General features: G+C 44.7%; 14 protein-coding genes, 1 long non-coding RNA gene and 1 other non-coding gene across 27 annotated transcripts; 6 read left to right on the top strand and 10 right to left on the bottom strand.

The window, feature by feature from the left end:
• Positions 1-3161: 3161 nt before the first annotated feature.
• LOC100836405 (probable mediator of RNA polymerase II transcription subunit 26c) lies at positions 3162-4025 on the bottom strand. The gene has a single exon (XM_003560432.2). It carries the CDS (start codon positions 4005-4007, stop codon positions 3441-3443), a length of 567 nt encoding a protein of 188 aa, XP_003560480.2. The 5' UTR covers positions 4008-4025; the 3' UTR covers positions 3162-3440.
• Positions 4026-5230: 1205 nt separating this feature from the next.
• On the bottom strand, positions 5231-11723 carry LOC100835791 (pentatricopeptide repeat-containing protein At5g65560). 7 transcript variants are annotated; one of them, XM_014896506.2, is made up of 6 exons: positions 8599-11723; positions 7637-7832; positions 7334-7423; positions 7167-7262; positions 6117-6273; positions 5231-5771 (listed from the first exon to the last, which is right to left on the bottom strand). In XM_014896506.2, exon 1 carries the CDS (start codon positions 11594-11596, stop codon positions 8627-8629), a length of 2970 nt encoding a protein of 989 aa, XP_014751992.1. In that variant the 5' UTR covers positions 11597-11723; the 3' UTR covers positions 5231-5771; positions 6117-6273; positions 7167-7262; positions 7334-7423; positions 7637-7832; positions 8599-8626. The 7 variants fall into 7 exon arrangements, with proteins under 7 accessions (XP_014751992.1, XP_014751989.1, XP_010227383.2 ...); XM_014896503.2 differs by having other exon boundaries at positions 7167-7254; XM_010229081.3 differs by having other exon boundaries at positions 7167-7248.
• A 1777-nt stretch (positions 11724-13500) lies between these two features.
• On the top strand, positions 13501-22209 carry LOC100835171 (probable cadmium/zinc-transporting ATPase HMA1, chloroplastic). The gene is made up of 13 exons (XM_003560429.4): positions 13501-14064; positions 14987-15137; positions 15234-15418; positions 15672-15818; positions 16253-16448; positions 16634-16746; positions 17317-17558; positions 18315-18420; positions 19145-19309; positions 19869-20085; positions 20395-20582; positions 20686-20772; positions 21794-22209. The coding sequence occupies exons 1-13, from the start codon at positions 13582-13584 to the stop codon at positions 21971-21973; spliced, it is 2460 nt and encodes an 819-aa protein (XP_003560477.1). The 5' UTR covers positions 13501-13581; the 3' UTR covers positions 21974-22209.
• Positions 22210-22760: 551 nt separating this feature from the next.
• Positions 22761-26175, bottom strand: LOC100828467 (probable 2-oxoglutarate-dependent dioxygenase At3g50210). Its single transcript, XM_003563409.4, has 12 exons — positions 26017-26175; positions 25488-25603; positions 25001-25119; positions 24841-24904; positions 24690-24757; positions 24317-24375; positions 24070-24229; positions 23944-23963; positions 23703-23749; positions 23466-23546; positions 23284-23373; positions 22761-23168 (listed from the first exon to the last, which is right to left on the bottom strand). Exons 1-12 carry the CDS (start codon positions 26048-26050, stop codon positions 23040-23042), a joined length of 987 nt encoding a protein of 328 aa, XP_003563457.1. The 5' UTR covers positions 26051-26175; the 3' UTR covers positions 22761-23039.
• Positions 26176-26357: 182 nt separating this feature from the next.
• On the bottom strand, positions 26358-33693 carry LOC100827862 (RNA polymerase I-specific transcription initiation factor RRN3). 2 transcript variants are annotated; one of them, XM_003563407.4, is made up of 16 exons: positions 33538-33693; positions 33314-33446; positions 30890-30994; positions 30725-30796; positions 30570-30641; positions 30258-30494; positions 29698-29808; positions 29496-29609; positions 29273-29374; positions 29119-29187; positions 28878-28984; positions 28379-28462; positions 28205-28298; positions 27932-28051; positions 27560-27744; positions 26358-27165 (listed from the first exon to the last, which is right to left on the bottom strand). In XM_003563407.4, the coding sequence occupies exons 2-16, from the start codon at positions 33416-33418 to the stop codon at positions 26874-26876; spliced, it is 1869 nt and encodes a 622-aa protein (XP_003563455.1). In that variant the 5' UTR covers positions 33419-33446; positions 33538-33693; the 3' UTR covers positions 26358-26873. The 2 variants fall into 2 exon arrangements, with proteins under 2 accessions (XP_003563455.1, XP_010227381.1); XM_010229079.3 differs by lacking the exons at positions 33314-33446; positions 33538-33693 and adding an exon at positions 31808-31954.
• Positions 31939-32038, top strand: MIR5202 (microRNA MIR5202). Its single transcript, NR_126953.1, has one exon. It is a non-coding gene; the product is annotated as a microRNA MIR5202 (primary transcript).
• Positions 33694-36235: 2542 nt separating the features above from the next.
• Positions 36236-40360, bottom strand: LOC100828169 (probable glucuronosyltransferase Os06g0687900). Its single transcript, XM_003563408.4, has 3 exons — positions 39256-40360; positions 38605-39153; positions 36236-36725 (listed from the first exon to the last, which is right to left on the bottom strand). The coding sequence occupies exons 1-3, from the start codon at positions 40101-40103 to the stop codon at positions 36533-36535; spliced, it is 1590 nt and encodes a 529-aa protein (XP_003563456.1). The 5' UTR covers positions 40104-40360; the 3' UTR covers positions 36236-36532.
• A 976-nt stretch (positions 40361-41336) lies between these two features.
• Positions 41337-47113, bottom strand: LOC100827353 (EH domain-containing protein 1). The gene is made up of 16 exons (XM_003563405.4): positions 46844-47113; positions 46627-46706; positions 46457-46525; positions 46293-46350; positions 46159-46211; positions 46019-46061; positions 45884-45945; positions 44860-44973; positions 44636-44738; positions 44499-44548; positions 43170-43298; positions 42846-43097; positions 42683-42762; positions 42290-42416; positions 42062-42205; positions 41337-41805 (listed from the first exon to the last, which is right to left on the bottom strand). The coding sequence occupies exons 1-16, from the start codon at positions 46929-46931 to the stop codon at positions 41620-41622; spliced, it is 1638 nt and encodes a 545-aa protein (XP_003563453.1). The 5' UTR covers positions 46932-47113; the 3' UTR covers positions 41337-41619.
• A 3682-nt stretch (positions 47114-50795) lies between these two features.
• On the top strand, positions 50796-52168 carry LOC106866814. The gene is made up of 2 exons (XM_014902693.2): positions 50796-51678; positions 51794-52168. Exons 1-2 carry the CDS (start codon positions 51006-51008, stop codon positions 51976-51978), a joined length of 858 nt encoding a protein of 285 aa, XP_014758179.1. The 5' UTR covers positions 50796-51005; the 3' UTR covers positions 51979-52168.
• A 4475-nt stretch (positions 52169-56643) lies between these two features.
• On the bottom strand, positions 56644-58555 carry LOC100834864 (protein IRX15-LIKE). Its single transcript, XM_003560428.4, has 2 exons — positions 57440-58555; positions 56644-57322 (listed from the first exon to the last, which is right to left on the bottom strand). The coding sequence occupies exons 1-2, from the start codon at positions 58210-58212 to the stop codon at positions 57049-57051; spliced, it is 1047 nt and encodes a 348-aa protein (XP_003560476.1). The 5' UTR covers positions 58213-58555; the 3' UTR covers positions 56644-57048.
• A 3080-nt stretch (positions 58556-61635) lies between these two features.
• Positions 61636-67184, bottom strand: LOC100834562 (U2 small nuclear ribonucleoprotein B''). Of its 4 annotated transcripts, none has more exons than XR_002962439.1 (11): positions 66650-66961; positions 66427-66489; positions 66154-66238; positions 66011-66070; positions 65585-65660; positions 65382-65418; positions 64510-64616; positions 64364-64433; positions 63255-63337; positions 62713-62842; positions 61636-62230 (listed from the first exon to the last, which is right to left on the bottom strand). XR_002962439.1 is itself a non-coding variant. In XM_010229077.3 (10 exons), the coding sequence occupies exons 1-10, from the start codon at positions 66959-66961 to the stop codon at positions 62800-62802; spliced, it is 936 nt and encodes a 311-aa protein (XP_010227379.1). In that variant the 3' UTR covers positions 62476-62799. The 4 variants fall into 4 exon arrangements, 2 of the variants coding, with proteins under 2 accessions (XP_010227379.1, XP_024313578.1); XR_002962440.1 differs by lacking the exon at positions 61636-62230 and adding an exon at positions 62245-62403; XM_010229077.3 differs by lacking the exon at positions 61636-62230 and having other exon boundaries at positions 62476-62842.
• Positions 67185-72897: 5713 nt separating this feature from the next.
• Positions 72898-77029, top strand: LOC100834262 (protein PECTIC ARABINOGALACTAN SYNTHESIS-RELATED). The gene is made up of 11 exons (XM_003560427.4): positions 72898-73292; positions 73382-73432; positions 73529-73619; positions 73803-73879; positions 74105-74193; positions 74317-74436; positions 75389-75505; positions 75648-75791; positions 75881-76004; positions 76125-76316; positions 76501-77029. The coding sequence occupies exons 1-11, from the start codon at positions 72999-73001 to the stop codon at positions 76861-76863; spliced, it is 1662 nt and encodes a 553-aa protein (XP_003560475.3). The 5' UTR covers positions 72898-72998; the 3' UTR covers positions 76864-77029.
• A 54-nt stretch (positions 77030-77083) lies between these two features.
• LOC100833950 lies at positions 77084-78436 on the bottom strand. Its single transcript, XM_003560426.3, has one exon. The coding sequence runs from the start codon at positions 78434-78436 to the stop codon at positions 77306-77308; it is 1131 nt and encodes a 376-aa protein (XP_003560474.1). The 3' UTR covers positions 77084-77305.
• A 17584-nt stretch (positions 78437-96020) lies between these two features.
• Positions 96021-98405, bottom strand: LOC100833016 (ras-related protein RHN1). Its single transcript, XM_024457562.1, has 7 exons — positions 98311-98405; positions 98140-98217; positions 97850-98038; positions 96839-96887; positions 96657-96730; positions 96464-96557; positions 96021-96366 (listed from the first exon to the last, which is right to left on the bottom strand). Exons 1-7 carry the CDS (start codon positions 98341-98343, stop codon positions 96266-96268), a joined length of 618 nt encoding a protein of 205 aa, XP_024313330.1. The 5' UTR covers positions 98344-98405; the 3' UTR covers positions 96021-96265.
• Positions 98406-102365: 3960 nt separating this feature from the next.
• LOC100832711 lies at positions 102366-106623 on the top strand. Of its 2 annotated transcripts, none has more exons than XM_024456581.1 (6): positions 102366-102645; positions 103121-103253; positions 103489-103592; positions 104059-104203; positions 104315-104455; positions 104662-106623. In XM_024456581.1, exons 1-6 carry the CDS (start codon positions 102617-102619, stop codon positions 106228-106230), a joined length of 2121 nt encoding a protein of 706 aa, XP_024312349.1. In that variant the 5' UTR covers positions 102366-102616; the 3' UTR covers positions 106231-106623. The 2 variants fall into 2 exon arrangements, with proteins under 2 accessions (XP_024312349.1, XP_010227377.1); XM_010229075.3 differs by having other exon boundaries at positions 102367-102645; positions 104632-106623.
• A 1715-nt stretch (positions 106624-108338) lies between these two features.
• On the top strand, positions 108339-110244 carry LOC100826832. The gene is made up of 4 exons (XR_729447.3): positions 108339-108501; positions 108613-108668; positions 109758-109799; positions 109894-110244. It is a non-coding gene; the product is annotated as an uncharacterized LOC100826832 (long non-coding RNA).
• The last annotated feature ends 965 nt before the right edge of the window (positions 110245-111209 follow it).

Below are 111209 nucleotides of genomic sequence, written 5' to 3'. Positions count from 1 at the left end.
TGCGTTGGGAGTCGCCCGGACAGAGAATTTTTGGGGGTAAAGCTGCAGTTTTTAAATCTGACGCCAGGGAAATGGAGAACTGAAAAAAAAAAACTGCACAAAGCCTCTGGATTCTGGAAAACGGAACCCGGTGGCCTAGTCGCCTAGAGGTGAACATGCTGGAGCTTGTTCCCAAACCCAAAAGATGGACATATTCAGTCAGAGCCTCATGCGATCGAAGGCTGCTTCTCGATCGATGCATGGTATCCAATTTTCATCGTGCAGTTAGCTTCCATCCAGCTGCATGTGTTTGAATGGATCAAGCCGCGGCAGCACCAACAAAAACTTGAGAAGTTGGGAGGGATTCCATCCAAGGCAGCGGCGGCAATGCCAGAAGCTTGCAGTATTTTCGTGGCGCTGTCCCGGACACGTGCACACCCGGTGCAAGCTATCAAGCTCCTGACTGGTCCTGTTACCGGGAGCGATGTTTTGGGGAAAAAAAGTTCAGTTAATTTTGCTAAATCCTGAACCTGAATTTTAGCACCTGTCCTGACTGTAATTCTACGAGCATGACTGAAATTAAGGCACACGTCAGGCAAGGGCTCCACTGCCGATTGCTGTTACCAAATGAAGGCACAACATTTTTTTTTTTGAGAAATGAAGGCACAACTTGATATATGCCAGTTCAAACCATGTCATATTTACGAGATCAACAGACAGTGAATGTGAATTAAGGCAATCCATCTTGCAAAGTTAATGAAGATTTCTTATCTTTTATGGATGCATATCATGGCTTGCTGTACATGGGTATCAAAATTTGAAGCTCAAACTGGTCCTATGTCAAGAGCAGCAAAAGGAGAATTCTGTCAAATCTTGAAGGATTGAAATTCTAAGCTGGAATACGGACAGAATAGAAGAATTCAAACAGCAAAATGAGCGACCTTTATTGATTACAATCACGAGCAACCTTCAATTCATCAGCTTCCTTCCATCAAGTGTGCAGTACAGAACGGGCAAACTGCTACATCTTTATTATTCCTTAATTTCCAGTTGCGTCAGTCCATCGTACGTCGTCCGCTTCGCCTCCAAATTCCGCGCTCGCTAACAAAAAAAGCTTGATGGCCCGCACGAAACCAACCTATCTTCCAGCCAAAAAAGATGCATCCTCCCTATCTCCACCGACGCCCCCGTTCCTGATCTCTTTGCCCCTGATCCCTCCAATCTCCCGATCCACCCCGCCGGCCGCTGCCACCATCTTGACTGTGGCTCTGCTAGGCCCCGCGCCTGAGCTCCCTCCAGGCTGTCTCCTCCGATGCGCTCGACGGGAACAAGGCAGCGCCCGCCGCCGCCGCGCACCCGGTGAGAAATCCTATCTTCTGAACTCCTGAAAATGCGATCTCATCAGGACTAAAATGCCCTCGCCACCACCTGGCTTCCTCCCCCGCGTCCGTCTCAGCACCGCCTGCCTTGACGCCACCCACACCTGGCCTCCTCCCCTTTTCCCCCATCTCGGCCTCTCTGTACAGCCGGTGGTGCCACCGTACGCACCTTCGCCGTCCCTTTCGTGGTTGCAGGAGGCTGCCGACGAGTGAGAGCCAGGTCCGTGGGAGGCCGCCGGAGATAACAATCTTGGGGTCGCCGGTGGAGCGACGCCTGGTTCGGTTTGCCGAGACCACCACAACCTCAGCTGCCGTCGAGTACAACACGACGAACGTAAGGTGGGGTTGTTCGTCTGTAATCACGGTGCGAGGAGCCCTTCGACGGATGCTCGGAGACTTCGCCCACGCCTTCTCCACTCCCAACAGACCACTCCACGTCGCCCGCCGCCGAGCGATGGCCATCGACTAATCCATATCGATGCCAATGTACTGACTCGAATGATGGTACAGTATTTCTGCTCGCCGCGTGTTTGATGAAATGTGTACTAGAGATACACACATATATGGTGAACGACTGAGTGTAATCGGTTATGTGGCATTTTATTTCAATTTGACAAGGAGCATGACAATTTGGTCGATGAGCTTCTACAAGGTGAGTACACTGCCAGATCAAAAGGAATTGGAGAGGAGCAAAAGGTTGTGTGTGGACTGGAATCAGATTTTGGGAGTATGAAATAAACTCCCAAATCTTTCTCCTTTGAAACCTGCGAACCTTTTTTTTTGTACATCTTCTTGCGGCTGCACTTGCTCTCCAACATGGAAAGAAATATTAACACCAATAAGAAATGATATGGTTATCAGATGCTTGTAATTTCAATATTGGATATGTGTTATGACTATCATATGCTTGTAATTTCAATAGTATTCCAGAGATTGCTTTGTCGTTGGTAATACTTGATAAAATTATGCACCAAGTTGATGGTTTGTCTTAAAAAAATGAAAGTATATTTTGACTAATCAATTTCAGGGCCTATCTACCCAAGCTCCTACAGAGTTTTCTGTTCAAGATGCAGGCACCAACTTCAATCGAAGATGATTCGGTAAATGTTTAATTGCGACTTGATTGCCTATTGAGTACAAAACTACTCAGCTTTTGGCAAATGTAAGATTCTCTAATCGATGTCTTGCAATCCATGGGTAATTGATTATCGTCTTATTGCTTTTAGTTTCAGATGGAGGGCCTGGAGGTATCATTTCTACTGCCTATCATGCGTACCAGGCATCCTTTACAGCTTGGACCATAGTGACTGAAATTATTCCTGTCCCGGAATATGTTTTGTTGTATGCATATAACACGTATTCCTTCCAGGATGTATTAGAAAACCAGGGCCGTACCTGAGAAATTTTTGTTTTGTTATTTTCATTTGGTGATCGTTTAAAACATAGGGAGTAGCCCCCAGAATTTTACTTGTAAGTTTTTGTTCCCAAGATTGTGTCTCCGTGCTTGTATTCTTGTACAGTGTATTTGTATCTTTTAGGATTTTACTGATATCTTGATAGATGTGATCAATTTATCTTGTGCATTATGTGTGGTACATGAATTTTCACATGCATTGTGTGCGGTAATCAGCATATATGGGAAGCAGGTGCAAGGCAATATTTGTTGCAACAAGTCATAAGCCACAACAATGTGGTCATTGTGAACTATAATGTTTTTTTTAATCTGTGTTTCTATGCTTGACTTTGTTGTTCTGTTGCAACGCATGGTCAGTCTGCTAGTTTACTATTATCTCATTGCATGCATGCATCCATAATTTTGATACAGAAAAAGTGAAAAAAGACATGATTGGTAAAATCAACTCTCCTATAGCTGGCTAGAGCCCTGAACAGGCATATAATTACAATCACGGTTCACGAGCTGCCTTTCGATTCATCAGCTTCCTTGCATCAATGTGTACAGGACAGGCAAACTGCGCATGGGTTGCTCGTTACAGCTGCATCACTGCATGTTCGAGAATTTCGATACAGACACGAAATGAACAAGGCATGATTGCTGAAATCAACTATCCTATTGCTAGAGCCCTAAACCCTATGAGGCCTGGAGACGGAGATGGTCTTCTTCACCATCATGGAGCTCCCGCACTTTGCTCGGCTCCTCTCCTTGATGATCGGGTGCATCTTCCGTTGCCTCTGCTTCAGCATCTCCGGCGCCTCTACGACTTGTATCCTGCGCTGTCGCTTCGCGTTTTCCGCTTCTTGGTACCCTTCCTGGAACTTGCGCTTTGTGGCCTCCATGATCTTGTCGTCGGAGCAGAGCCCGGCACGGTCGCCGCGGACGACGCCAACGGCGGGAGCGGGAGACACCTTCTTGGGTTGCGGCGGCGGCATTTCGGTGATTTTCCGCGTGTTCTTGGCTGACGGTTGGAGGATCTTGGCTGAGACAGGCTGCTGGTCGGCAACGATCTGGTCGGGCATCGGAATCTGGTCCAGCTTCTCCGTGGCCGCCCTGAACCTGACGAGGTCGTCCTGGAACGTCGCCCCCCACCGGCTCACGATGCCGCGGGCGAGGACGCGAACCCGCTCCGATTCGTGCTTCTGCAGAGCACGGACGGCCTTGGCGATGTCCGTTTTGGCGAGCACCGTCGGCATCGCAGGGACCAGCCGCAGCGTCTCGAGGGACTCGGCCATGGCGTCGTCGAGGATGAGGCAGAGCCGCTCGGCCTCCCGGTCGTCGTCGGTGGCGTTGCAGAGGAGCTCCACGATGTCTCCCCTCGCTTCCCGGAGCTCGTCGCGGCGGAGGTCCGGGTCGGCGGCTTCGATCGCGGCGTCGATGCTGTCGAAGGCGGCGAAGAACGGCTTCCAGCGGCGGAGAGGGCTCTGCGCGGCCATGGTTGCAGGCGGCAAAGTGAACGCGAGCTCGTCGATCGCTATCAAGCGGCCGGGTGGTGCTCTCGATCTCGTGGTCTCGTGCATTGGATGGAGAGAAAGATGGAGCAGTTGTTCATCGCCTATGCGTGGAGCTATATTTCTCCCGGCCAGAGAGCAAACCGAGTTCGAGCAGGAGAAGCCCAGCCGCGTGCTCCGTTGCGAGTCCGAATCCACGACGGCCTCCGTCTACGCGTTGCGCGCTTGCGCGTGCGCCCCGCACGCCGGTGGCGGAAACCCCCGCATGAGGAGATATGAATATGAATGATGAATGTATCATCAATCCTTTTTTTTTTCCATCAACGATCTTTCGGTAAATTACACAAAATACACAACGAGAAATGGCCTGGGTCACCTGCATTGACAACAAGTCCATGGTACGTATGATCCACATGCCAGTTTATGTGTCATGACACATGAGGGATACTGTGAAATGGTAAGCTTGGGTTAGATGAAAACGATTTCCCTGAAACATGTCGCTATGTGAAAAGATGAACTGTGCTAGATCACTGCCCAATTGTTGTGGCTTGTGTAATCAATCTTTAGTTTTTTTCTGACCTAGGCGACCCCCATTTTCCATTGCCACAACGGAAACAACAAGGTCTTGGATACAACCAGAGTAAAGCAGAGGGAAAAGGAGGGGGGAAGCCAAACCTACGTTGACAACAAGAAACCCACTGCACCATAGCCGTCTCGACTATTTTGCCGTGGGACGAAAACCCGCCGCTAATCAATCTTTATTCTTATGAAAATTCAAGTTGCTAGTCATTCGTTCAGCCTATCAAAATTTAATTGACACCATTCGATGTGGTACATATATTTATATTGTAATGGATTTGTTTGATGTATACTTTTGAGATTTTATATTCACAAATAATTATTTTAAGATAAGTCTTATTAATTTAGCGTAAAATTGAAAAATATGAGCACATAAATATTTAAAATACTCATGTGTAATATTTTTTTTTATTCCATAGGTCAAGCGTGCATTTAACTAGTTTACTCGTAATGATTGATCTCTCAAGTACATCCATACAATCTTGAACATCAGGAGTATATATTGAGTTGATTGACTACCCCAGAAAACAGATAAAAATAAGTCGACCAAGAAAATCTTCATAGGTCGCTGCTCTGGATGTTCAATCAACTTGGTGTTCTTTTACAAAGTCATAAGGAGTATCATGTTGGAAATGCCAAGGCCTCATTAGAGTATTTGATTCCAAATGAGTGTTTGTCTTGTAGAGAGTGTTATAGTATGCGAAGCTTCAGCATCCCAATCGCCTCATGTAATGCTTTTCGAACTTAAATGTCAGATACGTCCAACTCACTCAGCGATTTCAGCTAGGTCGCGAGCTTGTGCTGCGGTGAATACACATGAATGCTGCTGCTAGTGCATGCACCATCTTTTCTGGATCATATACAACATCATGATCGACTCTATTCTCCATGTTGCTCTAATCGACCAGTGATTTTGCCTGCGCAGATGATCTGTGAATTTAAGAAGCAAAATACATATGTGAACACAGCAGTCTTCTCGTTACGATCTGTGTGAGGTACTGTCGAGCCATATGCCAGTAAAAGGGTGTAGAGTCAAATTTAAAACTTAAAACAGACAATTACAACACTGTTTTCATCTTATGGGTAATACAAAATCTTCAGTTAACAGTAGTAATGAAATGGGGAAAACAACACGATTTATCAGGAAGCCACTTTCAGACCCAAAGTAAGACATCTATATGAGGGAGCAAACATGCTGCACTTTAAATCGCTAGAAAGCACAGAATGGATGGGGCTAGTGTCACAAACTAACGGTAGAACACATAGAACACATACCTGAGGTTGATACTCTTCAGTTCAGAATGTCTGAAGCCTTCAGGTCTTTGTGCATTATAAGCATTGATGGCAGCCTTCACGAGGTAAATCAGCCATTCAAAGATTACAATTTTCAAGTGCAATTTTGAACCTGACTTTTCACTTGAGCTCTTTGCACCTAATAAAATAAATTTCATTTCATCACTAAACTAAGGACACCATAACTCCAAGTACACTCTTATATCTAGTTTGTTTACAAAAAAGGTTATGCTTCAGATCATGGTAGGATACAGGGACTAAGGCCTAATCGAGATAGCCCTGGAACCAGGTGGCGTGATGGCGCCTTGATGGCAGCCGCACCGGCATCACAAGGGGCAGAGAGGAAGGGGTCTGGGACTAGATTGATTTGACTTGCTTAATGAGAATCCTTATATAGAGCTGACAACCAAATCAGTTATCATGTTATGTATACAACTTGACTCATATACTTGTGACGATTTCTAGTTCATGGATCCAGATTCCAGATGCAAGGGAGAGTATTTGATTCCAAATGGGTGTTGTCTTGTAGAGAGTATATGTATGCAAGGCCTTCATATTGTATCAGATTTCATCATCTCTTAGGATTCTATCAGCCAGCATTAGAGCGGAATACTGCATTTTTGTTTGAACTTCAAATGCAAACCATTTTGCTATATGAGGTTGAAGAGAGGGTGGGATTTGTCTGCTGTTGTTTCTCACTGGTTAATCCAGTGCCATCACGCTACTGAACCATGGAGTGGGGTCATGAATACTTGGTTCACCTGGTCTGTGGATATGAATCAAATCAGGGCCATGTATACTGAATACATATCCATTTTTTTACACAGCAAGTCCATGTACCTATCCAACAATTTTTGAAGTGTAGTTCATTCGCACCGCCCTATATGAGCCTCAACATAAATAGGTATGTGAAAGATAGACTGTTCAATATTATACAGAATAAACTACTCCAATGCAAAAGAATTGTATGGCATTATACCGCGAAAGTGTAAGTCGAACTAATACAAAGGGAAAGAATGACAAGTATGTTACCTCCAAAGCAAAGCAAGAAATGGAACTCCATAAATCCTAGGTGTGGGTCAGCCTGACACTGACTATTCAGCAGCTGTGTTTCCTGTTCCTGTGGATCTGATCTTATAGTTACGGGAGGAATACATACTAGCAGGGCGAAGATGCAAGGTGGTAAATAAAAAACTCACCATAGGTGGACTATGAATGGATAATAGCTTTAGAAAATTTGAGAATATGAAGCCATTCAAGTCAAAGCAGGATGAGGTAAAGCAGGGAACCTTGGACCGAGAAAACACAGTTCAGTGTAGAAATAAAACAATAACTACAGTTCTATACGCTTTTCTAATGAGTCATGAGTGCACAGTTGAAATATCTACATAAAAAGTAACAATGATACATGTAAGAACATGCGAAAAATGGAGCAGTATGACAAACTTGTTTTGTTTTCTAGGTAATTAAATGCATATTAAAACAAGGTATGCCGCACATACCTCCCAACTGCAATCATGAGAACTGCCTTTGATTTGACTACAAATAGGAATTGGTACGATAGTCATGTTTCTGGCATTTAGCTGATCAAATGGCACAATATCTGAATGTTGCTCATCTCAAGTCAGTTCTGTACTATGCAAATCTCCATGCAACTTGCATATCTACCTCACTACTATCAAAACTGCACATATCTTCCTGGCCAAAAAGATAAAGGGGATTCACTTTTAGGTTAAATACAATATGGACACATATTTCATGATGGATACAATGAAACTAATTTGGTACCGTAAACCTTGGTATATATTTCTAAAAGGTTGGTCAAACTTAGAGAAGTTTGAGTTAGGACAAACCTAAATGTACTACTCCCTCCGGCCGGAATTACTGGTCACTGATTTAGTACAGTTTTGTACTAAATCTGGGACAAGTAATATGGGTCAGAGGGAGTACTATTTAGAAACGGATGGAGTATGGTTTTCTCAAGACAGTATCTAAAGATGTTGGATGGACATATTCCCATTACTCCCTCCGTTCCATAATTCTTGACGCAAGTTCTTTCTAAAATGATCGAACCTACACACTAAAATGCGTCTAGATACGACATAACTGCGTCAAGAATTATGAAACGGAGGGAGTATTTGCTAAATTATGACAAGTCTAACCTTACAACCAATATTTTCTACAGGTTAGAAGAAGACTAGTTATGACTTATGAGGGGGAGATGTGTTGCAACTTGCAATTTCAAAAGTGGGTGTCAGTTTGTATGCAAGAGTTTCCTTACATTAAAAAAATGCAGGAATGTAAAGTGCACCAATGGGCGCAAAATTACTTAAACGAGTAAGTTTTTTTAGCAATAACACATTCGGATAAAAGATGGCTTGGATTCAAAGTTCCAGACGAAATGAGCTGCTTTAAGAAAGTCTCCAGATAATTCAACTGATCCCAAGGAAAAGAGTGGCCTTACCATCTATTAGCACGAAAGACAACATCAGTCAGGCAGTTTCTCCATGGACTTCACCAACCAGTCTGCTAGATGCCTCATGCATGCCATTGGTCAACATAGCATTTGTCTGAGAACTAATGCAGCAGTTTTTATTCTCCATGGTGGACAGCAGCTGGGAACATATATCAACATAACCAACTTTAAGCAAACCATCATTCAGAATTTTCCAAGCAACTTCATCATGACTATAGCCCAGTTCAAGCAAGTCGCAGAACAGTGATTTAGCCTTCTCAAATTGTCCCTCGCTACAAAAACCTAGTATAAGAAGCTGGTACGACTCAAGATGAGGCTGGAACCCGCATTCTATCATGTTGCCAACAAATAAAGAGGCCTTCTCAAAAAACTTGATATCACAACAGCACTTGATAAGCAATGTGTATATCTCTTCGTTGGGTGTCATATCTTTTCCACACATATGATCAAGAAGAACACAAGCTTCTTTAATACGGCTGGCTTTGCAAAATCCTGCAATGAGAGATCTATATGTCGTTATTGTGGGATTTAAACCATGCTTCGTCATCCTTTCAAAAAACTGCCAAACAGTGTCCAACTCTATCAAGTTCCACATGCCGGAAGCATCTACATAATGAACATCAAGATTCCCTTTTAGAAGATGCTTGAGAAGAATACAATAGGTCCCATAATTTGGCTCACATGATGCATCCATCATGCACTTCAAAGTTTCAAATGCACGATTAATGTATCCCATATGTCCACAGCCATCAATGAATACGTTGTAGGTCACCACATCAGGGGCAACACTTTGTCTTTCCATTTCCACAATTAATTTCTCAGCCTCCTCTATTCGACCTTCCTTGCAGTACGAGTTTATGAATACAGTATATGTGGTTGCACTTGGCTTATGCCCTGATGAAACCATTTCATCGAACATCCTTTTTGCATGGTCATGCTTCCCTTCTCGGAGCATTTCATTGATTAGAGTTGTATATGCAACAGTGGTACATTTTATTCCCCTTCGAGTCATTTGATCAAGTATTGGCAAAGCTTCCTGCAGCTTCTTCTGTTTGCATAAAGCATGCAATAGAACACTATATGTGTATGAATCTAGTCTGCAGCCCTTACTGATCATCTTCTCTGCAAGGGCAGCAGCAAAATCAGTGTTGCCTGCCTTGCTGAATCCATCAATTAAAGCAGTATACTGTATCTTGGTTAGGGCTACTCGTTTTCCAACAAGAAATGAATAAGCTTCTTCAGCCCTTCCAGCTTTGCAAAGCGCACCAGTTAAGACAGTGTATGATTGTTCATCAGGTGTCAAACCATTCTGCTCCATCATTTCAAACAACCTGAAAGCATTATCAAATTCATGTTGATTGCACTGGCCTTGAACCAAAGTGGTAAAGTTGATAACATTAGGAGTTACTCCATTCTTTTGCATTTTAGATATTAGTGCCATTGCCTTGTTAACTTTCTTGTCCTGAATCAGCCCATACATCAGAGAGTTATAGGTCCAGGCATTTGGCCGGCAACCATCTCGTTCCATCATTTTCAAGACCTCTAGTGCGAAATCAACCTTTCCGCTCTTGCAGTAGCCATCAATTACAGACGTGTATGTGAACACATTTGGAACTAAACCAGTTGCCGAAATTTCAGTTAACAACTCTTTAGCCTCTTTTAACATATCCTTCTTAATGAGGCTATTGATCAACTTTCCATACACATGTAAATCAAGTTCACATTTACTCGACATCATATTATTTTTCACTCTGAGTGCATCATCAATCCTTTCAGCCTTGCAATACCCATCGATCAAGTTAGTGAATGTAACAACTGTAGGTCTAAAACCTCCTTTTACAGCATTATCCAGTAATTGTTCAGCTTCGTCTATATTCCCATCACTGAGGCCATGAATCAAAGTGTTATATGTCCAATCATCCGGGTCACAACCATTTCCTCCCATCAGCTCCTTAATCTCCAATGCATCCTCCATCCTTCCTGACTTACAGTACCCCGCAATCATTGCATTATATGTCCTAATACCAGGAACAACACCTCGCAGAGGCATTTCATCAAGCAACAACCTGGCATCGTGAACCCTACCCTCCTTACATAGGCCGCTGATCAAGAAGTTATAAGTGTGTGCGTTCGGGGAGCACCCATCCCCCCTCATCATTAACAATAGCACAAATGCTTCCCTTGCACACCGTGCCTCACAGAGACCCTGAATTAAAATGGTGTAGGAGTACTCATTTCTCCGGCAACCCATCAGCGGCATCATCAGCAATAGCCAGCAGGCCTTCCTCAAGTTACCCGTTCTACAGTAACCCAACACTAGTGCATTAAATGTGAATGTATCTGGCTCCAGCCCACACTCCAGCAACAGTTTGAAATACCTCTGTGCCCTGGCAAGATCACCCTCCTTGCAGTATGATTTAATCATCACATTGTACGTCATCTTATCCGGCAACAGCCCGTCCTGCACAAGCTTCGAGTATACCCTCTCCATCTCCTCCATCATATCGAACCGCGAGAGGGACCTAAGTGCGAAGTTGTAGCACGCCGGGGACAGCGCGTGGCGCGGGGCACCTGTTCGACAGATTGCCTGAATGGCGTCGGCAGACACGCGCATGCCCTCCGCGCTGTCAGAGCAACCGAACATGGAGAAGACGAGCTTCTCGTAGCTCGCAGGGGACCGCCAGCGGGAGAGGAGGTGGAGGAGCGCGGCGTGGGAGCCGGCGGTGTGGCGGAAGCCCGGGCGGCGCGCGAGCCACTCGAAGAAGGCGAGCGCGGTGGCGGGGTCGGGGGCGGGGCAGGCGGTGCCGCGGAAGAGGTCGGCGACGTGCGCGGGGGTGACGGAGGGGGCCAGGCGCTTGTAGGCCCGGCCCTTGTTCCAGCGGCGCGTGGAGATGATACGGCCGAGCTCCGCGACGACGTCGGGGGTGGAGGTGGAGGCGGCGGAAGCGGCAGCTGCGCGCTGGGAGAGGGGCGGGAAGCGCCGCATGGCGAGCGGCAGAGGCGGGGTTTAGGGTTTTGTGACGGCGGAAGCGTTTGAACGGGGGGTTTAGCCGCGCGCCGGCGCGGAGGAGGAGGCGGCGGGCATGCTTCGCTGGCTTGGCCCTTTTTTCCTTTCTTTTGCCTCAATTCACTCCTGTTTGGTAGAAGCCGCTCATTCCATGGGAGACGCGTCGATCTCCACCGTTGGTCCGTCGCTAATTGATCCGACGGTTTGTACTGTTGCGTCAACCCATGCTTCGACTCTGTTCTCGTGCAGCTTAACTGTTTGAACAATCCTCGTGCGACCGTCTCCAAACGTTTACACTCAAATCCATAAAAAAAAAAATGCACTGTTGTCAAGTCTCTATGGCTTTCTTATTACGTGGCTTCTTGAACACATAAATACAGAATCAAGATGATGCTCCTTAGGGTTACAACATTATGATCACTAGAGTCTCCAAATTTGCAAAGCATACCGAGAATGGGGCCATATAGAGCCATCCAAACCTTGTGGCATGTCAACATTTGAGATGATGTGTGCCAAAACCGCAAGGAGTGATGGAAACTAGGTGAGGACCATCTTCTTTCTCTTGAGAACCTGGTGTATGGGTAGCAATGGATTTATGTAGCGGATTTGCTCTTGTTTTTTGTTATTTGTTAGGTACAGAATTTGTTTGCAGCAAGTCTAACACTAGTTAAGTGCCTATTCATTGTTGTGTAGTTCAATATACTATTTAAAACAAAAAATGTAACAAATGATTTTTCTGTAAGAGTGTGTCCTCTTTTTTGACAGTTTTTTATTGGGTTCTAAGTTTTGGGAAATCTAGTGCTTACTGTACACATGTAAAGAATGCGCTAATTGTATATTAGATTAGGGGTCCTGATTTTACAATCGTGAGAAGATTCAAGATACCATAGTTTCTAAAAAATGTGTGGAAAAAACATACCACTTCAACTGTAATAGATTTACCGCAGAGTTAACGAGATAAAAAAAAGAGATAAAGATTTCAAGTTGTTTGTCATACTTCATGAAAATGGTGTCCTCTTCTTGTTAACTTTTTAAGTTTAGCGCAATTTATAACAGCATACATGCAATAAGAGCTTCTACAAAAATCGATTAACCTTAGTGACTCATAGCGAACCGTGGTTTAAGAATGCTAATATAGAGTAGTGAGAAGAAAATTAACTACTTGTGGAGAGTCAACTAAGTGCCAACAAAAAAATTATCTTGTTATCATTGTACGCCATCACATGTAATGTCAATAAAGAATCACGATCAACTCAAATAAACAATCATTGTATTAAGTGTTGTTTTACTCTCTTTATGTTTAGACGCTGAGTCCAACAATGGTGTTATCATGAAATTGAGTCTAGCTCACGTGGTTGGGTTCTCTCCATAGTAGGTAATGTAATTGTAAACAGCGAGACGTCTATGATGACTTCGTTAATCTTAATATCTGGCGGCTCAATCTATCGGAGATAATCATAATGGTATGGAATGAGTGTGTGTGTCGTGCATGTTTGCGAGCATTTGTGTTATACTCCTTCTGTCCCATATTTAATGAATTTCTATTACATTGTATCTAGATGTTTTCTAAGTATAGATACATTCATATTTGAACAAATTTGAATCACTTAATATTGAACGGAGCGAGTAGTATTTTGTGTGTGCGTACGTGCATGTTGCGATCATTTGTGTTAAAGTACTTTGTTTCCTTAAGTAACATTTGAAACGATATTTTTGACAGATGTCATACGGCCAAAACGACCGTCGATTCGACACTATGGCGACACGGTCATCGTCATCGTCTCGTCACAATCGCCATCGTCTGGCTCGCAGCAACCCCGTGCCTCCACACGCCCCCGGCACAAAAGTCCAAAGCCGAGCCTTCCTCCTCCTCTCGAGCTGCTCGCCACCACCACCACTAGTCCACCTGCACCACGCGCCTCGATCGGCCTCGCCGCCGCCGCCGCCGCGATCCCCCGCCGCCGATGCAGTCCCTCACCGCCCCCGCCGCCCGGCCGCTGCTCCCGCGCTCCGCCCACCTCCTCCGCATCCCGAGCCCCCCTCCCTTCCCCCACCTCCGACGTCGCTGCTCCCCCTACCTACCCCCCAAATCGCTATCCCTATCCTCCAGACCCCCGCTCATCCTTGCGGGCCGCTCCTTGCTCTTCACCCCACGCGCCCACGGCGACCACCACCACCATCACGACCACAGCCACGGGCACCATGGACACGGCCACGGCCACCACGGGGTGGGCGTGCGCGAGGGGGGCGGGAGTGCGGCGGTCATGCGGTTCGCGAGGGCGATCGGGTGGGCTGCCGTCGCCGACGCGCTGCGGGAGCACCTGCAGGTCTGCTGCATCTCCCTCGGCCTTCTCCTCATGGCCGCCGTCTGCCCGCACGTCGCGCTGCTGAACTCGGTCAGGCGTCTGCAGGCCGCGCTCATCGCCGTGGCCTTCCCTCTTGTCGGGGTAAGACCCACTGACTCTTCTCGGTTGTTAGTTTTCAGTTAGGGGCAGCTACGAGCAGTTCAAGTATCAATGCCATGCGACCGGGACTTCTTCAATGCAAATCATACCCTGAGGATTTTGACATCAGGGAAAGTTTTGGTGGAGTTCTCTCTCATGTAATTAATTTTTGTTGAGAAATTTGCTCTGAAGAGTGTACAGAGAGTAACAACTAATATGATACCATTACATAAAGCAAGCTGATAAAATGAATCAGCATGAACTTCCACCTCGAGCTTCCGAACAGCCGAGATAATAGTCTTGATGCTTTAGTACAGGTTTGGAGGTAATATCTAGTGCAGACTCCATACTAGGTGGAGAATTTAAGATCATGTTGATTCTAGCAGCAGACCAACACAGAACATATTAAGTTAAAAAAGTTGAGGAACAAGGAGGTATCATTGATAATAGTCTACATCATGGAAATTTCATGTTCAACCTACAGAATCTCTTCTATAAGTAACTGTGTATGTCCAATTAATTGAGGGTTTCCATAATTGTTTGAAAGCTGTCCATTCGTTGCGACGTGATTGATTCCTAATTAATTGGGTTTTTATAATTAATGGATCAGTGGCATTGGTGGGTAAATTAAACCTGTTGTACAACATGCATCACTGAAGCCACATGAGACATTGGATTCAGCCAGTTGGATGGCTGAGATCTTTTGGATTGGCCACGACTCGTGCTTTTAATAGTTGTATAGATATAGATGACAATTAGAGCTATTGTTTACATTCTTTTTTTGTGTGCTTGTTACATTTCATTGAACAAGGAAATGTGATGCTTGCTCTTCTCTTTTACTTTAGCACATAATATTTCATTGCTTTAAGATTTGAGATTGCTTGCCATTAGAATACTAATGTGACATTTCTTGCTTTTATTGTAGGTTTCTGCAGCACTTGATGCTCTTCTAGATATTGCTGATGGGAAAATAAATATACATGTCCTTATGGCTCTTGCAGCATTTGCATCTATATTTATGGGAAACTCATTGGAGGGTGGTCTGCTTCTTGCAATGTTTAATTTAGCTCATATTGGTACAAGTTTTTGGCAGCCTTAAAAAAATTCTCTCCTTGCTAGATCCTGCTTGTGTATTTATTGATTATTTTTTCTTCTGCTGTTATTTCTTACAGCTGAAGAATATTTTACAAGCAAGTCAATGTATGATGTGAGGGAACTGAAGGAAAATCATCCAGAATTTGCACTGTTGTTAGAAACAAGTGGAGACGAATCAGCACAATTTTCAAATTTGAGTTATACCAAAGTTCCTGTCCATGACCTTGAAGTGGGTTCTCATATTTTGGTCAGAGCTGGTGAGGTGTGTTGTTTGTTCATATAGAATTTTCTTTGTCCTTGCATTTTCTATTTTGCTTTTCATATTCTCTTCACGGTTATCAGATTGTTATTCTCTTTTTCATTGGCCTCTCCTAATGTTTCTAACTCAGCACAATGGTGTAACCTATCTTCTCCTATCCCTTTTTGGTCTTTTCATTTTGATGCTACTCCGTATTTCACTAGTCTAGATTGTTCAAAATTTTGTCTCATTGTGGCGCAGTTCTTGTATTCATTAGGCTGTGCCTGTTGATGGAGAAGTTTACCAAGGATCATCGACAGTCACCATTGAACACCTCACCGGTGAAACAAAACCTCTTGAAAGGGCTGTGGGGGATTCTATACCAGGTGGAGCCAGGAATTTGGAAGGAATGATGATTGTAAAGGTTGATCCTTTATTCTTTGCTTGTTTTTGCTCCTAATCCTGAGCTACTTTATTTTTCTTACATGTTTGTTATATGGATTTTAATGTGTAGTGCTAAAATCACACATACAGTGGATGCACTATTTATGTGATTTTATTAAAGATCATATACCTGGCAGTTACTGAGTGGAAGGTCTGTAATATGTAAGTTGATAGTCAGTTTGGTACTTCATAGTCATTTGAGCGGAAACAATGCAAGACTGACACGAGAATATTATTCCTAGTTAACTAGTTAATTTAATAGAATGGACAAACCTTCAGTTTCAATTTTTAGTACTACTAGAAACGATTTCCTGTTCCTTATTTTCTTTTCTAACATTGTAAACCATTATGATTGAATTGGTTCATTCTAGAATGTCTCATTGTCATGCTTTTATTCCATCATCTTTGTTAAAGGTGACCAAGTCATGGGAGGATTCAACACTCAACAGAATTGTCCAGTTAACTGAAGAGGGCCAGCTAAACAAGCCAAAGTTGCAAAGATGGCTAGATGAGTTTGGAGAGCACTATAGCAAAGTTGTTGTGGCCTTGTCATTGGTTGTTGCACTACTGGGACCATTCCTCTTTAAATGGCCCTTTTTCGGTAACTCAGGTATTCCCCTAAGGTCACACAACATGTCGTGTCGATACAAATACATGGAGCAAATTTGACTCTGTATGTGTCTAATGCTTGATACTATATGCTTCAGAAAACATAGTACTATGATTTGGCAATTTTACTGAACTTGTTCACTGAGCTTCAAAATTGAGCTTTCTGTGTTCTGACATTTTCTTTAGTCTGTAGGGGGTCAATTTACCGTGGATTAGGACTTATGGTGGCTGCATCCCCGTGTGCACTTGCCGTAGCTCCATTAGCATATGCCACAGCAATCAGTTCTCTTGCAAGTAAGGTACTGCTTGGAAGTTTCAGTGTTTCGAGCTCTTTTGGTTATTTCCTTCATTTGATATGGGGCATTGCATTTTCATCTACTCCCTCCGGCCCATATTACTTGTCTCAAATTTGCCCAAATATGGATGTATCTATGTTTAAAAAGCGTCTAGATACATGTAATATTTCGACAAGTAATATGGGTCGGAGGGAGTAATAAATTTCATGACAGTAACTAGATTTTTTTTTCTGATTCTTTTATCACCGTGATACTTTTAACTCCATTTCTCTGTCCTATGGTTATGTGCACAAGGATTGCTAGAGATAAGAGGATATTAATCTGAATCCTTTGTTGCAACTATTAGCTGTGCTTATGTAGCGCTTCCTTAGTCCTGGCATGAATGGGTTACGGGAGGATAGCAGTTATTACTCTGAGCCCATCCTATGAAACTGTGTTATCTTAGTGATAGCTTCTTCTGAATGTTCTTTGGCAATTTACTATTACCTGTGCCCTGTGGGCCTGTTTCTCAAATGAACTTTCTTCTCCAGTGGCATAGTGTATTTGTTGATCCTCTCGTTTGTTCCGCTGTAGGGAATTTTATTGAAAGGTGGGCATGTCTTAGATGCTCTTTCTGCTTGTCAGTCTATTGCTTTTGACAAGACAGGCACACTAACAACTGGGAAGCTTATGTGCAAAGCAATCGAGCCCATTCATGGACATTTGGGTGTGAATAATGGTCTCAATACTCATTCTTGCTGTACACCAAACTGTGAAAGTGAAGCTCTAGCTGTTGCTGCAGCTATGGAGAAAGGAACAACCCATCCTATTGGAAGGTGGAGATCATAGATAACTTTCTCAAAGCCTATATATTATTGTATTTTCTTTCCATGCATAATTATAAAACCTTTGGACATGCAAATGCTAGGAGTGTATTGGATCTAGTTCACTTGGTACAAGCATATTGATAAGGGAACCTATTGATAATTACTATACCTGCATTGAGTTTATACTCAAACTCAGGCCAATACTGCTGATAGCCAGATTTTCACTGGGCAGTGCTTGACGAAACAAAAATCCGCTAGTTCATTTTAATTATTCATCAATAATGGCTTTAGTTAAAATTTATGTCTGGTTTGACGTACCAGAATCATCCAATATACAAGGTAATTTTCCATGTTCAGCTGTTATCTATTGGTATACTGTAAAAACAATGTTCTTCAGTGTGAAATGCAATGTGCAACCTTTTTTATCTAATTATAGTCGCGCCGAGAAAGATATGTTTGTGTGTTTCTTAAAAGAAGGTATACATGTGCACTGCTAATCACTAATAGGTGCTGGTTCATTCTTGCGATACAGATAGTGCGTAATGTACTTTATTTACAGTACATCATGTATTCCTTTTCTGCATTGAGGCGACAAAAAGAATTATTTCTTGCCTTTAAATTTGGTGTAAACTTTCTTGTCTTCCGCTATTTTAAGCATGATGTTGAAGCTCTTAATGTATAATCTCTATTCTTTATATTATCTTGTATACCATATGATATTTTTACACAGCAGTGAGTTTGACACAATGATTCTATGATTCACAGGGCAGTTTTAAACCACTCTGTTGGGAGAGACCTCCCAGTGGTTGCTGTAGAAAGTTTTGAGAGCTTACCTGGTAGAGGAGTTGTTGCTACTTTGAGCGGCATAAAGGTATGTGCAAGTTAGATAATATATATTTCAACCTGCAAAGTCGTATGGAAATTGTTAGTAATATCAAGAAAACTTCTGCTATTGTTATGTGGGATATTACTTTATACTTGTATACTTGGCCGTTATATCTTGGAACACAGAAATTGTAGTAATTATGCTTGTGCTGTATTTTTTTGGGGGGCGCTGGTGTGCTGTAAATTGTTTATTTTGAGAATCATTTCTAAATTTAGACATATTGACATTAACGGTGTATTGAAGATTCATAGGAATCTTTGAGCAGCTAGAGAGAAATGTGACAGTGAATCTTGAAAAAAAAAGAGCTGTTTGCTTTGATTTGTTTTAGCTGCCATTGGATTATATATCGTAAAAGAAACACCCTTAAAACAGCACAATGAGAAATAAAATATTATGTGGTGGATCAAGTTTGGATGGTTTAGATCAAATTGTCTAATCATCTCATGTGAGTGAAAAGGCAAAGGTGTCAAGTGGAATAAGTCTTATATTGAGCAATGCCAATGGTCTTTAATTTACTTTAAGCCACACATCAATTGTTGCAGAAGTTTGTTTTTGTTCTTCTATTTCAAGGTTATTATATTCCCTATATACTCATTATGTGTGTGGATGCCTCTCTTAGATTCAAAAATTAGTATGCTCAGTATGGTGTTGTTTGATCAGTATTGGATCTTTATATGTTAATTTGGCCCCTCATCTATTTGTGTTACAGGCAAGAAACACCGAAAATGAGCTTGCTAAGGCATCTATAGGCTCTGTGGAATATATTTCTTCGTTATACAGATCTAATGGTGAATCTGAGCAAATAAAAGAGGCAGTAAAAAGTTCTGCATTTGGGCCTGAGTTTGTCCAAGCTGCTCTATCAGTAGATAAAAAGGTAAGTGAAATTAGAGTGCAGATCTTCTCATTTCGTAGCATGCTTCTATCCCTTTCCTTTGATGTTCTTTTATGTCACTGTACAGTTATTTGTTTGAAACCCTGGTTGTTTGATGTAGGCATTCATATATAATTAGGTTTAATGAAAATTGAATTCAGGCTTGATAAACGTTTGGAATCTAGGATAGATTGGAATCTAGGATGGATATCTGAAGTGGATTACTGATTTAAGTTGACACTGAAATACTCATATGTCACCTTCAATAATAAACTGATTTGCCGAATGCTCTCATCCTGCTACTTGTTTTTGGTGTTTGGGTTATGATATGTACTAGGAGAGCAAACTAGAAATAAGAACAGAGATCAGACTGAATTTGATATTGACGAAAAGTACTGGTAGGCTGTAGGATGTAGTGTTTTTTCACCTATTGTTCTGCTTAATTCTTTTAGCAACATCCATTTGAGTGTGTTATCACCACCAGTTACCATATAAGTTGTTGCTTATTTAAGGACTACCTTCCATGTATTATTTATCCACTCATTGTTTTTCTCTTTTTCAGGTGACCCTTTTCCACTTTGAGGATGAACCCCGTATTGGTGTCTGTGAAGTTATATATACCTTAAGAGAAAAGGCTAAACTTAGAATCATGATGCTTACTGGAGATCATGAATCAAGTGCTCTGAGAGTTGCTAAAGCTGTATGTATTGATGAAGTTCACTGGTCTTTAAAGCCAGAGGATAAGTTGAACAAAGTGAAAGCAGTTTCAAGGGAGGGAGGTAGTTCAGTGTCTTCTGACTATCAAATACATTATTATGATTCTGATAAATTCTCCCATTTCCATATGTTATTCAATTATTGACACATCTACCTTACTGACCATTACTTAATAGAATCTTTTGCTTACTAAACATTGTTTTATTGTATATTTGAAACATTATGTACTTTTTGTCAACCCAGTTGTCCATCATAGAAATTTGTTTATCCAGCCATATGATTACTATTTTGTGTTGGTCAGTTCGCTTTGTTGTCTCAGAGGGAAGTTACTTCTTGTGGCTACTTAATATGTACTCTGTTTTTGTTTTCAGGTGGAGGTTTAATAATGGTTGGTGATGGTATAAATGATGCGCCAGCACTTGCAGCTGCAACAGTTGGTATCGTTCTAGCACAACGTGCCAGTGCAACGGCAGTAGCTGTTGCAGATGTTCTGTTGCTGCAGGATAATTTATGTGTGGTGCCATTTTGTATCGCTAAAGCTCGTCAAACAACTTCACTGGTAATGTCTCTTGTGGCTCAAATGCTCAATGCAAAACAAACTTACAGATACAATGAACTTACAGATACAATGTTTGTTCTTACACTGAGGTTCATCGTTACAGGTGAAGCAAAGCGTAGCTCTTGCCTTAACTTGTATCGTTTTTGCTGCACTTCCTTCTGTCTTAGGATTTCTTCCCCTTTGGTTGACAGTAAGTTCATTCTTCCTTGCATAATGACTTGTTGATGCCTCTGTGTGTGTAGCAAATTTGACTGTCATTTGCTAATGACCTGACCCCTAACAATCTGTGTGGCATATTATGAGTTAAAATATAGAGAAGAAAATATGGAAACTTTATATCGATTAGCATGGTACTCTTGTGTTGCCAAACAAGCATCTCGTATCAAGCCATTCATAGCCCGCTTGATGTGAATGGTTTGTGCCAAATCAATATGTGGTGTGGCTTGAAGGTGAACAGAAAGCCGCCACCAATTGTGATATAGTGGAATGTCACACTGTTTGGCTCGACAGAGCATAATGCTGTTATTCTGTGAAGAAAATCAATTAAGCTAACTCTGACATAAATTGACAGGTTGATTGTAAATGATAGAAAGAAAAATGCCTACTCCCTCCGATCCTAAATTCTTGTCGTTGTTTTAGTGCAAATTTGAACTAAAACAACGACAAAAAATTTGGATCGGAGGGAGTAGATAACTAATATGGTATATGTACAAAGTCCTTGTAAGCACGGTTAAGCTTCAAAATTAACTAAATTTGCCAGATTTGGCTTGTACTGTATTTGGTGGCCATCTATACGTGAAGTCTCTTGATTCACGTGCTTTTTTTTGTGATCAACTTCTGCCCAATATCTACGTGGTTTTATTGACCCCATGTAACACTGGTCATATAATGAAACTTCAATATGTCTATCATGTTGAAATGTGTTAGAGTAGAACACCAGTTGATTCCAGAGGTTTAGTTCTTCCAATGTTGAAATTGTAGTCATGTTCTGCATCACAAGGGAGCTTAGCATAAGTCATATGAGTCGCAACTCACCAGGCCACATATGTGGTTGAAGAGATAGTCATGTACATGTAGAATCTGTGCACCATAAGAAATTTTGAAAAATGAGCTTATGGTTGCAAATCACATATGCTTCCTGCTGAAGTCCCATGATATTTGAACACATTCCAGTTTTGATCTTGTCATTCTAAACAGTGTCCAAATTTCAGGTGCTTCTTCATGAAGGGGGAACCCTTCTAGTCTGTTTGAACTCGATACGAGCCCTCAACCCTCCTACATGGTCTTGGGCAGATGACATCCGGCAACTCTTTGATGCCATAAGAAAGTTCATGTCAGAAAAGTTGAATAGCTCCTCCTCAAATTTCTCAGCCAAGACTGTTCCGTTGTAGATATGTATAGCAACAGTTCTGTTTTGTATTTTGTTGGCATGAACTGGTGGGAGTTTAGTTGACTGGTTCTGACCTAACTTTTATAGGCTGTAGTCATAGCACCACCTTGTAAAGAATCACGCCTTGGTTCATGCTTTTGCACAAACAGCGCTGAGCATCCTGTAATCGAACTGTTGGTTGAGGCATGTTGGTCCAATACCTCGGTGAATCTATTGCATGGGCCACGTTGTTCAGCATGCTGAAGCAGCTTAATACCTGGAACTCCCAACGCTCCCAAATTGCACGTCAGTTTTTTTTACTGAATGCATAGATCGTGAATGGCATTGCGATAGCTATAGTGCTTCCTCTTTAGTTCGCTTCATCGCTGCCGGGCGCTGATTTACTGGGCCTTGTTTCCCTTGCCAATCATTAGGTGGTTTTGATTCCTTTGCCACCTATATGTTGCATATGCCTTTGCTTTTTGTTGTACTAGCACATTTTTGTTGTTCCAAAGGTAGATGTACTTTTTCTAATTTCCTTTTTTAAGCTGTGAATTTGTTTGCTGAACAGTTACCTAACATCTCATACCACTTTACAAGAGGCTCAAAGATATGTATTCTAAGGAGGTGGATGGGGCTAAAGAAAGTTTTGGGCAGATACTGAAAACAATTCTACTTATACTCCAAGAGGAACACAACATTATTTATTGATATACACAATTATTCTAACCATATGGGAATGGTGTGGGCTTTAGATACTGTGAAACTTGAGCAAGGAGGTGCCCTCGAGAAGAAAGATAGCGAGGAGGTGGCATCGAGAAGATGAGTTCATCCACAAAGTGGCCAGTCCTTGGAGGCAATCGATCACGCACAGATCGGTTCATTTTTCTTTGCGCAACAATGCCACGACACGCCGTGCCTAAGTACATGTAATAGTATCTCTCACATGGCATTGGCACATTCGGCACATCTTTTGCATCACGCGGATTTTATTAACTAATGGAACGCCGTGCTCGGCCTGCACCAACATTTTCAGTACCCGAAGGAGTGCTTCAGATTTATTCCTTTTGTACCCCTCCCCCCAATCCTTACATGACGAAGTTCGTGAGGACTTTCTGGACAAGATGCTCCCCATACACGACCTTCTCATACTTGGCGACGCCCCCTGTTTTCTCCCGGCAAAACTCCACAGGCTCCACCGTAGTGTCGAAGTTGGACTGTAGTATATATGAATGCGCCATTGGTTAATCCCAGAAAGAAAGAAAAAAGATTGAGTGTAAACTGCTCCAAAAGATCTTTTTTCTGTGGATCTGTGGATCTGTGGATGCATACCTCGTAGAAGAACGCAACGGAGACACGGTAACGAGGGGAGTTGTTGACCACTCTGTGGAGCGTGGGCTGATATATCCCGTTCGACCAAACCTAAAACCGAATGAGATAACCGGTAACCGACTAAAGTTCATAAAACAATCAGTCAAGTTTGTTAGGGAAAGGAGCAGAGAGAAATGAGAAACCTTGAGCATGTCACCGATGTTGCAAACAAAGGTGCCAGGGACTGGCTTGGCGTATATCCACTCACCAGACTGGTTTCTCACCTGAAACCAAAAAATCATAATTTTGACACAAGGAAATCAATTATTAGCAAAGATTTTCTGCAATCCTTCTTTTTTTTTGTTTCATGGTAGAGGAAGCAGAGGGGATACACAAATGCAAGATTTGTATCAGAGTCTTGGTGGTGAAGGAGCAAGTACCTCAAGAGCACAGATGTCATCATCCTGGTTAACCAGCGTCAGAAGGCCTGCAGTTTAACAAAATGAGGGAAAGGATTTCCAAGATTTTTTTGGTACGAAGTGCAAGACCTTCCACTGGTCTTTGGGGACAACAAAAGTCAAGAAGAAGAAAAATGGTTTTCCTTAGAGGCAAGCAAACTATGCTGGTATTAACTTTGTAATAAAGACAATGCTGCTCCACAACCAAGAGAGCTGTACTAACCATAATCTGTGTGAGCTCCACTGAATTGGCCACAGGATGGTATGGAATAAATAAGAAAAAGCAAAGTGAGGATAAATTTCTGCAGTATATACCACAAAACAGTAATAGTGAAATGTTTTTCGCTACCATCCAATATCAGTGCGTTGCTCTTGTGGAATGTCAGCTGAGACTGGATACCCAATCAACCTGAAAACCCAGAAAGCATCTCCTGCCATCCCGCCTTCGAAAGCATCCAACGGCGCACCCAATGCCAAGGCGATACCTCGCATGATTTTCCTTGAAAGATCTGAAATGAACAATGGCATGATAAACATCGGTAGGCGCTAGCGATGTTTGATATAGAAGAGTAATTCAGATGAGTTCAAAAGTGAACCTCGTACGAGGCTTAAATACTCTTCCAGGAGTACTTTGAAATTTGATGGGTAATCGGGCCTGCATCGAAGGTAAACAATTCCGTTCTGACTTACGGAGTATATTGAGTATTAAAGAGCATTCTTTAAATTGTGATCATTGTCATCACTAAATATTTGTAGGTACACAATGATGTAACATGATAAAATACACAATATAGTATCAGACTACTACTTCACATTATTTTTGTTTTAAAAATAATCAGCAATTAATTTTCTGATGCGCAAAAACAACCAGGAACTGAACCTTTTCTCCTAGACATCAAAATCATGTGGTGCTCTACTATAATATATGCCTTGAGAATAAATAACAGAAACAGAAACTTGGAAACATACCACAAATTAGATCCTTCCATTGGTTTAGCAAGATCTCCATATTTACCCGGTTCGATAGGCGTGTAGCACTACCATATTTGTTCACATGATTTAGCAATTTAGAACAACCTAAACAAGCATGAGAAGAAGATTCCAGTAGAGGTAAACTTACATCAATTGCTTCATGCATATCAGGTTTACCCTTGGTAACATTTTCACCTACTCTTTGATACCCTCTGACAATAAACCCAATGCAAAGTTTATCTTTAGAAAAAGGACCAAACAATGAGCTGCAAATTAAGGAAACAAGATGAATGTTTAAGAAACCACACCTATACCCACTCTGAGGTGTCATTTTGATCTTTAACTTTTCCTCATCGGGAAGTTGAAAGAACTTGCGCGTGACATCCCGAACTTCCGTCATTAGTGACTCCGCTATCCCGTGTCCTTTCTGTTAGTAATGTGCAAACATCATTTTACCTTAGCTTAGCTTAGACATCAGCACATTGTTTTCAGGTGTAACATGTGAATTCAACAACATTCAGAATCAATTTGTGTTCATCCAACAGAAGGTGGGGAAACCAGCTGAACAGAAATAAATTGAACATGGACAGACACCATTCTATCATTGATGTCAGTACTCAGTACAGCATATTGTTCGTAAATTCCTAACGGAATTTCTTTCCATTTATAGCTGAAACAATGCTGCAACAACATAAAGTTGAGTAAAATACCAGCAAGCCTGCTCCAATCGGTACATAAAAAATCTTCTTAGAAGTTCATATTTCCATCACAAACATTTGTTTAATGAGCAATTACCACATAAAAGAATCCAGCCTCCCTGCAGGCATCGTCCAACTTCCGGACGACGCCCAGCAAACCCTCGTCGCCGACCATGTCTGGATCGTCGATCTTCTCGACAAGCGGGCCGATGTCTGATCATGCAAAGCGGGAAAGAGAGAAATCTTTTCAAGACAAATAAAGAGTCAGAAATAAACAATGCATCAACTGTATCATTATCCTGTGCTTGCAGCGAGAATTTTCGGTAGCCTCGTTTTTCTCTATTATCTCCTCAAGGATAACATTTTTCCTTTTTTTCCATGGGACGCTGGGGCATATGGTGCCAAATTCTACTGATTTTTTTTTTGCGGGGATAAATTCTACTGAATATAACTCATGATTCTTGGCAGCAGGGAAATCTGCTGCAAGCCTGCAAGTACGAGTGCGGCGAGATTTATTCTGAAGAAAGCCTGGATTCCGGAATCTGTATCTCTCAGATGGAATCGTATCCACCAGTAGATATGGCGATGATGATGGAATAAACTGATAAATTAAACAAACAGCGTACCGATCAGAGGGATGGCCTTGAAGTCGGAACCCATGAGAGAGAGAGAGAGAGGGGGGGTTGGGATTTGGGGATAAGCGAGCGATGAGGCCGGACAAGGAGAGTGACGGCAGGATCAGCAATCAAAATGGCAGGTGAGACAGTGCGGCTGTGCTGTTTTGCCTACGTAGTGATGAAAGCGACACCACAACTGTACTGTACGCAACTTTTATGGCCAGCCCGCCGCTGTGTGTGGACGCAATGCGAAAAAAAGATTGAGAACGCTTTCTGGCCGTTCTGATGGTCATGGAACTGGCCAGTGGAAAGAAAAATGTTGCACATACGGAAACCCCATTTCACGAGAATAACGTCTTGAATTGATGACTACACTTTTGGATGAAATGAAACCGACTGTAATCCAGGTTCGAACAGCACACAGCACGCACGAACCGGCTGTACACGACATGTTTTACAGTCTTTACATCCACAGCCAACAACAACATTCAACACGACCTGCCACCCCGCTGCTGTTCCCAGGATGAACCTGTTGATAAACCATTCTACATCAGGACATTCATTGTCTTACTAATACATCTCGGAGATGTACGTACATGCCTAGTTTATCATCTCGTTAACACTGAAGACGGTTTTCTCAAGACAAATCTCTACTTTACATTTTAACCCATAAACGGACCTGTTTAGGCGGGATACATTGCAACGAATGGGTTGTTTGACCCTACAAACTACGAAACAAAGCTCCCAGTATCAGATTGATAGTCATACCCTTGTACATGTTGGCCCAGCTGCAACTTCAAGTATCTGGCTGTTTCTTCAATGGAGTAAAGATAAGTTTTCTGATATCATGATCCCAAAGTGGCCCACTATGATGGAGGGCTCACTGAAGGTCTGATCCTTGCAGGCATGCTAAGGCCAGAGTCACCGTTTGTGGCCATTGGATGGTAGAAAGGGCGATGTGGAGTTATAGACATCTTATTCATCGAGTATTCCAAGCCATCATCACTGTTCATATCTATTTCAACGTCATCATCCAAGCTGCCCACATTCGTTCCAGGAGCATCAATGTCCCCAAGCTCATCATCATCATCATCACCGTTGTCATTGCTGTATGTTGTCTTGACCATGGACCAGTACTCAAAATTTGGACGTATATATCTGCAGGGCACAAGGGGATATTAGGACGACAGAGACATTAATAACAAGAACAGCAACCAGGTTAAGGTTAAGAGTGCTGGAGGCACTGAACACACAAAGTTAATTCCAAACAGCCTATGTCAAACTATAACTGCAGCTGGCACAAGGGGATATTAGGACGACGGAGACATTAATAACAAGAACAGCAACCAAGTTATGGTCAAGAGTGCCCGAGGCACTTAACACACAAACTTAATTCCAAACAGCCTATGTCAAACTATAATTCTTGAGCCTACATAGTCCAACCACAACGATGCTTGGTAGACAGATCGTTGTAATCCACATAGCACAAACAAGGTAAGGAGGACTGGTGAATTGCCACTAGAAAGGGGTTAAGTAAAGATATGATGCAAACCTGTCTGATTCTTTTAGCAAATAAGGATCAAACGGGAAGAACACGTCAAGTCTATTGACTCCTCCAAACGTCCTGGACAAATCAGATTCAATTGCATCTTCAAATGCTGGATCCACAAATGCAGTGAACAACCCGGCAGGCTTGGCTTGTCTAAGGAACTCGTTTACTATTGAAGGCAAGCACACCTGGAATTTCAAAAGACAATGTAAATCATCAAAGATGGAAGACAGCATACTATTAGCAGTTAATGACTTCCGAAAAGAAAACATAAATATGCAGCCGCTTATGGACATATAATGTAAAGAGAGTATCACTACTCCCTAGATAATAAGCAGAGATATCAAAGGAGGCGTAGAATGATGCCATACAAACCTTTAGAGGTTCCAGTGGGTGGGTCAAGAGAAATCCAAAAGGCATGTGAAAAAGCTCTGATTTAAGATTTGGGTAATCCATGATAGATCTCAAGCGGAAGCAAAGGACATACATCACAGCCTGCAGGTTTGAAAATATGACAGATAAGTGTACAAGAGATAATATGATACCAGGACAGGAAACCCACTTCTAATACTAAATGATGTGCTCGTAAAAATTTAACAAATGAATTATGTGTTTGAAAAATGACATAATATTTGATAGAAGTAATACCTGACAGGTGGCATAAAATATTTGATGATTTGGTTTGGCTATGGTCCCTCTTTTGTTTTGAAGGTCGCAATATTCAACGCACCATTCAACTAATCTGTGTGAAGAGAATACAAAACATTCAGATTTCGGAAAAAAAAAAATCAATTGTAAAGAGAATTTCTTGACGGTAGCAACCTTTTGAGTATACCAACAACCGTATCAGCAGAAATAAACCTTGCCCGGGACAAATAGCTTCCAACATACGAAACTGCAGACATTCTGTACTTCAAAACATAAGTGGCAATTGCCATGTACAAATTATCCATCAAATTAAGCTATAAACAGAAATCAGAATCAAATATACTATTCACTGTTTACTGTATCTTCCACTAATGTTCATGAGGGATGTATATATTATGCTTTGTTTGTGAACACTTTTTGTTACAAGTGTGCCAAAATGACATGTCTATGAACAGTGACTGAAAGAGCCAAGAAGGCACAGCTCACCACAACTGTTCACAATGCAAATACCATTCACAAGATTATTGACCAAGTACGAGTAAAGTGCAAGAACAACCAAAACAGACTCTAGGAGTTACCATGGGCCCATGGCTCACGAGCAATAAGTCAATAACACAGGACAGACAAATAGAAGCGATATGCATAGAACGTATTCCTGATCAGCAACACATACCTAGAAATTGGATCCTCTTCCTTCTTAGTAAAAGTGTCGGTAAGAAAAATAGCAAATTCAAGACCGCAGATTTCAGGATCGAGTGAGCAGGCATAAAACATGATAAACTGCAAATTTAAAATAGCAGTGTCAAATAAAGGTGAAGTGAAAAGCACCTGAGAAAATATTAGGTGAATACACACAATACAAGCAAGAAAATCCAGTGAATCTAGTTTGGCACCAAATAACAGTGGATCCTGACCTGAGCAAATTTAGATTTGTGCACCCTCAGCAGAGAGGCTCGAAAGATTGTTTTCAGAGTGTCAAATTCCTGTCCGGTTTCAAACCACAACATGAGTAATTTCATAGACAACTACATTTCCTGATACACTAGAAGAATTAAGCAAGGGGCTCACCTTAGTTAGATAACCATGCTCTGCACATGACTTAAGATGCTCGCAGACAACAACCATTAAACCATCAAGCTTTTCGGCGCATGCATTTCCTCCAAGAAGGACCTAAACAATGAAATGGGCCATGAGTTAACTCTCAGTTATACAAGAATGTAAAATATTGAATCAGTTTTGTTGTAAAAAAACTTCTCAATTAGTTAGGCAATAATTAGTATAATGTACAAACTTTTGTTCCTTCTTGTCCAAAGCCATCCTCATCCTCATCCAAATCTTCAAGCTCCATATCAAATATACCTTTGTTATGTTCCTCTTGATTAATATCTTCCAAGGTTATATTAACCTGAATGGTTCACCAATCAACAAATGATGTCAAGAATTAAGTTACAGGATAGACTTAAATAAGCAGTTTGAAAGTAATAGGTGCATACATCCAGTTCCGTAAGTAAATCAACAACTTTCGCCAGCAATAGAGCTCCAATAAGGTCCCCCATTCGGTCAGTATCAAGCCCCATCATGCACTCGACAAATGAGACCATCTTCTGCAAAGACATTAACAGAAAGTAAGAAATGATGCTGTATCAAATAAACAAAGTTGTCGGCTGACTTTTTCCGTGCATAAACGCCATATATTATCTACACAAAATTACCAAGAAAGCGCAATGTCAAGTATAACTTGATATGGAAGAAGCTTTTAACAAGACCTTTGCACAAACATACAGAAGCAAAATGATGACACAGCAGTTGTTAGAAAGATGGGATCTGCGAAGGCATTGAAAATATGTAGGGATGTAGGATCTACATATTTAGCCTAAACCGAAAGGTGTAATGGAGAGAATAAATTACTTTTTCAGCATGCATGTATCATTCATCGCAAAAAAAAAACACATCGTCTGGCTAGTAATAATTCAAGCAAATTAGGAAAAGCAACATACAGAAACAACACAATTATAACGGAAACAAAGAATGGCTTACTGAGTTTCACACTTACAGCTTTGTTATCAAATAACTTCGGCATACTCCTATCTATTATATCCTTTAACATCCTTGGTGCTAAAGGTACAGTATCAGAGATTGTTTTCAAACACTCGTGCAATTGGAAATAAATTTCCTTCTTCCTTGCAATCCATCTTGGCTGCTCCATGTATGGAACAAGTGGTCCAGGCGGAGTAAAGTTGTTCACAACCACCTGCAAACATTCTCTGAGATACTTATCTGCCACGGCAGCCTGCATGAATAATTAATGTCAGAAACACATAAACAGATTATGCAGTGAACTTGGTAAGTAATTTCAGAGGAATACCAATCTGGTGATTAAATCCAAATAAGCATCCCTTGTATCCCTTTGGAAGAACCAAATGCACATGCCAAATATCTGAAAAGAATGCATTTAGTAAGACCTGAATAATGCAATAAAACAAATAGTGATTTAAGAGCGAATACTCAGTAATACATTACATTGTTCAAAAGTATATAATGGTACATCATGTCTATTTTGGATACTGCTTCCGATAATGCCTTCAGGGTCGTCTGGAAAAGTAGGCAATATGTTCATTTATCAGAAGTGATGTTGAATAAAGTACGAGAAAAGCTAGGTAAATAGAAATAGGATTGATGACTTACCACAAGCAAAGCCTCATCATCTAGACTCCTTTTCTTGACAGCATCTAGAATGTTCAGCAAGATATCGTATTGCTCTCTGTCACTTGGGTCAACTAGAAATGGATCCTAAATCAAGGGCAAGGGTGTCAATAGTTTAAAAAAGTGTTCCTTGTAGTTCGGTGACACCCCAAGAAAACCCGATGGGCGGAAGGACTCTTAGTATGGTGTCAGACTGAAGTGCAAAGAATCAGAACAGGAAAGAACTTCCACACGATGTAAATCATCCATAAACAACAGCATTTTAGTTCCTATCTCTAGCGTGTATGATATGGTAATCATTAATGCACAGCTACAGCAATAAGGAGTACTCAATAAGCAGAGACAAAACAGGAAAGAACTTCAAACCATGTAAGTCACCAATAAACAACAGATGTATTGTAGGTTACTAGCAACATACCTGTGCATTGCTACAGACTAAAAAAGTACATCTTTAAGAAAGATGGTGTACTATTATCAACTATATTAGATCATATGATCAATATAAGTTCTCATCTAATAATGTGTGCCAAATCAACAAGTGATACACAACCAGTAAAAGAAAAAACAAGTGATACACAAGAAAAAGACACGGTCTAGAGGTGACGGACCACCGCCACCAATTGAGTCTTTTACACGAGTGAAGATGAAGATAAAGACATCTAGCAAGTCAGTTATGGACTTATTATGCCAGTCCTTCTCCATAAAATACATAGGCAAACAAGTACTCTGTAAACTATGTAGTGCCTGACACGAACAAATCTATTTGGTTGCATGCAGAAACATGCAACATCTGGAAATTCCTCATGGAAGCGGTTTTCAGTATGAATAGACGAACCTTTGACTCGCTGCCTACACACCCACAAATTACATTCAGTTATTGCATCTATAGAAAATAATCACCTTCAAATTTTCCTAACTCCACACGACACATCCATATGGTGCGTTCTCTCACAAACAGCCTTGGATTTGGAGAGCAATACAAGATGTCTACTCCCTCCGTTTCGGTTTGTAGGTCCTGCACGTATCCCTAGGTCGACGATTTAACTCACGTAACATAAGTTTGAACTCACAAAAAGTATATCATTATGTTACGTGAGTTCAAACTTATGTTACGTGAGTTAAATCGTCGATGGGTCCGGAAGGTCCAACATCAATACATCTTCTCCACAAAGCAAGGATGCCCCTACAACCGTTACATGCTCTGCTCTGCCTTTCGCACATGCAGCCCCAGAGAAGAAGATAGAAGCTGCATGGAAATACGGCATATAACATATTTACTCATGCCTCTTTTAGTGGGTAACAAGCAATTTCAACTAAGATTTTTTTAAAATTAATACCAAAACAGCATCAAAATTGCAACATTAAGTATCCCAGCAAACTGAACACTGGTTACTATTTAAAATATTCTCACATTTGGTCAGTATGTAGACTTTATTATTATCCACCAAGTCTTTCCTCTTTCAATTTTGTAAAATCACGCCGTGTCTTGAGGAGATTCTCAATAAGATGGAGTCCTTGTGTATAATTTTGGTTGCTCTTTTACGTCCTGTATTAAGAGCCCCTTATTTCAACTCATGTACGCAAGCAGAACTCCAAAGGGATATATGAACTCCAAAGCAACAGCTTTGAAAAACTGCGTTAAATTTACCAGCACCCAACACAGCTCCGACTTGAATTCCCTAAAAATGAAAGCGAGCGAACATAACGAAGCTGTGGATTCTTAATTTACTAGCAAATGCAATCCCAAGTTCCCAACTAGAACACTAAACATTCGAGGCCAACTTCACCAATAAAAAACAGTTATTTCTCCTATACTCGGCAGGGCCTCCCCAGAAATCACTCATTGTGCCACCCATACACCCAGCGCCAACCAAAAAAAAGGGAAAATTGGCTGGAGGACACCATTATTTCGTGGCCTTTGTCGAAACACACCGCCGGAATGTGTCTTTGCCCAGTACCATTAAAATTTCGTGGACATTTGCCAAAATACATTGTATGGTCCAAAACAGAAAGTTTGACCTTTTTTTCACATTGAATTATCATTCTACCCTTTAGCAAATGTGTCTAGAATTTTTCAAACTCTTTGTTCGAAGCGTTTCCTCTCATGCAGAGTGCAGCAACACAGGGTACAAATGGCCACCTCAACCAACAGCGAACCCTAGTAGATGTCAAATATCGATTCGTACAAAGGAAAAAAGCGTTCAAAATCGGATTTAAATTATCGTCGATGCAGTGTGTTCTAGCAAATGTCCACAAAATTGTAATGGTACTGGGCAAAGACCCATTCCGGCGGTGTGTTTTGGCAAAGGCCGGTGTGTTTTGGCAAAGGCCACAAAATAACGGTGTCCTCTAGCAAATTTCCCCCAAAAAAAAGCATGAGCAAGGAGGGTTGGACTAGCTACGTACCATGCTCACAGACTGGAGCACGTGCTCGACCATCCGGAAGGCCGCGGTGTCGCTGATGGAATCCGCCGCCGTCTCCATGTCGTCGCGCCGCTGCTCCGCCCCCATCGCCTTTGCCCCTGACACTTTGCAATACCTAGCAAAGAAAGAAAGACGACCCGAATTAGCGCTGCGATGCACGAACCGGCCGGCAAAAACGGGATTGGAAAAGAGACGGGGAACCTTACAGGTTCACCGAGAGGAAGAAGGGCAGCGGCCGGCGTGGAGGCGGGGGCGGCGGCTAGGCGCGAGGTCTCTAGGGTTTTTGCGGGAGCGACCGAGAGAGAAGGAAGCGGTGGAAAGGAGGCGCGGCTACTTTATTCGCTAAGGTGACACGTGGCACGGGAGCCGGTTCTGCTTCTGCGAACAAGAAGTCCAGAACCCGTGTCCTAACTACATTCTAAATGGGCCGAAGGGGGTAATGGGCCGGCGCGATCTTCGTATGGCTTGTACTTTGATAGTGGGCTGGTCTCGGTGCTATTGGCCTGCTAAGGTGCTTCACGTGCTGTGGCCTGTGGGTCTGGGACCTGGGCAGCACGCGAGCCAGGTAATCAAGTCAACGAATCATTACCACACTAAAAAAAGTCAAACGAAGAGTAGACATTTATTCTTGAGACCTAAATTAAGTTGGAGTTTTTTTAAACAAAAATTACGCACCCGTAAATATACAACACTACTTCCTCCGTTTCTTAAAAGAGGACATATTAGATTTCATTAAGACAAGACTTTGACCACAAATTACTATGTTAATAGTATGTGATTAATATGTCATAAAATTAGTATCATTGGATTTGTTATCAAAAGTATTTTGTAATTTTTAGTCACTTTTTAATCAAAACTTTATCTTAACGAAAATTAATATGGACTCTTTCAATGAACGGAGGGAGCAGTATACACACCAACAACCGTGACAGCGCACATGCTCCACTAGAATACAAGTTGCGTCATGCGTGTATATACTACTCCTACCACTGTATGTCAGCTCTGTTTAGCATTATAGATTATTACAATTTCAATTGCCAAACTTGTTTGTGGCTATTTTATAATTTATTTAACCGGTATGTTCTTTTTTTTCTTACTTTTGCAGCTATTTTCAGAAGAAAAAAAATATAAGATCTATACCAATATATTAAATTGAAGTGACCGCCGTATGTCATCCCACCTGCATCCCACTCACGGTAAAAAGACTCGAAGCGTTTTTCCCTACGTTTCCTTCCCAGCGCTCTCTCGCTACCCGCTGCCGCCGCCGCCCATGGCAGCCTGGACATCTCTGCCCTCCCCTGCCGCGGACGCCTCTGCCTCCATCCTCTGCCGCGGACGCGGCCCTCTCCCTCCCTAGACGCGGACGCTGCCAATGCCGCCGCCCTCCTTATCTCATACCCTGCTGGCCCTGTCCTCGTGATACGGCTCGGAGAGAGACCGATGCCCATCCCAAATCCTCCATGACCCCCTGAAGGTCCAGGCGCCCTCGATCTCCTCTAGCAGCGCAACAGCACACATGGGGCAGGTTTGGGCAATTAGCCATCAAAATTGTAGGGTATGGTGGGTAAACCCAATTCCCTGCCGCTACTTGGCTCTCGTCGGCGCCGCCCTTCTGCGGCTTTCCGCCGCAAGTTCTGCGTGCTGCTTCCTTGTGTAGGGCCGCTGGCTCTGGCCTTGCTATTCTTCTGCTTGGCGCCGCATGGCTGCGCGGCGGAAGGGAGGAGGACGAGTGTGCGGGGATGGCGGAAGCGAGGCGCCGATGGAGAAGAACAAGGAGAGGACATATACGCCCCCATCAAGAGCTTCGTCATCAAAGGGTGGAAAGCCTCCAGTCTCTTCTCAACCCTGCGGCCAAACTGCTATCCAGGTTTTGCTTTTTTGACTGTCATCTACGGAGTATTTCTCTGGTTCTCGGTTCCTGGGAACGGAGAGCACGATGTTACTACTTGCAGACGGGGTGTTCAGCGCAGATTCCCTCGTGCTTTTCGTTCTTCACAGCACTAATTTTTGCTTGTTTTTTCTCTTCATGCAATTCACAGAACACAGAGTACGAGTGCTATTTTGATCTTAAATTTCATTGTTCAGATAACCACATACTTCCCCACATTATCCCAATATCCAACGGGTATGTGTAGAACATGTAATGGGCAATTTGGGGAGGGCCTGCATCCTGACTTGAGAGTTGGTGCTTGGGTGAGACCGTGGGGAATGTGAAGGACTGGGCAACAGGAAAAAGCACGGCTTCGCGGGCTTTTTCTTAGTTTGGCCCATTGAATATTTGTACAGATTAAAGCTATCAGAATTGCCTATAGTGATCAATGGTGTTGTACAAATATTATTTTATCGGTTTTTTCTAATTGTTCCGTAGCAACGCGACAGGTTTGTTCTAAGAATATTATACCGAGGAATTCGACACATAAAAGTACATTCATTAATTAATCCAAATTATTCATATTAAATAATTGGAATTGTTTTTTGATAGGTCAATTCAGATTATTCCAAAACCAGATTATTTGTTTGTTTGTTTCCCAGAAAAACCCTTTGGTTTTGGATGGATTTTGCAAACACCCTTTGGTTTTGGATGGATTTTGCTAAACACACTCTGCTAGTATTTATAGCACGCCTATTGTGAGGACCGAAGGATCGGTTCTTTTGTTCTCTTCCTTTTTTTTTAAATGCGAAGGATCGGTTCTTTTCCTATGCAACAAGGACACACGGACCAAGGTTTGGAAACCGTTGGCAAAAGAGCTCCAAAGTTCTTAGCACTTCCTGCTGGTAAAAAATCCTATGCGACCCTCCGTGGAATGACTTGCGTTTTTCAGATCAACATCGAATCAAAAAGCGAATTACTCCTTTTTCATATTTAATTAGCAGAATCTGGTGCAACCCCAGAGAAAGGGAAACTGTGCTTCAAGAAATGATCACACAGTACTTCAGAATTCAGATGCATATAGGTTATCCTGAATTTAGACACCATTTTCTTGACTCCGATTGCGGTGTATATTATAGCACAACAAGTACAACTGCTGGTAAAGAAACAGTCTTCTACAGGAAGACATATCCAAGCATGAAGCATCGCTGCCGCGGGAGCAAAACATCAGCAAAAAAATAAACACAATACCCACCAGATTGACTGGATATGCCTCCTATAATAGTTTGCGCGGATGTGAGATATACATTACATGGTCTGTTTATCCTGCCTCAGTTCTGAATGTCAGCCTTCCGTTTCGTGGTGGTGCTTCTAGGCCGAGTTGATCTGCTGGTTCTTGTTAGCCGCCTGTCCTCCTGCTCTTGCTTGGCGCCTGACAACTCAGATGAAAGCTCGGTGGTGGTTTCTGGCCATGGTGTTCGCTTGGCAGGAATGACAACCTCCAAAGGTGGATCAATTACCCACCTGCAAAAGCAAAAAAAATAAGTTGCAGATACAAAAAAAAAATGCTTGGGAAAAGATGAGAAGAAAATCATGAGTGAACAGTTGAACAGTCTGATAAACATAGCACAATCTGATAATTGACTGCACTGAAATCAAGAGCTCTACATCTTTCTTTCCAAATGAAGCTTACTATGGCACACAGTTTTGAAAGAAAAAAACTCACATGAGAAACCGATCTTTTTGTCCCCAAGTGATTTGAGGACCCGATCTTAACGCATGGAATTAGCTTGCGCCAAATTACATGAAAACATCCAATTCAAAACTTAAAATCTTATTTCCATGACATTGCCATGTGGCACCAAGCTAGCAAAAGGGATCAATCTTATATTTTTTACATAAAAATAGACAGATACTTTCATACTTAACCGGTTAACACTACACTGGCCCTAATGAGCACAAAAGAACCCTACACATGCTACTTGGTATAATAGTTGATGCAACCTAAGTTTATTACTTCAGCACTTTCACTAAAAATTAGAAGTCAAAACTATAGTAGTACAGCAGTCAACTTAACAGAGACATTCACGCAAAAAGCACAACCTGTTCTATTTTTAAATACAAAAGCAAGATAACCCTAGGACAGATTATAGAAGTCAATTTGGCTGTATATGAGCATAAGTTCCTTTTGCGAACCAGTGCTGGGCAATACTGGAAGATTATTAGTTACTAAGGCATCCCAGTGCAGTGCGGGTATAGAGTGACACACTGATACTGCTGTTTCAACGATTTCGGTTAAATAGGATCAAGTGATAGTCTCTATCTCAAAACTATAGTAGTACAGCAGTATCAGATATAGCTGGGCAATACTGGAAGATTATTAGTTACTAAGGCATCCCAGTGCAGTGCGGGTATAGAGTGATACACTGATACTGCTGTTTCAACGGTTAAATAGGAACAAGTGATAGTCTCTCCATCACTTGATGTCCTAAGGGTAGAAAGCATATCTTTAAAGACAACCTAATGGATGCAGATAAACAATGCATCTTGTACAATTGCTAGAAAAGGAAGCAACTTGCAGCATCAGCCTGAGATATCCAAATTAAGAGATCCCATGGCAAAGTAAGAAACGGTTTTGCACAAGTATTACATTTGGAACTAGGGAGTGGTAGTATAGATGCAATTGACAGACTCTAAAAATTGACCACTGCCGCACATCTTTGGCTTTTCCTCGAGATCGACTCAACAACAGTCAATTTGATTGGCTCCTGCTTGTGGGCTGTGCCAAACAACCCTCAAGAAAAGAAAAAAAAACAGCTTTCCTGCATTCCTGGGACGAAGACTGCTGCTTCCTATGCAAGCTAACGGTGCCGGCAGGCGGGGGGGGGGGGGGGGGGGGGGGTTACTGAGGAGAATGGAGGGGAGTTCCGAGCCAGTGCTGGTTCTATAGTGCAGCACAGAAGCGCCGCCGTAGCCTGGTTTAAGAGATATACGTCCTTTTTTTCATGGAGAAAAACAATTCCTTTGACTTCGCCGGAGGCAAAGCTCACAGGAGACTCGATGACAGCTTGCTAGGAAGCCTGGGCAACTGCCCAGGGCAGAGCTTCCCGGAAAATATCGCAGTTCCCTTGCTATCGATTTTTTGTTCAGTAACTAATAAATAGTTGGCTTAGGTCAAATTGTCATGTCAAAACTTTAAAATACTGAAAATGGACAACTATCTAGTAAGTGTGGTCAGGCCTAAACCACAAAAGGGGTTTTCCATGCCGCAAGGCCACGGTTTCATGAGATCAACGAGAGTTGCAATCGTCCTATCAAACATTATTGTAATATCTTGTATGAACAAAGCAGGGCAATTAAAATACCAATAAAACATAACGAAAAGGTATAGAATAAATCTCACCCCTGTGGGAACTTGCTGTCAGCCCTAGCTTCAACACGGAGCCACCACAGCAGGATCTTCTTCCCACAGTTCCCCAATGGCTCAACAAAGGACGGATCATTCAAGAGTGTAAGGGGGTTCTCAATCTCCTCCCCATTCTCCCCCACAGCATCAAGGTCCTTCACCCAATCAGGCTTGCCCTCTGCCTCCTTCCACAACATCCTTGAGTTCAGTACAAACCCAGCCCACTCCAAACCCCTCGGTAGCACCGGTGCTGCCTCGCCAACAACCGTGGCAGTCTTCCCAGAAAACGGCAAGGAGTTAAATGTGTGCCATCCAGCCAAATGCCCCGAAGAGTTGCAGGCAGGACCCTGGACTGGAAGAGGCATATTCTGCTTGTCCTCTTCGCTAAGGCGTGGCTGCTCCGCCGTTCCGGTATGCGCAAGGATACCCACAGACACCGCAGCCATCCACTGTACCTTTTGCACCTCATCAAACAGCTCCATGCTATGGACGTTGCTGTCATCCGCAAACACAACTACACCATCCATCTTCCTCTCCCGGATCACCCTATACAAGCAAACCAATACCTTACTCTCTGCTCTCTAGTATCTGAGATTCACGTAGAAAAACAACAGTGGAGGCTATAAGGGGGTAGGAAAGGTTGCATACCGCAGGGCGTGGAGGCGCATGCTGTTCTCGGTGGCGTGGCGGTCGGCCCATTCAAGGGGCATGCGGTCCGGGAAGGGGATGTGGACGAAGGTGAGACCGGAGCGTGCAAGGAGGGACGCGGTGCCGTTGGTGGTGCCGCCGGCCTCGACGACGAGCCAGGTGAGCGGGTAGGGCACGTTGCGGAGGGAGTGGAGGAGGCCGGTGAGGTGGAGCGCCTGGAACGCGCGGGAGTAGGTCGGGGTGACGACGAGCACCTGGCGCGGCTCCCTGATGCCGTACCACCGGCGCTGCTCCTCCTGCACGCGCTCCATGATCCGGTGCGCCCGCATCACCTCGACGGGATCAGGGTGCGGCCACGGCCGGATCCGTATCCCGTGCCGGCCCACAACGACATGGCTCTGCGTGCTCCCGGACGTCGCCGCGTCCCCCGCCGCGTCCAGCGCGGTGTAGTTGTCCGGGTTGGAAGGGGGAGGGTTCCCGGCGGCGGCGAAGGACAGGGTGAAGGTGTTGGTGGTGGTGGTGGTGGTAGTGGTGGTGGTGGTGGTGGTGGTGATGGCGCGGAGGACGGCGGCGGACTTGTTGTTGGAGGCGGCGTAGAGCGCGCTGCTGGAGAAGAGCAGGAAGAAGAGGAGCCGGGAGAAGCGGAACCCGAGGAAGAGGGAGATGAAGCAGCAGAGCGCGTGGAGCAGGAACCAGAAGGTGGACGAGGAGGCGGCCCGCGCGCCCGCGCCCGCGCCGCCGTCCGACGCGGCCCCCTCAGCGCCGCCGCCCGACGACCGCGCGGCAGCAGCCGAAGCCGCCGCCGCCGACCGCCGCAGCTGGCTCTGCGGCAGCAGCGACTTCATCATCGCCGCAGCTACCCAGATCTGGCCACCACCACCTCCTCCTCCGCCGTCCTTCCTCTCTCCTTCAGGTCGTGCCGAATCGATCGTAATCGGTCGCCGGTAGGGTGGATGGATAGTTTTTGAGGGGGCAGGAGGGTAGGTGGTGGGTGAAGTGCGGTGCACGAAATTGCGGGTGCCCCGCGGTGGGCTGGCTATCGTTGGGTGGTCAGTGTGGAAAAGGGAAGAAGGGAAAGAGGAAGGGCGTTGTGTTTGGTGCTCGGAGGTGGACGGAAGCGTGTATCGGGTTGGGGGATTTGGACGCGGGCGCGGAAGGGGTCGGCGGAGACTGGGCCGCGGGTCGGCAGCGTTTCCGCGCGTGTTCGGCTACGGGTTGTCCGTCTGCTCCATGTTTTTCTCCACGGTTTTGCCTACTTTTGTTTAACGTGCACAATTATTGGTGCGGCATGCCGGCGAGGAGGGAGTGCACGTTTTGTGCCAGACACATTCTTTTTTGTTTGTGCCAGACGCGTTTGACTTCAAAGGGCAGTGTCGGTTCAGGTTATACGACTTCCTGACTCGAGAGTAATCTGGGTGTTTACGAATAAACCCTGGGTTTGGCCAATTCCCATTTGTTGATAATTTTGAAAGTCACAGTCACTTGTAAGTTCTAGCTGCGCAGTATACTAATGGAGGGACTTAAGGACGAGGATAGTCAAATGTTGATCGAGCGGCTTGGAATGTACTAATCATAAGAAATGGCATTTAAAGCAACTGCGAAGGATCTTTTTTTATGCCGCACTCATTGCGGAGATAAATCCAAAACAAATAAAAAGCAGGTTTGTACCCGAGCTTTGGTGACGAAAAGGTGATCTCTGATCTACCAAAATTAATTTAATACAGCTTCCAGAATCAGCAAATCAGGGAGACTGCTACTCAGAAAGGCTACGTCACAGCGGTCCCAATATTCATTCTTCACGTGTCGTATAACTTCTAATACCACCTCCCTTCCATGAAGATTGGCACGGGTTTGAATTAGCTCTAATTCAAATTCGTGTCAATCTTTATGGAACGGAGAGAGTAACTTTTACTATTGATGATATCTATAAAAATGAATTGGTTAGTAAACTAATACCAACACTTCATAATTCTGCAATTTTTTATTAACACAATCTTGCAAAAATTATAAGACAGCGATGCATCTGAAGACCTGGCCATGACTAAAAGACCATGCGTTTTGGAATGGCTAGGATTACATCATAAAGTGTTCAACATGCGGAATAGATACTCATTTGAAGAAACAATGTGGCTATCATCCGATTCTTTACATGGCATTCCACATGACAGGTCTCTAGGGAAAAGCTGAGCAATCGCTTCCGGTTCCTATGCATACAATTGTACAGCAATGGTAGAATGTCGGAGCAACACCCTACAGGACATGAAACACAGACCATTTGGGCGTGGTCAGACAATCGCAACCTCCACAATCTGGGGATAGGAACGCTGGTGCAAACCAGAGCCATCTTCCGATCAAGAAGTTTGTTCACTCGTAAGGGTTTCTGAAGTTCTTGAGAAGCTCTGGGATGTCATATCCAAGCATATCGTCCACCGCCTGTATCATCTTGGGCTTGACCTTCTCGAACTTGTCAATGCTATAGCCACCCAATACATCTTTGAAGTGCTCCACGTAAGGGAAATCTCCGGCAGGAAGATGATGTTCCCTTTGCACCTGTTCCAAGAGACAACAATTAGTAGAGCATTCAAATTATTACATACGAAGTGTGTAAAAGCAGAAACTCAGACAAACTTCCAAACCAGCAAAATAAGAATGTAATTATTGAGCAAAGCTGGTTTGGCAAGTAATATCATGGTATAATGTAATCATGTAAATATACCAAAACAGCAAAACCAAGCACCTGGACAAAGAACAACTGACTATGGTTATGGTTATGGCGTCATAGTTACATAGCCAGGTAAATACATACCTTTGCAAACTCATCCTGCAAATTGTCTATAAGTCGCTGTTGAGCTTTAGCTTTGCCCATCATTGTAGGCATCTGATTCTTTAGATGACCAATTATATAAGCATGTATCTTAGCCGCTCTTGCACGTTTAACAAATTCATTGATCTGCACATTATACACCAATGGTGATAATTCAGGAAAACCGAGGAAATCAGGATTAAAAATAATGCAGATGATGAAAAATCTTACCCGGCGGTCACAAGCTTTTTTTGGTATATCTTTTAGATCAGAAAGGAGATCATCCTGCTCTCTCTCAAATAGTTCCTTTCCGATTGGACCAACAGCTGATTCATTTACTGGTTTGTCATTGAATGATCTGCAGGTCAATTTTGAAGTGAGTTTATGTTCCAGCATGTTGGGGTGATCCAGTCATCACAACTTTACAACCACAAGATTCAGACAACATAGCTAAAGCAATTCGAAGTATGCCAATACTGAGATAGACAAATACATCTATGGCACCACTAGTAATATTCAATCAGTTTTGACAAGATTGTAACTTGAAAGCAGCCTGGTAAAATACCATAGATAGGGCCATATGAGTGAAACAAAAAGATAAAGGCATTAGCAGTTAGTAGTTACCCGATATAAACTCGCGACACCTCAGGGGTGTTCAATACTTTACCAAGAGACCACATCAGTGCGCCATACACCCTCATAAGCTGCAGGAAAACGGCTGTTATGTACATAAAAGTCCAAGAACAAAACATCAGAGACATACTGAGAGAACAATGAACAACTATACCTGTTGAGTGTCAATTTGGTCTGCCTTGTTCAGGACTACACGTATTTTGTCATCATGTCCACGTAAAGATCCAATGACACGTTTAAACTCGTCACTGATATCAAGCTTATGGGGATCAAACAAAAGAAGGATAAGGTCACACTTGGCAGCAAACCATGATGTAACACCAGTGAATTCGTAGCTGCGTTGAGTCCGTTGCTTTTCACCAGAAAGAACACCAGGTGTGTCGACAAACGTGATATGTTCTAACAGCTTCAAGGTACAAGTTAGGTATCAGTTTCTGGATAACCATTATCCTTCGACATGCATCAAATTAAATCTTACTGGATGTGGCATCTGAGAGCATTCAAACTTGGATAGAAATGATGTTCCAAATGTTGTAAGACCACTAAAAGGCATGTCTGCTTGAACAGCTAAAGTATTCCCAGGAATAGTCCTTTCATCAGGTCCTGACTGGTAAGAAGAAGAGTTAACAGAACTATTGAATTGAAGTAACTATAATAGGCAAAAGCACATGTTATATACTAGCTGAGTATTTGGGCAATTCGAATTATTTACATTGCACCAACATCTGATATAAGTTGCAACTAAAAAATGGATCAAAAGTGTCTCCAGGTGCTTAGCCTTACTGATAAGCTCCGAAAGCAGGAATTAATACAAAATCTAGTAGATGAGGTCCTAAAGTTAATCTTGACTTCTTTCTAAATAAAAAAAAAAGTTAATCTTGACTAGGCACATTTACACTTCTACTATGCTAGCCAACAAAGCCTTGAGAAATCAGCAGACATCATAGATCATGTACTTACAAACAATTATAGCTTGGCGAATCAGAGGAAACTGACAAAAAGGTTAAGAATGCTAATCAATGAACCACTGGGCTACAATAATATAAACTAGAGAAGTGACGCCATTCTCACAATTCACCAACACAGAATCAATGATGAAATACAAGCATCTATCAGAATAGGCCACTGATGAATGAACACTTGTATTCATTTCAATTCTTGTTAGCTGTACAAACAAAGAAACCTAATGGACTGATTTTCCGTCTCCTGTGACACCTAAGAACATTGTGACATGAGCATTGGCACTCTAGTGCTGTGTTTTTGTAATATTTCCACTCAGTGGAGAACCTAGATCAGCTGGTGTCTTCATCTTCTGTTTATGTAAGCAAGACTTTAGTTCTTCTATTATGCAGTATAAAGTTCTCATGGACCTTTCAAGGATTTTAAAAATGGTACCAAAAAGATAGGTTACAGTCTTTCCAAGGTGCAAAATTGATGTTCTTATCCGTGCATGATTCATCTAATGTGTGGTTATATTATATGTGAAGGCAATATCCTATTAAAAGCCAATCAAGATGTAAGTTAAGCTTTTCTACATAAGGAAATATAACTTTTCAATCTGATGATTTGCATTCAGAAAAATCTAGTAAAGCAACTCCCATTAATTCATCAATGTTAGACCAGCTCAAACTTCAGCGCGTGTAAACCATTTATAAAATAGAAATCAATATATTCTGTTTTTAAAAAAAGCAAGCTGACTCTTCCAGTTATCTTTTTGAACTTCCTTCACAAATCATATCTAGTGGTGATCCCTATTTGACCCACCTACTATTCCTATAGATAAAAGACTTAAAATGCTAAAGTTTACCATGACAACAACAAATCTGTCGGTTGTTGGCTCTGGCCCAATATGGGCACCTGCAAATGCAGAATATCAACGGTCACATAGCTTGTTATCATATTAACCTGGCAAGCTACAGAAAATACATGTGCTAAGTACATAACCTGGATAGCTAGTTTTTAGCAGATGCTTGATAAAAGTTGTTTTCCCCGTAGAGTATTGACCTAAGAGCATAACCATTGGCTTTGCATCAAAATCGCTGTTTGTCTGCAAAAGGGATAAAATTATTTTGTACATATACGTAGCTTACTTTGAAGACATAACAAATGAAGAAAGTAGTAGTTTGTAACTCGTGAAGAAACCAGATACTGAGAATACAAGTATTTACCAGTAACGGGGAAACAAAGTCATTGAATTTGTATGTAACTTCCAAAGGCTTCAATTTTTCGACATATAGTTTTTTTAAACCATCGATGACAGAAGTAACAGCAGTCAGAGGTATCTGTGTAAATACATCATAAACAAGGTCAGCATAAATGACAAATATGTCATTCGAGAAAATAGTATAATGTGTCAGTCAATTGCCGCATTGGGAACATGACCTTACTATTTAATTTAATTGCAAGCAAATCTGAATGTTTAATATTGCGCAACAGAAGAAAAAAAAAACTCAAGTCCATAAGGCATGATTGTTCAAACGCTTTCTATGGTGTCCCATAAACATTTTGTAGGACAACTGAGAATTTCTTCAGCAGATTAATTGTAACCTTTTTCGTCCAAGTTCATCAACTCAAGCTCTGATTGAAATGACTAGGAAAATCTCCTAAGAATGAACAAGGGTTCATCAACAAGTTTACACATAAAGATTAAGTTCTACTTGGTTGGGAACAGAACAGATGCACTAGACAAATGACTCGAGTTTGACATCTTTTTCCCCTTGTTAACCAATCATTGAAATATCAAAAAATTGTATATTTTCGTCAAACCTTCCTTTAAAAAATAGTTTTAAAAGACAACAGGTTCTCATAATTAGTTGAATTTTGACCTCAAGAGCTTCCTCTTCAAACATAGTATTGCATAAATTCTAAGATTTTGGAGGAGCTGGTCCCTGCTGAAAAACAAAGTTAAACCTTACGAGGATAACTAGATTCAAAGTCCAAAATTAACAGGACTTTTTGAACTGTTGCTTTGAAGTATACGTCAAAGCTTCACCTCACCTCCTATCTCATATACGAAGAATTTCTTCACATCGGAAAACTCTCACAGTTCATTTATTCAATAAAAACAGCAAATGATATACTATCCAGCAAAGGAACATGTTGGAATAAACTTGCTAACATTTTGCAAGAGCTTAAAGTCTCCCTAGTACTTCGGTCCAACAAGCAAAAATAAAGGAAGAACATGAGCACTACCTTCTTTGATGACTTTGAGCTGAACCAATGGTTTGTTGAAGGTGGTTGTGCCTGAGGAAATCCTGCATAGATTTAAATGGTTTGCTTGATATATTTATCCATGGTGTGACTTCATATTTAAGGGTGCATCCTTACCATCAATATCCGGATCGACCCTCTTTGCCAAATGCTTGGATTTCTGAAAAGCAATTATCATCACCCTTACAGAGCAGTGGTATAAAGCAGAAAAACAAGGTAAACACTAAAGACGCAGCACTGGGGCACAATAGACTTACAGCAAGCAGAACATCCAAACCCTCCGTCACTGGAGGATTCAAGCTACTAAGATCTGGCAGAAATCAGCATAAACTAATTAGCATTCGATGAACCGATAATCGAAGAGGTGATTAATTTAGTGACTAGCAACAACCGTCACGCTTAAGGCTGTCTTGAGTAATCTCATTCCCCGCTTGCGCCAGAGAGACGAGCTGCCAAAGTGCATCAAACCCGTCACTAGTCGACAACAACCAAAACCTTCTAGTAGCAGCACAGGGCATGGCGATCGATTCAACACGTCAGAATAGCGAAGAGAACCTGCATCGCCGTGACGAACTCGCCGAAACCGAGGTACCCCAGCCGCTTGGAGTCCGCAATGGCCCAGACCTTAATACGCGACGCGGTTCCACGAACTCAGCACATTAGAAACGAAAACCAGCTACAGTAGTACAGAGAAGAGGAAGGAACAGCGAGAGGCGGCCGTGTACCTGCTTGAGGTCGGCGCGGGGGAGCTTGGACATGGCGAAGAACTTGATGGCGTCGGGGCCCGTGATGCGGCCGTCGCCATCTGCGCGCACACAACGTCGTCCGTCAGCCCGCGGCGAACAGATTAGGATCGGATCAAATCGCAAGCGACGAAAAAGGGGATTGAGTGTCAAATGGGAGAAAGAGGGGCCAGGGGATTTGGATGGAAGTGGAACTGACCTGAGTCCGCGAAGGCAAACCACTCCTGGTAGATCTTCTGGTGCTCCTTGGAGCAGCTGCTCCCAGGGTACTGGCCCCCGATCTCCATGGCGCCCCTCTTCCTCAATCTCCGCTGGTGCCCCGCTTTTGCAGCTGGGAGAAAAGAAAGCAAAGGCGAAAAACCCTACCGCGGCGACGTGGCGTCGCTGTGTGGTAAACAGCGATTTCAAAAAATGGCTTTTACTAGTCGGAGGATGATGACTGGAGTTTGGCTCGAAACCACGCGCCAGGTTGCTGCCGAGCTGCCCAACCCCGTTGACATTAACGAACTCGCGAGGCCGTTGGACCAGATCCGGCGCGTGTTCGTTTTAATCCTGGACTGTCTATTAATGTTTCAGAAATTATGATTACGAGCATTTGAACTTTAGAGGGCAGCTCTTCTCAGGATTAGGTTGAAAGATGAACCTCACGAGTACTCCGTGGCTCATTGCTCGGTTCAATTCGTCCCGCACTCAACGTACATGTCAATTAATATAGAATGGAGGGAGCAGTCGATAGAGAGTTATTTGTTCAACTTGAATAACTTAATCAAATTCAAGATCATCTTTATGTCTCTCTCTCAAGCCCACCCAATCCACCTATCAAACTATGATTTTTCAAACCGAGCTTTCTCCTTTTTCCATTATGCAAAACACAACGGGAATACATAGTCTAAGGAACAGAAAAGTTTTTGAAAAATGAGGCAATAAACAAGAAACTATTTGATCTACTTAACAAGCAACCCTCTACCTAGTGGCTGCAATCGAAACGCTAGCTTGATTTTGCGTGTGAAACACACGACCTTTTCACGCGCTGATTTGGTTGATTGGGGCACCTTTTAATGCTTGTAACAAGGAATGTGAATTGTGAACTTGTTTCATTTTCATGGAATAGAGACATGCAAAAAAAAACTAGTGATAAAAAAAGTTGTCATGAAAAACATTTCATAATTTTGTACTTTTCACTAGGGTGGCTATATCTAAGTTGTCCGATTTTTAAAAAAAGACTTGATCTAAGTTGACAAATCAAAGCCGTTTGATCAGTATCTAGATCTCATTTTACCTTCGTTTTTTTCATCATCTGTTTCGAATCTTAAAGCATGAATTGCCCGCAAAGAAAAGAATTTAAAGCAAGGATCATATCCAACGGTTGAGAAATCAACTTATCTCTAACTAAAAATCAGGAAACTCAGATACACCAAAACTGTTTTTACTAACATAATTATATGAAAAAAAATGTTGGTTCCATCTAAAATATCATGTCTGTCTTGAAACAGATATACAAGAGGTAACAAATGTGTAGCTTCATTCCCTCCCAGGTCATCTCCTTTTGGCGTTTGAAATATGAACTGAGACTTGAAATGTTTTTACTGTTTTGACCTTCGTATTTCGTTTTTCCCACATAATTTTACCAATCTTCCTGTTTGAATAACTTTTACCCATAGAATAAGGTAAGGCAACATAGTCAACCTAAGCTAACGTGCAGTATTTTTGATTTCATATACTCCTATTTCTTTTTAACCGTTTGGGCTCCACAAGCTAGTGTCGTTCCACACTTTGACTAGATCACACCATCTGTTTAGCAACTTCCATTTTTGGAGGAACCTAACGGAAAATGTGATGCGTCGACAAACATCCTCCAGCCCATGTGATGCGTTGACAAAGGAGAAGAGCGACGGTCACCATGGTCGGAAGAGATAGGAACGGAGAAGAGGAGAAGCAAGACGAAGGGATGCGTGGACACATGATGGAAAAGAATATCATCATCCCCTGGGATAAATAGGGCCAACCACTACGGTTCAGCATTCAACAATTTCCAAATGACCAAACCTATTTTCCTCTTCCTTTTGTTTACAGGGATGAAAAAATGATCCTGCATATCATGTTTAATTGACTTATAGTTTAAAAGTTTGCTCAAAATTCTAAAACGGAGTACTCCCTATTAGAATTTAGAGGTTAGCAAAGCAGGACATACGCGAGATCACGTTGGTGTCCCTAGGCTTCCGTTGTTGCAGCAAAGCAACGAAACATCCTGCGGTGAGGTAAATTAAAAACTCTGATTCCTCTTTTCAACTTTCCATATGGTTTGTCTGGGACTCGAACCTAGAACTAGTTGGATGGAGTAGATAATTCTTCCCTGTTACAACAGAGAAAAATCCCTCCCCAAACCGTGCTTGCATTTTTCATTGCACATGACTTTCCCTATGTGGAAATGGCTCATTTCTATTACAAAGAGAAAGTTATACTAATTTTTTTCATTTAGTAAGTGGATTCGCCTACTCTTTATTATAATATAAAAAACATTTCAGAATGCAAAAATTATGAAGAACATTTCAGAATGCAAAAATATGAAAGGTTTATCCTGATCATTCATCAACCCTTTCCTTTCTATTAGTTTTATCTAATAATTAATTACGAGGATTGACCAGGCCGTTGATACGGATAATATCCAAATACCAAATAATGCTCACCATGCGATCCACGAAAATAAAAAAAAAAGGTTGTTTTGGCGAACATCAAAGAAAAAAGTAGCTCTTCTTCCGTAAAAAATTCTTCTAAAAATACTGAGCCCAATCGTTGCATAAAAGTCCATACCGTGCTTTTATGTTTACGAGCTAAAGTTCTAGCGCATGAAAGTCGAAGTATATACTTTAGTCGATACAAAGTCCGTTTTTTAGAAGATCCACTATGATAATGAAAAATATTTTTACATATATGACAAAATCGATCAAGAATATCCCAATCAGATAACTCTGTCCAGACGGGTTTACTAATAGGATACCCCGATCCGGTACAAAATTGAGCTTTTGATAAAGATCCTATGAGGAGAGTAGCGGGGACTATGGTATCGAATTTTATCATTCGAGTATCTATTAGAAAAGAATTTTCCAGCATTTGATTCCTTACTAACAAAGGACTTTTTAGTACACTTGAAAGGTACCCAAAAATTCGAAGCAAGAGTTTGCCAATTGGTTTAGACGGATCCTTCGCGGTTCAGTACAAAAAGAAAGAATATTGGCATTGACAAGGTACCATTTCCATTTCTTCTGAAAAAAAAGAGTTCATTTTGATGAAAGAATTGCCTTTCCTTGATATCGAACATAATACATAAAAGGATACATAAAAACCATAAGGTTTTCAGGAAAAAAAAAACAGGGTCCATTATCCCAAAATGTTCCATCTTCCTAGAAAAGTGGATTCGTTCCAAAAAGCCTCCAGAAGATGCTAATGGTAAGCAAGAAGATTGTTTACGAAGAAACAACAAGAAAAACTCATATTTTGATACATAAAAGTTATATAGGAATCGAAATAGTCTTTTATTTTCTTTTTTCAAAAAGAAAAAAGATTTGATTGAAGTAATAAAACTATTCCAATTCGAATTGTAGTTGAGAAAGAATCGCAATAAATGCGAAGATGAAACATCTTGGATATGGTATTGAAGGAGTTGAACCAAGATTTCCAAATGGATAGGATAGGGTATTTCTATATGTGATAGATAATGCAAATGCAAAAATTTGTCTTCTAACAAGGAAAATATTAAATGAATAGAGCGTAAATTCTGAAACTTTGGTACTCCCTCCGATTCATATTATTGTCTCAAATTTGTCAAAATATGGATGTATCTATGCCTAAAAAGTGTCTAAATACATGTAATATTTTGACAACTAATATGGATCGGTGGGAGTATTTCTTTTTCTTTCGGACAAAAAAATTCTCGTAGCTAGAATGGGATTTCTACGACGATCAGTGCTGCAGTCAGTGACTTGCGGGGCTTGGATTACAGATCAGCGCCGCAGTCGGTGACAGACGGGCCAAGATCAAATTATAATCTTGGAGTAAAGGGTATCCTAAATTTTCGCTCTATCCAGCTAGTAAGCGAGCATTTAACCATGTAATTATCCTACTAGTACTACAAAATTTGGCAAGTCACCACGCAATTTGGAGGGGATCATGGAAGCCTTTCCATAGATGCGCCACAAGTTTTCGGCAGGATCACTGCCATCTTCCACAATCACGCTGCCGTGATCGTCTTCACCCCTGCGATCAATATAATCACCACCGGAGCCCCCCCAAGCAGAACGCAGTGTCATCTGAATCTGATCGATCGGACGGCGAGGCTGTATCGTACGCACGGATTAACCGCAATGCATTTCTTCCAGCTCGTCGCGGCATGGCTGTTCCCGTGCGCCGTGTGCGCGGCGGCGGTGACGGCGGCGGAGGGCGCCGCGGAGCACGGCAGCTCCTCGTCTTCGCTGCCGGCGTTCGGCGTTAAGGTTGGCGCCGCCGCCGACCCGGGCTCCTCCTCGCGCTCATCGAACGCCTCTACCGCGTCGCCGCCGTCGCCATCCTCGTCCGTGCTCGGCGCGCGCAGCAACTCGTCGAACGGCGCGCGTTCGCCGGATAAGCAGTTGACGCCGACGACGACAGAGGCCGCGAAGAGCGATTCGGTAAGAAGATGCGTGCGCAGGTTGGCCAGGCATCTGCAGCGGGCCGAAGGCGATGGCGATCGCGACCAGGCGCCGCGGCGAAGGAGGAAGACGAAGAGCATAAGCGGCCGGCCGACGAAGCCGCCGCTGGCCAGGGCCAGGGCCACCAGGGTCATCAGGGGCGACGCCGTGGAGGACGGCACTGCGCGCGAGAGGGAGGAGGCCGTCGCGTGCGCCGTCGCCTACTGCAAGCGGCAGCAGACCGCGCAGTGCAAGTGCAGGGACGGCATCACGGCGCCGTCGCGGCGCCGGGACGGTTACCCTGATGATGATCTCCTGGGAAGACGGCGGGATACGGCCGCGGCGGGGGGCAACTCGAGCGTCGTTACCCGTATGTTTGTTGATCGATTCTTCTTCTTTCTCGTTGCGTTCCCTGATGAAATGTCGCACGCGTACTACTACATCTGAATGTGTGTATGATCTCCTTCATCTCCATGCGTATGCAGAACGCGGCGGTGGTTCCTCGACGGCGGTGCAGACTGGGGGGACGTTGCGGCGTGGTCCGGCGGCAGCCGGAGAGCTGGGAACGTGCGGCGGCGGCGGCACCAGCAGCTTCAACGAGCTCGAGCTCGACGCGCTGAGGATAACGAGTTACTTCACCGCCAAATATATGCGATGCAACGTTGAGTAGATCTCGCGCGTAGTAGCAAGACGAGGCCGTTTGTCGTCGACAGTTCGACACTTCCGGAGATAAACACCAGTACAGATTTGCTACCGTCCAGAATTTTTTCCAGTTGGATTCAGTTGCACGTAATTTGGAAACTTGTCAAATGTATAGGAAGTAAAACCAGAATACATCAAAATGGATAAGTTCAACTTTATTTGAAATTAGTAGTACCGTACAAGCATCACACACAAGTCTGAAGGACTACTATGCCAGCGGTTAAGAGCTACTTACTCCGTTTCATAATTTTTGTCAAAATATAACATGTATCCAGACACTTTTTAGAAATAAATGCATCCATATTTAGACAAATTTGACGCAAGAACGATGGAACGGAGGAAGTACTCCGTAAGCTCTAATTACATACGAGGGATACAAAATACTCAACCAACATGCTGGTTGGAGGCGGAGCTAAAACGATCTCCTACAAGTGACTCTAGGCTCCAAAGGGGATGTCAGACCCCATGGTCTTCACAGTAGAGGACAGGCAGGAGCTGCCGGGAGTGGACATGCCATCAACAAATTTTAGGCAAATTAATCACGAGTGTATGAACTGATCTCATGAAAGAACAACTAAATTGATCTACCAATTTGCATCTACATATATGAATAAGCAATCTTCGGTCTCTCTGCTGTCTCTTCTCTCTTCTGTCTCAGCTCTCTGCTCCTCCCATCCCCTGAACGCCCTCGACCTCCCCTCCCCTCCTCCGTTCTAGCCGGCGCGGGCAGCAGGCCCCGACCGCCGCCGAATCCCCACCACCACGGCCGAGATGCGCCTCCCCATCTCGCCCAGCATCGCTGCCGGCGTCCCCATCACGCCCGTCCCCGCCGCTTCCTCCCAATCACGCCCGCCACCACCCGTCCCCGACCCATCCCGCCGGCCTCCCCATCGGCAAAAAGTCGAATCGAGGGAGAGAAGGGAGGGAAGGGGGACGAACCTTGCCGCGAATCGGAGCTGCCCGTTGAGATCATTGCTTCCGGGAGCCCCTAGCCGGCACCTCCGGTTGGGTCGTCGGGAGCGCGATTTGGGGGCGCCCTCAGTTTCGGGACGAAGATGACTGCTCGATGTGGTTTTTTGTTTAGAATACCTATATTTGAGGATAGGGAGGGAAAGTATGGGCTCTGGTGATGCTCTGAGCAAGGCAAGCACTCCCTTAATCACTTTGAATCCCATATGTTCATGATGTTATTTTTCTTTTCAAACATGCTTGTCTAGACAAAAACTCTGACAAATCTATTCTAATATCTAATTAAAGTAGCAGAAATTCTACGGTCTAGATTTTGCGAAAGTTATCGTACGGTTCAGATTTGTCACAACATAACACGAACAGTCTAAAAAACCGATCTCCTTGGCATGGAATCCGATCAAAAATTCTTCGTATCCATCTCAGTATGGAAATCAATCCGAAACCAAAACAAGAAATCTCGATATCAATCAATGTCAGGGTGGAAATCAATCCAAAATCAATCTTCGTATGGAATCCAATTGGGTAGGAAAATCAATCAGTAAGGTTATGGAAACCAATCCAAACCAACTACTGTATTATATCCAGAAAAAGCTGATTCTTTCAAGACAACGATCTTGAAGACACTACTGATGACCAAATCGCCGGAAACATACCGGCCACCGAAACCATCGATCTCTCCGGTCCAACCTAAAAAAGAGAAAAACCAGTGACTATCTGTATGTCCAGCGAATCCAAGAAGCCATGTCCTAATGGGCTTCACCATCGAGGAGCTCGAGCCCGTAGATAATACGGAGACGGTACTGAGCATACACGGGTACATAACGATCTTTCAAGCCAACAACACGAGGCACGGTAGCAGGTCTTCAGGAACGTAAGCATGCACAATTACATATGGCGATCTTTCGGGCCAACTAATCATTAGGCACGAACGCATGGCAAGAGGTGCCTTCAGGTACGTACGCATGTATATGTACCGATAATACATTAGTCGATTGGATCATCAAGGCTTCAATGCCAGACCTATATACTATTCAGCCTTTCAACAAGTTTTTTCAAATCGGTGATTCAAAAGCCAATCAAAAGTTATTTCAATCTTCTCAAAACAAAAAATCAGCACCCGGAAACACAAGTAAATTAGAAGCTTTTCTCTGCATTTTTCAAACAGTAACATACAAAATAATGCATTTATTCTTCATACATACACTTTAAAATATTGGGTTAAATATTTTTTTTACATAAGTCTTGATATACATTCTCATCAATAACTTCCTTTACTTAAGTTTTGAAAACGCCAGCCAGAAGCCAACCTACCATAGGTGCACCCAAATCCGATATCGTGACCGCAAATCAGACACTGCCAGTTGCTAGAAGCAGCAACAAAACCAAAAACAACACAAGAGAATAAGAAAAATTTCGTGTACAATGTCGAATAAAAATAATAATAAAAGTCATACATTTCAATGAATGATGGATATAATAGATACAGATTGGATTGGATAAAAATACTTAACAAAAAGAAAATCTATAATTGATGTCTAGAATCTTTGGAACATGTAAAATAAATTAAGATGCATGACCAAATAAAGGAGATTTCCTGTGGACGTTGGCCAAAAAATCATAAAAGTTGTATAGGCCTGATGGGCCAAATAGATACAATTGACTAGATAAAAAATAATGCTTCGAAATAATAGTTAGGATGAAGAAACCTACAGGTCCGTGATCGATGCCTAAAACAGAACTTCGACAGGAATTTAAATGCAACAGTCGGCGGTTGTTGATAGACGAAAGGTGTCAACTAATAACAAAGGGAGGCCGGGAAGCGGGAGCGTCGTAGGACGGTGAGAATCAAAGAGGCGTAATCGAGAGTTGGCGCAGCAACGCTAGGTGAAGAATGAAGTGAGAACTGAATCTTTCAAATCTTATAAGCAAATTAAATAGTATTTTAAACAAATTAAGAAACTCATGGGATAGGGGAAAATCTGTATGAGCAGTAAATTGCATACAAATAGAATAAATTTAAATTGCATACAATGAAACTATGAAAAACAAACTGAACATATATATTTAAATTTTATTACACAAGTCTAGCGCAATCTGCGCGGGCCACACCGCTAGTTGTTTGTATCGGAGGGAGTATAAAAATTACCGTTCTTTTTGTATATGTTATATTATTCTGTTAAAAAAATTGATCAGTTTGACTGCAGTCTAAAATCATTTTGGATGTTGCACTTATTTTTTCCGAAAAAAAAACATCCCACGGACAAAAGAGACAAGTGTGTTAAATAACCCTGACGAATTGATCTGAAATTCAATATTGGAGCATCTATTTATCAACCGAAACAATGTAGGGAAAACATCTCACGGACGGTTCTTAGAGGCAAATTATCCGCAAAAAACAAACAAGATTTTTGGATAAGAAAAACAAAGATTAGCAAGACAAATGGTTAGGCAGCAAGAGATGACTTTCGTGCATACTTGAGCCGAACAGTTCGTTGAACCTGACATAAATTTTTGTTTTGTTTCGACGAACATTCTTCGTACTTTCTCCGTCTCATATTAAGTGACTCAAATTTACCTAAATATGGATGTATCTATGTCTAAAAAGCATCTAAATACATGTAATAGAAAGTCACTTAATACTGGACGGAGGGAGTACAAAACTTGTCCACTAGGATTCAACTCAGAGAAGTCGACTAATCAAAACAAAAAACAAAAAATGGTCAACGATGTTGCCATGCATACGGGCCAGACGATCGCAAGCGCCAAACCGTGATTGTTGTTGCTTGAAGACCGGACAGTGAAGTGAAGCAATGTCTTAAGCTGGAATTGTTCCATATGTCGACTTGCCGACTAGAACGTCCCGGACTTTGCTGGAACCTTGCTCAGAGCACATACATACGTGCGTGGCTGGCAGCGAGCATCCGTCCGACTATGCGTTGGAAAATGTTGAACGCACCGGTCAGTATCAGTGGCAATGTAGCATCTGATCCGTGCCGATGCTTACACATCGATTGGACGTTGTTCGGCATGACGCGTGGCCGACTCTTAATATCGACGGCATCGAGAATCATGTTCATGTCGAAGCCGAAGATAATCGGTTCCCATCCGCTTTCCTTTCCTCCATCGAATCATCTGAAGAGTGTTGTTTTTCATCAGGTGGCTTAAATTGGGATACACCTTTTTTCAAGAAAGAAGAAGGGGGATGCGCATCTAGACCGGTGTGGATTCTCTAAGTTACGAGGCTGAAATGCGGGTCCCATGGTTGGCTGGCCCACTTGTCAGCCTCAGACAGGTACTTAATGCCGCACCTAGACGGTCGGTCGATCGCCATCAGCGAGTTATATCTGCCCGGCACGAGCGGGCAGGGGCCCTCCGTCGCGTCAACTGCAGCTGTGGAAAATCGGGCTCCGCTTCCCCGATCGGTTGACGACGGGACTAGCAGAAATACCCGGCCAGGAAGGACGGCAACGAGGCAGGCCCCGCCTTTGCAATTTGCATCAGTGAAAATAAAGAGACAGGCCAGAAGTGGCAGCTCGATGGATGGCACTCGCGTCCGTCAGTCGGTGCTCGCTTCGCTCCATATGGCTGGCTGGCTCCATGCTGCCTTGCCTGCGCCCATTCATTGCAACCGCGAACAAGAACAAGAACAAGATTCCCCCTTCTCCGTGCTATACTCACCATCGTGTCATCAATGCAAACAATAAAACGCTGCTACAAGATGTTAACACCGCCTAGCTCCTACATGCAGAACTAGTTTTATTTTGTTTTCAGAACTTCTCTCTTCTGATTTAGTATAACGTCTGACTGATACCCACTCTTCCATGGAGTTCTACGGAAAACGTGAATGATCATGACGCAAAAAAAGAAGAAAAACGAACGCCATGACTGGAGCTGGAGCACAATTCCTCTCGCCGATTTTTTTTTACAGGCTTGAGGTTTTCACCTTTCACTCCTTTTTTCGCCACACGCCGACAACATCATTGGGTATCAGAAGGAGAGAGAGAAGAGGTCGTACTACTGTTGTAGCAGTAAATTAATAGGTTTGCTGCTGAAAAGAAGAGAAAAAAATCTACTGCGCCGCGGCGGTAGCGCCGCCGCCGCCGCAGAAGGCTTCCCGGCGAACGGCGCTGCCACCGCGCACGACGAAGTGGGCGAGCGAGCGCGTGCTGGTCTCCGGCACGCGGTTCTCCTCGCAGAGGAACTCCCTGGAGCACGCCCTCTCCACCTCCCGCTCGTAGTCGTGCACCAGCACGTCCGTTGTCGCGCCCTCCTCCTTCCTCCCCCGCGCCAGCACCCCCGCCGTGAATATCGCCGCCATCCTCCCCGGCGACGACGCCGTGTACCTGCCACAGAGAGAGAGAGAAATAGAGATTCGGGATTCAGTTGGTTGTTGCTTTTCGCTGGAACACGAAAATCTGAACAGAAGGAAGGGAGATTGGATCTCGGATGGGGTGGGTTACCCGCGTGGGCCGTCGACGAGGATGACGTCCCAGGCGACGTCGTAGAGGTGGTTGGGGAGGTCGTTGATGGCGAGGCGGCAGTCGGAGAAGAGGAGGTTCTGGACGGGGCGGCACTCGGCGGCCCTGGCGGCGCGGGCGGCCTCGAGGAGGTCCGGGAACTCGCGGACGGTGGTGGTGTAGGCGACGTCGTAGGCCTCCAGCCCCGGGTGCCGCCCTTCCAGGTGGGACACGTAGTACTGGTTCTCGTCCAGGAACACGGTGCGGCCGCCGTGGTTGAGCGCGCGCCACAGCGGGGTCTCGCCGCCGAGCCCGAACACCAGCAGGTTGCACGGCGCGCGCCGCTTCAGCGCGGCCGCGATGGCGCGCACGTCGCCGCCCGGCATGCTGCCCCCTGACGAGTTCCCCGCCGCCGCTGCGTACTGCGCCAGCGCGTCGAACACGTACTCCGGGAGCCCAGGCCCCGTTGCGTCACCCCCCTCTGCCGCCGCCGCCGCCGCGCCGCCGCTTCGTCCTCTCCCTCCTCCGGCCGCCGACACCGCGAGCCGGCCCGCCGAAGACGCCCTCCGCCGCGCCCCGCCGCCGCCGCTGCCGACGGAGGATGTGTCCCGCGCGGAGGAGAGCAGGGAGGCCAGGGAGACGCACGCGAAGCAGGCGAGGAACAGGACGAGGCAGACCCGGCGCCGCCCCATCCCCGCCGACCCCGCACCGCCGGATGACGGCTTGTTCGACGACGAGTGCACCAGCAGCACCTTCTGCCCGCCCATCCCCTTCATCCCCCCTCCCCTCCCCACCCCAACCCAATCTCAGAAACAAAGAGAAGGCAATGGCGAAGTGGACTCAGGAGCCTGGCGTCCAAGAGGAGCACGAGCCTGGACTGCCGGATGCCCGGATCGATCTGCTCCTAGCCTCTCTCCCTCCTAGCGAAGATGAGTGAAGGAGCTGGGATAGATAATTATGGAGACGGTGGTGTGGGATGGGTCGAGGTGGAGAGGAAGAGGAATGCGGGTGGAGAAGAGCGAAGGGAAAGAAGAAGGGGGTTTATTCGGCTCGGCCGGCTGAGCTGGTAGGTCGAAGGGAAAATTAATCCCGCCGGGATTTGCGGTGACTATTTTTTATGCGTGTTTTCCTGGGTCTAAGCAAATGGCAAATCCGAACCAGAGGTCCCCCCGGAGTCAAAGTTTGTGATGACCCATGTAGAAATAGCAATATGTATTTGCTATCCCATTGGCCATAGTGGCGATTTTTAGTGTGATCATGGTTGAAATCATAATGGTTAGGGTTTGGAGTACCTAGGCTGAAGCTGAAGAGGATGATCGACACTGGCAAAAAGGACCAACGGTTGGGGCCGCAAGGAAAAGATAGTGTCGGTGTTCGCAGATAAATGGCAAAGGTCAACCACGTCGATCAACGGCTACAGAAGAACATGTGTGATATATAGATCTAAAGAGTAAAATGGATCGTGGGACATGCACCCGAAGCATCTTAGTATTTGTTGGAGCACCTTAGATAAGATGTGAATTTAGGATTAATATGTTATACAACATCTCACTATTGTTTTCTTTCGAAAAAAAGGTGATAGCCGTTAGCTAGCATTTCTGCGATAGATTTAGCAATGATACGTAATTTGGTCTCACTCTATATGTTTGTTTTTTGGTCATCTTTGATAATAAATAAAATTCCACGGCTGTCTCGTAAAATGAATAATTGATAAGTGAGTTGAATTGTCACAACCCACGTCAAAGGTGGTGACAACACGTCGGAAGGATCCTCTGACGTACTGCATGCACCCTGACGTGGGGTTGCTGATAAGTAGGTCTAGCGATTAACGACCTGTATGTCAAGTTGTCAACGATCCCATGTCTTGTGCACTTTCATCACACTAGGGAATCCATTTTGGTAGTTATTGGGAACATTTGGAACAACATTTTTTCTAGAGAGAAAGTCATCATAGCGGATTTTATTGCATATCAAAATAGTTACATCATCGGTGAGTACGGGGCCCCCTCGGCCCTACTAGCAAGAAGATGAGATACCATTACGCAGTTGCACTGCTACGTGTTAAAATCAGGAAATATTATTCTTTTCTTTGGAGAGAAATACCATGGTTTAGTACTAGTAATTCCTCAAAAAACAGTACTTTTGAAGGCGCCGATCTTTCTTAGACAATTTGTTTTTGCCGGGGCTATTTTAGATAACCTTGAAGGTGACGATAGGAGGGTTAGAGTTGGAGTTATGAAAGCTACCGTTACTCAGTAGTCAGTAGTACTGCTACGTGTTAACCATTTTCGACGGGAGTAAGCAGTAGTACGTATCAAGACCGCAACGTGTTAACTACCCGTGGAACGCGACTGACGCTATTAACTGAGGAATGAGACGACCGACCCGGGTTTTGTTCCTGTCAGGTACTATCATCGTATCGTGCGACTTCCGCTTCGTGGAAAATTGCTACTCCTAACTCCCCCCGTGTAGCTGAAAGGTGATCGATCGATTCTCATCCATCCATCCATTTTCGTCGTCCGTCGCTCTCTGCGCTCCATTCATTTCGGTTTCCCCAAACCGAGGGGAAAAGGATGCATGTGTGTTACACGGTCGAGGTCGAGCTGCTAAACGAGCGTGGCTTTGCTTATTTTCGAGGAAACAGTGGTTGCGTACTTGCGTTGCGATCGCTGCCCGGGAACCATCATCTCTGTTAAGGTTACTTGAAAAAGAAGAACACGAGCATATGTAAGACTAAGGCTAAACGCATGATCAGCTCAAAACTTTTCAAAAACTGAAATAAGAACAGGCACTATCATGAAAGAAAAAGGGCGGCGTATCTGGTGAAAACCTTCATTCGGTGCAAACTTCATAAAAATCATGTTTAAAAGTTTCAAAAGATTATAAAAAAATACCATATGTTGGGAGTGTGATGTTCTACAAAACTGCAAAATTTCAAGTTCAAAGTCAAAATCATTTGGAAGGAATTAAAAAGAGAAATTTACAATAAAGAGTGTCAGACATTGGAAGATCACTACTCATGCAGAATTTGTTTTTGTCGCTGCTATCAAATGCCATTGAGTTTGGACTTGAAATTTTGCACATATATAAAACATCATTTTTCTAACATATCTAATTTTTTTTAGAATATTTTAAACCTTTTTCGACGAAGTTTTCACAATTTGCACCGTAAAGGTGGTTTTACTCCCTCCGTTTCATGAAAGATGGCACGACTTTAAATTAGAGTAGTTCAAAACCATGGCAATTTTTATGGAACAGAGTCAGTACCATCGGCAGCGACGAAGTTACGAGGCATAATACCATCAGACTGTGGTGCCAAATAAAACATGCTGACGAAGAGAGAAAAATGAAAATTTGCACACAGCACAGCAGCAGGTGGCACGCCTTCAATGTGGTTGGATGGGGAGACGTTGTCGCTGCACGCTTAGAATTTAAGCCACGCGGACGCGCCGGCCTGACACGACACGACACGACACGCCCACGCCCAGCCCACCACCCGTTCTGAGTCTCGGTGTCGCCTTCAAAGTGCAGCGTTCAAGTGCAAGCAGCAAGCCTGGCTCGATTGAGGCCGATCGACATAGCCTGAACTGCAAATGACGCACAGATGACTGGCCCTGGCGACACAATGCGGTGCGTGCCATGCTGGCAAGGAATTGGGACGATATGTGACGTGAAATTTGTTCCCAAAAAAAGAAAATCAAGCAAATTCTTTGGACTGATAGCATAAACTACTTTTCACTAAAATTTATCTACGTTGTCTAAAAGAGAGATACCAAATTGTATCCGTGAGTCTAGAATGAAACAGCTGTAGGATCGAGTACACTATAGCTAATCCTCATAGTAAGCCCCGACAAGAAGCACCTAAGAGACATGTCCCACTGTGTTAGTTTAGGTTAATCTAGGGTGTTGCCACAACGCATCAAATCAAGCAAAGTACTAGTGCATCGACCATCATAAATATTACTCTACGCAGACAGAATCTTCGTACCAGGCATAATCAACAGCAGCTCTGCAGGTGTCGATCGACTGCATGTGCATCCTGAAAGGTGAAAGCATGGCGTCTCGGTCTTGGCATTGACGAGGGTATTTTTAAGGTGGCTTCCCCCAGAATGTTTGCCATGCATGCAAATGATGCAAATGCCAGTAAACAACATGATAGTGTTGATGCTACTTGGCTGCCTACGCTGTAGTACCATTCCTGACAGTAAATTATCAGTTTATTGAAGAGAGTGCAAGACTTAATTAATTGGATGCCACTAAACAACATGCTAGTGTTGATGCTACTGGGCTAGCTTATGTACCTTATTTTTTTCGAAAAGAATGATAACCCGGTACAAGCATCGAAAGCGAAGTCTCAACTTCTTTGCAGAGATCTGCTCTTCGATTTTGTTACAAGAAATTTTGCGGAGACAAAGAGAAGCTCATCTCGTGTCGTCGGCACGCGCTGTTCAGATGTTTTATATACGCTCACGGTCTGCTGCAGGCTTATCCTGTTTGACATCGGCTTTCAGTTTGGAGTTCAGAAAGTGGATTGAGCAGCAAATTGAACCAGCGAAGTGCACCAGCTCAGCTTGTTGAAGCCGAAAGGAAAACACCTGAGAAGCCTCCACCTGACAGATGCTCAACTGCTCAAACTGAACATGGCACACGTTTTTTTCTTTTGAACTTCAACATAGCAAAATTTTGAATACTTATATGGAGTATAGCTTCCAAAAGGACTGCAATACAGTTGAGCAGAACCATCATTAGACGTAGTGGTACTTTAGACATAATGTGGCAAACCTGCAAAATAGCCTAAAGCTCCATTGTTAGGTAGATAACTGCCATGCTTTCATGTTTGTATTATTCTTTGTTTAACTTGTCATATGCCTCCAAAGAATTCCATAGAACGCAAACAGACACAGTAGACTCATTTAGTTACACACGCAACACTCCCAGCCTTTCGAAATAGCATCGCCCAATTGTGCCTGTCTTGCCATCCGCGAAAAGGAACATTCAGCTCAGTGCTGTGCAATTGAACTCTCATATAGGCATATCCATATTATAATACACTGGCGCTTTGGATTCAGCAGTTAAGCGAGAAAGAACAGTAGCTTAAAACATTATACAAAATGCAGAAGCAGGATCCAGAACAGGTAATAGTTACAAAAAACAACTAAGCAATACAACCGAATTCAATTACATCATGTTATGCAACCAAAAGAACACAGTGACCTAACTAACATCACGGGTAAGCCATTACAGTGAATAAATTATGTCATCTGACTAAGCAGTACCTGAACACCAGTTTAGATGAACAACGTTGCTCGGCTGCTTACACCTGTTGTATTAGAAACAACAGCAGCCTCGTCTTTCGGTTGTATTCAGGAACGCTTCTTACGCATGCCCATTCGAGATTTGGCATATCTAACACATGTTAAGGAAAGAATAAGAGGGAAGTATGCATGCAAAAATGGATGATGCATTTGCTATGCTATTATAAGCTCTACCATGCCAATAATTACTCAACATGGCTGTGTAGATAAGTCATAGGTCAGACAAATAATAATTGATTGATTACTAGTGGAGGTGAGGTTTGTGATGCAACACACACATCCTTAGGCAAGGTGACACTGAACCAACATAAATCCAAATCAGGCATCAGTATTTCAGAGCATTTGCCTACGCTGGTGATGTACTCGAAACATATGTGGTGTCACCAGCTCTCATCAAATGATACTTAGCTAAAGCAACCAAATGAACCCTACTGAAAGGATCAGTCATCCGTGGTTAGATATAATTATATAAAGAAGGTAAACAATATAAAGATGTAGGATACTCTAAACGCATGCCCTCGGCAGTTGACGAATGTAAAATAGCTCCTTGGAGACGGTTCAGGGCTTCAGTTGAACTATAGTCATCCTGCAGGAAGAAGATTAGACTTGGCTTTAGCTCTGGAAAAAAGTTAATGGAAATGCTAAACCATTTAGCAAATCATGTTAGAAGAAAATCCAAGTTCAGCAACTTCATCAGAATAGCTTTGTACCAACACCAGCATATGCAGTACACTATATGTTGCAAGCAGTTAATATCATTTATATATAAAACTTATGTAGGTAGAAAGTGACTTCTCACAAAAACAATAGTCAAGCAGGAAACATGCCAAACCAACATTACAAGGCAAATAACATGCGCTTCCCTCTCAGTAACCCACTTAACCAAAGGGAATCTCCACAGGATTTTATCTACAGGAAGGAGATTCCAGTGACTAGTTACAATCACTATCAATTAAGGAAGGCTGTGGCTAAGCATTCAGGTGGGCATGGGATGTCTGCAGCGCTGCGGAACCATTGTAACACGTCCTGTGTAACCACCAACAGCGAAGCAAATCCATTTTGTGGGACTGAGTGGCACAAATGGCACGGCCCAATACCAACCCATGTATCCTGCATCGAAGGCTCGACTCATTCAAAATTACTTGATCACAACAAAAAGGAAACTACACACAATGCGGGCTCATGCAGGTGATGCAACAGTGTGGTTTTGCAGCCGCGGCTTTGTCGATATTACTAATGGGCTTTGACAGCAGCCCGCATAATACATGTGGGATTAGGTCTTTCTTTTGCGGCAGCCCATGTTCAGTCTCACCTGCACGCTGAGATGTGGCAAACCCTACTTCGTAAAGCATAGATAGATATTGCAAAACAGAGCACAACAAAAGGCTAGTGTTTGTGGTAACATGTTAAGACAGTCTCAATGAATAATCAAGCTAGCTAGCTATGAACACGAAAGAAGAACAAGCTCAATTTAGGACCCATTGGGAAGATATAGCACAGCATAGTGGCTCTTTATCATAAGAGGAAGCAGTATACTTCATTGCCACATAGTATAATTTTTTACATACATAAATAAATTGAAATCAGGGAGAATGGCAATTCTTCACAATACCTCAAAATCAACAAATGCAACTGGTGCTCCAGACTTGTTTTGCATCTTTAGCTTCATGAATCCCGCAAAACTAATCATGAAAATAAGATTGTCAAAAACATGAATGTTTTTATCTCAAATCATGAGATGTTAAGTACAGGCAATACCTTGAGAAAACATCTGTTAACTCTCGCTCGGAACAAGTTTCAGCGAGGTTTGCAACAAAAAGTGTAGGGCATGGAGGATTATTTTGAGGGGCAAATATTGATGGGTCCTGTAGGCAAGAGAAAGAAGTAAGCCTTTTACCTCATCTAAAGAAAAGGAGGAAATGGGCTGAATACAGAGAGAATCAGGAAACATTTTACAGTTATAAAGTTATCTTATTTCATAGTATACTGATCCCTACATCATTAGCATGTCATAACAAAGCACAGTTAAATTGTGTCCAGTACATGTTTCGGATTCATCCTGCAGCAAAATATACTTCTCATTCAAATTATAAGTTTCTATGCAGAAGAGTCTTTGCATTTGAGACAAAATTACTTCGATAGTTTTCATAACTCAATGTAACATGAATGTGACAACTCACTTTGTGTAGTTAAAATACCATCGTAAGTCAATAACTTGCATAACTAGCTCAACAAAAAAGACTAATGCACCTTTAGTGTTTTACCACTGAAATTAATGTAGTTAAACTCAGACTTTAGCAGCAGAGCTGAGTTGCAACAATAGTAACATAAAGGCAGTGGCTACCTTTCTTCTTTTGTAATTAACTTGTGCATGGGATTAACAGTATTACAACCATCTTTCAGATAACTATATGTAATAAACTTTGGAGTAATTGTTCCCTTGTCTTATATTGTGGTAATATGTGTTAGAAGAACTGCACCTAAGTTTTCTTATAGAGAAAGTCAAGGTATTAGAAAGACCCTCCATATGAGAACTAAATGCAACTTCAAAATGTCTTTGTTCACTGCTTTAATCTGACAAATGAAACCACTGTGAAAGATAAACATATCAAGATGAATAATCAACTTACCTTGCTGAAAGCAGTACTAGCCCCAAAATTTGTACAGCTGCAAGTTGGAAATATGGTATTAATTAGAATTATGACAATTCTTGAAAGATGATGTCCAATTACGTATTAGGTGTCTCCTTCCTAGTATCAGCTGCAGGATAGGTGAAACTAATTATCCTAACAAAATCACATAATTAAACTGTGCTCAAGTAGTGTGCCATAACCTTTGTGCAGAAGGATAACCATTCAAGCTGTGTGAAGAATTACCCATTCCGGACATGTGAATATTGCTTCCAGCACCTGATAGGGCGTAAAGTGTGCCAAAGATGTGCAAGGTGAGTGCTTTTCGGAAATTAAGGGACATTTCACCAAGGATATGAAGTCACAGATAATATGTGTAGTTGATATGAACACAAAGAAAAATAGTAAGGTAAAACTATGGAAATTCAAGGTCAACTGTTTTCTTTGAGAGTGAGGGGAGATCATCATAGTGATTGCTATAGGATTGTGGGTTTGGAACAGTAGTTCAGTGACTGTAATACAGCTACAGTAAGCACGGGCATGAATTCATGATAGTGGTAGATCGATCTGGTGTGAAAAAACAGGAACATTTTCTCCATGATACAAGTCCCAAGCTACGTGAATAATACCTGAATCAGAAATTCCCCTGGCATTTCTAGCTTTTTTCTCAGAGGATCTAGAGAAATCATCTGAGGAAAAAGGGAGTGATTAACAACAGACAAAACAAATCACACATCAAAGCAGGAACATACACAAGAACAAAGTATGCAACCTGTTCTGGGACGCTTTGATCTCGAATTGGACTTTGCAAGATCCACGTGGATAGAACAATTCTTCTCAAGGTCAAATGCCATTCCCTGCAAAAAGAAGTGATTCAGAAAATTAACAGTACCATTGATAACTTGACATAACAGATTACTTTTGGTATAACATCAACTTTGTTTTTAAACAGTAGTTCATTGAAACCATGAAGCAAAAGTAACACTAATAACAAAAAAAAAACTGACTGAATGGAATGCTTAATAATGATGAATTGAGGTCTTACATTTGTGGCACTCATTGCAGCTAATGCCGACTGCTGATCTTCAAACACAGCAAATGCATACGCCTGCAACGCATAAAAATACCAGCTTGGGGATGGGAACATAAAAAAAAAAGGATCACCAAATTGAGACCCCCATCCCAAGCGACGAGTTTGCAAACCCTAGAGTGGAGCAAACGGAGGGTTTTGGCCGTTCGAGGTGAGGAGAGTGTGCGGGGGTGAAAACCTGGGCCGATTTGCCAGCACGGAGGTGGGAGGAGACGTAGCCGGGGAAGTCGCGGAAGAGGTTGTAGACCTCGCGGGCCTTGACGTCGGCGGGGAGGCCGGCGATGAAGAGGGTGCGGAGCTCGTCGCGCGGCGGCGGGTGGGGCTCCGCGAGGTCGAAGTAGCCGCCGTAGGCAGGGGGCGGGGCCGGCGGCAGGTAGGCGTGGTGGTGCTGGTGGCGGTACGCGTACGGGGAGGTGCCTGGCGGGGGAGGAGGCGGGGCGGCGTAGGAGGAGGAGTGGGGAGGCGGCGGGTGGTAGTACGAGGCGGCCATGCTCGGTGCGGTCGGTGGCGGTAGGCTGAGATGTCTAATCGGCGGCCGGCGGAGCGATGGGGACTCGAGAGTTTCGGCCGACGGAATTTGAGGTCTCGTTTGGGTTTGGGTTTACGATTTGGTTCCCCGACCGCGGCGGCGTATTCCGCCGGGACTTCAATAGCGGCTGGCTGGTGGCTATCGCACGGCACAGGGCCCTCTGCCATCTTCTTTCCCCGTCGGAGCCATTGGATTGTTGTAAGAAAAACGTGGACCGGAAAGGACAAGGCACGAGTGTAAGAAAAACCGTTATGCAGAGACTTTACTGAGGGGTTTTTTAAGCACAAATTTGGTTCAACTACTGCTGGTCATTCACTTACATACATGTGCCTGCAACATCTAAACCACTAAGGCGACCGGAAAGCACGGAAGCTGGGCTATGCCACGTCGGTCATTCCTGTAGCTACGGGCGGGCGCGCTGCGGCTGTCGCGTTGCGGTGGAGGGCGCGAGCGGCCTGCCCCTTCTGGTGTTTGGCTTATCCCCGCCATGGGTCCCGTCTGGGGGTAAACTATTACTTCGTCCCTTCACATTGAAGGCTTCACTCTGTCCATGGGACCCAACCACTCGCGGACTCGCCCACTTCATTCCCCATCTCGATCTCACGAGCGGCGGCGTCCGTCACCCTAGCTAGCTCCTGCGCCGCCGCTACCCAACCCTTCGGGCCCGCTCGTCGCTGCAGTAGTCGCTGCCGACCATCAACGTCGACCCGATGCCCGCCTCCTCCCCTATCTCTCCCACCACCAGCCGCCATTAAGTACACGCACATGCGCCGTCTTCCTCCCTCGCGAACGACGCCGGTGCCCTGCACCATCTCCACCTCGGACGCCACCGGCGCTGCGGTCTGTTCCAGTTGTGTTGTCGTTGGCGCGGTACGAATGGGAGTTCTAGCTGACGGCGACGGTGCCGTCCCAGGCGCTAGCCGTGTCTTCTGATGCCATCGGCAGCATCGACTTCGACCCCCTCTGGCGCCCTACTCGCCACCAATGGCATCGCCCGCAAGGTACGAATCTACGGCGCCGCCGACCTTCTCCGTGTTGATCCGAAATGCTGATCTCCAATGGTTGAGATTGCACATGGTCGATTCTTTTTCTAGCCTCCATTACACAATGTTGATCGAAAATGCTGATCTTCATTGGTGATTGTAGTTGAACATTCACGAAAGAGTTAGCGAAAACGCTGATCTTAGTTGCCGCTATAATTGTCTACGAGCTATTGACATTTTGGATGTTGACACGAGCGCGTGAAACCATTAAGATTAGACTGCCATGTTCTAGGGAAGACTAGTTGGAAGATATTCTTTTGCCTTTTTTAGCTTGCTTTTTTATTTCAATATACCGACTTTTCATTTAGTCAACTTTTAATTTTTCCCATTTGTACTTTTTACTTATGATTTTGAAGACTTTAATTTTTCAACTTTTAACTTGCAAAAATAAAAAGAGGAAATAAACTCACCGGAACAGCTTGCGACGACGTCCTATGGGTGGCGACGCGTCGATGCCCTCACGGTGTAGATCTGGGCCCTCTCCGCCGGTGAGCCATGGCGGGATGATTGCGGCGTGCTAGATCCGCCCATGGTGAGACACGCGAGGTGCGGATCCATGCCACAAGGAGGGGGCCGTGGCTAGTCCGGCCGCCTTCACGTCAGCCGTTGGGAGGACGGCGTTGGAGAGGACGTGGCGGCGTGAGGAAAGGAGAAGGACAAAGAATGCGTGATGGAGGGGGAGAGGAGAGAGAGACGAAAAATAGGAGGGGAGAGAGATGACGAAGAGGGGGAGTGTGGGGGTAGGTGGGACGTCACTAAAAATTGAAGGGGGAAGGCGTGGTCAGGAGTTGTCCGCGCCACGTGGAGGAGCACCAAAGAGGTAATCAATAATCGATAAAGATACATTTTCACTTCAAATTTAATGTCATGTTTTCCTCTCAGCCAAGGCGAGTATTTTTACCCATAAAAGTTAAATTTTGCTATTTTTGAGTCGATGTTAACAATTGTGTGATCCATACAAGATTAATGCAAGTGTTATCGAGAAAATCTTACTCGACAACTATGATGTCTATTTCCATGTTAGACACTCTCATGAAAGCTTGTGAACAGTTTATTGGTAGTACAAATTACCACAAGTATTTTCCCAAGATCGGAAAGGTGGATAACTAGGGAACTACTATGAAAATGATGGTTCAATCCTTCGTCTGAGGTAAATCCTTGCCATTGAATTTTCCTATGATGTGATGTGATTGGTGTTAGAAATTGCTATGTCTATAACAAGGATAAAGTGGCATATTTTCTTTTCAAGTTGCTATTGGATGGGTAGCTTGCTAGCTTTGATCAAGCCAAGTTCTTTAAACTTGCTATATGGATTGCGAAAAGGCAATGTTGCATCAATTTCCTGGAAAGCAAATAAATGCATTGCATCTTTGGGTAAAGGACATTTGTTGATGCAGGGTGGCCCAACTTCAGTTGTAGGACTATTCACCCATTACTAAGTCTGATATGTAATATGTTGTGGCCCTTGAACTAGTACTAGTAACCATCTCAATTCTTACGAGATACTAACCGAAATGCCCGTGCGTTGCAATGGAATAACAAAACAAAATGATCGAAGACACTGCATGAACGGTGGAGCCCCTGGCGAGGCAGATCTGGGGCTCTCGGGCGCCGGGCAAGTGCAAATTCTTTGCCTGGCTGGCGGCAAACGATCGTTGTTGGACAGCGGATCGGCTTGAAAGGCGAGGGCTTCCCCACCCGTCGCGTTGCCCCCTCTGCGATCAGGAGCCGGAGACTTTGGCCCACCTTCTGCTGGGGTGCGTTTTCGCCCGTCAGGTGTGGGAGGCGATGCTAGTCGCGTGGAACCAGGAGGAGTGGAGGCCGAGTGCGAATGCGGACATCCGGGCTTGGTGGGCCGGCATCATCGGGCCGCATGGTGTGGCCAAGGACTTGAGGACAGCGGTCATGCTGGTGTTTTGGACTATTTGGCGGCACCGCAATGACGTGGCCTTCAACGGGGCATCTCCGGAGGTCCATAAGGTGGTCTCGTGCATCCGGGAGGAGGTGGTGCGTTGGGAGAATGCCGGGCTTCTCAAAGGAGGGGTTGCTTTCTCGGCCGCTTTGGCAAGTGGGTTGCTTGATGCCACGTAGCTTTTCCTTGTTGTCTTAGCCACTCCGTGGCGTTGTAACCGCTCCGCGGTGTTGTAATTGGCACTCTGTCCATCTCCTTCTTTAATTGATGATGCGTCCGCTGGGTCGCATTCTTGAAAAAAAAAATGCATCAAAACTTTCTCTCGTTGGTCTTTGACGACCACCTGATATTTCTTTAAAAAAGATTTATTTTTCTAAATATTTTGCCTGTATACTCTACCCTTTCAAAAGACAACAATACATGTCCTTCTGAAAATTACTCCCTCCAATCCTAAATTGTTGTCGAAATATTACATGTATCTAGACGTCTTTTAAGAGTAGATACATCATATTTGGTCAAATTTGAGTCAAAAATTTAGGATCAGAGAGAGTATATAGCATTAACCAATCTAAACAATATTTGGACCGAATAAGTCTACTCCTTTTAGTTCTATCAACTATCTCACTTCACCCATGTAAAAAAAAAGTTAAAAGCGGCAAAAGATTTACATATGTGTGCGGAGCCTAACCTAAAGAACTTTTTTTTTCTGGTTTCGATTTCCTACGAGCATCGCAATGGCATGACCACACGCGACAGACATGGCTAAGGGAACCGAGGTGTGTCGATCAATTGATCAGACATAAATTGCTTCATTCTTCCACGACAACTTAACTGCCCACTGCTACACACTGCAGTTCTCGTTTAGATGTGCCGCAGCTTTGAGGCAATGATCGGGCGAGGTTTCCTTGTTCCACTTGGGGACATTGCCTCGCACAAAATATATACACCTTTTATTTTCACAAAGTCCAATGATGTTGCGAATTTTGCCTCAGACGAAGACCTGGTTGAATGTGCTTATCCCATTCCGCTAACGGACATTGCAACTTACAAGACTTGCCGCCCTATAACAAAACTAAACAAAAAGCGCTAACAGATTTAAACAATTTCCCTAAGCAGCAGCTTGCTTGGGGCTTAGGATGACAGCCGAAAGATGGAATGAGCAGCGGTGGGGTGCCAATCGAAGCATCTCCAGCAATCAATCATGGAACTAGGATGACCAGATGCAGAAGTAAGATATATGAGATGTCATCTCGGTTCATTTAGTCAGGTGCCAAACGACCCTACACTTTTCACTTGCAGAGTTGAATTTTTGACAAACCAAGATACATGAGATGTCATCTCATTTCTTTAGTCATGTTTTTGAGTTGGGGAAGAATGCAAACATAAATCCAACTAAGAGAACAATCAGTAGCACAAATGAGCTAGATCCTCACACTGGTGCCCTGTGTTCTCCTTGAATCATTAGCCTATTGAGAGTGACTGTCTTTAAGGATGCATCTTGCAGGTGCACACGCCGAAGTTGTAGGTACCATGTAAAAATGATTCTACTGTCATCGAAGCCGCTGCGCTTACTGGTTCTATTCTATGATTAAAGAGTTCTCCACACCTATTTCCAGCGATATCACTTCTGTGCGGCCCTCCATTGCATCCTATAGGTACCATCACAGTAAGGTGTGTCAAGCCAAACATATCATATGTCAGCAAACGAGTTAATAATATGCCAGCAAACGAGTTAATATGGGGTGATATTGCACATATTCACTTAATTATTTGGGACTTGAGGGTCAAGATCCCTGTGCATTTAGACCAATAGACCATGGATAGGAGACAACATAAGTAACGTTGTGGTCTCGATTGCTGCAAGTAGTCACAAATAAATTATAATGTAGTAAGATAAAGACGACAGGCTATCCTAAACTTAGATGGATCGTGAAGATGCCGTTTAATAATTCACGATTGGAGCAAGACGTAACCTGACATTTGCCGTGTGGTTAGTTCCTACAGCTAGGTGTGTGCTGCGCTGTGTCCAGTGTCCACCCCACAAAACAGAATAATCTCGCACCTCCATGCTAGCATCATTGCATGAAAGGACCAAGACAGTTACTTCTTGATGCTAAACTGGTCATTCAGAAAGTCGTGCCTTCCCCCGTTGTAGTGTTTCATGAAACTCATCACCAGTCTAAATGGATGAAATAATAGTGCAACCTTATTCAGAAGACAATAATGAATTGGACAAGCTGGAAGCATATAAATTTTGCATTTACCTAACTGCTAGCAAGAAGGCCGCCTGGGAGAAACGCAGGGAGTTTCCTCAATTGATCCACCATCAAGGAGCAGCGCCTTGCGCCTCCAGCACGAAATCCCCTTTCTCGTCGATGCTTCCTCGGGCCTTTGTACAGCGAGCTGCTGCCATCGCCAGGAGGGGGCAGCGGTAGGCGGCAGCGGTGCCCCTCCATTTACGGGCGAGGCCGGTTGTGCGCAACCGGGGGGCAGCGGCGGTGGCGGCATCCCTCCTCTGCAGGAGAGGACAGCGGTGGCTGGGTGACCAGACCGGCGGTGGCTGAAGGAAGAGATGGTCGCACGTGCGGCCGGCGGTGGGTGAGCGGCGTGCGGATCCCAGCAACCAGCGGTGGTTGGAGGAAGAGAGGGCCAGAGGGGTGCGCCGTGCGCGTGCGACGTGGGTTGTTTATTTCGGATTATTATTTTTCCGTTCGCGTGGGAGGTTTCTTTCGCTCGGGATAATCTGAGGGGTTGGTGCAGATTGGATCTGACGGTCCAGACCGAGTGAACGGTGAGCAATGGGTAAACGTGGGTTTATAGTAGCAGAGATAGAGACGTGACCATGGCTTTCCCTTAAAAAAAAAGAAAAAGAAAAAAAAACCATGTGATGCGGGAATGGCTGGTCAGTCCCAGGCCGGCGTGAATGCCAACGAACACGTCACTCGGGACGATCCAAACAGCTCCCACTACAGCCGCAGCCGCGAGACACACACTCCTCGCACAGACGCCGCCGGGGCCCCCAGGCGAGGCAGCGCCACCCACCATGGCCGAGCTGCGGCACGCCACGGCGGCGGCGTCCGCTTCCTCCCCCTTCGTCGCCTTGCCACGCGGCGGCAGTGGTGCCGGCGGCGGCGACGATGGCGGCAAGGACGGCGCGCCCCGCCCCTCCCCTCCACTACACCAGCGATACCCTCTCCCTCCCCCCGTCCGCGCCCTCCTCGCTCTCGAGGACCCCAGGTCCCCCTCGGCACCGGCCTACTACCGGATCCTGCTCGCTGTCTTCGCCTTCCTCGTCCTTGCCGCGCTCATCTGGGCCCCTTCCGTCTGGTCGCGCCTCGTGAGTTTCTCGATTCGTCTTGTGTTTGTCGCGTTTCGTTGGGATCCACTGAGATGACTACTTACAGTTGTGCTTTCGTTGGATCCTAGAACGCGCCCTACCTGTGCCGCAAGGATGGGATTCGGCTCCGGTGCCCTGGGGTAAAGTGATGTCGATTTCAGCGTGCATCTGGGGAAGCTTTGTGAACGCAATCGTCTTTTTAACTTCTGTTTGTTTGGCTTGGTGCTACGCTGCAGGTGAACGAGAGGGGCTCCCTGTGGGAGAATCCCCATGCCGCGGCCACGTCCTGGAAACCGTGTGCTGAGCGTCGCAGTGATGAGATCTCAGGCAAGTGCAAAAATTGGTCGCTCTCTGAAAGATGTTTCATAAATGCACATTTGTATCCTTTCCATTTATCTTGGTACTACGGCAAAGTTGTCACACTGCCCAGATGGTTGGTAAAATTTGTTCAAAACTATGGTTGCATCCTATTGGGTACCCATGTTCTCTTTTCTCTCTACTATTCTGCAGATCTTGTGTCAGAGAACGAAACTTCTGGGTATATTTTTATTCATGCCGAGGGTGGATTGAACCAGCAACGGATAGCTGTACGTATGTGCCCTATTCACATTATCAACTTGTTGCAGTTCTTTGGCTATAATAGCAAATGTTTTTTTTCCTTCTTTTTTCGTAGCTTGAACTTAAGGAAGGTAGGCTTAACAAGATTTGTTGATTGTTATGTGAGATTATTTATGTACTAAAACCTAAAGGCATCTTGCCTAAGTTGTATGGAACACTCGTTAGTTAATTGCACCTACTTGATATATTTGCAGATATGTAATGCTGTCGCAATTGCTAAGATCATGAATGCCACGCTAATTTTGCCTGTGCTGAAGCAGGATCAAATATGGAAAGATCAAACGTAAGCTCCACCTTATTGTTTTCTTTTTGAATTGGCTCCTGCTTGTTTACACCCCTTCTTATCCATTTGTTTTAGCTTTTGTCACGAGTCTTTAATATTTGATAACCTTTTGTTTCAATTCAGGAAATTTGAAGATATCTTTGATGTCGATCATTTTATAAATTATTTGAAGGATGATGTGCGCATTGTTCGAGATATTCCTGACTGGTTCACTGAAAAAGATGAACTGTTCACCAGTATAAAGTTAGTCATTTCACCCATTTCTCAGTCTTTGCTGCTGTCAGTTTAAAAGTGATGCCATGTGTAAACACATGAATGACACTGAGCTTGATAGCTTTGCTTTCTTTCATATTAAAAATTTAAAATCCACCTTAATATTTTTTTTAAAAGGAAATCCACCTGAATATTGTTAGTGAGAGAATAACTACTTCTAGAGCATATGAACTTGAATGTCAAGCCAACTAGGCAGCTAGTTGACTTCCGCTGCTTGTTTACATAAGTAATTTTCATATATGTTATATAGTCATGCAAGAACTCTAAAGCAACATCAGTGCAACTAGAGATGTCTCTGCTTCAAACCTCATTAATGGCCTCCCAAGCCTGCTTGCCCAGATCAGGTTATTACTTTATTACTATTGGATGACGAGAGTTGTTGCTTTTGCTCATCTTTCTGGTTCCTACCATCTCTCATCTCCAATCATGTTTTTATCAATGACTAGGTAATATTGCTGTGCTGGTTGATACCGTTATCCCAGTTTATTATAGCGGTTTAAGCTACAGTAGTAGCTGTCGTATTTGTTGTTTATGATTGGTTGGCACTGGTACATTGTGTGGCATCATAGTTTGCTGTCCGGCACCTATAGTTTCTTTTACACGGCCTGGCTTATCAACATTTAGGCCATCTATTCTGCCCTATATGCAATGGCAGATTATGCCTAGTGATCAAAATTCTGCTAATTACTGTGATCACTAGTTGGGAACCCTTTCTTTTTTTTGGCTAAATATCAGTAACACTATGCCAGCTGCAAAATGCTATTTCCGCATTTACTTGTGTGGTTACATGCATGTGCTTATGTTGTGTAAGGTAAAACAATTTCATTGATTTTGTTTCTTGCATATGTTGTTTTGCTTACTAGCCAGCATATTGTCATACTTTAATTGTAACTTCACTAATTCTGTATGTTGCTTTTAACAGGCGTACTGTAAAAAATATCCCAAAATATGCACCAGCGCAATTTTACATTGACAATGTACTTCCAAGGATCAAAGAGAAAAAGATAATGTCTATCAAGCCGTTTGTTGATAGGTTGGGGTAAGTCTTACTGAGATATTTTTATGGCTCCATTATGTTCATATGTTTTAAGATTGTTCTATAATTGTAGCCCTGCGACTGAGCCTTCACAGTACACATTTCATTGTTATGATTATAGTGTAACGTAAGCTTACTATTTCAGGTATGATAATGTTCCAATGAAGATTAACCGTCTCAGATGCAGAGTTAATTATCACGCCTTAAAGTTTCTACCTGACATTGAAGAAATGGCTGACAAGCTAGCAACAAGGATGAGGAACCGAACAGGCAACGTGAATCCGTACCTGTAAGCTTAGCTCACTGCCTTCAGACCAAGTTGACTGGAGTTGGCAAATTTATACACATCTCACACTCAGATTATTCTTTGTTTTGAAGGGCTCTTCATCTTAGATTTGAGAAAGGAATGGTGGGTCTATCTTTTTGTGATTTTGTTGGAACTAGAGAGGAGAAAGCAATGATGGCTGAATATAGAAAGAAACAATGGCCAAGACGCTTCAAGGTGGTTTACTGATGTGAATAGTTGGTTATGTACTTATTTTAGATTAGATAATGATATGAGCATGAAGAGGAATAAGGTTACAAAGTAAAGTACTTAGTACACTTCCATCTCTTTATGCAGAATGGATCTCACCTATGGCCCTTAGCACTGGAAAAGAGAAAAGAAGGTCGCTGCCCACTTGAGCCTGGGGAAATAGGTTTTATTCTGCGTGCAATGGGATATACAAAGGAGAGCCAGATATATGTTGCATCTGGGCAAGTGTATGGTGGAAACAACAGGATGGCACCGCTGAGGAATATGTTCCCCAATTTGGTAAGTGTACCTAGTAAATCTTGTTTGTTGCGTTCATATTTCCTTTGTATAGGCATATTGCGAAACTGCGGATTATGAAGGCAATTATAATACTGGTTGCGATAATCACCTATACTTGTGTGACTACCGACGTGGATATGTTCAAGAAACAACGGACCCTATCCATTTTCTATGTTGATTGCAGGTTACCAAAGAAGATCTCGCGAGCAGGGAGGAGATAGAGCATTTCAAGAAGCATGTAACCAGCCTTGCTGCACTGGACTTCCTGGTTTGCTTGAAGTCGGACGTGTTTGTGATGACCCACGGGGGCAATTTTGCCAAGCTGATCATCGGCTTCCGCCGTTACATGGGCCGCCATAGGCTGAAGTCTATCAAGCCGGACAAGGGGCTCATGTCCAAGTTCTTTGGCGACCCCTACATGCCATGGGCAACTTTCGTGGAGGATGTGATGATCACTCACCAGACACGAACTGGCCTCCCTGAAGCCACCTTCCCGCACTACGACCTCTGGGAAAATCCTCTTACCCACTGCATGTGTAGAGCTTGACTACAGTAGATTCAGTTGTGCATAGTTATAATCAGTCTTTGTTCATACAAGTCATCCTGTAACTGTAAGTTTTATCTAATTATTTTTTACACTTACAGTTTTGCCTGTGTAAGATTTAATTTGTTCATCTAGAACTACTTTTGTCTATAAAAGTTCAACTGATGCACATCCAGTTAACACACACTGACACACACAAAAGTCAGTTGCATAGCTGCTTCACTGAACAGACAAGGAGTTCTCCTTTCATTAAATCCAAGGATATTGTTACAGAGATTTGTTTCAATCAGATACAACTGACATGATTCATTCATTGATGAATGAATGTATAAATATACATCAACAGTCTGAAGAATGCTAGTATCCCTTCAGCAAACAAATAAATTCTGAAGAATGGCTAGTCCTATACAGCTTCTACAACAGCTGCAAACGTTTCTAATTCATCTTAGGCGCCCTCGACGTACAACTTGCGCCTGCAGATGGGGCACGTCTCGCACTCCTTGAGGCTGCGCTCCAAGCACCCGCCATGGAACACGTGAGGCCTGGAGCACCCGGGCCACGCCGCGAGGTCGCTCTCCAGGGGCTCCAGGCAAACGGCGCACTCCTGCGCCGCGAAATCAGCCGCGACCTTCCTTCTCTTCGCCGACCGCCTCTCGCAGCAGTCCGTGTCGCCGCCGCCGTCGTCGTCGTCGTCGTCGGTGGCTTCCCCTTCCGTGCCGCCGCCGCACAGCACGGGCTCCGGCAGGCGCAGCTCCATGCCAACGAAGCCCGCGGGCCACGGATCCAGCATCTTGCCCTGAAGCGCGGCGGCCATGCCCTCCATGCCAGGCGGGGTGCAGTCCGGCAGACGGAGGATGCCGACGTCGACGAGCACCTCGACGCGCGCTGCTCGCGGCGGGACGCGCACCTGCGAGGCTAGGGCGGACCAGAGCGCCTGGAGCTGCTTGGTGGAGCGGCCGGGGTAGATCAGCGGGACCAGCGCCGACGCGGCCCACGCCAGCGACCTCGCCGCGTCGCCGGCGTGCGGGAGGACGAACCGGACCTGGTGCTCCCTCGTGCTGCCGCGCGCCCGCACCCCGCCGCCGCCCGATTCCGGTTCCGCCGCCCTGAAGCGGGTGTAGCGGTAGAACACCAAGATCTGCTTCTCGCCGCCGCCGCCATGTTGTTGGCTCTCCTCGGTGGCGAAGACACGCATGAAGCCGGCCGTGTTCCCGGCGGTGGCGAACCGCGGCGCGGGGCCGAGGAACCGCCCTTTGGGGACGAAGTTCGGGCGGAGTTGCCGCAGCCGTGCTAGTAGTACCTCGTCGCCGCCGAAGATCTCGTCGTCATCCTCCTCTTCGTCATCGCTGCTTTCGTCGCTGTCGAAATACTCCTCCTCCTCGCCGCCGCCGCTCGCCTCCTGGGACTCATCCTCCGCGGACTCCTCATCGTCCTCCTCCGAATCCACCTCCTTCCAGTCGTCATCATCGTGGCCAAGAACCAACTCTTCTTCTTCCTCGTCCGTAATCACGACCACGTCCGGCGGCGGCGCGAGAACGTGGCGCTGCAGACGAGACCGGAAAACGACCTCGTCCATGGTTCCCGCGATCAAGGGAGGGATTTCTCTGCGATGATTCGCCGGAATCTCTCTCTCTCTTCGATCGATCCCTGCTTCTGATCGTTCCGAAATGGGTCGGAAATTTAGAACTGTGATGCCGCGATTTCTCTGTGGTGCAGTAAAGGGGGCAAGCGAGTAGGGCCGGCGGCGGGGCAGTTGTAATATATGGCTCGCTCGTTCCGGATGGTCGGTCGGCCGGCCCAGTGTCCGAATTCAAATCGGGACTTGTCAGAGACTCGGGATCCCGTGTCGGTGGAGGCTCCGACTCCGAGAAGAAGAGTCGATCAACGGAGAAAGCAAATCGGAACAGGCCAAAGTCCAAATCAATATAACCAGCAGAGGGGTCGATGCTTGCCTTGATGCACAATCAAACCACCAGCAATCGAGAGGCATGGAAACGACCCAGACGATGCCGCCCAACGAGCCCTGCCAGAGCGCCGCCCTTGCGGAGCAACCGGAACGCGCGCTGCCGGTGCCGGAGAAGACAACGACGACGAATGCCCGTGGCGAGGCCGCTTCCGTGCCCGTACGTGCAATTACAAACGGCGACACCCGCTCGCCATCCAGATCCAGGCATGCATCATCATCATCGAGGTCGGGCATTATTGCCGTGGCGCCGCCGCCGTCCTCCTCGCCCGCCGCTGCCGCCGCGGAAGAACCGAGCGGCGCCGACATGGACGACCTGATGAAGCTCGGGAAGGAGATCGCGTTGGCGATGACGGCAGATCAACTAGGATTGGAGATCGAGAGACAGTTCCGCGAGCGCCGACTCCAGGAACAAGAACAGAGGAGGAAGTGGCGGGCGACGAGGCAGCGGGGAGCTGCTGCCGCGGGGAGCGCGGAGCCCGTGCGCTTCTTCTCCCTCCGTCTCACCGACGAGGAGGCGGCGGAGGACGTGGCGGGGGTCTCCCTCGCCAATGGAGCTCAGCCGGAGGCGGAGCCGCTGGTGGGGAGATCGAACAGAAAACGACGCCGAGGCGGCTGATCGGTAATGGTAGTACGAATTGCTCCGGATGCCGAGGATGTAATTAAGCCAGTGAAAGAAGCTTAATTGGGGACACGGACTGCAAATTACTCCAGTGCTAGCCAAAACGTGTTGATCACTCGGCAACACCATTCATCAGTCTCATCACCTGATCGAGAGGCTCAGACCATGCTTCATCAGTAACCTCGGGCAAAGTCAAAACCCGAGCGAAACAGGGTTCAGAGTACACCGAGAGATGCGAAATTTGCTGTACAGGTGGACGGTTCTAGTGTCATGTTCAGCAGAAGTTGTACATGTTCTATGACTTTTTCTATAATTAATTTGAAGTACGTAAATAGGTTTAAATTGATCAAATGTTGAAGAAGATCCAATTGGCAATAATTTTTCTCAGCTCTGAAATAAATTTATCTGGTCATGTTATTGGCCTACCTTTTAATTACTTCCACTCTGCGCTCCGTTTGGTCCCGTGCCATTCCCTAGACAAACTGAAGATTTAGCTCTTTTTTTGCACTAGTGTTTTTCTAGAGTTTGTAGAGTATTATCCCCAAAATTCAAAAAACACCGTAAACTCCAAATGAACTATAGTTGTTCCTAGATTTCTTCCACAGAAAACACCTGATCCCCTCAAATCTCAATACACATGTGACTAAAAAAATACACTAGTGTGAAACAAAACCTTAAGATTTTTTGTTGGGTTACCAACTCTACGGATTCAACAAGCTGGCAGGCAGGATCACACAGTCAGACCACCGTTGACATTGGTGTGTACCGCTTTGATCGTGATTGTGATTTGTAATTGGTAATTTGCGAATGCTCTTCTTGTGTATATGTGTAACAATGAAAGATTGAAGGTGTGTATGCTATATATATCTGCACTCTGTGTGGATTTTTGTATGAAGTATGAACCATGACTACAAATGACACGACCCGAATGTAACAATGAAAGATTGAAGGTGTGTACGATGGTCTCGTATTTTTTTGGCACAAACATGGTAATTTTTAATCACACATGTAAATTTAGCCCTTCCATCCCATTTGCAACCCCCACGCCCAAGTTCTTGACCAAGCTATCAGTGTGAGAAACGTGCTAATCACCGCAACCCATACCACGTCCATCCCGTTGTTCATGAAAACGGAGGAGAAATTATCGTTAGACATGGTGTACAAAGCAGTGAGAAGATCATTAATAATCCAAAAAAGCTTCCATTTTCGAGAAAAATCTTGTACCCGAGAGGGGTGAGAACTAAGGAGGAGCGGTGTGGCCGTGTGGAGTTGTGGGTGTTGGCTAGCGAGCATGGGCGGCCGTGAGGAGATGATTAAAGGTGATGTGCTATGTATGCACAGGCGGTGAGGCATTACACACTGAAGATTACATGCAAAGATGTAACCCGTCGACTCACCCGTTGTCGAGGCTTTAGCTAATTTCGTAACTTTTGACACGGTTCAGAAATTGGGAACTGAAAAACGTTTATGTTTGAGTAATCGATTATTTAAGTCAGAAAATGGTACAAGTAGGATCAACAACCATACAACTCAAGAAGTCGCCAGTTCTAAGACTCGAACATGAAGAATTAGACATGGGACTACTAGGCTTAGGAATATGCTAGAAATGACGGTAGACGAGTGACGATGATGACTACCAATTAGTAGTACGTATTCCCTCCGTTACATAATAAGTGTCTGGGATTTGGTACTCCCCCGTTTCAAAATAACTGACGTGGATTTGTATAAAAATCTATACAGATCAAGTCACTTATTTTGGGAGCGAGCGAGGGAGCAGGCAGTTAGGCGTTGATCGATTTGGTTTGTGGCCGCTTCCCGATTCCCAGTATCTGTCAAGCACGACGCAAGTTCTGAATCCGTTTGTGTAGAGCACTGAGTCTCCTACTCGGAGCAACTCTTCAGAACCCAAATCGGAATCGGCTAAGCGTCCAACCGATATAAACGGGGGAGGATGCTTCTGATGTCAATACGCACAATCAAATCAAACCTAGGAATATCGAGAGGTATGTCGTTCGATACCAGCAAACAGAGATCTATCGATCCATCGAGCAAGGCCATGGGCGCCATGGATAATCGGCGGCGGGAAGAAGGATCATCGTCCCGCTGGTCCATCCAGGTCGACAGCCGGGCGGCCCGCCAAATCCGGCTGGCCCCGAGGCCCAACGAGCCCATGCTGATCACGGACGCCTTCCTCGTCGACCACCGCGGCCACCCAAGCGCCGCCGTGATGGCCTTCGTCAGGACCCGGCGGGAGGAGCAATGGCACGCCACGGTCTCCGTGAAGAAGCCCCACGCGGGCTGCCTGACATTGCTGGATGAGCCCTTCGAGTTCGACCTCCAGTTCACCTCCAAGGTCAACGACCCGGCCGCCCTCGTCCAGTTCGAGGGCTATATTCTTCCTCCACCGCCACCGCCCCCGCCGACGCCGACGCCGCCGATGCCGGAGAGGATGAGGGTGAGGATGATCCACGGGCGGCGGAGACGGGTTGCAGATAGAATGTTGATCGGGTTGTTCCTGTTCCTGTTTATCTATGCTATTATCCTGCTAGGATTGTTCAGATTCATCCATGGATGAAGTATATGTATTACTGCATACGCGGTCAGTTAGATTTGCATTTCTAGATGTTATACTGTAACAAATCAGTGACTCAAATGGGAAATTGTATTTTGGTTATGATCGATGCAATTGTATGCATCTTTCTGTGTTTTCATTTTTTTATGGAAAAGACTGTCGTTCGATTAAAGGGAAGATATGACGAGTCTTTCTTGCACTCTATGAGAATCAGTAATGCCTCCCTGCGGACCATGCACTGAGTGTGCCGATCCGCCAAACAAGATCGCCCAAGCTCCGGCGGCCGGGAGGGGACGGCCAGAGCCCGGGCTGGTGCCCTAGGTGTCCGGTAGATTCACGTTCTAAATCGTCTATTTTTAAGTAAAAAAGTTTAAATTTAACTTGACGAATCAGAACCGTTAGATTAGTACGTAGATCTCATTTTACGCTTCTTTTTTCATCGTGCAACTTAGATACTTCTTCTGTACTGAAATAAGTGATGCAGATTTGTATAAGAATCTATACAAATCCATGTCACTTATTTTCGGACGGAGGGAGTATATAAAACCGATTTTCCTGACAGTTTTTTTTACAGCATTTTCATGACACGGTTATACAAAAGTTATATCGGCTATATTGTGAAACGGAGGGCTTATTTATCGGCTCCGTAACCTACTGGTGGCCTCCCAGACTGCCACGTGGCGCTAATCCGGGCCCACTTCATTTGTATATTCGTTGTTATATGGTATACTTTATAAGTATATAATATATGTCATTGATATATGGTACTCCCTCCGATCAATATTAATTGTCTAAAGTTTGTCCAAATATGAATGTATCTATGTCTAAAAAAAGCCTAAATACATGTAATATTTCGACGATTAGTATGGATCGAAGAGAGTATATGAAAGGTATATGTACTCCCTCATCCGAAAATAAGTGACATGGATCTATACAGATCCATATAACTTATTTTGGGACGGGGGAATTACATGGATTTAAAAAACACATGGACCCGGGGGTGAACGCTGCCGCATGGTGACAGTGCCGGTAGAAATGCCTTTGGCGAAACGGAAGAAGGCCGTTTTTTTAGAGGAAAAATGGCAGGAGCTCTTCCGTTCAATTAAGAAGAGAAATCGTATAACTAGCTTTTCGAAAAGGGGTCAAAGCTAGAAAGAAACCCCCCAGAACAACGGACTACTGCGCCTACAACTGATGGCCTAGTGGCCATCTTGAACACCCGATACTCCTCAAAACAAGAAAAAGCAACCCCATGCTCATCCTTGTCTTAGTGCTGAAAAATCCGGCGATTTCGATCCTTCCAAACACTCCAAACGGAAGAAGGCAGTAAGTAGGCACTTAGGCCTGAATCGAGTCCGAGCGCTAATCGTGCCGTGTCTAAGGACGCAAGTTCTGAGACCTCTCACAATACAAATCGGAATAATTGGCAACAAGTCCAAGGATCAATATATATAGACGTACATCAATATCGAGAGATCTCGTTCGATCCCAAACAACAAACAGATCTGCCGATCGGTCGACCGAGCAAGCCAGGGCATGGACGCCTTCAACGACCGGCGGCGGTGGCGGCGGCGGGAAGGATCCCCCTGGTCCATCCGGGTCGGGCTCGACAGCAGCGATAGGCGGCAAGCCATATCTGGCTGCTAGACCCGACGCTGGACGGCTACCCCATGGTGATCACGGACGACTTCTTCCCCGGGCAAGGGCCGCCAAATCCGGCTAGACCCGACGCCCGACGCGCCCCTGCTGATCACGGACGCCTTCCTCGTCGACCGCCGCGGCAACCCGACGGCCGAAGTGAAGATCTCCTTCAGGACCCGACGACGGGGGATACTACGATGGCCCGGGACGCTCTCCGTGGAGAGGCCCCACACGGGTGGCGCGACGTTGCTGGACGAGCCCTTCGTGCTTGACCTCAGGTTCAAGTACTCCATGTTCTCCGACCCGCCGGCCGTCGTCGTCGTCCAGTTCGAGGGCTATGTTTTTAGGCCGCCGCCGCCGCGGGAGGAGGAGATCGACGAGGAGGAGGAAGAGAGCGTTCGACGGGTTGCGAATAGATTGTTGATCGGATTTTTCCTGTTTGTCTGCCTGTTGCTTCTGCTAAAATTGTTCAGATTCGTCTATGGATGAACTACTATATGTGTCCTTTTTTTTTGCGGGTAAGTGTACTGTTGCTGCTGACTGCATACGCCGTCAGTTAGATGCTTAGATTTGTAGTATTTCGAGATGTTACTGCAGTAGAACCTCGTGAGTCAAAGGGAAAAAATCGTAAGTACGTTCGGTTATATACGATCGATGCAACTATATGCATAATGCATCTTTGTTTTTCGTTTTGTTGGTCGTGACTCTATTTGGTTTTGTGCATCTCTAAATTCACCAGTTTAACTGAAAGTCCGAAGATATTGTTAGAATTTGAGTTGTGGGCCTGATCAGTCCAAACCCAATTTTAATAAATTCTGAAAAATCTCAAAAATCCATTCATGAAGTGGGATAAGGAGAGTGGAAATGTGAATAGTTCCACCTTGGTAGTTTAGAGTGAGTGAGACCAACATATAAGTTATGTTGCTTCTCACCTATTGAGCAAGTGAGCAAGGGAAATCCTCACGCGCGCTACTCCTTCTCCTTCGCTCGCCTCGTCACGACGCACGCGCGCGCCGCGTTTCGTGGATCGATTTCGAACCGTGCGGGGCCGGGCTTCTTATCTTTTTTGTCACGCGCGCGAGGTATTTTTGGAATCTGTTACGGACGCGTGCTGATTTTGTGGAGTCGGTTCAGAGATTGACCAAGTTTCCAAAGGAATTGCACCTGATGAGATTGAGAGCATACTTCAGCAACGGACTGAGACCCTTGCGAAACCTTTCTTGTTTCTTCAAGTCAGTAGAGATCTCATCGCCAGCATAAAGAGCAAGACGGTTGAAATCCTTGTAGTAGTCGAGAACAGAATTCTTGCCCTGAGTCAGACTACAAAACTCTTCACGCTTTCTGTCCATCAGACCAGCTGGGATGTGGTGATTTAGGAAAGCATCCTGGAAGACACCAAGTGATGACTTCATCAGGGTGCTTGGAGGCTTGAAAATTCTCCCACCATGCGGCTGCTTCACCTCGAAGGAGGTAGGTCGCAAAAGGAACCTTGTCCTCATTGGCCACACGAACCGTGCAAAGAGCGCGGACCATCTCACGAAGCTAGTCATCAGCATCAAGTGGTTCCGAGGTAGGAAGAAAGTTCTAGGATTGAGAGCAAGGAACTGCTTGATGGAAACCCTGTCATTAACCCCATTGCCTTCATTGTTGCCACGATTGTTGTGCTGGTCATTCATACGCTCAAAGATCTGTCCCATTTGAAGCAGTATGTTGCCTAACTCAGGCGGAGGAGGAGGTTCACGATGAGCAAGCGCCATCCTGTTTGCACAATGGTTTACACAACAGTTGAAACACAATTGCATGACGTAAAACCCCAAAGACAGGATTAAAGGATAACATGACGACTGAGATACGACATAGTACCATCCAAAGGTTTAGTGATTACAGTCATCCAAAGCAAGGAAAGATTACACTACTCATCATGCCATTCACATCGCATAGGAAGTGTGGCCATAGATGGAACTACGGGTACAAGAGACCTATCCTGAAAAAGCTGTCAGAACCTCGGCAGTAGCTGCGAAGAGTACGGGAACACGTACGCATCTGCCTTCTGTTCCCCGTACAGGAACTGACGCGGAAGGTACGTACTCTCGAACACTCTTGGTGGCCACGTGTTGGAGTAAACCAATCCACTGGGAACGCATGGGTCAACTCAGGAGCAGGAGGTCTTGGAGGATAGCGAACTTCATTCTCGTACATTCCTGCATCAACCATGGCGGAGAGGTGACCGAGTGCTATCCACAGCTGCTTGCGGTGGTGCTCGACCTTGGCGTGCATGTTTGCCATCATGTGCTCCTGGCTTGACACGAAGTTGCAGAAATGACAGCTGTCATTTGCAACCTTCTCGTCGGGCAAGCCTGGAAGTGTGAAGAACTTGTTCTCGCACGTGATGAAGCCCCTTGGGATATACTTGAATGGTCCTTTGTCCAGCCTTTCGTACTTCCTGCGGAGTAGGGTCACGAACATGTACGCCACCTGTTGGATTGCCAACTCGATGGTATGCCCAGTTCCCACTGCTTTGTGCACTGGAAACTTGTCTAAAGGCACGTCTTGGTGGAGGCCGACTACGGCACGGTAGTATTCCTGATTGAAGTCACGGTAATCCTCGAATACCGTGTACTCCGGCTGGTATCGGAAACCGATGTGCCTCATGATCTCGCGGAGCACCTCAGGGAAACCTTGGGTTGTCTCACAGTTGGACATCAAGACCACCTGCGGACGAGGAGGAGTGTAGAGCGACATCTGAAAGAAAGTGATTGCAGGATTAGAACTTTGGAAGAACTTGCTTTATCTATGCACTATAGATATGAGCTAAACAAGAAGGAATGGTCTTTTCTCTGACAACGAAACCCCAACAGAACTTGAATGCCACCAACTAAAAGGAACTATGGAAAAACAAACCCCGAGATACCTAGTTAAAACTGAGGAAAGAGGGAATTTTCCAAAACAAGAAGGGTGGGTGGGTGGGAAAAGAAGAAAAATCAGAGTCTACTTTTCCATTTTTCAAATAGTTTAGAGATTAAAATAGTTACTAGACTCAACTTCGACCATTTCTAACCAGGGAGAAAACTAAGGCCAGCGAGGCTCTGATACCAAATTGTGAGACTCCGGGACCGATTTTATGCAATTTAGCCCCAAATGCTAACTCGCGCATAAATTAAACCCAGTGCCTCCCTACGATGAACACTTCACAACGTACACGCAATGTGTTCACCGCAGGTTGGAACAAAAATGATATCATAACATCACTCTAGGACACAAGATTAAGTTAAGCTCATACAGGGAGCGAAATACCAAGTTATTACAACTCACGGACACATGTCCACAATCATCATTACACCAGCGGAAGCAAATTAGGCCCGAGTACGAACAAGTTTACAATTATTGCCTAAGAGGCTGAAACTGAAAGGAGAGCCCGCCACAAGTTCACAGAACCCTGCTCTGGAATCTGCTGGCTAAACATCGAAGCTGTCGTCGTCGAACTCCACGAAGTAACCACTCACCTGCTCCTCTGGAAACTCTGGAGAAAACAATATTGCAAAGCAATTGAGTACAAAGTACTCGCAAGACTTACGGGAGAACTAATCTAGATATGCAACAAGTCTCAAAGGATGGATAAATATGGTGGGATTATGCAGCAGCAATATATCTGGAGAGACACACTAATGACATCGTCTAAGCAGAGGATGAGAAGCGTCTACTAAGTGAGGTGATCTTCTAATAACTAGCACCAACCAAACACAACCTCTTATCACCCCCTCAACCCATTGTGAGGAAATGATCCAAAGGCACTCGCACTGAAGCAGTTTTAAGCATATCCATGATTAAGGCTAATTACTACTCAAGTTTAAGAGATTAAGTTGGTTAAGTTCTCTATGATCAAGTAATGACCAACCAAGTCGTCCATAACCGCGGACACGGCTTTCCGAAAGATTTATCCCTGTAGGGTGCACCAATTTACCCGTACACGTTCGTCCAACTCTTGTTGCCACTCGAGTAGGAACACATGAAGGCGTGTATCAGCAGGATTGGGCGACACGACGTTTCCAAACTCCACAACTAATCCAGGGGACCACCCAACTGAGTCTATCCGAAACGAGAGCCCGACCGAAGCGTCGTACAGACTCAAGAGTTGCGAGGGCAGCTGGTAGCGGTTCATAGCCCGCAGGATAACAACTCCAGACTAGTGCCACAAGCCCTATATGAATGCAAAGTACCACAAATCTCCAACACAACACCAGTGTATATGCGATATGCCAAATGGAACGCCCGAACTATGTGGTCCCTGGAAGAGTTATGAATCGAGTACTAGGCCGAGGGGGAAGCCATATCTTCACCCACGAGCGGTTAGCGCGAAGTGTCTTGGATCGGTGAAAACGAGAACTCAGTCCTTAGGTCGGCGCAAATGGAACAAATCACCAATGCGTGAGCACGACCTCCCATCGTTGCCTTCTTGCAGGTAATAACATGTCACAGTTTAACAATTGCAATTTAAATACAGATAGTAGCATGTGGATGTAGCAATTGTATAACCCCAAGTATGGACACTAGACCAGCAATCTAAGCAAGACTCCAAATGACCAAGTAGGGCAAAGAACAACATGTGACATGGTAATAGGACAAGTAACAAGACAAAAAGCATTTGAGTAGAGCTGACTAAAGCTATGCAATCCTAGAGGCATCGTGACAAGAACCGAGAACGTAACTTAATGCAGGAATGAGAGAGAGGCATTGGGTATAATACAACATGGTTAAGGAAATGGCTGTTTGCCTGGATCCTCGGTCGTTGGGCACCGAGAGAGGGGGTCCGAGTAGGTGTGGGAACCCGGTTCGTCGGCGGAGTGTGGCGTAGACGCTAACGATAAGATCCAAACACACAAGGTAGGCATGAATAAGCATACATAGAGTGCAATGCGCAAACAAGGATGCATGGCATGTGATAAGATGATGCATTCAATTTAAACAAGAGTTGTAGGCATTTAGTGAAATAGATTATCCATTAGCCAGTAAGATAGATGATAACATTGGCTACACTTTATCCAAATATAATAAACAGTGACATGGTCATAAAGTACAAGTTCCAAGGAATAATTTAAATTTTTACAGAAGGTTCAAAAGCATTACCAATTTTAAACTAGGAGCTACACAATTTCATATGTTTGAATTTAAAATCTGGGACAGATTTGAAATTCAAAACCTCAAGGTGGAAATCTAACTACACAGTTAAATTTCTTGCATTTTTCTGATTCCAAAACATATATGGTTTGCCCAAATTGGATCTAGCATGCATTTACTAGGATTAAAACAAGATAACACATTTTCTGCATTTAAAGAATAACCAAAAAGGAAAACCAAATAGACCCGGCGCATGGACTCGGTCCACCGGGCGCAGCGGTGCACCAGGTAACTGACAGGTGGGGCCATGGGGTTTTAACCTTGCGCTGGCGGGGAATCGAACCCGCGCCTCGGCTCGGGCCGGCAAACGGACGGAGCAAGTGGCCAGTTGGGCTGATGTTCGGATCTTAACAGATCCAGGCTCTCGGTTCCTTTAAACCAAAACAAACCAGCAGCTTGCAGGCACGCGCGGTGGCCACGGCAAGGGCTCGTCGGCGGCGACCACGCAGCACGGCGGAGCAAAAAGGCGCTGCCTTTCATCGTTCCTAGACCGGCAGAGGCAAGGTGGCTCGACGGCCACCATGCAAGCCTTCCCGGAGCACCGGCGCGGCATGGAGCGGAGCTCGCCGGCGGCGTCCCGGGCACGGTCGTCGCAAACCTAGAGCTATGGTGAGCTAAGAGAGGGAGGAAAGGCGGCGCGGGAGCGCGAAGGCAAGGCGAAGCTCACCGAGCAGGAGTTCGCCGGTGAAGAGGAGGGAGCTCGTCAAAATTTGGAGAAGACGCTTCGGCGGCCGGAGATGAAGATGAGGAGCTAGGCGTGGCTGTCATCGATCCCGGCGGAATTCCTCGCGGTCCAAGGAAGTAGTTGGCGGCGGCGATCTCGTGACGCGGTCAGCCGGGCCTGAAGACGACGGAGTCGGCGGCGCGACGCGGCGGTGCCCACGGATCGGAAAGGAAGGCGACAGCGGCACGCAGAAAAGGGGGGAGGAGGACCCGTCTAGGGTTTCCTTGCGCTAGGGCTGAGAGGAGGGCGCGGCTGCACTTAAGTAGGCGGCGCTGAGCCCCCTGTCGCTGTCGACGACGATGTGGCGAGGGCGCCCCCACTGCTCCAGAAGAAAAAGCAGAGGTAGACGAAGCTCCTGTGAGAGGTGGCGTATTTCGGGAATTGACGCTTTCGTTGCTGGGAGGCGCAACGCGGACGGCGCGCGTGGAAGCTGGGCTACGGGGTGCGGCGCGTCAGGGTGGGCAAAAAAACCGAGAAACCGAGACCGATCACCGAAAAACCGAGAACCAAAGCCGATTAGACCGAAACCGAGGAACTGTATTAAACTTCGGCCAGAAAACCGAAGTTTTTTCGGTCAGTTCGGTTTCTGGTCTCGGTTAACCGAAAAAAACCGAAGTATTTTTGTGGCTGCTGCTCTTGACCTTTTGTGGCTGCTGCTCTCGACCCAAGGTACAAGTTATCTGACTACACTCAGCTTGCAATTGAAGAAATGTTTGGTGAAGAAACAGGAAAGAGAGTGTGGTCTGCTGTCAAGACTTGTGTTCGGGACTTGTTTGAAGAGTACATGGTTTTGTATGCTCCCAGAACACCAAATCCTCAATCAACTGATGAACGTCTAAGTAAACAATCAGGCGGAGGTGGCCATGCAAGCTTGATGAAGTCTCTCATTGCTAAAAAGTTGAAAGTAAATAGCGGGGCGGCGAGTAGCAGCAGTAAATCTGAACTTGATAAGTACCTAGCAGAAGATTGTGAAGATGACGGCAAGAAGCTGGACATCCTAAATTGGTGGAAGGCCAACTCCAGCAGGTTTCCAATCTTGTCGTGCTTGGCTAGAGATGTCCTAGCAATTCAATTAACCTCGGTGGCCTCCGAATCTGCGTTCAGTACTGGTGGGCGTGTGCTAGACGATTTCAGAACTTCTCTAACCCCCTTCATGGTTGAGGCACTAATCTGCACTCAAGATTGGCTAAGGAGAACAATTCCCATCAACATTGAAGAAAAAACCAAAGAATTGGCAAAGCTAGAAGAAGGTAAAAATATAGATTTTGTAACTGTTTGTTGTTTCATTAAATAAATTGTTTGTCTCATGTTGTCTTCATTGTATTTCAGAACTTATTACGGAATTTCGTGACAAAGCAAAAATTGATGGTAAAGCTTCTGAGTCTAGCAAGGCTAAGTTGCCTAGCAAGCCTGCCACCAAATCCACGACCAGCAAGCCTACTTCTTAAATTATATGGTGAGAATTGCATGGTTATAAATTTCCTTCTACACTTCAGTCTATATATTGCCACTTGAACATTTATAATGTACAAGTTATTTCCTATAGGCTATAGCATTTTGGCGATTTGATGCTGGCCTTTGAGTCTTCGATTTTCTGGGACAACTTGGAACCTTGGAGTTGGACTGGTGCATTGCAGACCTGCCGCCTACAGTCAGGGCATGCTGCCATCTTCAAAATTTATGTGTTCATTGCATGTTAGATGTTATTTGCTGGCTGCTGCCATTTATGTGTGTCTGTGTCACACAAGATTATGTCTTTATTTTTGTGTTCAACTTTGCAAGACTTAAACCTATGTGATTTTGCTAAATCTGTTTTCAGTACTATTTTTACTCAACCAATTATGTTCGGTTAGTTCGGTTCAGAACCGAGAACCGAACCGAACTTTCGGTTAACCGAAATTTCGGTTCTCAAAAATTACAAGGTGATTTTGGTTCTCAGTTTTGAAGAACCGAATTTCGCGAAAACCCGAAGAACCGAACCGAACTTTCGGGTATACCTGAACGCCCACCCTGAGCGGCGCGCGTTGCTGGGCCGAGTTGGCTGGGCCGACTCGAGCCGAAAGGTAAGAAGGGAGTCTTTCTTTTTCCTTTTTCCTTTTTCTGTTTTTTTTCTTCTTCAAATAGTTTTGTTTGTACTTTGTTTTCTTGATTCAAATTTCAAATACCATGTTGAAAAGCTGAGAAGTAGGATAATTCAAATATGGTACTATTATTTTAGTGATATGTCAGTGAACCATATTTGTGGCAGTGTTAAATGATAATGAAAGTGTTTGGCACTCTCGTTTATGTCACATTAATTTTGGTTTAATGTCTCGGCTATCCAATATGAGTTTAATTCCTACTTTTACCATTGCCAAAGGTTCTAAGTGCCATAGTTGTGTGCAATCAAAGCAACCTCGAAAGCCCCACACGGCGGTCGAGGAGAGAAATCTGGCACCTCTAGAACTCATACGTTCTGATCTTTGTGCGATGAATGGTGTGTTGACAAAAGGTGAAAAGAGATATTTCGTGACGTTAATTGATGATGCTACTAGATTCTGCTATGTTTATTTGTTGCGAACTAAAGATGAGGGTTTAGACTACCTTAAAATCTATAAGGCTGAAGTTGAAAATCAATTGGAGAGAAAGATCAAACATTTTAGCTCGGATCGTGGTGCGAGTATTTCTCCAAGGTATTTGATGAGTTGTGCGGATCATGGTATTATTCATGAGAGAACGCCTCCCTATTCTCCCCAATCAAACGGGGTCGCCGAGAGGAAAAACCGCACGCTGACTGACTTGGTGAATTCCATGTTAGCCACTGCTGGTTTATCTAAGGCATGGTGGGGGGTGGCGCTACTGACTTCATGTCATGTCCTGAATAAAGTTCCAAATAAAAATAAAGAGAAGACTCCTTACGAGGAGTGGATTGGAAGAAAGCCATCACTTTCTTACTTGCGCACTTGGGGATGTTTGGCGAAGGTCAACGTTCCAATTCCCAAGAAACACAAGCTCGGACCGAAAACAGTGGATTGTATTTTTCTAGGCTATGTTCAGCGGAGCATGGGCTATAGATTCTTGGTAGTTAAATATGCATGTTGATACTATTATGGAATCTCGTGATGCAACATTTTTTGAGAATATTTTTCTCTATGAAAGATATGCATAGCATTGCTAGAATTTCCTTTGAAATATTACCTGAGTCTAGCATACCTGAATCTAATACATCTGATAATGAATCTGAACATCTTAAGGATGATGTTGAGAAAGATGACAACGAAGCTCCTTCCAGGAGTAAGAGACGAAGGATTGCAAAATCCTTCGGTGATGACTTCATTGTGTACCTTGTGGAGGATACCCCCAAAACCATTGCAGAGGCATATGCATCTTCGGATGCAGATAACTGGAAAGAAGCTGTCCAGAATGAGATGGACTCCATTCTTTCTAATGGGACTTGAGAGCTATCTGAACGACCCCATGGTTGTAAGCCAGTAGACTGCAAGTGGGTGTTCAAGAAGAAGCTAAGGCTTGACAGTACTATTGAAAAGTATAGGGCACAGCTTGTGGCGAAAGGCTACACTCAGAAAGAAGTCGAAGATTACTTCGACACCTATTCACCCGTTGCTAGACTTACTACCATTCGAGTACTACTATCCCTGGCTGCCTCATATGGTCTTGTCGTTCATCAAATAGACGTAAAGACAACTTTCCTTAACGGAGAGTTGGAAGAGCAAATTTACATGGAGCAACCAGATGGATTTGTGGTAAAGGGTGAAGAGAGAAAGGTGTGCAAGTTACCAAAATCTTTGTGTGGACTAAAACAAGCACCTAAGCAATGGCACGAGAAGTTTGACAGAACTTTAACTTCTGCAGGCTTTGTCATTAATGAGGCTGATAGATGTGTGTACTATCGTCATGGTGGGGGCGAAGGTGTTATTTTGTGTTTGTACGTGGATGATATTCTGATGTTTGGTACAAACATAAAAGTGATAAATGGGGTCAAGTCGTTTCTATCAAATTGTTTTGATATGAAAGATCTGGGAGAGGCTGATGTTATTCTTAACATTAAGCTGGTTAAGGATGAGAGTGGAATTGCTTTGTTGCAATCCCACTATGTTGAGAAGGTCTTGAGTCGCTTCTGTTTTACTGACAGCAAACCTTCACCAACACCTTATGACCCCAACGTGATACTTAGAAAGAACAATGGAGAAGGAAAAGATTAATTGACATACTCTCAAATAATCGGTTCCCTTATGTACTTAGCTAGCGCTACGGGGCCTGATATCTCTTTTGCTGTGAGCAAATTGAGTAGGTTCACGTCAAACCCGGGTATAGATCATTGGCGTGCACTAGAAAATATATTGCGCTATCTAAAAGGTACGATGAGTTATGGAATACATTATTCAGGGCATCCAGCTGTGCTTGAGGGATATTGTGATTCGAACTGGATCTCTGAAGCAGATAATCTCTACGCCACAACCAGATATGCCTTCATACTTGGTGGTGGTGTAGTATCATGGAGATCTTGCAAACAGATCATATTGATGAGGTCAACGATGGAAGCAGAGCTTGCTGCTTTAGATACATCCACCTTTGAGGCAGAGTGGCTGAGAGATCTTTTGATGGACTTGCCGGTGGTTGAAAAACCAGTGTCGGCTATTCTGATGAACTGTGATAATCAAACGGTTATTACTAAAGTAAACAGTTCAAAGGATAAAGCGAAGTCATCAAAACACATGAGGAGACGTGTACAGTCTGTAAGGAAATTGAAAAACTCCGGAGTGATAACTGTTACATATATTCAAACAGAGAAAAACCTGACAGATCCCTTTACCGAGGGACTATCACGTATGTGATAGAGAATGCATCGAGGGAGATGGGGTTGAGACCCATGAATGTTGTGCCATAGTGGTAACCCAACCTATGTGATCGGAGATCCCGTGAAATAGGATCTGGGAAGAACGAAGCTATCGGTATAACAGAGGAGAGTATGTTATAACCCTCTCTATGTGAAGATGTGCGACTCTCAAATTGTTGTAAAGCAGGTTGGCGACATGCCTTAATGTGTCCATTGCGGTTATGCGTAGCGAAAGATGCTGTCCTACAGAGTATTCTTGAAAGAACACACCTATATGAGTCCGACTGTCTAACGTCGCAGTCTATGAGATTTGGGTGATCTCTAATAACTCATGAAGAGACCACAGAGTACGACGCATATGCTCCACCCGCTGGGTAGACTTCTGATAGCCCAGTACTGGTTGACTTTGAGTGAAATCTATTTCACGCCAGCTTGCAATTCAAGGCTTAGTCCATTGTGAGTGTGGATGGATGTAACTTAAAGTTCTAGACAGAAGTTAAACTTAACCGTCTCTGCTGAAACACTAGTATATAAACAAGTAGCGAGAACAGGTAAATCTCTAAATGGGTATTTGAGATCTGGTGGGGGATTGTTAGAATTTGAGTTGTGGGCCTGATCAGCCCAAACCCAATTTTAATAAATTCTGAAAAATCTAAGGCTCATTCATGAAGTGGGATGAGGAAAGTGGGAATGGGAATAGTCACACCTTGCTAGTTTAGAATGAGTGGGACCAACATATAACGGATGTTACTTCTCACCTATTGAGCAAGGGAAATCCCCACGCGCGCTCCACCTCCTCCGCTCGCCTCGCCTCGCCTCGTCACGACGTGCGCGCCACTTTTCGTGGATCGATTTCGAGTTTGAGCCGTGCCGTGTCGTGCGGGGCCGGGCCGGGTCCGTGCGGGGCCGGGCTTCTTATCTTTTTGTCACGCGCGCGAGGTATTTTTGGAATCTGTTACGGGCGCTTGCAGATTTTGTGGTGTCCGTTCAGGTTTCCTAAACCGAACCGACCTATAACTGCGTGACTATATATACAGCCGTCCCGTCCCTCCGATCGGTACGCAACACAACCGCGTTAGGGTTTCGCCTGTCTCTCGCTTTTGTGCCGTCGTCGTAGTCTACTCCACCCCGAGCGCCGGCGTGCATCAGTGATCGGGAGAGCAGGTCTCCGAAACCTTTCGCCTTTGCGATCCTGTATGGGAGAGGGCGAATAAGGTTTTTGGGAAGGGCTCCGCGCGACTGCTCGTTTCTTTCACCCCGGGTCGTCTACCGTCCAAGTCGGGCGGTGGTACGTGCCGCCGTCTTCGTCGCCAGAAACGTCGTCAAGTCAACTCGATTGTCATCACGGCTTCTTCATCTTCATCTTCATCTTCATCGAAACAGTACGTAATCCGTGATCCGATCTACTGTTTAGTTATGATCTGCGAGATTATACTATTGTTGATTGTGCTGTTGAATACTTCTGGTATATTCGAGATCGTCATGATCTATATTATGAAATTAATCATTAATTTGTTATTCTTGAAATTGTTTTAATTTTTCAACAGATATGCTGATTCTTTCTTGCGCTAAAATCCCTGGTCGGCAGAACTCGACTAGATTAGATTAGATTAGATGCTTCTGTCGTTGTCACTTCCCGTAAAATGCTTAGCCATGCATATGACCAAATAGTGCCATACACGTATGTGTACAACCATTACCCAAATCTCATGCCACACAATACTATACATTAGCATGTACGTACTCGCTAGATAATGCACATACACGAGCAACGATCTATTCGATGTAAACATACGAGGAAAGCGGGTTCAACGGAAATACGTTTTCCACAAAGGAAGACGCTTCCTACTGCCCGGCAGCGCGGCCATCGGTCATCCGGAGCAACAGAACCACCGTCCGCCGCCGCTCCTCCGGCCTTCGTGCAAGATCATCCCCGCCGGACGGTTCGGCCGGACTTTCACCAGTCTCTGGGCTGCCAACACAAACACAATCATATACATATGTAGCTTGAAATTAATGAGGAAGCCGAGAATTTGTACAAGTCTATGATCGAGATTCATAGTGCTTGCCTAGCTCGTAGAAGAGCTCGCTGATGTGGTGCGCCGTCTTGGCCGACGTCTCCACGAAGAAGAGGCCGTTCCGTTCCGCGTACTCCAACGCCTCCTGCGCACCATGCATTGACCTCAGATGTGCCATTGGGGTTCTGAATATATTTTTTTTTTCTGCAGAGCCGACATTTTGGAGACATGTATGTGTGCCTACCTGCGTCCGGATCTGCCTCTTCTCTTCCAAATCGACCTTGTTGCCCACTAACGCCATCACCAAATGTGGGTTCCCTGTTTGGACACGTACAAAATTGTAAGCACTCAACATGCTGATAATTTTCTAACAGCAGCAGAGAAATTATGAAGATGTGCAGTTTTTTTGCATATATGGATTGATACCTTGTCTCTGAAGCTCGTCTATCCACTTCTTTGCTCGAATGTACGAATCCTGACACGCCCATGCAAAAAAAAAATCGACGAAATTAACGAACACGAAGATTATAACGCCATTCGAAACAAAAGGGCTTGGTTAACGTCGTCAGGGACAAAATTTCTTAGTTAACACAAAGTCATAGGGTGCAACTAGATGCTTTAGTTTACAGCGTCAGAGACAAAACTGCTTTCAACACAAAACCAAGTTCTAGAAATAAAAGTCTGGCCACTACACATTCAAAGAAAAGATGAGTAATCGATTCAGGTTCAGTACAAAAGAGGCATGTCTTATCTTTCACTTCTTGTCTCTTACTTAGATTATCTCTAGTTAGAAGTTTGTTATTACTCAAAAGCCACACAAACATATGAACCTGTAGATTTATGTTGTGCTGCAATATAACGATATGTGGGCTTTAGTTATCATGGATCTGGTTTATAAGCAAACAATAGCCTGCTACACATCATCCGACTTCATTCGTCAGGTTGGTACCTAAAATTCTAACCAATGCAATTGGGGATGTTTTGGATCAATATAATTTCTGGCCACACGACTAATTTTTGTGTATTTTATTACCAGGCTCAGGAAATAGTTCTAGATTTAAAGAATCTCCTCTTGGCAGCAGTCAAACAATATCCAAAACCTTGTTGTTTCTCTGTTAAAGAAGAAACAGTCTTCTCGCATACCTCGTTGATAAAGGGTGTCGCTATACCTCATTTTAACATCTTCAGAGTTGAGACATGTATACGACAAGTAGTGATACCTCGTTGATAAAGGGTGTCGCTATATCTTTTTTTGAGGTTTGTCGTTATTAATTTGTCTGATTTTTAACCAAAATGTTTAAATATAAGTTGACGCGTCATACCCGTTGGATTAGTACATAGACTATTTTTCTAAAACACAAATCACCTTTTATCGGAAAAATTAATATACTAGTCATCTGGACATACAATCCACACTAATCGAATTATCGTGCTCACCGTGCTGGTGATGTCGTAGACGACGACGGCTGCGGCGGCGCCGCGGTAGTACATGGGCGCGAGGCTGTGGTAGCGCTCCTGGCCGGCGGTGTCCCAGATGTCGAACCGCACGGTGTCCTCCTCCCCTCCGGCGCCACCGCTCCGCACGGCCAGCGCCTGCGAGAAGAAGGCCGCCCCGATCGTCGACTCCTGCAAAAGTGCAAACCAGCAGATTTAATTACGACCAAGCTTTCCGTTGAGATCGATCGATCAAGAGAGCTAGTTACGCAAGGTGCAGCATATATGCGTGCCTGGCAATCGTAGTAGAGCCCCTTGGCGAAGCGGACCACGATGCTGGTCTTCCCGGCTCCCAGGTCTCCCAGAAGCACCTGCATATACATGCGAATTCGGTTGATTTCGCCATGGAAAACATGTGAAAATGCTAGCGAATTAAGCTGCGCGTACGTGGGCGACGTACCCACCAGCTTGGCCTGGATCACGTTGCTCGGACCCATCGATCTAGCTTGCCGAGGTCGGTCGTCGATTGGAAGGCTGGCCGTACGTACGTCCGTTCGATTCTGGGTTGAGCGCGAGTCCAGAGGAAAGAGACGGAAAATGTTAATTTTCACTTGCCGTTCGTGCACGATTACGGCGAATCGAAAGACCGGTAGTTGTAAACTCCGGCCACGCCAAAGCATCGTCTATCAAACTGGTAGGTTCGGCTTCTGAACGTTAGGTACCCCTACAAAACCTGTGCATGCAGCGTGCGGGAAGGGGACCTTTTTTTTCGTTCTGTTTTTTGATCGTGTACGTTAACGTGGGCAGGCCTGGGCCGTAAATCGGTATTGGGACTCATCTATACGGTGCATCGTGAAGGTTGAAGCTTCTAGATGCTCGTAGGTTGCAGTTATGGGAGCTGCTTTGAATTTAAATACCAAACCATCAAAATTTAGGCCCCGTTTGGATTAAAGGATTTTCACAGGAAAAGAATACTGCTGGAAATTTTCTTATGGCGCCCTTTGAATTGTAGGATTCGTTTCTGTAATTCCTATAAGAATGCTTCCTTTCCTCTCTCTCAAAAAAAAGGAATGCTTCTTTTCCTTCATGTTTTGGGTGATTGCAAACATTTGCTCAAACATCTCGCTTCCTTTGAGAAGTCCAATGCAACATGTGTCTTTACCTCTCCTCTTTTCTCTCTCTTAAAGTTCATGTGTTTCGGGTTCATATAGGAATCCATCAGACATGACATCCAATTCCTCCAATTTTCGTTCGGGTACTGACCGCTAGGTACTCCTACAAACCAGTGCAGGGTACAACTTGCGCGAAGGGGCCCTTTTTTCGTTCCTTTTTTAGTCTCGCCTGGGCAATTTTTTGCGGGGCAGGGCGTGCTGTTTTGAATTTATAAATAGGGTGTGGTTATATCTAAGTTGGCTTATTTTAAGCAAATTGCTTAAATCTAAGTTGACGAACCAGAGACCATTGGATTAGTATCTATATCTCATTTTGCATTTCTTTTTTTATCATTTATTTCGAATCTTAAATCACAAATCATATCCAACGGCTGAGAAATCAACTTATCTCTAACTAAAAATCATTAGATATAGCAAAACCTTCATAAATACTGGAGCTTAAAACTGTAGACGGACTTTCCCGATGACAATGACGGCAATGTAACATCCGGCCATCATTTAGGATGTGTTTGGTTGCCGGATGGGTTTGAGCCGTTCAATTTTTTGTGTGCTTGGAAGGCGAGCAGGTCTAAGTGGATGACTCATGCATGGATCGATTTTTACCTTGAAATTTTGAACGTTCCGCTCGCCAAAATCGGCCGAACCATGCGGCTCCCAAAAATCTCCATCTAGCAATATGTGGATGGTACAATTCTCTTTCTAGAACATGATCTCAAAAAGGCCAAGAATGTGAAGCTTATGTTGTGCATCTTCTAGCAAATGTGCGTGCTCAATCAATTTTCACAGGAGCGAGATTTTCTATCTGGTTGCGAGGCCAGCTCGTTTTTATTTTGGTATCTAAAGGTGCGAAATAAATTTTGTAGGTGAGTTTTTGTTCGGGGAAGATGGAAGAGAGTTAACGAGCATTTTGAGAAAAAAGCTCAGTCGGAAAGGAAAAACATTTATCTTACGAGGATCGATCGGTCCTGATAAACACTCTGTTTTTGGACGACATCTGGACACCACGTCACCGAAGCAGCATCCGTGTGTTTTATGCTTTCATTTTGCGAGACACTCATTGGATCTGTAGAGGTTTTACGAGTAGCATTTGTCGGGGGCTGAAAGCACTTCACTTCTTTTCCGTGCAGAAAACGTTTGGACTCCATGTTCGTAGTACAGCCGAGTGCCAATTGGCAACCAAAAATCGTGACCGGGGCAGGTGCTTGCATGCGCGTGCTGGGCCCGGGGCCCACCTACCCAGCAGGAGGAGCGCCGGCTTGTGTCACCCGTGCAGGCGTGCATGCAGCTGCCATGATTTCGACTTTCCGAGCATTCATTCCTCCCTCGGCTCACCGTCGCCAACTCGCCATCATCTCAAGGTTCTGAGGCGAGCGATCCCAGCAACGGAGAAAGGCCGGCTCGTGACCCCACTCGTTCGCCAGGGCCAGTGCCCAGTGGTCATCGTCCAGACCTTTGGGCACCACACGAGCCGAGCCAGGGAAGCCGCGCCAAACCAACGTCCTTGTCCGGAAGCCTGACACCAGCCGTGGGACGTATCGCCGTTTTTCGTCGGTCGCATCCACTCTCTTCCGAGTTGAGAATAGCGTGGTGACACTTGGTGCGCCCACCAGCTAGCTCTCTTCCGAGTCGCGTGTCTGCAAACTTCCGAGTCCCGGTCCCGTTGTGTCATCGATGGAGCTGGAAGCAGCTTCTTCTTATTCTCGGAACAGCTAATTAGACTCTCGTGATCCTTCATGGACACGGTCACGGACGACGACGACGAGGGGCTGCGAAGCGGAGTGAACGCCCGGCGTCTCGTCTATCGGCCCCGTGACACGTGAAACCGCGCCTGCTAATTAATCACTTTGGTTATCCCACGCGCAAGCGAGCACTAAACAATTGCAGAGCGTATATTAGAGTGTTCTAATAAAGCCGTTATAACAAACAAAAAAAGTGTACTGGAAAAGCTGTCTGCTTACCGTAAACATAATTGCACTGACACGGTTAGTTTCTTAATACTACGACCTGGAACAGAGATTCCATTGTGCAGAGGAACATGTTGGAATGTCGCCACAGTTGACCTACGCGTTATTATGGGGGCTTAGCTCTGCTTGTTGCTCCACGTGGCTCTCCCGAAGAAATGTGACGGGGTATCATTCGAAAAAAAAAGTGTAAATACTTTTAATCCCTCGTTCTAATTAATTGTCGGGTCGATCTAAAAATTAATTGTCGCAACTTTGTCGAGATACGTATGTATCCGTACGTGTTTCAGTGGGTAAATAATTGCCACAATTAGTTTGGATTGTATAATTTTTTTTGCCGGTCTCGAGCCTAGTCGTGGAACAAGTTTTCCTTATTTCTTATGAGAGGTTCAAAACAAGTTTGTTTATTGCTAGTAATTTTGGGTCAAGTCCAGAGGCGGATCCAGGACCGAGGCTGCAGAGCCGGTCCAGTCCATCATTGTCTAGGTGTATTTACCTGGTTTGCAAGGCTAAAACATGATAAATATGCTTAATCAGCCCCCCTCCACACAATTTGCAAAGGATTAGTCCTTTAATCTAATTTCTAGATCCGTCACTGGTCAAGTCCATAAGCAAACTTAACCCAGATTCAGATTCACTAGGTGTGTAACAATTAATCCTATTCTTGCTGGATTATATTATACTCCCAGCTTCCTAGATGTGTTTTAGTATACAGTTACTGTAAGAGTATTAAATAATCTCTTACAGTTTGTTAGGATTCTGAGCTTCGATGGAATTTTGTCCTCTCATGGAAACAAAATTCAGATTTTTTATAAATATGACTTTCTTTTTCCTCAAATAAAGGATCGCTAGATCCTGGGAGCGAAAAGCCATTTACGGCTCATGGCTCCTTTCTACGTATTTTGCTAAGCTTCCTTAGAAACCTGGGACGTACCCCACGTGTCAGCCCTTAAACTTCCACTGTAGTATTTTCATAATAAATTTAAAATTTGATACAAAACTGTTACTAGGTTCAAATGATTTCGGTGTAACTATGGATTTTATCAAGATGTTTCCTTTCATTCTTTTGATTAATGCATATTATTTAGTTATTAATAAAAATGCAGAACATTTTCTAGTATAGTTTAAAGTGCATGTATTTCATTCATTCATTTATTTATTAACAAAATTTAGACCATTTCTAGTAGTTCAAATGCACTAGCTCGCGAAGAAAAGAGGGGGGATTTTTTTTGCAACGGGCTTCAAAATTCGAAATCCGGTTTGCTACTTTTTCGCCGCGAGCTTTCTCGCGTGGTTTGTTACGGCTCCACTCTCCTTCCAATCTCCGCCCTCGTTCTCCCATCAGACGGCCGGCAACAGCCGGAACCCCCCCGAGACGCCACCTGGCGTTCTCTCCCCCTTCCTCCTCCTGCAAGGCTGCAACGAACAGCTTGCACCAGTTTTCCGTTCAGCCCACCACCTCCACCTCCAATTCCTCTAACCGCATCCACCGCATCTGCTGCTTGTGCTTCTCTGCCCCTCCCACTCGGACCCTTGGAGATGCCTTGGGCGGCTTCGCCTGCTGGTTGAAAAGCAGGGGAGGCGAGAGGAAGGGAGGAGAGGGCCGGGAGGGGAGCGGAGTGGAGAGGGGGAGGAAGATGTTTAACTCCAAGTTCTACAACAAGTGGTAGGAGATTGACTGCTTCCTCTCTGTTTAGTTGTTACTAGTTTCGTTGGGGTTTGTCGGGGTCGAGCTTGGTTGAGTTCTTGAGGCCAGGCGTTTTCTTTCTTTCCCTTCTCTTTTCGAGTCCAATCCGGTTTCTTGAGACGCTGTTCCGTTGCCTGGTTCTCGAATCGCGCGACTCCAATCCGCGAGGCGTAATGTTGGGTAGTTTTCGCCGGAGCATTCTTGGTCCGGGGGGTTTCTTGCGTCGTGCTTCCGAAGTTTTTGGGTTTATTCTACTTGTCGCCGCATTTGGTGGTTGTTTTCTTGGGGCTGGGTGCGGATTTGATTTCTCTATTTTCTTCAGCAAAAAAGAATTTGAGTAGCGTCGAATTTGGTTTATTCTTGGTGATTCGGTTGCGTTTTTTCGCTATTGACCGCGTAAGGATTTGAATGGGTAAGGTTAACCTATTTCCGGGTTCTTGAACAATGTATGCAGTAAGCATGCGTTCAAATGCATCCGGACGCGGCTGGTCCTGATACGGCGGAAGAAGCAGGCCATGATCCGGTTCATGAAGAAGGACATAGCCGACCTACTCGCCAATGGCCACGACACACACGCCTTTGGACGGGTACGTTTACCTAGCTAGCCCTCTAGCACGAATGATTTTGGCTTGAAGCCGAATTGGAGAAATGTTACATCCGTTTTCCCCTTCCTGCATCGAAATTTTGCCCTACTTGCAAGTATTTACTGATTGGTGATCTAATTCTAGTCAATTATTAGTAGAGGGAAATTGGTGAGTGACGAACTGACAACCACTGATTACTATTTTGTTTCATGTTTCTACTTCTCTCCCTGTAATGCAGATGGACGGGCTAATTATTGAGATGAACCATTCTTGTTGTTATGATATGATTGAGGAGTGCTGTGATCTCATTGGAAAACAACTCAACAGCCTTCAGAAACAAAGGTATCTTCAGTTGTCTAATTTGTTTTCGATAAAGGAAGAGAATATAATTTAGTCTGAACAAAACACATTCGTAGTTGGATGTTTGGTTGGTGAATATAGTACTCCCTCCGTTCCTAAATACTTGTCGCTGTTTTAGTGCAAGTTTCCACTAAAACAGCGACAAGTATTTAGGAACGGAGGGAGTATTTCCCAATTAACAATTATTAGTATCCCTTGCTTAGGGATAAAATCAGCATGGCAGCAGAGTGGAAATGTATCATATTAGGCGTACATATACCTATGACATCGTTCAGTCTTATTTGCAAAAAAAAGACATCGTTCAGTCTAGTTTTATATAAAAAAGCGTGAATCTTCAGTTAATGAATATAACCATTCTTGGTATCTGAAGAGTGTAAACAGATGGGAATTTTCATTATCTTGATGGTGCAATGGATCACACTATTTGAACTTTTTTTTGCATCGACAGGGATTGCCCCCAGGAAACCAGGGAGGCAGTGTCAACTCTAATTTTTGCCGCTGCTCGGTTTCCAGATTTGCCTGAACTGTATGACCTTAGGCATATATTCACAGAAAGATATGGCAATTTTCTCGAGCCCTTTGTTAACCTTGAGGTGTGTGATGCGCCACTAATTTGTTTTCTGAAATGGATGTGCCACTACTTATTGTCATTGAATTACTTCATAGTGTTATACTTAACCTGATTAGTAATCTTGTACCTACAGTTTGTTCGGAAACTTGACAGTGAATCATTCATAAAAGAGGAGAAGTTTGAACTAATGCAAAGTATTGCTGAAGAATCCTCAGTTTCTTTTGATACCAAGGCATTGGAAATCAAGTTATGGGCCGCAGCGGAATCTAAAGATGTATGTAAAGATGACTGCTGAAATCTTGATTTGTTTTCTTTAAATATAAAGCACATACTCCCTCTGATCCATAAAAAGTGTCGCCCACTTAGTACTAGTACAAAATGGACGACACTTTTTATGGATCGGAGCTAGTACATGTTTTGTTAACTTGCCGTTATGGATGCTGTTTTCAGGTTCTTATTGGAAGTGCCTCATTGAAACAGGTTGAACTGGCAGTACCTTTTCCCAATAAGCAGAAGGATAGTGAAGCTCCACTCGAAAGAAAATCTGAAGCTACAGCTTTAGGCCAAAAGCAGAATCTGGAAGAATTGAAGCCAATAGATGTCCAGGCTGCTTGGGCTGTTGCTATTGGTGTTGGTCGATTAAATGATAATAATTCTGGAAAAGCGCATTCTGATAAATCTGATGGTATGGAACATTTGGAGAAATCAGTATCTCCTTTGGTCACTAAAAGAGGGGATACTCAAAAAGATCATATAAAACCTGACTGCAAGGACTATTATGAGAAATCAGTTTCTCCTTTGGACATGAAAATGGGGAACATGCCAAAAGAAGATCAGAAATTGAAGAAAATAGATTCTCGCCCTTCCGAAAAGGAGCTGATGGAAGCTGTAGAGCTAGATATCAATGGCCTGCCGAAGCAAGGATCTGATTCAGTGAATTTTCCTGAGGCAGAAAGCAATAATAAGATAGCTCCACCAATTGCCAAGCCAAAAGAAACTAAGAAAGAACATGGTGTCGAAAAAGAGAATGATAGGGGACTTGGTTACCGTCACCGATCACAAGTGCCTGGCCGTCCTGATCATAATGGGAGACACACAAACTTAGGGTTAAAAGCTCTTGGCCTACAGAATCAGGGACCTAGTTCACTGAATCCTTCAATTGGTAAGATTACAAACAGGCCACCTCCTTATGCCAAGGTGAATGGAGCGAAGGGCAAGAATTGTGATGGGAAAGAAGAGAGCAATGGTTTCTTGCATGGTAGACCACAACACTTGGCAGATCCAGGACGCACGGAGCAAGATGGACATCGAGCCCCAGATACAGCATCTAACATGCAGCCACCTTATGTTAAACCTGTCTCAGTTAGAAGGAAGAAACTACCAGAACCTGTTAATGTTTATGGTGAGGCACCTAAAGATGAGAACGTCACAAGCCGAACAACCAGCAGTCACAGAAGGCAGTCAAGCAAGCACAAGGGTGCTAGTGATGGCTGTGACCAGAAGGATGGTGTTGGTAATGACAGGAATGTTGAGAGAACTCCTAGTGGTCGACCAAGTCCCCCAGGCAGGAGAAATGATGCTTTGTACAACAACGACCATGATGGATCCATGCAGCGGCCTCGAGCAGGCCAAGATGAGACTGCTATTTATTTTGGTAATCTCTTACCTCGGTCTGCAAACGGGCATCGTCGACTTAACAGCAGGAACACTGATGTGTGTGATGGAGATCTTGATGAGGAAGAAAGAATGATGGACAAGCTTCTGATTCACTACAGCAAAAAGGGTTTAGACATGGATGAAACTAAAACAAGAACAGAAACTGCTAACGGCCATGGAACACAAACACAGTGCCAGCAAAACGGCTCCATGCACCCTCCAGGAAGAGCAGTCTCGCTACCGCCAGGAACAGTCAGCACGGACGAAGCTGCAAAGGTTCCCGCTCGATCTACCTCGCTGCGGCCGGAGTGTCCTCGGAGCGTGCACGTGCACCCAAGAATGCCGGACTTCGAAGAATTGGCTGCCCGGGTCACTGCTCTGAGGAATGCCTGAGGAGGAGGCTCAAAGATTGTCTTTGCATTGTATACAACACGTTCAAGAATTGGACTTTTCTGACGGTTTGTTCGTTGCAAGTCACAACCTCTCTGGATTCTGAGAGATTGAACAGATATGTGCATGTGTTATCCTTTAATTTCTTTTTGCAAACATTGGTATATCCTTGCAGCTTTCGGTTTGCACTGGTCGTGCTTGTCTAGATAGGGAATTGGTACAGAGATTACACAGGATTAGAGTGATAGGGTTACGGTTTGTTATTTCATTCAATCGATAGCATTTGTTTAATTCATACATTGTAATTCCAGAATTTTCAATTTCTCCATGTACTAGTTCTGAAAACGCTGATTTACGTGTAAATGGTGTTGATGAAGCCACATAGATTTTCTTCAATCTTGCTTCTCCAACTAGGCATGAGTCTATCACGGTTTCAAATTGCAGTTTCAGAGATATTTTGGGCCACGAAAATCACTGAAATTTCTGGAGTTTTGGGTATTTCTGTTTTCAATTCAATCAAATTAGTTGCACTAAATAAGTGAAGTACCCACACATGAATTTGACTAGCCAACCAAATTTTTAGTTTTACCAAATGGTTGACTTTGGCTGGAATCCGAAATACTCCAATCCATCGTAATCAAGGTTGTTCCTATCGTGTGTAACAAGAGGATCGTCGACTCAACTTCTGGTTGATGGTTCCTTCTGCATTTATTATGTTCAGATTGTTTCCGTCATCATCACGATCAACCTTGATAAAAGAAAACGACAGATTTAGCTGGACGGTGAGACTCGAGACCGCCAAAACCGGCGGCGGCCACTGGTAATCACTACAATCACTGCAATAGACTTTCTAGCTCAACGAAAAGGATCCAAAGTCACAATGCAAATATTATTACACGATCGGCATTGTCCGGTCGCCTAAAGCTAGCTAACCAGCTAGAGGAGCTAGCTAGCTTAGCACAGGCACCTCATGAAGGCGACGACGAGGCGCGCGATGACGGAGGAGCCGCCGCCGGCTTCGTCGTCGTCGTCCCTGACGAGCCGCTCCAGCGCCCGGTTTCTCGGGAGCGCGCCGGCCCTGTGCAGCGCCGTGGCCACCGTGGCCGCCGCCGCCGGCCGGCCCGCCACGCTCGCCGTGAACCGCGCCGCCTGCCTCAGGAACAACGGCAGCAGAGCCTGCACACACGCATGTCGTCATTGCATTTTGCAGGCGGCAGAAAAGATATCAAAGACCATACCAGCATATATGGTACCATGGATTAATCAGGACGGTCGCTGGCCGGCCTTGATGTCGATGATGACAATCGCGGGACGCTGCCAATCGGCAAGGGCAATGGTGGCTAGCTAGTGATGGGAGCAAGTTGTGGTCTGTGTTCCGTGCCAGCCTTGGGCGAAGCCAGGAGAGGTTTTGGGTGCAATGTAGAAATGGCATTGATCGAGCGAAGAGCAAAGAGTCCTGGCCGTGGTGCCGACGAAAACAGTTGGCGCGCGCGGCGGTAACGCGCTGTGATACTAGTACTACGGACAAGAGCGCCTACGTAGATCCCAATCCCAACGCCACGCCACCGTCCACGCCAGCCTTTTCTCCCCTTCCTTCCTTCTCCTGCCCTCTGTTGCTTCTGGTCCGCGTGGCAACCTGCTTTACTCACCACTGCCTCTCTTTTTTCTCTCTGTTTTCTTCTCTCCCGTGCGTGTATACTTGCACGCTTTGGGTTTTCATCCGTGCGGTTCTGAATCATCGATCGAAGCTTATCAATCAAGAGATGTTCGGATAAACACGAGGACACATGACCAAGACTGCTGCTGGAGCAACAGCAAAAAACGTAGGTCTCGTGTTGGCGTGCAACGGACACTACGAAAATGGAACTCCTGTACTCCGAAGTGGACGAGGGCCAGGCTGATCAAGTTTTTTTTTTGTTTTTTTTTTTGAGAATCTCCAGGCTGATCAAGTCACAAGCCCGAAGGGATATTGCTGGCCCATTTCTGAACATGGGCTGAGAGCATCGAGGGATATGCAACGGCCCATTACTAAACATGGGCTGAGAACATCGAAGCCCACGGAGGCCCGGCCCGGATTCTCCAAACCGGAAGATAAGATTCCAATTGCCACCAACTCCTGTCTTATATAGCCTTTTCTCTCTCTCCCTTCCCCTCCCCTGCCCAAATTCTTCTCGCCTTTCCCTTCCTCCTGTCCTCATCGTCGCGGCCCTTCCGAACTAGGGTTTCTCGCCTCTCCTGCCCGGCCACCGCTCCCATCAGCCATGTCGAAGCAAGGTTTGCCAGTTCGCTTCCGATTGATCCTCGCGAGATCTCGCGGGCGCCGATCGGTGAGATCCCTGCGGTTTCTGACGTATCGTTTTAACTGGTTTGGCGGTTGTTTTGCAGGAGGCAAGGCCAAGCCGCTGAAGGCGCCCAAGGCCGCGGAGAAGGACTACGACGAGGTATGCTGCTGTTATGCTCTGCGTTGCTCCCGATTCGTCGCCCGGATTAGCGATCCCGCGCCTGTAACCCTAGGTTTTGTGTTTTAGGTCGCTGTGTGTTGTAGATCGGTTCGTGTTTAGTTGGAATGTCGCGAATTGTTATGTGTGTCGGTCAGCTATGCTTGGTTCGTGAACGTTAGGGAGTCGTGAATGATTGGTTCTGAGGTGACCACAAGCAAGTTAGTCTCACCTTGCCGCTATTCTCTAGGGAAAGGGGGATTTGCTGAATTGCTGTTTGTTTGTAGTGATTATACGGTGGATGGGAGGCTTACCTGACGTCTAAAATTGCGATGATTGAATTTTCAATTTTGAGTGCTTCTCTCAGTCCGTGGCACTTACTTTTCTGAAGCAATTGTGTAGTGAGTGAGCAATGTTATGTGCGGTCCTCATTTAGATCATGTTTAGTGAGTGAAAAATGTTACGTGTGGTCATCTATCTACTGCACAGTTGCCCTCTAGCTGATCCAGATGCTTGTCTAAGGTGATCACTGTTAGTAGAATTGCCCTCTAGCTGATCCAGATGCTTGTCTAAGGTGATTGCTGTTAGTAGAATTGCCCTCTAGCTGATCCAGATGCTTGTCTTAAGGTGATCACTGTTAGTAGAATGTGCAGCAGTATCTGAAGTGCAGAGCTGTTTTCTTGGCTTGCTCCTCTGTTTTGTATGACATTAACTGTATATGGTCTTATATTTTTTAGGTAGTGTATTGAGTGTTATGACCTTTAGGTATCATCAATTGATACTACAAACGTACTACCTTTCTATTAAATCTTACTCCCTCTGATCCATAATAAGTGTCTTGGATCTAGTACAAAGTTGTTGTACTAAATCCAAGATACTTATTATGGATTGGAGGGAGCAAGACATAGTATAAGCTACAATAGTTGTGGCGCGTGTTGTTAGGTAGGGATGGAAGGCTCGAATTAGATCCTATCTTTTCTCATAGAACAATGCACTTTTATCTTAAGATCCAGTAGCTGGGAGAGTCTCCAAAGGAGACAAGTTAACATTGCTCTATACTTACCATGGTTTTGATTTCCTCTTTGTGTGCAGACTGACCTTGCATATCTTCAGAAGAAGAAGGATGAGCAAAAGGTTAGAACAATAGCATCCTAGTATTCATTTTTACTCTGCTTATTTTTGTGAGCCTTGTTACTGACATGAACTACGTTACCTTCGTCTCTAACAGGCACTGAAGGAGCTTAAGGCCAAGGCAACCCAGAAGGGTGCTCTGGGAGGTTCTGGTCTGAAGAAGAGTGGGAAGAAATAAGGCTAGCTATCCGTATGTAGTGCCCAGAAAATGATGAATCGTCTACATATCTGTGTTGCGCTTCAGTATTTATGGTTGTAACAAACTACCTTAAGTGTGTCGAGCGTCAAGCAACGCCTCTATCCAAGTGTGTTTCAGCCTATCTTAGCTATGATGCGGGTGCTTCTCTATGATAATAATCTGATATGATGGAACACGGAAATTTGTAGTGTTCGTGCCCAAGCTTCTCATTTTGCTTTGGCAGTTTGATTGTCTTCGTCACTTGGCATATTATCTTCTGTCTGCTAGCAACCAAAGAATGCATCTCTTAGGCGCTTGCTTCCTTGCAGTTAAGATATCTGGGTAACAGATTGCAAAATCATGGACTGTATGCATTGGCGATGACTTGAGACAAAGATAATAATCCAGATTCAGGCGTTGAGTGTCAGCTATCAAGAATGAAAATGCTGGGAAGCGATTCATGCTTGAAGGATGTAGTCACTCGTTACTGTTCCTTCATCCTCATGCAAGCATGTTTTATCCCCTTTGCTACTCCCTCTGTTACCTACATAAAGCAGATCAAATGTGCTTTCCAAGACCATACTTCTGGGAGTCAAATATGCTATGCTTATAGTAGGCCCTTGTGATCTGCATCCGGCCGATGGACCAATGACCCCTCCGACAGCCAGCCAACGAAAAACACACAAAGCAGGTCCTTGAGTTCAGAGAACTTGGGATGGGGGCCCCCGCTTTTGTTGCCAAGTTTCACACGAAGCTTCGCCGATAAGATTAGAAACATTTCTTTCTCCGGAGATCTACCAGTCTAGCACTAGTACCAGTTGTAGTAGTTAGTGCTATTCCCTCACGGAAAAGTGGGGTGGGAGATCAAAATGCGAGATGCGATGGCCGGTGGATGTAAAAAGGGTGGCCGCCATGAGGAAGATCAAGCTCAAGTGGGCGTCCGATCCGATGCTGATCCCAAGTGCGCCTTGACACCCATACGGACCGGACCGGCGGACAGAACAGACAGTGACGGCGACTCCGGGGGACACGCACCACGGCGCACACGCCTGCCTTCACTTTTTTTTCCGACAGCACCGACGCTGCCCTAGCAATACTCCCTCCGTCCCCAAACAAGTGAATAAATTCTTGGGGACGGAGAGAGCTCTCTCTCCGATCGACATAAGGAAATTTTGTTATCCATGCTTAGTACGAGTGTATACATGCGTAGATATGCATACATGAGACATGCATAT

Source organism: Brachypodium distachyon, chromosome 1 (genome assembly GCF_000005505.3).
Source record: "Brachypodium distachyon strain Bd21 chromosome 1, Brachypodium_distachyon_v3.0, whole genome shotgun sequence".
Lineage (NCBI taxonomy): Eukaryota > Viridiplantae > Streptophyta > Magnoliopsida > Poales > Poaceae > Brachypodium > Brachypodium distachyon.
The sequence above is the reverse complement of the archived record's forward strand: the minus strand, read 5'-3'. Positions and strand labels throughout refer to the sequence as shown.

What these genes read in the sequence shown, in the direction of transcription:
- LOC100836405 (XM_003560432.2), bottom strand. Translation starts at nt 4,007, where the DNA reads ATGCCGACGGTGCTCGCCAAAACGGACATCGCCAAGGCCGTCCGTGCT.
- LOC100835791 (XM_014896506.2), bottom strand. Translation starts at nt 11,596, where the DNA reads ATGCGGCGCTTCCCGCCCCTCTCCCAGCGCGCAGCTGCCGCTTCCGCC.
- LOC100835171 (XM_003560429.4), top strand. Translation starts at nt 13,582, where the DNA reads ATGCAGTCCCTCACCGCCCCCGCCGCCCGGCCGCTGCTCCCGCGCTCC. An exon ending in TGGCCTTCCCTCTTGTCGGG is followed by an intron (nt 14,065 to 14,986) that starts GTAAGACCCACT and finishes CTTTTATTGTAG; the next exon opens with GTTTCTGCAGCACTTGATGC. An exon ending in AAGGAATGATGATTGTAAAG is followed by an intron (nt 15,819 to 16,252) that starts GTTGATCCTTTA and finishes TCTTTGTTAAAG; the next exon opens with GTGACCAAGTCATGGGAGGA.
- LOC100828467 (XM_003563409.4), bottom strand. Translation starts at nt 26,050, where the DNA reads ATGGGTTCCGACTTCAAGGCCATCCCTCTGATCG. An exon ending in ACACCTCAGAGTGGGTATAG is followed by an intron (nt 24,905 to 25,000) that starts GTGTGGTTTCTT and finishes GTTTATTGTCAG; the next exon opens with AGGGTATCAAAGAGTAGGTG. An exon ending in TGGAGCTCACACAGATTATG is followed by an intron (nt 23,750 to 23,943) that starts GTTAGTACAGCT and finishes GTTAAACTGCAG; the next exon opens with GCCTTCTGACGCTGGTTAAC.
- LOC100827862 (XM_003563407.4), bottom strand. Translation starts at nt 33,418, where the DNA reads ATGGGGGCGGAGCAGCGGCGCGACGACATGGAGACGGCGGCGGATTCC. An exon ending in GAAGAGGATCCAATTTCTAG is followed by an intron (nt 28,463 to 28,877) that starts GTATGTGTTGCT and finishes TTTGAAGTACAG; the next exon opens with AATGTCTGCAGTTTCGTATG. An exon ending in GTTGTTGGTATACTCAAAAG is followed by an intron (nt 28,299 to 28,378) that starts GTTGCTACCGTC and finishes CTCTTCACACAG; the next exon opens with ATTAGTTGAATGGTGCGTTG.
- LOC100828169 (XM_003563408.4), bottom strand. Translation starts at nt 40,103, where the DNA reads ATGATGAAGTCGCTGCTGCCGCAGAGCCAGCTGCGGCGGTCGGCGGCG. An exon ending in ATGCGCCTCCACGCCCTGCG is followed by an intron (nt 39,154 to 39,255) that starts GTATGCAACCTT and finishes TTGCTTGTATAG; the next exon opens with GGTGATCCGGGAGAGGAAGA. An exon ending in GACAGCAAGTTCCCACAGGG is followed by an intron (nt 36,726 to 38,604) that starts GTGAGATTTATT and finishes TTGCTTTTGCAG; the next exon opens with GTGGGTAATTGATCCACCTT.
- LOC100827353 (XM_003563405.4), bottom strand. Translation starts at nt 46,931, where the DNA reads ATGGAGATCGGGGGCCAGTACCCTGGGAGCAGCTGCTCCAAGGAGCAC. An exon ending in AGTTCGTCACGGCGATGCAG is followed by an intron (nt 46,351 to 46,456) that starts GTTCTCTTCGCT and finishes GCACTTTGGCAG; the next exon opens with CTCGTCTCTCTGGCGCAAGC. An exon ending in GCTCTCAGATGCCACATCCA is followed by an intron (nt 43,098 to 43,169) that starts GTAAGATTTAAT and finishes TGTACCTTGAAG; the next exon opens with CTGTTAGAACATATCACGTT.
- LOC106866814 (XM_014902693.2), top strand. Translation starts at nt 51,006, where the DNA reads ATGCATTTCTTCCAGCTCGTCGCGGCATGGCTGTTCCCGTGCGCCGTG. An exon ending in CAACTCGAGCGTCGTTACCC is followed by an intron (nt 51,679 to 51,793) that starts GTATGTTTGTTG and finishes ATGCGTATGCAG; the next exon opens with AACGCGGCGGTGGTTCCTCG.
- LOC100834864 (XM_003560428.4), bottom strand. Translation starts at nt 58,212, where the DNA reads ATGAAGGGGATGGGCGGGCAGAAGGTGCTGCTGGTGCACTCGTCGTCG. An exon ending in CTCGTCGACGGCCCACGCGG is followed by an intron (nt 57,323 to 57,439) that starts GTAACCCACCCC and finishes TCTCTGTGGCAG; the next exon opens with GTACACGGCGTCGTCGCCGG.
- LOC100834562 (XM_024457810.1), bottom strand. Translation starts at nt 66,961, where the DNA reads ATGGCCGCCTCGTACTACCACCCGCCGCCTCCCCACTCCTCCTCCTAC. An exon ending in ATCAAAGCGTCCCAGAACAG is followed by an intron (nt 66,071 to 66,153) that starts GTTGCATACTTT and finishes CTTTTTCCTCAG; the next exon opens with ATGATTTCTCTAGATCCTCT. An exon ending in CTAGTACTGCTTTCAGCAAG is followed by an intron (nt 64,617 to 65,381) that starts GTAAGTTGATTA and finishes TCTTGCCTACAG; the next exon opens with GACCCATCAATATTTGCCCC.
- LOC100834262 (XM_003560427.4), top strand. Translation starts at nt 72,999, where the DNA reads ATGGCCGAGCTGCGGCACGCCACGGCGGCGGCGTCCGCTTCCTCCCCC. An exon ending in CTTCCGTCTGGTCGCGCCTC is followed by an intron (nt 73,293 to 73,381) that starts GTGAGTTTCTCG and finishes GTTGGATCCTAG; the next exon opens with AACGCGCCCTACCTGTGCCG. An exon ending in GGAATATGTTCCCCAATTTG is followed by an intron (nt 76,317 to 76,500) that starts GTAAGTGTACCT and finishes TGTTGATTGCAG; the next exon opens with GTTACCAAAGAAGATCTCGC.
- LOC100833950 (XM_003560426.3), bottom strand. Translation starts at nt 78,436, where the DNA reads ATGGACGAGGTCGTTTTCCGGTCTCGTCTGCAGCGCCACGTTCTCGCG.
- LOC100833016 (XM_024457562.1), bottom strand. Translation starts at nt 98,343, where the DNA reads ATGGGTCCGAGCAACGTGATCCAGGCCAAGCTG. An exon ending in GGCTCTACTACGATTGCCAG is followed by an intron (nt 98,039 to 98,139) that starts GCACGCATATAT and finishes GCACTTTTGCAG; the next exon opens with GAGTCGACGATCGGGGCGGC. An exon ending in AGAGGCAGATCCGGACGCAG is followed by an intron (nt 96,558 to 96,656) that starts GTAGGCACACAT and finishes CATGGTGCGCAG; the next exon opens with GAGGCGTTGGAGTACGCGGA.
- LOC100832711 (XM_010229075.3), top strand. Translation starts at nt 102,617, where the DNA reads ATGTTTAACTCCAAGTTCTACAACAAGTG. An exon ending in AACAGCCTTCAGAAACAAAG is followed by an intron (nt 103,593 to 104,058) that starts GTATCTTCAGTT and finishes TTGCATCGACAG; the next exon opens with GGATTGCCCCCAGGAAACCA. An exon ending in CCGCAGCGGAATCTAAAGAT is followed by an intron (nt 104,456 to 104,631) that starts GTATGTAAAGAT and finishes TGCTGTTTTCAG; the next exon opens with GTTCTTATTGGAAGTGCCTC.